This window comes from Chelonia mydas, chromosome 10 (genome assembly GCF_015237465.2).
Source record: "Chelonia mydas isolate rCheMyd1 chromosome 10, rCheMyd1.pri.v2, whole genome shotgun sequence".
NCBI classification, from domain to species: domain Eukaryota; kingdom Metazoa; phylum Chordata; order Testudines; family Cheloniidae; genus Chelonia; species Chelonia mydas.
Genome location: NC_051250.2, coordinates 81,743,880 through 81,855,516, shown reverse-complemented (window position 1 = coordinate 81,855,516; position 111,637 = coordinate 81,743,880). Strand labels below are relative to the sequence as shown.

Sequence of the window (111,637 nt, the reverse complement as noted above, 5' to 3'; positions counted from 1 at the left end):
TCAGAATGAGTCTGGCCTTGTCCTGTTTGATTTTATTGCCTTGAGGATGAGAGGCACTGGAGGGAAGGTATAAACAGCCCCTTCATCCATGGCAGGAGGGAAGGCCTCTCCCAGCGAATTGTGATCTAACCCACCCCACTGGACAAAATAGGTGGCACTTTTTGTTTGTAGTTGTGGCAAAAAGGTCTACTTGTGGAAACTTCCAAGCCCAAAAAAGTCCAACCAGAACCTGGGATCTAACTCCCATTTGTAGTCTTGGAAGAAGCACCTGCTGAGCATGTCAGCTGTGACATTCTGTATGCTGGGCAGCTGTGTTGCTAAGATTCTTATGTGATACTTCATGAACCAATTCCACTCATTTTATTGCCTTTGCCCAGAAGGAAGGTGATCTTGCCTTTTCTTGCCGCTTGATATAAAACATGCAAGCCATGTTGTCTGTCATGACTTTGATGGATCTGTGTCTGATGAGAGGAAGGGAATGAAGACAGGAATTTCTGACTGACAATTGCAGACCAATTTCTAAAAGCAACACATTACGTTTCTATAACATTCAAAGATCTCCACGTACTTCACAAATATTAGTCTCTCAACAGCCCTGCAAGGTAGATATTATTCCCATTTTTCAGATGCAGAAACTGAAGGATAGAGAAATGAAATTACTTGCTCAAGGTAGCATATCATTTTTGGCTAGCCAGAAACAGAAAAAATTGTCTCTGTACTATTTCTGTGTTTTAACCACTGGAGCATACATTCTCTACAGGAATGTAACAACTTCTGATTCTATGTCAGATGAAAGAAAAGGAAAAGCACACTAGGAACTGGAAAGATGCCAAAACATGGTAAATTGAGATACTCTTCCCTAACCTATGTAAGAATTTAAGTTCCCTTTCCTCTCTCCTCATAAAATCTGATTTCTTCAAGAAGAGGATTTTCTACAATCAAAATAGTGATCCCTTGGCAGCAAATCCAATGAGGCCCAATTTGGTTAATGTTTGTTTTTAATCCCCTTCTCTCCCCTGTCTCCTACAAAGACAGATATGTAAGTGAGAAATACATAATAGTTTATCTCCCTTGATGTTTGACTGTTCTATATATGACCCAGCAGATAGGTAGGATCTGTGTTTAAACTTGTGTAAAAATTGCAGCAGCGTGTGCAGTGGGAGGAGGAGATAGGATGTGAGCCAGTTTGGCTGAAGCTAAGGACTGCATGCACGTAGCCTGATATTCCCCTCAGGACTGCAAGAACACAGCCAAGCCTAAATCTGGCATGGACCAGACAAGAACAGTAGCAGCACCCTGGGGGATGCAGAAGACCCATATGAGGCTACCCTTCCCTCCCAATCCCCCTGGAACCAGAACATGTCCCATGGGGGCACCAGGACCCATATGGCCTCACCAGTGTCCCAGCCATGGGAACTCGGTGAAATAAAAAAAAATGACAAGGGTGAAGCCAGCTTGAAGGCAGAGACTCAACTGGCAGGAGCAGAGACCTTCCAACACAGATTGTCATCTTGTTAACTTTCTACAGTTTTTATTCTGACCATTCCTTCCATCAGTTGGCTGCTGGAGCAAACCTTTCCCTTGCATGCCCATATCTCACATTCTCTCAGAACTTCTACTGCCCTCCATCCTCCTCTCCTCCCTTCTATCAGCATCCTTTCTCCTTTTCTTTTTCTTTTCTTGTAGCTAATCCTCTCCTAACACAACCCCACACAATAGTTTTAAAAGAAAACCCTAAACAACACAAGCAATAACAAAAATAGTGGAACTAACTTGGTGTTTGTAAATCATCACATTGTTCACTTTGTTTGAATGTTATTTCCCCTCCTCCCCACACTTTGTCTTGTCTGTTAAGCATGTAAACTCTTTGGGGTATGGACTATCACCAACTCTGTTTGTACAGTGTCCAGCACAGTGGGGATCCCAGTCTCAGTTGGGATCTCCAGCCATTACCTAATACAAACAATAACTGAATGCTAGTAAAGGAACTCCTACCCACACGTATTTTTACAGGACAGAACCTTACATGAGGATAGCATGCATGTGGATGGTGAATACAACAAACAGTAAATCGTTCAAACCTGCAGATTGTTTCTCTGTCTTTGACCAAGATGTTATCTTGACCCCATTCTAGACCCATACAAATCTGTTTAAATGAATGCTTTACAGTGTAAACTCTCCTATTCTCACCTATCACAGTGTTTCTAATCAGTGTCTTCCTCTAGCCCCTTTCTTGTCATCGAACGTATGCCTGTGATAAATGAAAGGTGGGGGGTAGCTCCCTTTTATGGACAGCCAGCCAGTTAGCTATAAAATCCCTCTTAGTAGTTGTTTTTTACTTGCTTTACCTATAAAGGGTTAAAAAATGTCCCTGCATAGGTAAAAGGAAGGCAATGGACACCTGACCAAACGAGCCAATGGGAAGGCTAGAAGTTTTTAAAATTGGGAAAAAACTTCTCCTTTGTCTGTCTGTCTGTCGTTCTCAGGGAGAAGCAGAGACAGGGCTGGAACTATGCTGTAAGAAGCTTGGGGCCAGGTATGAAAAATCATCTGACTCATACCTAGAAACTACTCACTTGAAACCCCCAGATACGTAAGGAGATCAGGAAATGTCCAGGAAGACGCGATTAGGTTTATCTCTTTAAAGCCTTTAAACTGGACCTCAAGAAGGTTATTCTTGATGCTTAATTCTTGTAAATGGGTTTTTAAATCTGGCAATAGCCTGAATTTTCAAATGTATTTTCTTTCTTTTCGTTTTTAATAAAATTTACCTTTTTTAAGAACAGGTCCTCAAGGAATCAATCCTGAAGCACTTGCATGAGAGGAAAGTGATCAGGAACAACCAGCATGGATTCACCAAGGGAAGGTCATGCCTGACTAATCTAATCGCCTTTTATGATGAGATTACTGGTTCTGTGGATGAAGGGAAAGCAGTGGATGTATTGTTTCTTGACTTTAGCAAAGCTTTTGACACGGTTTCCCACAGTATTCTTGTCAGCAAGTTAAGGAAGTATGGGCTGGATGAATGCACTATAAGGTGGGTAGAAAGTTGGCTAGATTGTCGGGCTCAACGGGTAGTGATCAATGGCTCCATGTCTAGTTGGCAGCCGGTGTCAAGTGGAGTGCCCCAGGGGTCAGTCCTGGGGCCGGTTTTGTTCAGTATCTTCATAAATGATCTGGAGGATGGTGTGGATTGCACTCTCAGCAAATTTGCGGATGATACTAAACTGGGAGGAGTGGTAGATACGCTGGAGGGGAGGGATAGGATACAGAAGGACCTAGACAAATTGGAGGATTGGGCCAAAAGAAATCTGATGAGGTTCAATAAGGATAAGTGCAGGGTCCTGCACTTAGGACGGAAGAATCCAATGCACCGCTACAGACTAGGGACCGAATGGCTAGGCAGCAGTTCTGCGGAAAAGGACCTAGGGGTGACAGCGGACGAGAAGCTGGATATGAGTCAGCAGTGTGCCCTTGTTGCCAAAAAGGCCAATGGCATTTTGGGATGTATAAGTAGGGGCATAGCGAGCAGATCGAGGGACGTGATCGTTCCCCTCTATTCGACATTGGTGAGGCCTCATCTGGAGTACTGTGTCCAGTTTTGGGCCCCACACTACAAGAAGGATGTGGATAAATTGGAGAGAGTCCAGCGAAGGGCAACAAAAATGATTAGGGGTCTAGAACACATGACTTATGAGGAGAGGCTGAGGGAGCTGGGATTGTTTAGTCTGCAGAAGAGAAGAATGAGGGGGGATTTGATAGCTGCTTTCAACTACCTGAAAGGGGGTTCCAAAGAGGATGGCTCTAGACTGTTCTCAATGGTAGCAGATGACAGAACGAGGAGTAATGGTCTCAAGTTGCAGTGGGGGAGGTTTAGATTGGATATTAGGAAAAACTTTTTCACTAAGAGGGTAGTGAAACACTGGAATGCGTTACCTAGGGAGGTGGTAGAATCTCCTTCCTTAGAGGTTTTTAAGGTCAGGCTTGACAAAGCCCTGGCTGGGATGATTTAACTGGGACTTGGTCCTGCTTCGAGCAGGGGGTTGGACTAGATGACCTTCTGAGGTCCCTTCCAACCCTGATATTCTATGATTGGATTTTGTGTCCTAAGAGGTTTGTGTACATGTTGTTTAATTAGCTGGTGGCAACAGCTGAGTTCCTTTGCTTTCTTTCTCAGCCCTTCCCCGGAGTGGAGGGAAAAGGGCTTAAGGTTACCCCATAGGAAGGAATTCCCAAGTGCACCTTCCTGGGTTCCAAAAAGGGGGGTTTTGCACTTGGGTGGTGGCAGCATCTACCCATCCAAGGTCAGAGAAAAGCTGTAATCTTGGGAGTTTAATACAGGCCTGGAGTGGCCAGTATTAATTTTTAGAATCCTTGTGGGCCACCACCTTCTGCATTCAAACTGCCAGAGTAGGGAATCAGCCTTGACAATGCCTAAACTGCAGTTGCCAGTGGGACAAAGTCAGGCCGATTGGCTGCAAGAGGGTCCTGGAAGGCCAATATCTTAGCCCCAGAATGTTAAGGGCCCTGTTTCTGACAAGCTGAGAAGGGGTTACCTCAGGTCACTTAGGGACACCTGAATCCAATTAAGGGCTGCCTGAGGCCTTTAAAAACCCCTCTGAGGGAGAGCAAGGGGAAGAGAGAGACAAGCTACTGCCAGGCTAGTGGCATCAGGGAAACCAGCTCTTCCAGGTTGAGAGGCCGTGTTCCTTCCCATAGGGGAATGGCCAAACTCGAGTGCCTGCTAGGGGAAGCACTGACACCCCAAGGCAAGCACCAGGACGACACCCTGCCTCAGTGAGAAAGCAGGGAAAGGTATCCCCTTTTTGGTTTTGGGTTTACAAGACACTCTTTCCTTTTTCCTTTGGGTAAGGATCACCCCTTAGGCTGACCCTGGGGCCTACCCTGAAAACACAGCCAAAAGAGCACAGAAGAGGGAAGGCACACCGCCCAGAGTGGGGCTAATTTACCCCAGGCCCACCATTGCCAGAGGGGAAAGTGCTAACTCTAGCGAGATAAAGGAGGTGCCTTGCCACACCAGAAAGCAAGGAAAGGTGTACTTCCTTTCTTCCCTTCAACACAGTATCTTCAAGCAGCATTGTCCCTTGGCACTTCATGGAGGTGTCTGCAATGGAAAGCCTTTGGCATTCTGCGATTACCACAGCAGAGGTAGTCAATAGGGATGGCTAATTTTTATTGAGTTGAACCTTAAATTATATGCTATGTTTATAAAAGTTGGATTTGTTTTTAAAGAATGGCATCAATTGTTCTTTCTGGGCTAGCTTTGGTCTTTTTTTACTCTGCACATGAAAAGTACATACATCGGACCCTCGCTAGAACACAGGATTTGGGATCCATGCGCGGTACCGTGTTAATGCGGGGACCGCGTTAAAATGAATTGCAATTAAAGTGATTAAATTTGGGATCCATGGCTGCAACTGCGTTATATGCGAATTCGCACTATATAGATGCATGTTCTAGCGAGGGTCTGGTGTATATGGGATCACAGTGCCATCAGCCAAAAGTATTCTGCTAAAGACTCTCAAATGACAAATCAAGCAGTATAAACTACCAACTGCAATTACACACTCCTGTATAAGCTGATTTCCAGATGCCTCTGGTAGAGTGACCAGATGTCCCGATTTTATAGGCTTTTTCTTTTTATCCCAATATTTGAGGCTTTTTCTTATACAGAAGCCTATTACCTCCCCACCCCCTGTCCCGATTTTTCACAAGTGCTGTCTGGTCATCCTACTCTGGACACTGCTTCTAGGAGGACTTGAGGGGAAAAAATGGTTAATTTCTTGCTAGTTTCAAAGGATGATCTTCATGCTGGGTGGTTTACTTCACATTTATATCTAGTTTAAAAATTTGTTCAATTTAGTATCAAAAGCATGTCTCACAGCACACTTGAAATTAGAGCTCAACCAGTAAGAGCTTACAAACAGCACTTCAGTGCTTCTAAGAAGACATATATGAGCCACTCACCTTTAGAAAGTAAAAAAATGGCACTGTCAAGACAAAAATTGCATTAAAAATTCATTACCTGTCAATAATACTTTAGATTATTAAATCATATTTTAGATTTAAAGATCCCCTTGCATCCTGAAGGATCTCAGTGTGCTTTAAAAATAATCAAATGCAACATATTACATAAAATACAACCAATTCTAGACTGAAATGTAACAATTGTTTAACTGCATGCATCAATAATGCAAACAGTCTAAGGCAGGAAGTGAAGAATATGAAATCCAATTTAAACTCATAGAATTTCAGAAGAAAGATGTAAATGCTCAGTTCGCAAGACAAGGGGGTTAACCCTCATGTCTTGGCTGAATTCAAAGTGCCATGAGATCTTTAGAGAGACAAGGTGGGTGAGGGAGTAGCTTTTATTGGACCAACTTCTGTTGGTGAAAGAGATAAGCGTTCGGCATGCATCCGATGAAGTGAGCTGTAGCTCATGAAAGCTTATGCTCAAATAAATTTGTTAGTCTCTAAGGTGCCACAAGTCCTCCTTTTCTTTTTGCAGATACAGACTAACAGGGCTGCTACTCTGAAACCTGACATGCACAGAGCAGCTCAAAAGCTTCTCTCTTTCACCAACAGAAGTTGGTGCAATAAAAGATATTACCTCACCCATCCTGTCTTTCTAATATCCTGGGACCAACCCAGCTGCAATACTGCAAACGAGATCTTAAAGCACTAGTCAAGACCTTCCTGCAAATGACAGTACCCACAGAAGCACAGTAGGTGGCATTCTTCTCACTGAGTCAGTACTGAATCAGTGCTCTCAGAAGGTTCCCTTTACTAAAGCACCAACTCCACTCACCGCAGCACCTGTGGGTTCCTTGCGTCTCTCCCATCCTAGTACTCACCCAGACACTGCTCAGCCCTGATGAGTTGTTTTAGAATTGACTGGATCACAGCACAGGATGGTAAGTCTAAAAGAACTGTAGCAGTCTGAATTTATTTTCATCATTCATGTTGTTTATTGTTTGCATTTTACTCTGCTTGAATAGTGTATAAATATGTTTAATAAAGGAAAGCATTTTCAAAACACTGGATTGCATTTAAATGTTTCTTTTTTAGAAAAAGAAGAGAGAAATCTGGTGTAAGTGGGTGCAACTCCTAGACAAGTTGATAGAAGTTGCAGCTGTTTCCAATAGGGATAAAAGAAAAGGAGGACTTGTGGCACCTTAGAGACTAACCAATTTATTTGAGCATAAGCTTTCGTGAGCTGTAGCTCATGAAAGCTTATGCTCAAATAAATTGGTTAGTCTCTAAGGTGCCACAAGTCCTCCTTTTCTTTTTGCAAATACAGACTAACACGGCTGCTACTCTGAAACCAATAGGGATGAATTTCTCCAGTATGTATTTTAATATGTTAACTTATCTACTCTTTTAATGGCTTTAAGATTTTTTTCATAATTTGCTCTAGCTTTTAGACCCCTGAGATGGGGTCTAAATTAGCTGTTACCACTCAAGAAAGAGATCTTGGAGTCAGTGTGGATAGTTCTCTGAAAACATCCACTCCATGTGCAGCGGCAGGCAAAAAAGCAAACAGAATGTTGGGAATCATTAAGAAAGGGATAGATAATAAGACAGAAAATATCATATTGCTTGTATATAAATCCGTGGTACGCCCACAGCTTGAATACTGCGTGCAGATGTGGTCGCCCCATCTCAAAAAAAAAATATATTGGAATTGGAAAAGGTTCAGAAAAAGGCAACAAAAATAATTAGGGGTGCAGAACAGCTTCTCTAGGAGGAGAGAATAATAAAACACAGACTTTTCACCTTGGAAAAGAGATGACAAAGGGGGGGACATGATTGAGGTCTATAAAATCCAGACTGGGGTGGAGAAAGTAAATAAGGACGTATTATTTACTCCTTCTCATAGCACAAGAACTAGGGGGGGGGTCACCCCATGAAATTAACAGGCAGCAGGTTTAAAACAAACCAAAGGAAGTATTTCTTCACACAGCGCACAGACAACCTGTGGAACTCCTTGCCAGGGGACGTTGTGAAGGCCAAGACTATGACAGGGTTCAGAAAAGAGCTCGATCAGTTCAGGGAGGACAGGTCGGTCAGTGGCGAGTAGCCAGGATGGGCAGGGAGGGGGTCCCCAGCCTCTGTTTGCCAGCAGCTGGGAATGGGCGACGGGGGAGGGACCACGGGGTGACCCCCGGTTCTCACTGCCCCTGGGGCACCTGGCCGCGGCCACTGGGGGCAGCCAGGACCCTGGGCTCGCTGGACCCTGGGCCTGGCCCAGCCTGGCCGTTCTGAGGGGACCCCCGCGCGCGCCCCTGCCGGAGGGGGCGGGGCCGGGCCTCGCTCTCCCGCGTGCCCTCGCGATCCGCCCCAGGCGGGACTTGCCGGCCCCGTGTCCAACCGCCGCTCCCCTGCCGGGATTTCAAGGCGGCCGCTGCGCCACGTCAGCGCGTCCCTGCCCCGCCCTCTCGCCAGTCCCCTCCCCCGCCTCCGGCAGCGGGGCGGGCCCTGTGCGTCCGCCGCTATCCCGGCGTGCCCCGCGCTCGGAGCTGGCTGGGACGCTCTTGGCGCGGCTGGGGCTGACTCACCCCGCCGCGCTCTGGCTGTGCCCGCAGGAGGCGCCTATTCCGCGGGGGCAAGATGGCGGCGGAGGCGGATTCGTGGGGTAGGTGCTGGCCGCGGCCTCGGTTCCCCGCCCGGCTCCCCTCCCCCGCCCGGCTAACCCGCTCTCGTCTCCCCCACAGATGCCGACAGCTTCGAGGTGGCGGAGCCGGTCGCGAAGCGCCTGGTGCCCACGCCGGGGGCCGGCGGGGACCGCTGGGCCGGGGAGGATGAAGAGGACGAAGTGAAGGTGGGGGCCCGGGGCGGCGAGGGGGCCCGGGCTGGGCGGGGGCCCCCCTGGCGTGGGGCTGGCCGGGGCGGAGGAGCGAGCCCCGGGCGGGTGGGCCCCGCGCGCGCAGAGCGGGGGCCGGGCAGCGCGAGGGGGGCGGTCCGGTCCCGGCCCCCCCCGGGTGTCTGCCCGGAGCCGGCCCCGGCCATGTGTCCGCGCCCGGCTGCCGGGGGTGGGGCGCATCGCTCCCGCCGTATGGTGCGGCGGGGCTCCGGCGCCCTTATCGCCCTGCTTACGCTCCCGCTCCGGGCGAGCCCGCGAACGCGTCGCTTAAAAGCGGCTGGGGCGGGAGGGTGCTTGGCGGGTGGCGGCCGGGGCAGCCGGGGCGGAGAGCGAGGGGCTGTCGAAACGTGGCCCCTTGGCTCCATGGCGTGCCAGCGCCTCGCTGACACCGTCAGCAAAATCTTTTCGGAAAGGGGAGGAGAGACTTAAAAACGGCCTAATTAAGAGTGAGACTCAGGGAGTCTTCTAGCAGATGAGTAAAACTTGTCAGGTGAGCTTGTGGGGACGGATTAGATTCACCCTTCTTTGTGTGCTGAGAGGTGGCAGAATAATGCTGGCAAAGTTACGCTAACACTAGGCGCTTGAGTGATAGGTGTAATGGTGGATAGTGATGTGGCAGATTTTTGGTCGTTTGAAGTCTTTAAGATAGTATGTTCTTCTAAAAAATATGCTCTAGTTCCATCAGCAGTTGAGCTCGATGTAGGCATTATTAGGTGAAGTTCTGTAGTCAGTATTATGCAGTTTCATATGCATTGAAACCTGTCTGAATTGGTGCAGTGGGTGATCAAAAGTTGGAAGGTCAAATAACAGGACTAGGAAACCTCTGGAATGCATTTCTGTAAATAGGCCGCTTCACCCCCAACTGAGACCTGTACCTGTTCTTAGGTTTCTGAGTTGAATAAACATGGTTTCCCTTCTGTAACTTCCTTCCCAGCAACCAGTCCTCTTTCCCAGCTCCAGAGCAAAACCAGTCTCAGTTAAGTCTCAAAAGGTGTCTGTTGTCCCATTGAATGGAGAATCGTGGTTTTTTTTTTTTTTTTCCCCCACCTGCTGTCTCTAAGCTGCTGGCAGGTCTCTCAGTACAGAACTGCTCTGGTATCTGCCAGATGGTATTCAACTATTGGCCTCTCCTGTGGAGAGGCTCTTTATTCCATGCCCCCTTGCAGGCTCTTAGCCTGAGGGAGCATCTGGGGAAGAGGTGGGTACAGAGGGATGACAGGCTGAGGGAGGCTTGAATATCTGAACTTCTTCCAAATAAGTCCCATCTTGGCACTATCTCCTACAGGCCAGAAACTTTCCTCCATCCTAGTGTTGTCACTTCTGACTTCTTCTGACTCAATCTTGTGAAACTAGGCATTCCTTCATGGTTTCTTTAGAATTTAGGTAGTGTTCAGATGGTTAAAATGGGGTTTATCTAAATACAGTGAAACCGGCTCCATGATTCTCTATATTTCAGTGTTAGTCTTTTGCATTAGAGTTTGAACTAAATGTCAAACTGTAAATCTACTCTATTAAATCAGAAACATTTAAAATGTCTAAATCCCATGCAGTGTAGTTCCCATATGTTCCTTAACCAGAAAGATCAGTTGAGTGATACCCCAACAATTCCAGATCTTTTTATTACAGCTTGGACAGATCATGAGTGCAGATATCAGCAACCAGAAGTACATACTACATCTGGAATATAGGACTCTTCAAAAGGGTCTCTGGTTCTGTGGAAGTATTTACAAAAAAATTGGTAAATTTAGTGTCCCAGGTTAAACATTGAATCATGCTTTTGTTTCAAATCAAGACACTGAGAGATTGCTATAGACAATCTTAGTACTGATCACTAGATAACTGAAAAAGGTTAATATTTTATCATTTGTTCAGACATGGGCAGGAAGAGGAAAGCAGTTCAGATTAGAGTAATTGATTCTTGCTAATTGAAGACTCTGGCACTGGTTGTTCATGTTGCACCAAGGTAGTGCTATCTGTAATAACTGACCGTTTGTGCGTGCACTGTATTTCTGAGCATCAGTGGTGACGGGGGCTTGGGCTCTTCTATGTAGCATACATCTAAATAGATAAAATATATTACTTGTGTTGTGAAAACTTCTTTTGAGAACCTGAGAACAGCCTTACTGGGTCAGACCAATGGTTCATCTAGCCCAGTATCCTGTCTTCCGACAGTGGTCAATGCCAGGTTTTTCAGAGGAATGAACAGAACAGGTAATCATCGAGTGATCCATCCCCTGTCGCCCATTCCAAGCTTCTGGCAAACAAAGGCTAGGGACGCTTCAGAGCATGGTTTTGAATCCCTATCCATCCTGGTTAATAGCCACTGATGGACCTATTCACCATGAATTTATCTTGTTCTTTTATAAACGCTGTTATAGTCTTGGCCTTTACGTCATCCTCTGACAAAGAGTTCCACAGGTTGACTGTGTTGTGTATGAAGAAATACTTCCTTTGGTTTGTTTCAGATCTGCTGCCTATTAATTACATTTGGTAACCCTTAGCTCTTTTGTTAGAAGGAGTAAATAACAAAACTTCCTTATTTACTTCACACAGTCATGATTTTTATAGACCTCTATCATATACACCCCCCCCTCCCTTTAGTCACCTCTTTTCCAAGCTGAAAAGTCCCAGTCTTATTAATCTCTCCTCATATGGAAGCTGTTTCATACCCCTAATCATTTTTGTTGCCCTTCTCTGTACCTTTTCCAATTCCAATATATCTTTTTTTTTTTTTTTTTGAGATGGGGCGACCAGATCTGCCCGCAGTATTCAAGATGTGGGCGTACCATGGAATTATATAGAGGCAATATGATATTTTCTGTCGTTTTAGCTAGCCTTTTCTTAATGATTCCCAACATTGTTAGCTTTTTTGACTGTCGCTGCATTTTGAGTGGATGTTTTCAGAGAACTATGCACAATGACTATAAGATCTCTTCCTTGAGTAGTAACAGCTAATTTAGACCCCATAATTTTGTATGTATAGTTGGGATTGTCTTTTCCAATGTGTATTACTTGCATTTATCAACACTGAATTTCGTCTGCCATTTTCTTGCCCAGTCACCCAGTTTTCTAAGATCCTTTTGTAACTCTTCTCAGTCAACTTTGGACTTAACAGTCTTGAGTAATTTTGTATCATCTACAAACTTTGCCACCTCATTGTTTACCCCTTTTTCCAGATCATTTATGAATATGTTGTAGAGCACTAGTCCCAGTACAGATACTTGGAGGACCCTGCTATTTACCTCTCTCCAACTGTGAAAACTGACTTACTTATTCCTACCTTTTGTTTCCTATCTTTCAACCAGTTACTGATGCATGAGAGGACCTTCCCTCTAATCCGATGACTGCTTACTTTTCTTAAGAGCCTTTGGTGAAGGACGTTGTCAAAGGCTTTCTGAAAGTTTAAGGTTGGATGGTGTTCATGCTAGCGTAACGTCGCCTATTCTGCAAGGTGAAGCTTAATAAATGTGATAGAACAAATTGACACTGGACGCTCTGTAGCTTTTAAATGTGCTCTTTCTTCCACACACATGACCCCGCTGGGCAAAATGGTTAAAGATATCTCAGAGCACAGTATTTACACCAATCTTTAAAAAGAGAGTATTGACAACCTGGATTGGAGCTTCACAGCTCCAAAAACTTTTGGCAAAAGAGGCTTTACTTTTCACATTTTCCCTGAAACTCAAGCGTTTACTATCTGTAATTGAACATCTTTCTAATAACAGCTACTTAATTGTGCTTTCCAGCTGTCTACTTCGTGAAGAACAGTAAACAATAACTGGACAAAATTGTAGTCCTTCCAAAAATATGAAGACTCCTGCTTTACGTGGCAATTTTAACATAAGACATTTTATTTCCTCTACTAGTACTCCTCTGAATGCCTATGGCTTTAAAATTAAAAAGTTTAGGGTGTATTTGGAGGGAGTGGGGAAAAGGAATACTACAATTAATGATCTTGTTTGTTGTACTCTGATCTGTGTTCATGTAGTAGATGCAGAAGTTGGGAAGAATCTACAGCAAGCTAGGTGTTTGCCTGGGCTCTAGATATTTTTTCCTTCCAAAATTGGCGAGTAAAAAGGAAAACTACAGCACAGTAAGCAAAAGCAAAGTGACCTAAATATAGGCCCTTAGTGTTTTCCAACTAGTAGTTTCTCTTTAGGGTGTTTTATTATTCTTTAGAGTTTCTTATTGCCGATTTAGGAGTTGGGATCTTGTTTTTTTCCCTGAAAATACTTGGATTACAAGATTTATTGTAACTAGTGAGTTGGAGAAACTTTAGATGCTGCAGAAGTTACAACTAAGATATCCTTTTAAAGTAAAAGGAAATTATTCTAAAATGTTACCTGGAATACAGAAATTACCAGGAAAACAGACCTGCTGCCAAGAAATTTCTGTGTATTTACTCTTTGGCAGTCCTGTCGCTAAAGGAGCCAGAACTAGGAAACACGTTCAGGGAAACAGTCTAGAGATTTCCTTGATCAATATTTCTGATAGTTCTGTTTAAAATAGAAGTCATCAGGGACTCAGACACTGGAGTATCCTGTCACCTTCCAAGAACGCTTTGTTTTTGGAACTTGAATTGTCATGCATTAAAGCTACAAATGATAGCACATATAAATGTATAGCAAGCAGCTGATTACTTCTGTTTGGTATGGGGATCATTTATGTGGAAAGGGGGACATTTTCACTAACCATATGTTATAGCTGGATTATTACTCATTTAGTCATTTGAAACTCTTTCAAACTTAATCAGATATGTTTATAATGATTTAAACTACATTGTAATAGTGTCAGCATTGGAATGAAGAAAACTAAGGATGTGTTGTCACTGGACTTCTCAGTTGGCATAACAGTGAACAGAAGGTGAAACTCGTTTTCTCCTAATGAAATGTATTTAGATTTCTAGAATGTGATTGTAGGTGCACATCCTGAGCCCTGGACACCTATCCCATAAATAAAAAATCACAAAGGACTGCCCATAAATATATATATACCTCAATTGAGCGCCCCCCAGCAGTTTAGAGAAGTGCGGGAGGCAGGGGAAGGGGGTAAAATAGGTTTGGCAGACCAAGGTGGGGCAGTGAGTCCTGAAACAGGATCTCTCACAGAAAATGCCCTGGTAGCAGATCTGCCTCATTCATCTAGAAAGAAGTGCCTGGAGTGCCTCTACTAATCTCAACTGTGGCAGCATGTCACTGGGGGAGAGATGCTCAGTCATACGGTCAGGTCTATTTTAAAGACCATTTTAAAATCAACACGTTGAATTCCCACCAGATGTTCACTGGAACCCAATACAGATGATGAAGCATTGGTCTAATATGCTCCCAGTGTTCAACTACACTTAACAAGTGAGTTGCAGCATTCTATGCTAGCTTCACCTTCCAAATGAGGTCAAGGGGAAGCTCCATGTAGCGTGCATCACAGCAATATAATCTTGAGATGACAAGACATGGATAACTGTGGCATGGTCTGCACTGGAGAGGAAAGGTCACACTCTTCTTGGCAGGCACAGGTGGGAAGAAAGCACTCTTGGCTGCAGCGCTTCATGGACCAGGAGCAGCCCAGGGTCTAACACCCTCAAGTTGTTTACCTGTCTTACAAATGATTGTGATCCTTCTGTAAGGAGTGCGGATACAAATTCTGCAAATCCTTCCAGCTGCTTTTCCCAGCCTGCCAAGATTCTTAGTCTTGTCTGGATTAAATCTCAGCTTGCTCTCATCTAGGCACCATGTGGCTTGTTCTAGCTGAGTCAGATGTGATAGAGAAGTAGTGCTGGGGGTCATCAGCCTGCTAAATGCAGTGCAGCCCATGTGTCCTCACTAAACCTCTCAGCAGCAGCATATGCACGCTGAGTGGGAGGTGACCATGTAGGCTCCTGTGGCATGCCAGGAGAGAGTCCTTGGGGCAGAGGAACAATTGCCCACAACTCCCCTTAGAGAGGGTTCCTCAGGAAAATACCAAGCAGCTTCAACCAGACCCATTATTGTCTGCAAATGAGTTTGCAAAATCTCATGATCACAGCACCCCACTTCTACATGAGGATTTCACTCCAACCACGCACTCTTAGAAAGGGTGCATCTGTGAAGGATGGGATCAGATGAGGAAGCAATCTGTAAACTGTACTTTGCAACAGTTGTGAAAGTAGCTGCTTATGAAATGAGTGTAGTTGACAGATGCAGGGTTGTAGTCATGTTGGTCCCAGGATATTAGAAAGGTGAGTGAGGTAATACCTTGTATTGGATCAACTTCTCTTGGTGAGAGAGACAAGCTTTCGAGCTTACACAGAACTCTTCAGGTTTGTGTAAGCTTGAAAGCTTCTCTCTCACCAACAGAAGTTGGTCCAATAAAAGATATTTTTTCACACAGCGCACGGTTAATCTGTGGAACTCTTTGCCAGAGGATGTTGTGAAGGCCAAGACTATAACATGGTTCAAAAAAGAATTAAATAAATTCATGTAGGATAGGTCCACCAAGGACTTAGCCAGGATGGGCAAGGATGGTGCCTCTAGCCTCTTTTTGCCAGAAGCTGGGAATGAGTGAGAGGGGATGGATCACTTGATGATTGTCTGTTCTGTTCATTCCCTCTGGGGCACCTGGCATTGGCCACGGTCAGAAGACAGGATACTGGGCTAGAGGGACCATTGGTCTGACCCAGTCTGGCCACTCTTACGTAGTCAGACTTGCACTAGCTCAGCACAAGCTAGCACACTGAAAATAGCAGTATGGACGTTGCAGCTCCGGCTGAGACTTGGGTTAACCTCTCAGACTCGGGGAGTTGGGTGGGCTGGCAAGCCCAAGCTGCCATCCGAGTCACAACATCCACTCTGCTATACTCGAGCTGAGCTAGTGCAAGTCTGTCTACTCAGGCCGGGAGGCTCCCTCGAAGTTGCAACATAGACATTGCCTTACTGGCTGCATCCTGCATCAGCCTTTTCATAATGTTGCCTGGGGTCAATGTCAAGCTAACTGATCTATAGTTACCCATTAAGGTAAGCTTAGCGATTGCAAAATTCAAGATTTACATTCTTATTGCTGTGCTACAGTGTTTATCTGATGCCCTGACAATAATGGAACTAAGCATCAATACCTCACTTTAACCACTAGTATGAGACAGCAGACCTCAGTTTTTAACTGTGATTTGATGAGCCAAGTACCAGGACATCCAAGTTCATCTATATATTAATTTAAGACTATTTGGCATTTGTAAGACTGATTCTAGCTTCCCCTCCAGTACACTTCAACTAGTTGACATGAATTTCCAGTAACAGTAGTCATATTTTTGGGGTCATAGTGGACCACAAGCTAAATGAGTCAACAGTGTAACACTGTTTCAAAAAAACGAACATCATTCTGGGATGTATTAGCAGGAGTGTTGTAAGCAAGACTCGAGAAGTAATTCTTCTGCTCTACTCCGCTCTGATTAGGCCTCATCTGGAATATTGTGTCCAGTTCTGGGCACCACATTTCAGGAAAGATGTGGACAAATTGGAGAACGTCCAGAGAAGAGCAACAAAAATGATTAAAGGTCTAGAAAACATGAGCTATGAGGGAAGATTGGGGGGGGGAAAATGGGTGTGTTTACTCTGGAAAAGAGAAGACTGAGAGGGGACACAAGTTTTCAAGTCCATAAAAGGTTGATCCAAGGAGCAGGGAGTAAAATTGTTCTCCTTAACCTCTGAGGATAGGACAAGAAGCAATGGGCTTAAATTGCAGCAAGGGCAGTTTAGGTTGGACATTAGGAAAAACTTCCTGTCAGAGTGGTTAAGCACTGGGATAAATTGCCTCGGGAGGTTGTGGAATCTCCATCTTGGAGGTTTTTAAGAGCAGGTTGGACAAACCCCTGTCAGGGATGGTCAAGATCAGAGGTGGGCAAACTACCGCCTGCGGGACACATCCGTCCTGTGGGACCGTCCTGCCCTGCCCTTGAGCTCCCAGCCGGGGAGGCTAGGCCCTGACCCCTCCCCCACTGTTCCCTCTCCCCCGTAGTTATGGCGCCGCACGGACAGTGCGGCTTGCACCCACCCACCGCCCAGGCTTTCCAATAAGCCAGTCCTGCCACTCTGAGTGGCATGGTAAGGGGGCGGGCAGCGGGGTTGGATAAGGGGCAGGGAGTCCCAGGGGGCTGTCAGGGAGGGTTGGATGGGGCGGTGGTGGTCAGGGAATGGGGGGGTTGGATAGGTGTGGGAGTCCTGGGATGTGTGGATAGGGGTCGGGGCAGTCAGGGGACACGGAGTGGGGGGGTTGGAGAGAGGGGAGGGGCTGGTCAGGGGACAAGGAGCGGGGGTAGGGGGGGTTGGATGGGTCAGGAGTTCTGATGGGGGCAGGAAGTGGAAGGGGGTGGAGAGGGGGCAGGGGCCAGGCTGTTTGGGAAGGCACAGCCTTCCCTACCCGGACCTCCATACAGTTTTGCAACCCCAATGTGGCCTTCGGGCCAAAAAGTTTGCCGACGCCTGGTCTAGCTAATACTTAGTCTTGCCACGAGTGCAGGGGACTGGACTAGATGACCTCTCAAGGTCCCTTCCAGTCCTATGATTTTATGATTACCTTGGCTTATAGTAATCTCTCAATTCCAAGGACAAGGTAGGTGAGGTAATACTTCATTTTGTTTGTTTTACACCTGGTAACCTGGTATGGTAGCACACTGACTATTAACATGATTTGAAGGAAAACAGGTCTTGTGAAACTTGATATTATTTGTTGAGGTTAAGTGTAGGTGAGAATGTAATTGTGTTAACATACTTAGATTTTTGTAAGGAGGCTGACTTGGTACTGCCTAACATTCTGACTACATTACCCTTTACAAAATCAAAGCAGCACAGATGAAATGCATTTAAACTGATCTGAAAATAATTTTAAATGGGAATCCACATCCAGTGGGGATGTTCTGAGCAGAGTCCTGCAGGGATCTATTCCTGGCCTAATCTATTCAATCTCTTATGATCTGGAAGGAACCACTGCTGGCAAAGTTTGTAGCGGATGCAGATTGGTGAAGTATTGAATAATTGAAGAGTTAGTTCTATAGAGCAATGTGTCTCTCTTGGTAAGCAGGGTTTACGTGAACAACGTGCATTTTAATGCATGAGTCATACACCTAGGAATAGAATCTTGATCACGGTTATAGAATGGGGAACCATGTTTTGGAAAGCAGTGACTCTGAAAGAAATGTTGGGGTCAACTGAACGTGAGCTGATGTAGCGCACTGGCTAAGAATTAACATGATCTTTTGATGTATAAGCAGGTGAATGCTGACTAGAGATAGGTAGGTGTTTGTACCACTCTGTATAGCTTTAGTGAGACCATTAATGGAGATTTTAAAATGATGGAAAAAATTGGAAAGAGTTCAGAAAAAGTACATGAATTATTTGAGATTGGGAAAATATGCTTTTTGATGAGAGTTAATATCAATCTATTCAGTTTATCCAAGAGAAGGCTAAGCGGTGACTTAATTATAGAAAAGAGATATGACAGTAAACAGCTCTTTAATCACATGGAGAAAAGCGTAACAAAATCCAGTGGCTGGAAGTTGAAGCTGAAAAAATTCAGACTAGGCAAAGTGCAAATTTTAAAGTGAGAATAATCTACCATTGGAACAACATTTACCTAGGGACATGGTGGATTCTCCATCATTTGGAGTCCTTAAATCAGGATTGAGTGATGTTCTAAAGGATAAGCTGTAACAGCTCAACCAGTAGCTATGGGTTCAATGCTGGAATTACTGGACAAAATTCTGTCTTTGTGGTACGCAGGAAGTCAGTGTGACATGTCAGAACTGGAAGTGTAAGGAGTTCAAAGGACTATTGAATGTACTAGATGGGCAAGGACTTTAAGGACAATAAGTGTTGTTAACCAGGGAGTGGTTAATGCAAATTGTGCAACTCAGGTTATGTAAACCCCCACTCCTTTGAAGCTACTCCTGAGGAGAGGGCCATTGACTAGTAAAATTCCCTGAGACTGGAGATCAAAGGCCCGAGCTGTGTAAAGAAATAGTTGAACTATCCAGTTGGGGTCTGGTTCCTGATCCCAAAAATTATGTGAACATGTAACCAAGGGTGCAAACCTAGTTGTGGAGTTTGAGAGACAGGCACAGCAGAGCCCCATGATGGGGTTGGAAGTGACCTCTGGTAGGCTTTTAGCATGCATGTAGATTTTTTTTTTTTTTTCCTGTAATGCTTTTGCCCCAAGAATAAATGTCATTTGCTTTGTGAAGGGTGGTTGGTACCTGGTGTACAATGTTATAGCCCGTGGAGAAAGAGTTAACCACAGGTGCTGGATCCTGGGCAGACTTGCTGGAAAATCGCAGTGAGGTGCAGAGGGAACCTAAACCTCTAGTCTGAAAGGAGAGAGATGCAGGTCTCCGCTGTGAGAGCGGTGATGGCTGGGAAGCCTAAAATTTTAAGTGGGTGCCCTCGAGGAAGACCAGGAAGGGGATCAAAGGTGTAGTTAACCCTGAAACTGACAGATTAGTTGATCATAATTGTTCCTTCTGCCTTAACTCTATGAATCTAACAGTGCTCCTGTCACATGTACTGATAGTTTGTCATCCCCCTGGTGCATTAAGTGGTATGCCTGTAATGGTGCTTTTGACATTTTTAAACCCTGATGGGTACTAAGTGGCTTATGTTCAGATTTAATCACCAAATAACACTGCTGCTGCTACCAGGGCGCTCCGCCCTGATTCTGTAATGCTTAATTTATGGCACAAAATCAGTGTCCTCTATATTCTGTTAAGCCTGTTTTGTTTCTGGTGACGGATGTGCTATAGAGAAGAATCAAGTCATTCTATCAGATATCTACTCATAATTAATTTTTTTCTTATAACAATTTTTGCCCAGCAAATGGACTGTGGCATTTTTTTTGTCTTGCTTCTGTAACTGTGGTGAACATGAGTTTGCCTGTTACTGCGATATACATTAAGGCCATGTCTATGCTGTGTATCTTACAATGGTGCGGCTTTGCCTCTGCAGCCACACCATTGCAAGGTGCGCAGTGTAGCCACTCTTTGTCACCGGAAGAGAGCTCTCCCAGCGACAAAATAAAACCACTCCGAATGAGGGGTGGTAGTTTCATTGATGGGAGAGCGGCTCCTGCTGAGAAAGCGCTGTCCACACCAGCACTTTTTGCTGTTAAAATTTTTGTCTTTCAGGGTTGTTGTTTTTTTTCACACCCCTGAGTGACAAAAGTTTTAATGATGAAAGTGCAGTGTAGACAGTTCTTTCTGCACAGATACCTTTAGTGGTTCAAAAGTAAGATATAAATGCTGATAACTCATACTGCTTCCTGTTTGGTAGGATAACTGGGATGATGAAGAGGAGGAGGAAGAAGAAAAAGAGACAGAGATAAAAGCAGGTGAGGACTGTGGGAGGAGCACACTTCATTGTATATAGAACAAAGAAGAACATTGGCTTCTGTGTTCCAAGTTTATGAACTGTATTTATGGGACATAATAGACCAAGGGTTGTGCACGTGTGGATCACAGTGCATGCTTTTCACATTAGTCACCTCTGGTTTCTGAATTGGATCATAGCTCTAGGTGCTTTTTTCCCCACATTGTCACAATGTTCTTTATGCACTAGATTTCTTTAAAAGGGCTTTGTTCACTGTTTTACAGAATCAAAAGTTTCAGAAAAGAAGAAAATAGCAGAAAAAATAAAAGAGAGAGAAAAGCAGCTGAAGAAAAAGCAAGAGGAGATTAAAAAAAGAGTAAGATGTCACTGTCAGGATTTTAGCTTTTTATGGGAAGAGGGGAGATCTGCTTATTGTTTAGTCTAGAAAAACAAATGTAGTCTGAGAATTAAAGGACTGATACTTTCGACGTGCCCCTACAGTGAGTTATCTAGGAAAGAATAGTCCTGATGCAGTCTGTATAAGAACTTGAACATCTAAGAGTTTGAAATAGTACTTATCCTATTTCCATCCTTCTTCTAAGTGTGTACATTAAGTTTATAATACTCACCATTGTGTGAAATTACTTTTGTTGAGGGTTTTGGTATTTTTATGCCTGTAGCATGCTTGTGGTTATCAGCATTTCAGCTTGGAGTGTTTAAACACAAGTGAGGCTTGCTGTTAAGAACAGAACGCCTGCACTTCAGGAATAATTACTTCAAGCAGAAGCATGTTGTTCAGTTGGCTTGTTGAAATGACCACACCTGCAAATGCTCCATTCTTGGGCAAGAAATGTAATTCACTTGCCACCAATGTAAGCTGACATTATTTGAAGACTTTTAGTTAAGTAGATTGCTTATGCTTGGTTAGCAATAATGACCGAAATGGAAGACTTGCCACAGGTCAATCATGCTACTTCTTATACTTTTTTTTTAGTTAGAGGCACCAGAGGAAGCTAAAGAACTTACACCAGAAGAACAGTTAGCAGACAAACTACGGCTAAAGAAATTACAAGAGGAGTCAGATCTTGAGTTAGCGAAAGAAACGTTTGGTAAGTGTGGATACACCTAATCCAAGCAAGTAGTTGGTGGTGGTACAGTATGAGAGAAGTAATTTAGAAAGTTAACTGCAATCAATTCTAAATCTGCTTTACTTGAAAACTAGTATATTAATCAAAAAAAGTAGGACTGCTGTGATATTACTCTTACTGTTATAAAAATATCAGGCTGAAACTTGGCATCCAGCTAAAGCTATTTCATAACTGTATAGACAGTCGTAGGTAAGAATCGATGCCTTTTGGTGTTGAGAACTTTTAAGACGCAGTATGTTTGGGGAAACATCTGTGACGTTTGTTGTATAACTAGCACAATTATTTTTGATAGTTTGGAGTCAGACATTACGAATGTCACAGTGGATGTGAGTTATGCTGATATCAACCAGAAGTTTGTGTTCAAATGACGTGTCTGTTTATATCTGGAAGTACAGATCATAATGACTCTCTCTAATTTCAAGCACCACACAATGTCTTTAGAAACTAAAGTGCATTTTCTGCCTACAAGTGGCTGTAGCAAGTTGGGTAGGATTGCTTTGCCTGATTGAACTTCTCAGCCAATAGCCATCTTTTGTAAGAAGAGGAGTAGGGAGGAAGAAACTGGTAGCCTCTAATTGGGATGCTCTCCAAAGTGCAGCCAGATTACCTGTGAGGGTGGGTGAGGCTTTTTGAGGGGGGTGGTTCAGCATCAATTAAGTATGTTTAGTTTGGTCAAACTATGTGATAAGGCAGGTCAGTAGTTCTCAACCAGGGGTATGTGTACCCCTGGGGGTACGTAGAGGTCTTCCAGGGGATACATCAATGCTTCGAGATATTTGCCTATTTTTACAACAGTCTACGTAAAAAGCACTGGCAGAGTCAGTACAAAAAACGGTTACTCACCTTCTTGTAACTGTTGTTCTTCGAGATGTTGTTCATGTCCATGCCAATATCCTTCCTCCTACCCCTGTCGGAGTACCTGGCAAGAAGGAACTGAGGGAGGGGTCGGGTCAGCAGTGCCCTATATTGGGCACCATGAAGGTGTGACCAGGCCGTCCCGATGTATACTGCTAGGGAAAAAATCTTCCGGCGCACACCTGATTGGAATTGACATGAACAAGTGCTCAAAGAAGAAACTAATATTTCATACAAACAGTGACTTGTTTATACTGCTCTATAGCCTACATGCTGAAATGTAAGTACTGTATTTATATTGCAATTGATTTATTTTATAATTCTGTGGTAAAAATGAGGCAGTCAGCCACCTTTCAGTTAGAGAGTGCTGTGATGCTTTTGTATTTTTGTCTGATTTTGTAAGCAAGTAGTTTTTTACGGGAGGTGAAACTTGGGAGTACACAAGAGAAATCAGATTCCTGAAAGGGGTACAGAGAGGTTGAGAGCCACTGAGCTAAGTGTTGAAAAAGCAGTGAAGTTGGTGAAAGGGTATTTGGCTTCTAAAGGCAATTAAAAGAATGGTAAATTTAACTAGGTTGGGGGGCTCACTATTGTCTTGTGCTTTCCTGACGGAACTGACAGAGTATTGATAAACTTCCTTACAAACAGGATGGATTGATTTAAAACAAGGCAATTTAAATTGAGGCTTTCCACTTGGTGACTCAAATCTTCTGTTTTAATCAACTTTTTCATTTGTACTTGTTTTCTAAAGAAAGGTGCATTCTCATTGGTTAATATGCCATTAAAACATGTTGATTTACAACTAAATGGAGCTTTTACACTAAATTTGGTGCATCTTTTTGCTACCTAGCAGAGTACACTGTACATTTATCTAAGCAATTATATAGCTTAATATTTTCAAATTCTTATTAATTTGTACATTTTTAATACGTTCTAAATTGGTGAATGATATATTGCTTATTTACCAGATAATTAACTTTTTGCTCATGATTTGTATCAAGCTGCATTAGGATTGTGACTGGAACTTAATTAACCACACAACAGCATATAAAACTTATTTTTATTAAACAAAACAAGCCCTTAGTATAGTTCATGACCTACTGTGCCATATTTATAAAGCTTGACCTCAAAAATTAGATGGTTTTCCACTGATTCTTTCTTTTATATAGAAAAACAGCCTTTAACTTACCGTTTTTGATAGGTTTCAGAGTAACAGCCGTGTTAGTCTGTATTCGCAAAAAGAAAAGGAGTACTTGTGGCACCTTAGAGACTAATCAATTTATTTGAGCATAAGCTTTCGTGAGCTACAGCTCACTTCATTGGATGCATACTGTGGAAAATACAGAAGATGTTTGTTTTTATACACACAAATCATGAAAAAATGGGTGTTTATCACTACAAAAGGTTTTCTCTCCCCCCATCCCACTCTCCTGCTGGTAATAGCCTATGTAAAGTGATCACTCTCCTTACAATGTGTATGATAATCAAGGTGGGCCATTTCCAGCACAAATCCAGGTTTCTGATAGAGGTTCATGACAACATTTATTTTGTTTAAATTTTTGAGATTATAAATTTAGGCCTTAACGTAGTTTGTAAAACCAGATTTATTTATTTTATATATATAATATAAACTACAATAAAAAATCCAATATAAATAGATTGGATTTTTTTCACCCTACTTACCACGTGAATTATGCAGTGGGTTTAATACAGCCTTCATGTTTTCTGGGAGTGCTTTCACTTGTATTTTTTTTTAGTGATTTTCTTCAGAAATAATCCAGTCTGCTTTGGTTTGGAAAAGTCTGTGGCTGTTGATTGATCGCAGTTAATTCACGTGATTAGCTCAAAAAAATTAATCACAATTAAAAAAAATAATCCCAAATAATTGAAATGTATTAAATATTTTGGATGTTCTTCTACATTTTAAACTATATCTATTTCAATTAGAACACAGAATACAAAGTGTACACTTCTCACTTTATTTTTATTACAAATATTTGCACTGTAAATATGATACACAAGAAATAGAGGACTTGTGGCACCTTAGAGACTAACAAATTTATTTGAGCATAAGCTTTTGTGAGCTACAGCTCACTTCATCGGATGCATTCAGTGGAAAATGCAGTGGGGAGATTTATATACATAGAGAACATGAAACAATGGGTGTTACTATGCACACTGTAACGAGAGTGATCACTTAAGATGAGCTATTACGGGGGGGGGGGGGATGACTTTTTGTAGTGATAATCAAGGTGGGCCATTTCCAGCAGTTGACAAGAACCTCTGAGGAGCAGTGGGGGGTGGAGGGGGTAATAAACATGGGGAAATAGTTTTACTTTGTGTAATGACCCATCCACTCCCAGTCTCTTGACTATCACTACAAAAAGTCCAGTTGTTGTCCCCCACCCCGCTCTCCTGCTGGTAATAGCTCACCTTAAGTGATCACTGTCATTAGTGTGTGTTTCATGTTCTCTATGTATATAAATCTCCCCACTGTATTTTCCACTGAATGCATCCGATGAAGTGAGCTGTAGCTCACGAAAGCTTATGCTCAAATAAATTGGTTAGTGTCTAAGGTGCCACAAGTCCTCCTTTTCCTTTTTGCGAATACAGACTAACACGGCTGCTCCTCTGAAACCTGACAAAAAAAATAGTATTTTTCAAAGAAATAGTATTTTTCAGTTCACCTCATACAAGTACTATAGTGCAATATCTTTATGATTAAAGTGCAACTTACAAATGTAGAGTTTTTTGTTACATAACGGCACTCAAAAACAAAACAATCTAAAACTTTAGAGCCTACAAGTCCACTCAGTTCTACTTCTTGTTCAGACAATTGCTAAGAGAAACAAGTTTGTTTTATGTGATACAGCATGGCCAGAGGGCAGCAGGAGAGTGTTAGAAGGGAGCCTTATTCCCTGTAGAGGGAAGAAAGTTTGCTATAGATTAAAGCACCTGAAGCCAGTCACCTGATAAAACCCCCCTGCTTCAATCAGACAAGGGAAGGAGTTGAAACAGAGTGGATTGGTGTTGGAGCAGAAAGCAGTTTGGAGGGAAGCAGAGGAGAGTTTGGAGAAGTGCTGTGGTGGGCTAAGAAGTCTAAGAGGTAAAAGGACACCTGGTTTGTGCAGAGGGAGGGCAGAAAGCCCCACAAGCTGAAGGGCAGGAGAGGGAAGTAGCCCGGGGAAGGAAACGCTAGTTCAAGTGGTTTACCGCTATCCATAGGGCCCCTGGGCTGGGACACGGAGTAGAGGGCGGGCCTGGGTCCCTCCCTCTCCACTCCCCTCCTCTAGGACACTAGTGGGGCAGTTAATACCCCAGTTCAGGGGCGAGAAACGGTGCCCTGAACCCTCCCCAAGAAGAGAGAGCGCGAGACCCATCAAAGTAGTGCCAGCAATTTGCCACATTACATTTACGGGAGATAATGCTGCCCACTTCTTAATTAGTGTCACCTGAAAGTGAGAACAGGCGTTTACATGGCACTGTTGTAGCTGGTGTCGCAAGATATTTACATGCCAGATGCGCTAAAGATCTATACGCCCCTTGATGCTTTGGCCATCGTGCCAGAGGACACGCATCCACGCTGATGACGCTTGTTAAAAAATAAGGGGTAAATTACATGTGTGACTGACCCCTGGGGGAGAACTGTGCGTTTCCCGCTCTGATTTACCCGCGTTCTGCCGTAGATCTCATGTTTGAGCAGTCTGGGATGGTGACCCAGCACATGCTGTTCATTTTAAGAACACTTTCACTGCAGATTTAACAAAACACAAAGAAGGTACCAATATGAAATTTCTAAAGATAGCTACAGCACTGGAACCAAGGTTTAAGAATCTGAAGTGCCTTCCAAAATCTGAGCGGGACAAGGTGTGGAGCATGCTTTCAGAATTCTTAAAAGAGCAACACTCCGATGCAGACACTACAGAACCCGAACCACCAAAAAAGAAAATCAATCCTCTACTGGTGGCAGCTGACTCAGATGATGAAAATGAACATGGTTTGGTCTGCATTGCTTTGGATCGTTATCGAGCAGAACCTGTCATCAGCATGGACGCATGTCCTCTGGAATGGTGGTTGAAGCATCAAGGGATGTATGAATCTTTAGCACATCTGGCATGTAAATATCTTGCGATGCTGGCTACAACAGTGCCATGCGAATGCCTGTTCTCACTTTCAGGTGACACTAATTAAGAAGTGGGCAACATTATCTCCTGTAAATGTAAACAAACTTATTTGTCTGAGCGATTGGCTGAACAAGTCGGACTCAGTGGACTTGTAGGCTCTGAAGTTTTTACGTTGTTTTTGAATGCAGGGTTTTTTGTACATAATTCTGTTTGGTTTGTAAGTTCAACTTTTATGATAAAGAGATTGCACAACAGTACCCGTATTAAGTGAACTGAAAAGTACTATTTTTATTTTTTACAGTGCAAATATTTGTAATAAAAAATATAAAGTGAGCACTGTACACTTTGTATTGTGTTGCAATTGAAATCAATAATGGAAAATGTATAAAACATCCACAAATATTTAAATGGTATTCTATTAACAGTGTGATTAATTGCGATTCATTTTTTTAAATCGCTTGACAGCCTGAGAAAAGTCACAATCCTAATAGTCAATTTAAAAAATCCCAACTAAACCTAGCACTGCAGGCTTGAGGCCTAGAATTTATGTAAGGAGAAAATACTGTCTCCAGCACTATTCCAGAGTAGGTGGTTCAGTACAACTCATAGGATATGTAGCCTTTCACTTAGATCACTAGTTCAAATCCAGCATGAATTGTTAGTAACTGAAGTTGTTTGGGCTCTTGCTTCCTTGTTGGTCATTTCAGCTGAGGTAAGGAACTGAAGGGGAGTAGAGATAAATTACCTGTTCTGTGGCTAGAGGGCTTATGTTGTGTGGTCAGTCTGACCTCCCACACAAACTACAGTTAAATGCACCAATATTTTCTCTGATACTGTGTTTTTCACTGCAGGTGTAAATAATACTTGTGGAATAGATGCCATGAATCCATCTTCAAAAGATGACTTTACGGAGTTTGGCAAATTATTAAAAGAAAAAATTACACAGTATGAAAAATCTCTACATTATGCCAGTTTTTTGGAAGCATTAGTTCGAGACGTATGTATTTCATGTAAGTCTTTATTTCAAGTGTGAGATTTCCTAGCACATTCCGTGGAGGGCTAAAGTAGTAAACATATTAATCAAGTAAAACTGAATTGGGATTTATGCAGTCCTACATTAAATGATGCACTGATACCCCTCCCAGAGACTATTTTTGACTACTACCTGACTGAGAATCAGTACTTGCATGCTCTTCATCTTTTAATGAAGGTGGTGTTTCCTCTATGTGATTGATCTTCTCTGAATGGTGCTGTCAGGTCAGGATAGCCCACTTAAACATACAGGCAAATTTTGTACTGATCTAAGTCTTACACAGCCTTGCAGAACCTCTATTCAAGAAGAGGAAAAGGCTCCCCGATCCATTTAATTCTAAATAGCTCAGTAGGGGAATGAGATACAAAACTGAGTTCCTATAACACTGGAAATTTGGAGCAGTTTAATTCCAAAACGTAACTGTCTGTTGAAATAAAACTACAGGTGACTTGTTTTGACTGCTTTGGATGGCTGAGATATTTGGTGCGTAATTCTGTTTTGAGACTTCCCTTTTTCCTGTGCTTGTACATCCTGTCCTTCAGTGTAGTGGCAATTTGATATTGTGGCTTGTGCCATATAAATACATTGTGGGTGGTTGGCCTACTGCAACAGATGCTGAACTGTTAGATTGGAGTCCAAATCCTCTAACATGAAGGAGTGTCAAACTGAGCATTAAGTGCATGTAACATCCCTCTCTCTCTAAGAGCCTTCAAACTTATTTTAGGCAAAACATTTACCTTCAGGCACAAACAGCTGACCATATTACAAATCTAGCGGCATAATGTGCTGCTCATAGAGTTTAAGGCCAGAATGGACCACCACATAACCTTGTCTTACCTCCTGTATATCATGGGCCTCCAACGTCCCCCAGCACCTGCAAGCTATACTGAACAATCCAATTGAGACCAGGTATTACAGCCTACAGGAGACTAGATTTATGTGCCACAGATAGAGAGTAGGAGGGACTGAAGTGCACCAGGGCTGGAGGCCCCCACAATGGCAGGAAAATGAAACATACCCAGATAATCCTGGCAAGAGACCAGTACCCCCACACAGGAGAAGAAGCTGAAAACCCCCCAAGGTCGCTGCCAGTCTGACATGGAGGAAAATTCCTTCCTGACCCCACATATGGCGATCAGTTAGACCCTGAGCATGTGAGCAAGAACCAGCCAGCCATGCACCTGAGAGAATTCTCAGTGGTATCTCGGAGGCCTAACCCCCCTTGCCCAATGTCCCATCCCCGATCCAGAGGAAGAAGATTTAAAAACAAACATGGATTAGGGGAATCACTTGCTGACCCCTACCAATGGCAGACTGAAACCTTGAAGCATAAGCTTTAGAAACATAAGATGTAACTGTGTTCAGATGTTGGCTTCCTAAATTTATTGATTATTATGTTGGCCATCTTATGCTGCCCATTACACAAGTTATCAAGGGGATGTGAGATCCTCGACTGTGATGCCAAGAATCAACATTGCCCTAGTGTTAACAATGAGATTTTGACTCCAGTTAAAGGGGTAAACTACCAGATATAAATCTCCACTTACTGGATTTTAGAGGATTCAATGATTATTTGAAGGCTTTCTGAAAACTACATTGGTAGAAGTCTAATTTTCTTCCTCTTTGTAGTGGAAGTTGATGATTTGAAAAAGATCACAAATGCTTTGACAGTGCTATGCAGTGAAAAACAAAAACAAGAGAAGGTAAGACTTCTGCATCTTTCTATACTGTCTTTCCATAACTTGCATAATCCCAGTATGCACTAAGATGTGCACCTTCTATAAATCTAAGGGGTTCTAGGTTTTGAATTCAAATGTGCTTTTGACTTAACACTGTTAATGAGAAGACAGTTGAAACTGAAATTCTGATTTGGGATATCGTCCTAGGGCTAAACTTGGGAATGTCACATAAACTTAAGTACACTCATGTAAAGTAAGCACTATTCTGCCAGTAATCTTTAACTTCACCTCCTTGCATATTTTGCACTGATTCTGTTCAATTTTTTGGCCTCTGTGCTGGAGTGGAAATGGAAGTGTCCAGTTGTCCTGGAAAGGTGGGAGAAGCGTATATTTTAGTTAAAACCAGAAAACTAGAATCAGTTAAACGTGTTTATGGAAGTAATTTGAATCTTTATCCTCAACCTTTAATAAAACTAAGATCAATGTGATCAGTGTGACTTAACAGCAGATAACAGAACTAGCTAGCATGTCAGTATGCCTCTGGTGTGCCATAGAACTTAAATGGAAAAAGCATTAAGTAAGTGAGTAACACTGTATCAGATTATAGGATAATTGATGCTTTGTGATTATACAGATTGTGTAAAATGTTTCTTGTGCAAAAGTTATAACAAAGTTGTGAGGGAATTGCATAGCTAAAGGTCAATGAGACCAGAATTTTAAAAATTGGTTTTAAAAAATAGTTAACTGAACATTAACTGGCAAATCCAAGCCATACTGCCTAGCAGATAACTGAAATGAGACTGGTTTCAAAACTTGTACTAGAGAGTTCTTGAAGGAAGCAACCTGCTTCTGGGCCTTCAATGTGAATAATTAATGCTCCATAAATGCACAACTCTGCTACTTTCTACCCAAAATTGGTGGGTGATTGGAAACGTTTTCTAGGCATGTTCTCCAAACTGCGCTCGTGGCAATTTACAATAAATGGTTTAGTTCAAAAGAAGAGTAACAGTGTAAACTTGGCTATAAAAATCATCTGTAGAGTGATATTGAACTAATTCTGCATTTCTAATAGAACTAGACTTTTCGAGAGATGAACTTCCCCGTCTATTTACAAAGCTAAGAGAAGGGCAGGTGCAGTTGTGGCTGAACGTAGTTATGCTGTTTGTGCTTCACTGCTGATTTTGGTAGCTGAGTTTCATCAGGATGCTAAACTTGGCGCTTTTTTTTTTTTAAATCAAATCTCAGATTTGGAGGTCAGGTATTTATTTCTCTTTGGTCTAGCTAACTTTTCTATTAATCCTTCTGTGCCTGGCACCTTTGCCCCCATCCATTTATAAAGAATTTACCAAAGTGGTTAATGTTAGCATGCAGGAAATAGCTTGCCCCTCAACTCACTAACTCACAATATTGTAGCTCTTGGGGGGATTAATGTACAATATTGGAGGAAGCTCACAACATACCACTTGTAAGTGATCTTGGCTGAATCATGTTTCGTTTTTTCTTTTTAAATCAGCCAACCAAAAAGACCAGACCCGAGCAAAGTTTTTACCTTAAAACAGAAGAACCAGACGCTCCATCAGTTCACTTGGGATTTTGCTCCTGACTTTACGTGCTCTGATACTATGGTGATGGGAAGCCATATAAAACCCTAAAATAAAGATTCCCACCAACTAAATCAGTAACCGTATAAAAACCTGAACATCTGTAATTTTGCATTTGGAAAGTGTCTCCCCTCCTTCAGGAAAATAAACTTATGCTGCAGATAGTGGAATAAGTTCGGTGAAGGGTGTTCCAGTGTACCATAGAGTACATGCTGCTATTCTGATTATGGTGAGGCGAGTCTGCTAGACATAGTGTTTTTGCCATGAATAAGAGTTGAACTTAAATTCGGTTGCCTCTGGGATAAAATGCAACAGCAGTAGTGCACACACCTTACGTGGTAGGAAGTGAATGCTTTTGCCAGCTAACAGATCAGAAGTACAGGGGAATTGAAGTGTGCTGTATTGAGTTCCCAGATAGGAAACTGTCAGGATCCTCGGGTTAATATTCTTCATATTTTTTTACCAGCACTTCAAGGAAATTAGCATGTTACATTTAATACTGACTCTAAAATAAACCAAAGCATTTTTGGTCTTTCCTCAGCAAAGTAAAGCCAAAAAGAAGAAAAAAGGGGTTGTGCCTGGAGGTGGTTTAAAGGCCACTATGAAAGATGATCTGGCAGATTATGGAGGATATGACGGAGGATATGTACAAGATTTTGAAGACTTCATGTGACATTTATCTTTCCTTGTGTTGTCTTTCTTTTGCCCTTAAACATGTAGCACAACTTCTTTTCCTTTAAATTCTGCCAAATGCTACAATTGGAAGTGCAGTATCTTTGTGCTGGTTATTTAACTCTTTGACAGGGTGGTGCTAAAGCATTGGGATACCTGTGTCGTCAAGGGGTTAAAATGATGAAACGCCATTCCTATATAAATCACAGAAAAAACAAAATTCTAATAATGTTTTTAATTGTTGCTATCTGGTTTCATAGTAACAAAACCACGAAGTTGGACATGAATTTCAACAGAGCAAAAGTTGTATTATTACCAGCACAGTTTAGTAACGCAGCCTTAACTGTACCTCCTTGGATGATTTATCTTGTGAACAGAAGCAGTTTGCAGCAAAGGCATGGTGTGCACTTAGGATTAAAATTGCTTTGTCTAAGTTAGAGCTTGGGTTTTTTAAAAATAGATTGTGAAGGGGACTGCTAACTTCAAAGTAAGGATACTGCACCTGAAAACTAATCACTTGATACACACCCATTCTTTCAAAGCATGACATTTTAAAATAAAACTTATTTTGGTCAAAACAAGAAAATAGTTCCTTGTTGCATTTGAAAAATGATTTGTGGTATCTTGAGTATAAGCAGTTTACATTTATCTGAGTATTTCTACTAATGCAGCTGTACGGGTTGGTTATTCTAACAGTTAACTGCCTGGTTTAAGTGTCTGTCTGAGAACCAAATTTCCTTTGTTCTCATGGGCTGCGATAGAACTCTCACAGGACTTTACCATTTTCTTTCATTTACAAAAACCTGCTTAGCAAACTGCAACAGTTACTACAGTTGGGCAAATTGTTATGTTAACAATTATGACATCTGCAATGTTTTATAAAGCAACTAATTTAATAAAATCACTATTGTGAGGACTTCAGAGCCTGTGTATTGGGAGTACTTATTTTAGTGTTAACTAAGCTCTAGAACAGTGTTTCTGGGCCATGTAGCTAAGCTGACAAGAGGAGTCTCTTCAATATGAAGTGGCTGCTTGCTTCAGTGAGTGACCACCAGAGCAGCTTGTCCCTATAGTCTAGTATGCATGTCTCGTTTCTTGGTGTGGCTTACTTTACTCTTCCAAATGGATGAACCTTGAAATTGGCAGTACAATGAAACAGAATTGGGGCATGGGACTGCAGTGTATTCAGCACTGCGATCCTTTATTTGAAATCTGTTTCCACACCTTAGTTGAATCTAAGGCAGCAATTTAAAACAAGACATATCATTACACCCCACCTTGCTAAAAACAATGGCAAGGAAAGGTTACAAAACCACTTGGGACATCATCCTTAACACTGAATTCAGATACATGTGCACAAAATTTTGTTTTGTTTTTAACCTTCATGTCAGGAATGTTAAGCCTGGGCTTAGTGGACCTTTGGAGATTTCCATATGGTGGGAGTTCATGTCACTTGCCCCTTAACTAAAGGGTGAAAGAATGTTAGATGCGACATCTCTGCTCAGTCTGTAGTCTCGGGTCATTCTGTTTCTGCATTACACAGAGCTCCAGCTTAAACAAAACTGGAATTTTGTTAAGGGCCAGAATTGTAGTTTAAAACTGTTTAATGGAATGTCTGAAGGGCATGGGCCTGAATACTGTATGTAACCTGGTTATGGGGATAGTTTATGGCTATATTAGAATATTTAATAGCAGGGATGTTTGCAAAACCCCAGAGGGAGAGGATACAATGTCTCCCAATAAGCCATCTCTTGGGAAACATGGTGGGGGGTCATTGCTGGATAATGCCCGAGCTACTGGCTGGGGGGGTGATAATTCCAGGCTCCAGCCAAAGGTACAAGACTTGTTTTGCCAACCAAAGTTGGAAGCTTGAAGATCAAAGGACACTAAACAGTCACATTACTGAGAGAGGGAGATGCAGCTGGCAGAGCTGTTCCTGGCAAACATGCTCTCTTGCATCTCTGCTGGAGGATCAGAAGGAAAGCCTGCCTTGTGCACTGCCGCAGGGTTAGAGCTTAGATGTGGATGCATCTAGAGACAAGTGAGGTGTCAGAGGTGCAGCTAGCTCTACAGCCTTCATCCTTTTTAGCTCAAGTGTATTTCTACACGCTCCGAAAGGCATTAGCATCATTCTAGCTTTGTGATCAGTCTTTATTTTCTTGACTTTTTCCCCAGTATTACAACTCATGGGGACTAACTGTAGATGCTCCACTACCTCCAAGCACAGTTGTCAGGTATGTATCTACCTCTTGGGTGTCACTAGAATTTACTTTTTTCTCAAATTATACCAATTAAGATGGGTCATAATGCTACCTTTTTCTTACTTAACCTTAATGGTCTTGCTCTTGTTTTTTGGGCAGCCAATTTCTAATGTATGGGGTGGTGGTTTTGTTTACCTCATGTGACTTTACAGTGTCACTTTAAAGATGTAGCCTGGATCTGACAGGACCTTCTTTAAAACATGGTTGGCTAATAGGCATGAAAAATCCTCACTGTGTTGCTTTTTCTATGGAAAAAATATTTTACCTGGCAGAGGCTGGCTGGCTGCTTCCTCATTCTACCTGTGGTACTCCCAAGCAACAATACTGCTTTCAGTTGCTCAAAAAAATCTTTCAGAGATGTACGTGTGAACTGAAATTCAGCTGCCTCTGGGGTAGAATTGAAGAATGGTGCTTTAGGAATCAATGTTCAAGTTATTTTGTAGCCTTTATCATTAAAATAAACTTGAAAATGTGAACCAAGTGCAGACTAATAGCCCAAAATGAAAAGCAGTCACCCACCCCACTTAACTAAATTTCATCTTTAAGAAACATCCCACTTAGATGTCAACTGTTAAGATCGCTTTAGCAGAAATAGCCAGGTGTGCTTATTCCAAACAAAACTGCACCATGTCAAACAAGCCTTGATGCTGCAAACAGTTGTAGATGTACATACTTAATGTTAAGTATGTGACTAGTCCTCCTGACTTCAATAGAGTTAGCACATTTGGTTCTATAGTAAATTCAGTTTATAGCCTACACTGTGCAGCTGTAGTATGTATTCTTTATATGTATTAAACCTCCATTTTTTAAATTTAAGAATGGAATGGAAGCAGCTGCAAAACACAAGACCTTCAAGATAATCTTATTATCCAATTAAATGCAAGAGCCACTAATCAATGGACTTACTGGATAAAGAATCTTCAGCTGGTTATTAATTACCAAGAAATATGGAACTCCAATAGTCAGTGTATCTGGTAGGATAGTCAAGGAGCAAATTACCTGAATCTTAATCATACAAAAATGCATTATCCTAGCAACTAAGACAAAATTGTCTGAAGCTTGCAGTGTGTAGGTGAATGGGAACACTGCTGAATATGATTAGGCTACTGGATGCTCTTGGCAGCTTGAGGAAAAGCTGTTTGCTACAGTTGGACAATTTTTCCCGTTTATGAAATGTGTGTACTCTGGGTTATGGAACAGAAAACTTCCAGCCAAGACACCCAGCTCCAGAAATAGGTCTTTGCTTTTAAAATACACTGGTACAGCCAAAGGTAAATAGCATTTGAGTCTTACTGAACATTTAACTTAACCATACCTGAAGCCTTCCTGTGCTCAAAGTACTTCTGGGAGTTAGAAAGCTACTCAAACGAAGACATTCTTAGCCCAGGGCAAGGAAGCAAATCCTGAGACTCTAGCCCTTCATTTCCCCTGAGGCGCTGCTCTGTCAGAGTGGAACTAGTGCAACTCAATGTGGGGGCTGAATACTGAGACAAAACAGCCTATGGCAATAGAAATACTTGGTCCCTTCCACTAGAGCAGACTCAGCTCCCCTACACACCAGTGTCATAAGGATCAGCGATGAGGCTTTTCCTGATGGAAGGATCATTCTTAAAACAGCCTGTTGAAAGACATCCAAGCCCAGTTGTTATATTTGATATTCCTACTACAGTGATAGGCTACCACCTGGGAATGCTGCAGACAGAACTTGTCAGAACACTCCAGGAAAAAGTTTATGAACAATAATGTCTAGATATTTTGGAACTATTCAGAAAACTGGAAACAGATTTTCCCCCTTTTTCCAAACACTTCTGGATAAGTTTGCCTTAAACAGTTAACTAGTGCACATGACCCCACCCCAAAGCAGTCAGTGGTGATTTACTTTTGCATGTAAGACACAAAGATTAGGAACTAGTATTTAAGCAAGAGTTTCCAAAATGCATACAGCTGTAAGGAGGTTTATTCCCAGCCAGTCAATACCAATGCTAGAGGCTTTAAAGATTTTATAATACAAATATAGCAGCAAACAAAACAATTGTATATGGTGAATGTTAGACACTTTGTGATAGTGTGTGCGCACAGCACACGTTCACGTAGCCAATTCTCCTTTGTTTCACTGGTAAAAGAAGAGTGCACTCTAAAAGTACATAACATCTTAACTCTGTTAAGTAGGAAGCTGATTGTGAATACAGAGGTAGTCCATTTTTGTCATTGACTATTATGGTATTCCTATAAATCTTACAGTGGGTAGGTAAAAATAATCTCATTTGCATAAAGCACTAGAGAGGAGTATCCTAGGCAAATTGCTTCCTCTGAAGATTTTGGAAAAATAGGCAAGAGACTTTTTAATAGGAATGTTTCAAGTATTGTACCTGCACTAATGGTCTTGTAAGGTCAGCAGAACATCTATTAGCCTATTTTAAACAGATAAATATTTGATCTGATGTTCAGTTTAAGTTACTGTAAGTACCACACATTAATTCTGCAGCGGTAAGATCCTCAGCATTCGGCAGTTTTTTGTTTTTAAGGAGGCTTGAATGCAATTCCTGCTAAAGCCAGTAATCCATGCCCCTAAATTAGCCAAAGTCATTTTAGAATAAAGTCTGGCTGAAATCCCAGCTGGCCAGAGCACCATCTTCTAGGCCCACCAAGCAGGCTTTTACAAAACATTTTGTTCAACTCTGATTTAAATATTAAGAATTGTTTATTGTCCAAAACAACTTTGGGTCAATAGTGTCTGTGTTTCAGGGACGTTCAAAACAGTGCTGGGATTTTATAGTAAATTTCACATACTGAAACCAGTATTTTTTAAGGCACCTGGCAGCAAGTGACCAGGAGCTGGACAGTGCAAGCCATAGTACTGCTGCTTGTCTGGGCGAGAATCTTCATCTCACTTAGGCTGGAATCTAATTTGCCAGCATATCCTTTAGACAGCAGCCAGTCTGCGCATCCTTCAAAAGCATGTTTACCACATCATAGAACTTGTTATCATACGCCAATTTGTAGTACAGGTAGATGTCTTCACAGTAGGTCAGTAACGTCTTCAGATTTTTCTGAGCAGTCTCAGTTGGCTGGTGCTGTTTGACCCTGAGACAGAATTTTGTGTTATATTAAAAGGGGAGAAAGGGCAAGCTTACAAATAAGATTGACAAAGCTGAAGAACATCACATGAGATAGGAAGAAGTTCTGATATCTAAAGAAAAATGCAGGCTGTGGAGGGGGTTGAGGGGGAAGAGGAACTTGTGGAGATGGAACAGACGGTTCTTGGAAAGGATTTGTGTTTTGCTTCTCCATACTCTTCTGCAAAGGTTATGTTAAAGCTAGACATTTGTTAAAGACAAAAAGCTGACTAGGTTATAAAGAGTTCTGAGCCCTGCAGGAAGTTCTCTCCACCACACTAAATGGCTGATAGTATTTGACAGCACCTAAGTGTGCGAAGTGCCTCACAATATAGTAAATAGCACATGGACTCTGCCACCAGGAGCAGTGAATCTCATTCTGCATATGATGCAACAAAGGGCCAACAGAACAAGGCTTAGGGAACCCAACAGAGGTGGCAACAATAACATAGGGTAGTTACTCAGCCAACGTGCTTTCACAGCATTGTCTATGGCAGAGATGGCAATAGAATCCAAGTGTCCTGACTCCCTGTGCTAGCCACACAATCCTCCTTCCCCTTCACAGCAATCAGAGTGACTGACATGCACAAAATGCCACACAAAGCAATTCTCACACCACCTCTGGATAGTTATTTTATGGATTGGGCTGGAGTCTGCCAACCTGCACGTGAGGTCAATGAGAAGGTACAAGAATGAAGATCTGAACTGGGTATGCGAGAGATGATTGAAACATTTAATTTGTTGGCATATCAGTAACTTCTCCTTATGACTATGCAATGGAAGAATTAGCTGCTAATTTCTTACACGTTGTTTGTGAGATCAATTAAAGAAAGAACAACACTGTTACTAGTTTCATTCAGGAAATAATTTTTTAGCTCAACAAAAACTAGTTTTGTACGTATAAAAACAAGTGATCTATGTTATGAACTGTCTTTAAGCACTGATGAATTAATAAATTAAACCTGTTTTCACACTAGCCTACAAAGAGCACAATTATTGAAACAGTGTATCTACTGCCTTGAGAGAAGGTCATGTGAGAGAACAACAAAACTCAACTACAACTAGCATTCTGGGGATCTCCATGCCACTCACTTCGGGATCACCATTTTACCCCTCAATGTTCCCAGATCTCCTCCCACGGTGGCACTTGGTGAGGAGGGCAGAGCAGTTACCTCAGAGGCCAAGCTAGCATTGCTGCTCTTAGAAAGGAGGGGCAGACTACTTTACAGTGCTACTCCCTCCGGAGGGCCAACCACATGGTTTCCGCAACACAACATGCTTAAGATTGGGAAGAAGGGGCAAGAATCCCTCCTGAACTTTGCTCTCCGCAAGCAGTGTACTGGACTGACACCACGCCAGATGACTTGTATTCTATAAGCGAATACAAATAAAACCACTCTCTTTGAAGTCACTTGCCAGAAAGACAAAAGGCATAGCCATGCAGGGTTGCAGAAATACTTACTTCTTCGCAATTTCCTCAAATATATTGGATTTGAGTAACCTTTGTTGCTTAAATTCTTCCAGGTAATTGAAGTCGCCCTTTATAATCACTTGTTGATACAGAACTTCAGCCCAGTCTGGAACAAAGTCATAAGCCTCAGACACAATAGCAACCTAGAAGGAGAACATGCCAGAATTACTGACTAGTATGGGCCACAAGCTGGTTTAACTGATGAAGCTTTCCAGCCACGTGGTTTTGCCTGCTTTTGTTTGCACTTTGGCAGTAGTCAAGCATTTCAGGTGCAGACTGCCATGGCCTCTCTGGCTCAGTTCTTTACACTGTTGTCTCAAGGCCATTCTTTTAAGGAGGAACACAAGGGTCACTGTGGAACTATAGATAAACAGAGGGATGTGGAGTGGGGAGTAGGTATGATGGAGAGGGAAGAAGAAACTTGAAAATAGGATGGAAATTCAAGGCTAGAAGATACTGTTCTTACTGAAGTTAAAGGGAATTTGGAGCAGTTTGGGGCCTTAAGAATTGGGAGAAGAGAGAAAGGAGAAGACAGGATTTTGTAATAGACCCAGAAGATTAACATATAAACACATTCAAACATTAATATAAGAATGGCCATACCGGATCAGACCAACGGTCCATCAAGCCAATTATCCTGTCTTCTGACAGTGGCCAATGCCAGGTGCCCCAGAAGGAACAAACAGAACAGGTAATCGCCAAGTGATCCATCCCCTGTCTCCCATTCCCAGCTTCTGGCAAACAGAGGCTAAGGACACCATCTCTGCCACTCCTGGCTAATAGCCATTGATGGACCTATCCTCCATGAACTTACCTAGTTCTTTTTTGAACCCTGTTATAGTCTTGGCCTTCACAACATCCTCTGGCAAGGAGTTCCACAGGTTGGCTGTGTGTTGTGTGAAAAAATACTTCCTTTTGTTTGCTTTAAACCTGCTGCCTATTAATTTCATTTGGCGACCCCTAGTTCTTGTGTTATGAGAAGGAGTAAATAACACTTCCTTTCTCTACACAAGTCATGATTTTATAGACCTCTATCAGATCCCCCCCAGTTGTCTCTTTTCCAAAGTGAAAAGTCCCAGTTTTATTAATCTCTCCTCATACTTCAGCCGTTCCATACACCTAATCATTTTTGTTGGCCTTTTCTGAACCTTCTCCAATTCCAATATATCTTTTTTGAGATGGGGCGACCACAGTTGCACACAGTATTCAAGATGTGGACGTACCATGAATTTATACAGAGGCAATCTGATATTTTCTGCCTTATCTATCCCTTTCTTAATGATTCCCAACATTCTGTTCACTTTTTTGACTGCCGCTGCACACTGAGTGGATGATTTCAGAGAACTATCCCAATGACTCCAAGATCTTTCTTGAGTGGTAACAGCCAATTTAGATCCCATCATTTAATATGTATAGCTGGGATTATGTTTTCCAATGTGCATTACTTTGCATTTATCAACACTGAATTTCATCTGCCATTTTGTTGCCCAGTCACCCAGTTCTGAGAGATCCTTTTGTAGCTAACATATAAACACAGAGTGGCAGGTCCCCTTGACATTTCTTTAAGAACATGGCGAGAGGGGGAAAGAAAGGACAAGACATGGCAAAATAGGGGTCACTGAACAGCCAGTGAAAACGTCCAAAGGCCACACAACTGGGAAACATATTTTGTCTGGAGAATTCATCTCCTTTAACTTTGAAAACCAAAGAGGCCAGAATATTTTCACTTCGACTTGCTGTTGGAGGGAGGGTCCATCTCTGGTGTTGAAGGGCTATTGGTTCTCTTTAAAAAGTCTTTGTTTCTGTCTGAGGTCCTTCCTGCCTTAAGTGAATTCCAGAAGCTGAGAAGGAAAATGCCTTTTCCCATTGGCTTCCCACACTGCTGGGGCTACAGGTGCTGTCACCTGCCTGTAACATGGCCACTGCTACCAGCTGTCTTTATTCTCAAACATATTTTCTATTATAAACCTGGGGAGCAGCATTTCACCTTGAGCCTTTATAGTGCTGTGGTGAGTGAAATGGATGCAGCATCCCTTACTCAGTCACTTTACCTGGTAGAATCTGGGCAGGGACATGATGCAATCCATCAGGTTCTGTCTGTTCAGGTTAATCAACATCGTGCTCTGATTCATGTTCAGAAAATGAAGCTGGAGGGTTATCAGCTTTGTCAACCGGTTGCAGCGCAAGGACTGGCGGATACAGGAATCCTAATTCAAGAGTCAAAACAAAAAAGCAAAACCAAGCTCCTGGCGTAACGTTTCTATCGGAAAGCTGGGGTGCATGTTCCCAAGCACCGCTCCGGAGGCTTCAGACCTATCTTAGTATTTTGTCTTGTAAATCATTGCAGTTGCTTTGATTAATCACTTTTAATGCACCTATATATGAAGCCCCACTCAGCAACTCACTTTTATTGTAATAAGTGGAGGCCAGTCTTTAATCACACCTTTAATACTGTTCTATTTTCCCTCACCCCAGATTAAAACGGTTAGCTCAGCACCAAAGCCAACTGATGCTCTCCTTCCCATGAGATGAAAACTTCTAAATTTAATCCCAGATACTAAATGCTGAGCAGGGAGCAACAAGTTACTCTTTGATTCAGTGGTCACATGGATAAGCAGGCTCAGGTATTAGGTTCTGTCAGAGGGATCTGTTTTGCCCCTGCCCTGCAATGTGGCACATCATGGGTGGCTGCTTCAAAAGCACCTTTTCCTCTCCAACCAGGATGGGTCTCTGAGCATAACTCCCAGGGAAGCTCGGCCTGCTATTCAGCCTTAATCCATCTCTCAGCCTTCCTTGGCCAATGCTGATAATTAATACTTTACAAAGTTCCAATTCCATCTCAATTTACCTTAGAATAACTTTCGGCTGCATCAATAAAGAGCGTCAGAGCTTTCATCAACAGTTTCTTTAAGTTAGGCACATCTCTGAGAGACTCTTCTGAAACAGAAAAAGAACTTTAAAACAAGCACCCAAGGCTTTTACAGCTGCAGCAGCAGACAATATGCAACAAACACTTTTGTAACTCACATTTGAAAATTTCTGTCTACCGACATTTCAGAAGGCAGCAACATGCCAAAATACCTTAGAAAGCATCTCATGCACTAACTCTGCACAAAGCATTTTGTGTACAGAACAAAATTCCAAGCAATTACAGTAATCCAATCAGGAGTTTTAAAGGCAATTTGAAAACAAATACAAAATATCCATTTGCTTTTGTCATGTGTGTCGACTGTCCTCAACAAACCAGGTTAAGGAAAGCATTCAACAGAACTCAAGTGTTTTAGATCCCTTTACACCCCCACTGGGTCTTGTTCCACAGTGACACTCCTGCATGCTCCATTCATTATGACATGCATGCAACCACTGGAAGTTTAGGCTGGTTAAAGTATCTATTATACCCACAAAGGTAGAAAATACTTTGAAAACGGAATAATGTCCTAACACACCTGGTTAGTGGTGCTAATGGGGTGTTCCACCAGCACAAAACCCAGGAACACCACAACTTTCTGGAAAGGAAGAGCAACAAAATAATACCTCTGAGCCTGGCTAGTTGGGCCACTCAGTGCATCCTGCTGATGGAAATGGATTTTTCCATTTTTACGTGCAGGTCAGCAGGAAAGGCAACTGGAACTGTGTTTACCAGCCATATCTCACTTAAACAACAATGCATCTGACAGAAAAAATGCCCTTAATTTACGAAGTATTTTAAATTAAGCCAAGTTTTGATTATGTACAGCGATGCAATATGTTTATATGAGAAGCTATATTCAAACACACTTAGTCTTGGTTCCGTAATTCCTACTCACCCCATGGTTGAGATTCAATGAGCTTAAGCTGTATACAAGCAGCTGCCTCATGATTCTCTCCAATTTCTCGACACATGCTAAAGCACAGGGCTATCATATTGTGCTTTTCACTGTCCCCTGGCCGACAGCGCTTTATGTAATCTAGCAGAGCTGTCTTCAGCGTTCCACTCTGGTTAGGAGAAAGGGCATCAGAACAGGCATTCAAAAGAGTTGTGTTTTTGGTTTTTATTAAAGAACTTGCAAGGAAAATCAAATCCAGATCAATTTTCAAAAAAAGTGGTCAGCACGCCACCTTAAGTTTCCCCTCAAACATTTCAACACATAATGGGAATATGATTAAAGTATCACTGAGAATAGCAGACTCCTAATTATACTTAACAGAATTGCTAAAGTCTGGCAGCCTCCAAATTTCTGTATGTTTAATTGTAAGTCAGCACTCTGTAACAGAGTAGCTATCATGTAAAACACAAAGAGGGTCCAACCCAGCACAAAATATATAGGGTCCTCCAAATTTCTATTACTGAAGTTGAGAGAAATAGCTGTTTTCCTTCCCTCCTGCACTGATTTTTACTGTGTCTAGGATATCATGAGACAATCTAAGCTGTTAAAGTAATCACGTGAGTCTCTTTATAACTATATGCAAGAAAGAAGAAAACATGGTAAAGTATTTCATTTAAAATTGTGATTTGTATTCATCAACCATCTAAAGACATTTGCTTTGTAGAGTGAGATTTTAATCCCAATACTCATAAATTATTAAACTCCCCAGATAACGTACTGGCAGTGAAGGTATCCATTTTTAAACTCACTCACTCTCACTCACACACGTTAGTGGGTTTTTTGGTTTTGTTTTTTGCACCTACCGGGTCTAACTTTTTTCTCATAAGCACTTCAAAGTAATGTTTCTCATGCAGCAGATCGAATATGTACGTCATTTCATTATATCTTCCAATACCAGTAAGGAGTCGGACCTTTAGAGAGAACGGCATAAAGATCAGTGGATAATGGAAAATCTTATCTCACAGAGGAGCAGCCATGTATATTAGGGTTAGTTTGTTTCCTTTTAAAAATTTTTTAAATTTTTTTGTTTTTGTTTTAAAAGGCAAAATGATCAACAGCCCAAATAACCACCCCCCAAAAAGTAAAGCTTTCCATCACGTGCAATCCATGCAGTGAGCTTTCCAGTCCCCTCCAGTAATTCCAACTTGGAATGACATCTCATGTCACTAAGTAGGTATGTTTCAAGTCAAGTGGGGCCTTTACTAAGCAGCAATAGACGATGCAGGTTAGCTTGCTAATGTGGATCATTGCATTTCACAAAACAATGTCTGACGAACCTTGAAATTCCAAAACCAAGACATTGCATGCTCCCCACCCCTCCATTCTGCCACAGCCTCATCCATTTTTCTAACAAACTATTATGGTGGTCCCTTTGTGATGTGGAAACCTGGCCAGTAGCAGCTGTGATCATCAGGCCACAAAACACACATCACAAAGGTAACAACCTTTGGGCTCTATAGATGTAGGCTGGGCAAAGACCAGTGACCTAGAGAGGAAAGCTTTGTATTCCAATTCCATGAGCCATCTAGTCCACATGCTCATGTGGTTTGCTACCATTTGCATGGAGAGCTGTGTACAGAGTGTGGTTAGCACAGTATGGTGATGGATACATACCACAAGGCCGAACTCCTCATTGGGGGCCAAGTGTGCCTCAGTGAGAAGTCGAGCAGTTTGCAGGACTCTAATAATTCCTTCCATGTGACATGTCAGACTAAAGCAATTATGGGCCAAAATCAGCAGCTCTGTAGCTAGAGAATGAGAAAATGTGGGTGGTTCAGTTAACAAGCTGAGGAAGTTAGTCATTGCATCTCTGTTGAAATCGCTGCTAACTTGGCAGATGATTTACCATTTTTCAAGTTACAAGCACTAGAAGTGAATCAGAGGCATCTAGCCCTTCACAGCTTCTGTAACTGGACACATTCAGTCTGGTTTTCCAGTTGGTGCTAGAATCTGACCCTTTGGATTATTCTCTGCAATGTGAATATAATCCTTACAAGGAAAGGAGACTGCTTGACAAATGCACAGCGTATGGACCAGCCACCATCATACCAGGTCAGTTCTCAATTTGAAAAGGTAAGTGTGATGGGATCTACCCCACACAGGCGATGAGAGGGCTAATGTGGGCCTGAGAGGCCAATTAACACCACATGGTTACACCTGGAGGGTGGCCAAGGCCCAATTAAAGATGAGTTCCAGCTGGGGGAAGCCGAATAGTTTCTATAAAGACAGGATACTCAGAGTAGGAGGTGGCTACAGTGAGAGAAGGAAATAACTGCATTCCCTCTCTGAGCAGTACAGAATGGACCTGAAGAGAGACAGAAACCACCAGGGTGAAGCATGTTTGAGTGATAAGCTCTGACAAAAGGGCAGACCTGGGCCTACAGAGAAAAAACCCAGGGAGGCATTCAACTGAAGAGGAGCTTCAGGAGGGCGTTTACACCCTTGGACAGGCCCTGATGGGAGAGGGCATCAGGGTGAAGGAGACTCCTGGAGTTGGCCTGAGAAGAGGCCACCTGACAGGCAGACAGCCTTGGGATAGACAGGAACGAAGGATCCAGAGTAGAGACAAGACTCCCAGGAGGTAACTCTTGAGAGTCAGCATTCTGCAGAAGAATAGAGAGTTGGGGGAGGGACACAGGATGGATTAAAAATGTAAGCGCAAGGGAGGGGGAAGAAGTTGCTTGCACTGTAGTTTGTGTTTTGCTTTGGAGTTTGGTAAGAAGTCTCCAGAGGAGCTGTGGGGCCACTACTCTGCGTGGAACAGAAGAGGAGCCTTAGGGGAACGAAAGACATTATATCAATTACCTGTCAAGTGGGACACTGCCCATGTGGGACATTGACACTGCAGAAGAGGAGAGACTGTGAAGTGACCGGGCCAGAGGGCCAAGTCATGAGAAGAGAGACCACAGAAGGACCGGAGTGGCAGGGGGTGGTAAATAAAGACTGCTACATCATGTCCAGCCATGAGACAGCGCTGAAGCAATAAGTCCATTTTTCCACACTAAGATCCAAAGTTTTGCATCTTGGTTTGAAAAGACCATTCATATATTTGATATACCAGGTGGGATTTGAGATGGAACAAGTTCACTCATCCACAATTTAAAATGGATTAAATGTATCCGTTTGCAGATAAACCATTTTACTAGAGCACAGATAAAAGATTCACATTTGGCTGATTAATTGCGCAGGGTCTGGAAGCAGGAGACTTGGTGTTTTACTTTATTAAACATTGTGGGGTGGAGGAGGGGAGGAGATACGATTTTATGTATGTATCCAGGCTTGTGTGACAGTGTCCTTCACTGTCGCACCTGAAACTAGCCAGCAGGGAAAAGGGTTAACCATGGACTCAGAGCAGGGATATAAACAGGTGGCAGGGGAAGAGGATGCTCTCCCCAGGGAAGAGAAGAGCTAAGAAGGCTCCCAGGCACAGACAGAAAAGGAAATGGGAAGTTATTTTGCTTATCCATAATCATTACACTGGAATTACTCTGGTGACCCAAACTTAACGCGCCCAAGGTGTGCAAAAATGTGTTCAAAAAGTTAATAAATGACTAGCATATTATGAAATTCTTTTTCCTATAGAGAATCGGTTTTAATATACCATAACAGCACCATAACAATGGGATCCTGCTCCATGACAGCTTTTAGGCACTACCACGATACAAACACACACACGCTACTTTGTCACTCATTATAAATGTGAGCTATTACACCACATAAATGACAAATACATGCAAGGTGCATCATAATTTACAAAAACCTTCACCAGCATGTAATCAACACATTTCAGAACATCAAACTAATCACTCATTCCCATTCCATTCATAAAAATGTTGTTCTACTCCAATACCTAGACATTACACTTGGAAAAGCTATAGAACTCTGGCATAATTGAATGTTCCCTGGGACTTCTTTTAAAGTCTGTACCCCACATTTAACAATCAGTATATGAAAAAAGCATTTGTCCTACATCGTATCTCCAAAATAAGGGGGAAAAGTTAAGGTTGGGTGACAGTGCAAGCCCCGTGGGATAAAAGCGACTGATGAAAGATTATATCGAAGTGGAAAACTGTCTGGATCTTTTAATTGTTCATTCTTTTAAAAAAAATCTAAAAATAAGTGTTGGGGGGGGGGGGGAGGTGTAATTAGCTGGATTCTATTGTAACACACTTTCAACCTTAACTTTAACCAAGATTTTGTTTCTGAATAAAGCTCTTTTCAGGCTGTAGATTACCCCAACGTACTAGAGAGGCTATGAATGGAGATCTTCCAGTTGCACATGTGTTAATTTTAGTAATCTTTGGGACAGAGAACTTTCACTAAAATCCTTTTTCTCAAAGGGACATTTTCAGTATTACAAAGGACCTTACTTAGCCACTGCTGGCTGGCTGCCAAAAGTATCTTGGCTACATTTTGTAAGCGTAATTACACCATGTCCATGAATGGACAGCTATACAACGGGAGTGAAGTTTTAGCCAAAGACAACCTATAAATATTTAACAAAGAAATATGTAAAATACCAGGCTGCTAAATCACTTTCCTAAGACTTTGGCCAGAAGACTTTTCTAAATCCATCCACAAAACTTTAAATAACTTATTGACTTGAAATTTCCAAGCTATTAGTACAAGAACTCCTCTTCAGTCTTAGAGAGGATAGTGAATTCATGTATGGATGCCCTAGGTACTTATGCTTTGATCTATTTCTTATGAATACATTTTGAAATCTCTCTTTAATAATTTTTAGCGTTTTTAGAAAAAAAATTAGCAATGAATATTCCCCTCACCAGTGCTCCAAACGCTTCATGATGTAATACAGAACCCAAAATAGCCAATGTTATTATAATGCTAGTTACATATAGTATTATTTGCTATTTACTTACTGCAAGATAGTTCCCCACAGGGTACAGATGAAATTTTATCCAATAACTTCATGCCAACCAGTGTATGATCCTTGCACAATTTGGCCAACTCTAGGAATGCCTGAGTCTCATCTGCTGGGTTCACAATCTGCTTTTGCCCTGTGCATATGTGAGAGACACAGACAGACAGTTATGTTACAAACACTAATTGTTCTTGGAGGAAAGGTGAGCTACGTTTATGGAAAACAGCGTATCCGCTTCCTGCCTGATGCAGGGGCTGGAACTAAATAATCCAAGAGGGCCCTTTTAGTCCAGTCATTTATGTGTAAAAGTCACACATCTTTTCTTTGCCAGATCAATCCAATACAAACCCACTGCATGTCTATATTGTTTGTTACAACTAAGACTGGTTGTTTCTTATTCAAAAATACATTGACTTTGTCACAGCTAAAAAAAAGCCTCCCCATTTATAGAAAATAATTCAAACAGATTCACATCATTTTGAGCAAAATATCATTTATTTTGCCAGGAAAAAAAAAAAAATCTTTAAAATACCAGGCCACTCTCCCATTCTTGCCTTTGTAAGAAATTAATGGAGGAGTCTTGTCCACAACTTGGATGGCTGGAGTTACAAAGGCCATGACTTGTTATTTAAAAAAACCCAGATAGCACATTTTTTGCTATTAAAAGTCTTGTTTGTAAGAGTCTTAATTAAAGCAACAAAGCACTGGATACAACAAGGTAAACAGCAAACACCACTTAATACATTAATAGAGCTTTACAGTTTCGAAGTATTGCCTAAATGCTGAATACTATAGTTACCACATATACACAGTCAGCAAGTGTTTTTCAAACACACACATACACACACACACACAAAATTTACAAACCAAAAGTTTTTTTTAAAGGACTTCAGGTGCATGCAGAGGTGAAACACACAACAAACCACCATCATCACCTTTTCTTTCAGAAGATACCAGTAACTCCTGCATGATTTCTTCAGCCACAAGTTCTGCCACAGTTTCAGACTGGAGACCCTGTGTTTTGATGAACATCTGGGCTTTCTTGCATCTGTCAGGCTGCTGCGATGAAAGGATCGCTTGAAGCACCTTTTCAGAATCATGGGCTGATATTTCACCGTAGGAGCAATTCAGTTCCTAAGAAGAATACAGCACATTTAAAAAATGCTACATAGAATATCACGGTTGGAAGGTACCTCAGGAGGTCATCTAGTGCAACCCCCTGCTCAAAGCAGGACCAATTCCCAATTTTTGCCCCAGATCCCTAAGTGGCCCCCTCCAGGATTGAACTCAGAACCCTGGGTTTAGCAGGCCAGTGCTCAAACCACTGAGCCCTAGAGGAAAATGCGCATGATGAAGTAGGTATTCACCAGCAAAGCTCTATCATATTGAAAACTCAATGCAAGGTTATTCAAAATCACGTGTGAAAAAGCAGATGTAGGTCTAACCCATCTTTGTACCAATCAATATTGCATTGATTTGTGTATGTTAACTACTAAGGGTTTGATACAAGAAAGCATTTTAATGCACGTTTAACTTTTTGCTTGAAGTAAATGTGTGCTGAACAGCTGTCCTGTTTCTTAACTGTGGACTGTATCAAAACAGATAAAACATGCTTTCACGAGCTAGAATTTTCTTGTTTTACAAAAGATCATTCCACAGTGTTCACTGATCAGATTTACCTTCTCACCGCCAAATAATCCCTAAGCCTCAATACAAAAGATGCAAATTCCAGCTTAAAAAGAATACTACATGTAAAGATAGACAGCCCCTCAGAAAGAAGAAGTAGACACTGATGTGTCCAGGATACCAGACTAGATACACTGCTGGTCTGATCCAGCAGCGCAAATGCTATGTTCCAAAACTAAGGGGCAAATCCTGGGGAAGGGACAAAGAACGTGTTTAGTGGTTTTGCTCCATGAGAAAACGTCTGGAGCAGGATCCTCTGCCCCAACCTGTGCAGTTGGGCTACAGCCACACATGAAGACCACAAAGAAGAGGAGCAGCAGCAGATGTAGCCCACTACTTTTGCCACCCCTGGGGTTAGCCCGGTGGATCTGCATAATCTTATGGGCCTACCTGCAAACGTCCCTGTAGTAGAGAGCTGCCATAGAACAGAGGGTTTTAAATCCACTCAGGTTTTAAATTGATGTTAGGCCTTCTGAAGGCAACATAATTTTTAGACTTAAAGTACCAAAATGACTAACAAACAATTTATTCTTAGCACATGATAAAATAGGTCAATTAAAGAGACATAGGTAGAAATTTGGCTTAATGAAGTAAGATGACAGATCGGAAGGGTTTTGTTCATTTCAATACTTGATCATATCTAGGATTTGTCTGAGTAGTGGGCCATGTTACCATTTGATAAATATCCCCCTTATTTTTCGTTTCAGCACTCAAAAGTGTTCAGGAATGAATACCTCGTACATTATTGTGTGACCTCACAATAGCTTTAGTCTCCATAACTCTGTGGGTTGGCTTGAGGCAAGCAACATTATAGTTCTGGTAAATGTTGCCAGACACATACCTTCGAAAGCTCATACAAACAGAGGACTTGTCTGCAGTAGTTTCTCCCATGAACACACTCATCTATTAGAGTCGTCAGACTGGTCATAACCAGATCATCTGGAGATGGAGCCAGGACGTGTGACCAATTTTCTACGCTTGAGGCTGGAAGCAAAGTGAATACTGAAAATGCGCATCTCAAAGGAAAAAGCACACGGGTAGGGCTTGTCAAAACAAAGGCTCACACCCAGAATAAAACTCCAGGAATCAGGGCAAATATTAAGTGTTATACTTTTTCAATCTTTAAAAACGGAACTCACAGTATTTGTGAAGAATGGGAGAGGTACCCTAATGAGGTTTTAGGAGATAAGCATCATTAAATAAACACCACACAACACAGTATTATCAAATACAACATTCTTAAAACCATCTGAATACAAGTGTATAAAGCAGCCCAGACAACGTTCAGCTATCTTTCTGCAGCCTCAAAATGGGATTAATACATTTCGTTCTAGCAAGAAACATTCTAGTTCTAGCTGACAGAATTACTTTTACTAAGATTGTGTGCCCATACACTCACATACAGATGACATATAAGATGTTATCACTATTTTTTCCACTATTAATAGAAAACAATGTTCCCTTATAACATGCAAATATTGGGAAAAAATGTATTAATAAAAAAATCTTCCCCACACTGCAGCATTAGAAACTACAATCAAGCTTATCTAAAATTTGTATTCCAAAAGCAGGAATGTAGATTAGCATTCTGCTGTCCTGTAGCACTTTGGCTGAAGAGAACTGCAAATCTATTAAGAATGGATATTCAAAAGATGACATGAGATTGTTTATAGAATAATCTTGCCTGAAGTATATAAATTCAGTGTGGGATGTTGTTAGAAATTCCCCAGAGATTTCTGGGGAAATTAATTTTGTTACACAAAGGAGGAACCTATAGAAATCTGACAACTTGTCAAATGTCTGCAGCTGACTGCTAGGATTACTTACTGCTTTGTAATCTTCTGGGCTGCATGTCTCTCTCATCTGCTGTATCTCCCACCAGAAGAATAGCTCGAACATCTGGGTGTAAGCTGTTTAGATCAGCTTCCCCTGAGGCCAGTGCTCTGCAGTGCAATACCAATGAAACATCTCTGCTATAAAAGTGAAAATACCGGCAAACACGGCTGGCTTCATGTATACGTCCTTCATCTAGAAGACATCCAATCAGAAAACGAAGTGATTCTACCTCAGCTTTATCCAGCATGTTTTCAGACATATCTTGGAATGCAAGGCCATCAAGTTGTAAATATTTTGATGTATTCAGAGCAGTTAGCTTTGAAAAGGAAAACTCCTTAGCTAAGCTATCAAAGGAAAGTTCACCACTCGCTGAAACCTGGTGAGAAAACCTTGACTTGACCAACACATCGTCTCTATTTAAGGTTTGTTGTGCAATGCAACAAAGCCAGATCTGTTTCTCTATTTCTTCCAATTTGTCCAGGGTCACAGCGTCACTCTGTGCTAGCCAGTGGCCAGCCAAGGTAAGCAGCAGGTGTTTCTCCGTAATGCTGTTTACCTTCTCATCAGCTGAAGGTTCAGACACTGCGTTTGCCTCCGCTAAGAAAAAGGCAGATGCTGCTTTGCTGGAGACGGAATTTCTCATAAAACGGTCATGACATTTTTTCCAGAAGTTAATTCTAGTTTGTTTTCGATGCCACGGTCCAATGTGCTCTAAGAGATGTAAATCTTGAAGTACCTGCACAATTCATAAACGCTTTAAAGGACTTATCCTACAGAAACAATTCTCACTTCTTGAATAAACATGCACCAATATTAGAACACCACAATACTGAATTAACATCCCAGGCTGTAAAGTACTCGGCACACCTGTTTTTCTGGATAAATAAAAGTAACAGAATGCAGCAAGTAACAAAACACCACCATTTTGTTCAGCACAGGATTCTAAAAGTTTAGATGACTAGCAGATAAACTGAATAATATTTCAAATTAGTTTCAGAGTAGCAGCCGTGTTAGTCTGTATTCGCAAAAAGAAAAGGAGTACTAGTGGCACCTTAGAGACTAACCAATTTATTTGAGCATAAGCTTTTGTGAGCTACAGCTCACTTCATCGGATGCATTCGATGAAGTGAGCTGTAGCTCACGAAAGCTTATGCTCAAATAAATTGGTTAGTCTCTAAGGTGCCACTAGTACTCCTTTTCTTATTTCAAATTAGGCAATTTATGCATGCCATTTCTAGGTCCTTCTGGATGGCATCCTCATGTTGATGAAAAGTTAACACTTTTGATACCATCAGACATATGGGAGCTTAACAACCAGAAAAGAAACCTGACTGTGCAAACATTTTATTTTAAGTAAAAAAACATTAGATAACTATACTGTACCTCTTGGATAACCACACTGTCCACAGGCAGTTCAGCTAATTCTGCAACCTTCCTCGCCAGTGAGAACAATCCTCTCTCTTGCAGCTGCTCTAGAACTAATCTGCATTCATTCTGAAAATATTCTGTGTCATAACTGGTCAGGATAGAGCGATTAATAGATATAGATGAATCCTTCAAAATCTGACTGAGTGCACACAGTTTCTTCACATCTGGGCCTGTTTCAAAAGAGACAGTACAAATATTAAGGCAACTATTCTTTAACTGAAGAAGTCACTGATATACATTTTCAACAACATGTAAGCCTGTGGGGAACAGAGTATATGTATAATATGTTTAACATACTCAAGTTTTCATATGATCACAATGAATTTTCAGTTTAAAACCGGAACATTTTTGTTCATTTTCCATACATTTTTCACTAGTTTCACACCGGCTCCAAAAGAAGCCTATATTTTCTTCCACGGCTTTCTGTAAAAAACTAATTCTGGCTTCAGAAATTCCTTCACATTATACTACAATACTACCTGCAGATTTACAATAAAAGTTTATCAGGTTTTCCTTTTTCCATAAAAATAGTAACATACTCCAAGCTACAGTATAAAATTAGTGAAGGACATGTAATTTTTAAAGTACACTTCTCATAGGGTTAGATTTTTTAAATCGTTCTTATACACTTCAAACTTGTGAAAGCAACCAGACCATCTAACAGAAAAAATTGTCCTTACCATCAGGTAGAAGTTTATCTATATCTGCAAAGAGCTGTAACAGTTTTCCTAATTCATACTGTGTTCTACATTGCTGCATCATCAGTTCAAGAAGAAAGAATGCCTGTGACTCCAGCCATGGTACTGATATTATTGACGGTGTTGGTTTATCTGCAATTTTAAGCTGTTTAAATAAAAAAGATTAATACATTTCTTACAAGCATATTCTGCAGTGAATATAAATACAACTTGTTTCTAGTTAGATCAGGTCACACTGAAAACTGGATAATACCAATTCTAATATACAATATGTGGCTCCAAAAAGTTGTGATGCTCTATCACCAATATCTTGATTTTAATCTGGAAATAGTTCACTTTCTGTGTGTATAGACAAGATTTCTGGCAATTTCCCCTGGAAATCTGTATTAACTGCGTAGACAGAATGTCAGAAAGATCATGGATAGGTAGGAAAAAAAAACTTCATTAGAAACTAGCAGCCCTGACATATCTCATCTGCTTTATATACATACCCACTACATGGGGTCAGAGCATGATGCACTGAGTAGGAAAAGCAACCTGCCCAACCTTGACTTGAGTCACAAGAAGGAAAACAACCAACACTAAGGACATGAAATGTTAGTTACTAGGAAACCAAGAAAACTGGAAGAACAAAGTATAGAGGGGAGAACAGGGGTAATTGTTGTATGTCTAGCTCTGACAATGAAAAGAAAACAAGTAAAGACATGATTCCAAATATTCCCTCTATGAACTTGAGTCTCAGCAACTTGTGGGCCAAATTCTGTCCCCGCGTAGTTGCTGATCTAGCAAAGCACTTGAGCATGTGCTCAACATTACACATGTGCTTCAGTCCCACTGACACCAATTGCTGAATCAGGGCCTTAATGGGGTTGCTTAGGTGTAACTTGGCCCAACTGTTTTCAAAGAATAAGTCAACGAGGTCTTTGAGACTGCTGGCACCAAGGTGATCTTGATGCTCCTTTCAAAAACTTCCATTTCTCAGAAAGCCGGCAATATATTCAAGAGCAACTGTTTAGCCTAAGAAGATTTTCTCTGAAAGTTACCACCTTATCAGCACCATCATTTTCACTTTATTTTTAGAATTAATGCTATTTACTAAGGCCCGGAGAATGAGATACCATTACTCACCACAAATAGTACCTTACACCAGAAGGAATCAGTGACTCTAAGAACCCTTCAATGACCACTAGCAAGGGGGGTTACAAGAATATCCTGATGTGTACATTCTAGTTCACCAAAGAATTTCAAGTGAGGTCTTAAATAAAAGCCAGAATCATGCTGGTCATTAGTATCACTGTGAAAACAAATATCATGTAAGGAGTCATACATGTGTGCAAAAAAAGTACGTTCTAACACCAGAGAATAAACTGCAAGGGGGTGGAGGTCATCCTGACTCTGAAGTACAGACCATGAACTTTGGGGAATATTGGGGTGAAGACCAAGAAGACACCCCTTTATCCTGCACCTAGGAAGTAATTGGGCAGTGCAATTACCTTAAGGAAAATAGGATATCAACCGGCTTGGTTGAAATGCTCTTAAAGATATTTTGGTTGAGACAAACTTATTTAGACTAAAGGTTAGCCTGTTAAGTTTAGCTTCCAGGAATCATGATATGATTTTGTTTTATACATAACCCTTCTGTTTCTGTTATCCTTACTCAATATCTCTAAAATTTTGATCTTTGATAATAAACTTCTGATTGTTTTCACTATAAATTTGTCTCAGTGCCGTGTTATTTTACAAGGAGCCAATCCTGAGCTGAATCATTCAAGCAGGTGTATGCACTGTTCACTTGGGGACAGCAGACCTGGTATTACTGTGAGTGCACCTACTGTCAACCTGGAAGGCAAAGTAAGGCCTGGCATAATCACCCAAGCAAGCTGGACGGAGTTAACAGATTGGAGGTATCAGCGAGGTGACAACCAGTTAAGCACAAGCAGGTCTCCCTCTTACTGGAGACAGGCGGGTAACAAGATGACTCTCAGTCCCGGGCACCCTAAGAACCATCATATAATCCCACTGAAGTCACCAGGATTGCTCATGGAGTAAGATACTACTTGTTGTGAATTAGGGTATCAAAATCTGGCCCTAAATAAATCAAATGTACTGATTTAAAAGTGCATGTAGTTTATTCAGGCAACTGGCTCCTTTTTACTCCAAAATTCAGGTTTTCCACAAAGTGGAAATGATGAAGGAGTTGTTGGACACTTATTACTCCAAAACCATCTCATGAATTATGTTAAGCAGACTCCTTTTCTTTGTTTTAGCCTATGGCATTAGAAAAGATCAAACTGTAATATGACGACATCTAAGTAAAGACATTTACAAAACATCTGCTTACATTTGCAAGACTTGTCTGGAAGTTGTGGAGTTTGGTTTTGGCTTCATTATATTTTTTGTAGTCCATGCACAGTTCATACATCTCCAGTATATGTAATAAAGGGGAATCCTTTAAAGATAAGCAAAAAGGTTACAAAACTCCACTGAAAGTACATTTGTCTAATAAATGGAAAGTTTGTATCAATCGGTGTAAGAACAATGCTTGTCTTGGTTTGTTGTTTACAAAAAGGTATATAAACCTGACAAATTATTTGCAAGTTTGTAACTGTTTATTTTCCAAGTCTAATATTTTCTCATAGGGCTAAGTAGCACAGTGGATTATCTTGCAAATAATTTGAAAGACAGGGTGGAAAGCCTCCTCTATGCAAGTAAGAGAATCTCTAGTACAGGAGATCTAAACACACAGAAAAAAATATAGGCTAAAAATACCTAAGTAAATCATTACCTTTAGAAAGAGCCGGAAACCATTCATGAGAGTTTTATTTTTTTGTCTTCTTAAAAACATCTTCCAGATGGTGGAAAGGTCATGAAGATCCCATTCATGATTTTCTACTGAGCCTTGAATATGGTTTGTTGCTTCAGCAGCAGTAACATTATCCACAGAGGTAATTATCCAAACACAGAGACAGTGAATAATGTTGGAATCCTGCCAAATGGACAAAAAAATCAGAGACATTCTTTTATTACTTAGTAATCTAGCTAGAGAGCTGTCAAACATCACATGAAATGTGTCATACTAATCAAATTATTTTGATAATTGGGGAATACTTGGTGTATACAATGTATATATTTCCGCTCTGACATAAGTATGTGAAATAATTTTCTGAATGGTCTCCAGATGTGTAGATTTTTCCTTGTATTGCACCACACCTCTAAAAGAGAAATATTTTTGAATAGTTCTTACCTGAAAACAGGCTGCTAAGACACTCAAGAAGGGAGCGTGGTGCCTCACTCCTTCAGCCAAAAGGTAGCACCCAGGGTTAGGACTTTCTTGACAGCACAACAGAATTTGAAAGAGGTCACTTGTATGTTCGCTCTGCCTGTGCTCAGTCTTGAGTGGACTGGTGTTGTTGTTGTTGTGATGACTCCCTGTAGCAGAGCGAGAGCGCTGCAAGTTCTCAAAGGCCAGCATCAAATGATCTTGCAAAATGGGAGTGAAATCTTGAAGAATGGAAATGACCTAGAAAAGATAATCAAAGGCATCTTCATACAGAAAACTTGCAGAGAGCAACTGGGGGAGGGGAGAGCTATTGTGTACATGAAATAAAAGTAAACACAGAAGACATTTTATCAAACCGATTTTACAAGGTATATTTCTGGAGATCTACAGATGAAAGTGTTTTAGAAATGCACAGTATCACAATAAAATATTGAAATTCCTCCCTTTACATAAAACATACACTCATTTTCAGCCCCAATGACATCCCTGGCATAGACGGTATATCATTGAAAGGAATTTTTCAGTAAGTTGCTACCTGAGGTTTATTTGCAGGTGACTGCACACTTAATTATATTTTTCTATTTTGAAAACATTCAGGGTAGGATTTTCAAAGAAGCCTAAATTAAGCTCCCCACTGACAACAGGATTTGAGATCCTAGCTCTCTTAGGTTTCTTTGAAAATTCCAACCTAGAATTATTTGTATAAGAGACAATATGCTAGTATTTGTGAAAAGATACCTTAGGAGCTGATTGTGCCAGGTATGTGTGTTGAAATCTTACCAATTTCATGGGAGTTACCTACAATGGTTCTTATTATATATGCGGGCTGCCAAAGATTATCATAGCAACGCTGTATAATGTACATAGTGTAACAAGACTGAAAAATTCTACAGTATGTGTCTCCTACATACAGTAAACATTGCAAATATATTTATGAATATTTCAGAAATTCTGGCTATATCAATTTAATCTTACCAGTTACTATGCTGATTATACAACATATAGTGAAATTGGGTGTGTGAATGTATTTTAAAACCTTGATTTTATTTTAAACTAGTCCATATTTGAAGCATATTTGCAGTTCACAGCTGTTTCTTAGAAGGGAGACTCTTATCTTCTGGAGAAGCTTTTTAGCTTAATAAAAACAATTAAGCCGGACTTTTTTTAGGTCCCATTTAATAATGATCACCTACTTGCACAAGACTTTACCTAGATTTTTAAAGATTATGTTGCACAGTAAAAGTGGAAGACTTATGAAACTCTTCCAAAACACACAATATAATTACAGCATAAATATTTGCATCCCGACAATATCATTAACTAATCATTCTATATGTGAAACAAAATACTTATTTTATTAATACAAATGAGACTGCTTCAAATATTAACATATCTCCAATACTGAAATAGTAACTGAAACATTTAATTTTTAAAAATGAACTAAACCTAAATATCCAGGATGAACATACCATAGCCGTAAGTATAATTAAAACAGAATTAAGTCCCATTTGGGCAGGTATTTATGTATCCAGCTCACCTCAAAGAACACTAAAAAAAAATCATTTTCTGTCTGAAAATGTTATACAGTAGAACCTCAAAGTTCCCTTGGAAATGGAGGTGGTTCGAACTTTGAAATGTTCAAAACTCTGAACAAAACATTACGTGGTTGTTCTTTCAAAAGTTTACAAATGAACGTTGACTTAATACAGCTCTGAAACTTTACTATGCAGAAGAAAAATGCTTCTTTTAACCAACATAATTTAAATGAAACAAGCACAGAAACAGTTTCCTTACCTTGTCATATCTTTTTTTTTTTTTTTTAAACTTTCCCTTTATTTTTTTTTAGTAGTTTACATTTAACACAGCACTGTACTGTATTTGCTTTTTTGGGGGGTCTCGGCTGCTGCTTGATTGTGTACTTCTGATTCCAAATGAGGCGTGTGGTTGACTGGTCAGTTCATAACTCTGGTGTTCCTAACGCTGAGGTTCAGCTGTACCTACTACTGATAGAAATTAACTCCTCATCTTAATATAATTAAAAGACTAGAATAAAAACTTCTATTTTACCAATTTATTCATGTGCATTTGACAGCACTTTGTGTATAGTCCTTACTGATTCTGCTGGCGAGCCTGCTGCTCTTTTTGGTGTCAGCTTTTCACACAGCAACAGAGAAAAATATTATGCAAAAAAAACAAGAAAATGTGACTGTAAAAAAAAGAAATGATAGGGAGATTTATGGGCAATTTAAGAGCCTGAAACAATTTCTAACTTACCATTAAGCTGACTAGATTTAAATTTGATGTTGTTTCTTTAAAGAGAGACATCTGTTTTAAAAACATCTTAAAAACAAAGACTACACCATTAACAATGCTTGTTGTTTAAAATGTCTCTTGTAATTTTTAAATTAAACACAGTAGCTCACCTCATCTATTTGGTAGCTGTACATCTGGGTCTGGATGAGAAACTGCAGCCAGTCATTGGATCTAGCACATTCCTTTAGGTAAGATGTACTCAGTTTGATATCATGGAGCTTACAGAACTGCATCACCAAAGACCACTGTCTTCTAGAGTCACTGGATGTTCTGTATAGCAACGAAAGAATTTTAACTAAAAAAAACTCTGTCCACTTTTAATTATTTAAGTAGTAACTGTCCCTTCATCTTCCCGTATTTAATGGCTACAGATGCAGGCAGGTCTTCCAATTGTAAAGAATCAAGATTTCCTTCCTGAGGCTTCAGCAGGGACTGGGATCAGATTCGATCTTGGGGGCCTAACCCTACATTTTTTGCCCATCCAAATTCTCAATTTTCACAACAGTTTTGCCTTTGCGAGAAATTCCAGATCACTCTTTGCTCCTAATTCAGGAAGTCCCAGTAGTGCAGTAAAGGTAGCACAGTCAACATTATGCATTAGCTTCCCTTCCTTATTACAAGTGCTGAGGAGGCATATTGCCTATGGTATCTGATATACAAAGAGGACTCATTTCTTACCCCCCAACATGTGGAAACACTTGTTGCTCATAGGTTTTGTTTACTGCACTTGCCATGCAGAGTAGCTGTGTCTATGACACATGGTAATGCCTGACCACATAAAGGGTAAAATTCAGTGCTTTATATCAGTTGGCCAGTATAAAGAGCATTAAAAGTGTAGTTCGCTCACTTCTTTATTTCTTGATGTTCGATTTTATCCCAAAAAGCTTCTTCCAAGGACATAAGCACTTCTGCTGCTGCTGTTTTTTCACCATCCGCCAATTTTGTTAGATTTCCAACTATTTAAAAAAATTAAAATAATATTACTGGGGCTCTGTTTTCACATTATAGTAAGGACATTTTTCAAAAGTGCTTAGGTAAATTCTCTAAGTGCCTACATCACTTTTGAAAATGAGAGTTAGGCTCCTAATGTCAGGCACTTTTGAAAAATTTGTCCTATATTTAAATAAACATACTTTAAAGAGCTTTATCACATAAAAGCTAAACAAATGAGAAAACCCGTTAGGTTTCCTAACTGGAGAAAAAAGCTACATCACATGGAACCCTAGTTACAAATGTAATTTTCTTAATTTAAGTTCTTCCTAGAAAAATTCTCACGGTCAAATTCAAATATCTAATTTCTACATAGTTTACAGAATGAATGCAGCAAGGGAGGAGGAATTTGGCATTTTTCTTCTAATCATCTTATGTTACAATATTAAACAAAAACTGACTACCATTTTTGGAAGAGCGATTACTCTATGCCTATGGGTAGCAGACTGACACCAATGTGTTGCATATGAGACATGTATGATTATTCCAGTTCCAGCTGCCCCTTTGGCACACAGACCCTTTGCTATTTTATCAGTAGGCCGAGTCTGGATTAACCATGGGATTACCCCTTCACAGATTAGTGAAAAATGGGTATGTAAGAATGGCAAAGCTCTTAACTCCTTAAAGAAAGGGTGCTCCTCCTACATTCCCTGGACATTATTCGGGCTGGGCACCATAACCCCCTTCATCCTCTGATAGCTGTTTTATACTGCTCAATAATTATAAAATATGCAAAAGTGTACTCTACCCAAGGCTTCTCTTATTAAATTGTGTTGAGACTCTTCATTTCTAGACTTGAAGCTCCAAATTATATCTGCAACTTTAATATCAACCCGAAGTTTAAGGCTGTCAAGACCAAGTAACTCTAGAAAACAAATGCATGCTGCTCCTATTGAAGGTATATAAAAGAAAGAAAGAGCTAGAGCGTAGGCTTCATTCCCTGCTTGCTGAATCCTAAAACAAAGGAAATGTTAAAGTCAATTCAATAGAAATTATGACTGAAATCTCAAAACACAATAATTCACAACATAAGCTAATACCTACAATTGCTGAAAAATATAATCAAGTGAATTTGGAATAAGTTTAATTGTGCTGAAAATATGTTAACTGCCTAGGGCAAATGAGGACCTGAATACAGGAAAGAAATTAAACATCCCACATGAAAAACGTTAAAAGGACATACCTTAAAATTGCAATTTGTTTCAATAAGCTTTTATAAAACCTTGAAGCCAAAGAAAATGATTCCATAATTTAGAAAAATGATTCTGATATGCAGGCAATGTTATTAGTGACAATGCAACCAGGGCATGTTCAGAATTGCACCTAAATACTCCCACTGAATATTTGAACTGTACTTTATTTCAAATATTGAGCGATAAAAGTTTCATTTGTTACCTACAGAGTGTGGGTGGGTAGACAGATAGGGGGCGAGATTTTTCTTGTAGTCCTATAGCCTACAAGTATCGTATGTTCTTATGGTCATTACTATGGCAATATATATGCACATATCTACATACAGAAACTCACGTATGTATTTATGTGCATATACATTATATTACCATAGTAATTAGCACAATAACATAGGATACTTGAAGGCTATAGGACTATAAGAAATATCTCACCCTCTATTTAAAAACCCCCCAGTAATGCCTCTTTGGCCTTGCCCATGTGAAATGTAACAACATAATTACGCTGATGTTCTAATCTAGCAAATGGAGTGACTGCAATACTTTCCAGCAGTGAACAGGGAGTCATACGCTATAGTCCAGGGATCGGCAACCTTTGGCACGTGGGCTGTCAGGGAAATCCGCTGGCGGGCTGGGACGATTTGTTTACCTGCAGCATCCGCAGGTGCGGCTGATCACAGCTCCCACTGGCCGTGGTTCACCGTCCCTGGCCAATGGGGGCTGCGGGAAGCAGCGCAAGCCGAGGGATGTGCTGGCTGCCGCTTCTTTCAAGAAGAAGGGTTTTCTTCTTGAAAAATGACCTGAACTCCAGCATAAAAGTACAGTCTCTCTCTAGAGAAAAGATGCCGCTACTCTGAACAGTCTCCCAGTGATGTTGCTCTTTCAGTTCAGGCACTAGGAGAAAAAGGATCTAGCCCCTGCTACCATAAAAGGTGAGTGAACAAATGAATGTTTCTATAGTATCAAACCCCCACCCACACTAAAAGTGACAGTTAAATTAGACAGACTTCTGTCTGAAGATGTGTAATAACCTACTAATCTTAGAAACAACATCGAAAATTACTACACCAAAGAGATATATAGAGAAGAAATAATGATCTATTTCCCCAGTGTGTTTAGTTTGTACAGTTGGCAGCAATTCCCCTATAGACATTTTCACTGTTTCCCTCATATAGTCAGTGAAGTTACCTTTTTGCTTATGTTTCACACAGCAACAGAAGAGAGAAAACATTAAAAATAGGAAAAGATTATTTTAAGACAACACAATGTAGCACGGAGACACAAAGGCAGGTGTCCTAAGTGTAACTATTTTTAACTTTTTGAAGTTTATTAGATTTCAGATTGATGGTGTCATTTTCACACTAATTAATACAAATAAAATGCCACATATATACACTGAAGATGAAAAAAAGCAACCTGTCCTATTGTTTTGGTTAATGTACTTTAAGACTGATTTCTTATTTGTGTGTCAGATTCTGGGATTGCGTTTTAGGTTTTGCTAAATAACTTCTATAAATTAAAGGCAAGATTAAATGCACATTTGATTTATGTTTTCTTTAGTTTAAACAGGGAAATTAATACAGTTAGTGAAGGAACCGATAAGGAAAGAAAAAATAAACAGGCATTTTTCCTTTATCTAATGTTAGTTTTCAAGTCTAGGTCCAATCCTGAAATCATTATTAATGTGAATACTCCACTCAGGTAAAACAGATTTGGCATGGGTATGAAGAAACTGGATGCCCTTTGTTTCTAAGAGCAGACTGTATATATTAACCACACACCCAACAGCCTATTAACCAAATCTATATTCCTCCCCTCATATACTAACTCATATAAACACTCTGTATCCCATTTTACTTACATAAAGCTATTTTCAAAAATCAACTTCCTTGGGCCTAAAACTCCACCACAACCACTTAATCTATACTTTTCATTTTCACTGTTCTTCAGTTTTTTTGTTCTTAAAATGGTTTTTGTAGTGAACATCTATATGTGATGCACAATAAATGACATTTCAAAATAGAACGCTGGGGGTATTTCTAGCAGGACATTCCTGCTTCTCATTTTAATTTTTTCCTAGCATGCCTCTATACATTCACATGGCAACTATTATTTTTTAAATACTCACAGCTGCTTTGGGGATTTGCTCTTTACTAATTGCTGGACCAAAAAGGTACCAAAAGCAAATGATGGGCGTCCATGGTGCAAGTAGTAGGAAAAATCCAGTCGTTCCATTATGGCATATTTGTTTACCAAATCAGGGGACGAGAAATGAGGGAGGTCACTTGAGATGTCTGGAAAGAATGTCACAGTGTTTCTTAATTGCATAAATGTTTGATTTAAAAATTGGGAGATATCTTTCTGCTACTCAACAACTTCTATGGAAGAGGAAACCAAATACCACACTAGCTCTGCTTTAAATTATTAAACTTTCCAGTACCACTCAAATTCTAATTCTGGTTCCCGTACAACTGGAACTCTGGCACTGACTTTTGTTTAAATTGCCATGGGTAGATCACTTAAGTAAACTGAAGCAAGGATGCTCTCGCTGTCAGAGGGAACATATTACTTATCTAATTCACAGTAGGTTTGTAAAGATTATTGTTTTATACAACATTTCTTGTGGAAAAAGCTCCACTAACATTCAGATATTCCCCATTCTATCGTGCGGAAACTAAGTGCTGTAGCCAGACCCAATAACACCTTTGTAAACAACCATTTTAAAACAAAACCTTTAGAAAAATATAAGAAATATTTTTATACAGAGGAATACCTACTGAAAAGAGTAATTTACTGGGCAATTCTATTGTGGAGAAAGGAATATGTTAACTTGAAATGGTATCTGAGATGTTGTTGTAGGGTAAATGTTGTCAACCAAAATTGTTAAGTGTTTTTATAGGGGTATGTCATTGAAGACCAAAAGAGCACATGTCACTGGTGCACAGAGACACAAAGTCTCAAACTCCTGAATGGAAGCTTCACCCGAACTACATGTTCAGAACTTCAGGGTGTTTTGAATGTGAAGGGTCATCACTTGGCTCCTGAGTAGAGAGGGAGGGAGCAGGATCACACAGGGGGTTGAATAGCTAGACTATGTTTGGGGAGGGAAGCACTGCTGGGCTCTTATAAGTCTAGGCATTCCCTTTGGGAATAAGTAGAAGGTCATAGGTGCTGGAAGTAGGGGAACTGGGGATGTTGCAGCACCCCCAGGCTTGAAGTGGTTTCCATCACATCACAGGGTTTACAGTTTGGTTCAATGACTCTCAGCACCCCCACTATCCATATTATTCCAGCAGCCCTGTAGAAGGTTGCTGAAAGCTATTGTTATGATTATGTTATGTTTACTCTGGTCAAATAAAAGTTTAGTGGTTTTTCAAACCCAGGGTCAGAGGTGTAGTCAACTGGTGGGTTCTGAAGAGATCCGGAAGACTTTCAGAATAGAATTAGGGAAAGCAGCCAGGATATTCACAACCTGTCAAGTGTCCCGAGAGGAAAGTTAGAGGAGTAAAAGTCCTGTACCAGCACCTCAGAGAACCGGGGTTGAACAATGTGTGTGCCCAGCAAGGGGCAAATTGTGATATCCACTGAAAAGTACTTCATTCAAAGTTCGTAGCCTAAACACAAGTATTTTACATTTTAAAATTAATTACCTGCTATGGCAAGAGTATTTGACGACTGCCAGCCAAACAATTTAGTGGGATCAAAAGGCGCTAATGACTGAAAAATTAAAAACAAAATATATGCAGATAAACTGTTCAAAGCATCATGATTTTAAAGCCAATTAGAACAAAAAAAAATACTTCAGGCATCTCCAACAGTTGACAGTAAAGCTCTTGCTCCTGCTGCAGTAACAAATATCTCAGGCAGCTCTTTCTGGGAAGCATATATTTTCAACGCATACAAGACCCGATTGTGACTGCAACTTTAAGCACATACTTAAGTGGGACAGCATGTGCGTAAGTGCTTTGCTGAATGGTGGTGCGTAAGTGCGGCTAATGCTGTTCTAGAAGTTACTAGTCTAGTAGACTATTCGCAGCTATTAGGGGGTCATCTCATCACCCGCCTAACTTAAGCCAAGGAGATCTACCAACAAGGAGCTTTCATGTGACTGTCTGTATGGGGTCCCTCCATTTTCACCCATCCTTTCATTCTAGGTCTCACTCTCCTTCCTCCCCCACTTAATTAAAAAAATAACTCATTTTCAGTGACAGTTGATAACCTGCCTATTGAAAACACTAACAACATAATCTAGAGCTGCCAGCTCTCACTGGAGCCTGGGATTGCCGCATGTGAAAAATCAGGCCACTTCTTTAGGTGCCTAAATATGGATTTAGGAGCTTAACTTCAGCCACCCACTGTCTAAAATCTTGGCCTGAAGCCTTAGTGTCAGTCCCAAATCCCAGGATTTGCAGAGTAAAATATAACAGTATATTATTCTACGTTCAGTTGTGAAATCAAGTCAGCCTAGGAGAGCAGTCGAAACTTTTTCCATAAATGATCGGGTTTGAGCCTTTACAAACAACATTTAAAAATTATCTATCAAATTACAATATAGATGCTGTAGTGGGGAGGCTGCCCCACTCCCGCAGAACAGAGGTTAAAAGCAGCCCTGGAGAGGGCTGCGGCTGGGAAAAGGAGTGAGAGCAGCTGAGGGAGTAGCTGCCACAGGTGTAGCCAGCTCAATCAGGGCCCAACTGGCCCTGGTAAGAGAGCTGGGGGCCAGGAGCTGGAGGAGTCTCACTCTAGCCCTGGACTGGGAAGGGCCTGGCTGCCTGAGAGGAAGGCACCTGAAGCAGAGCCGTGTTGGGGAAGGGAAGAGGAGCTGGGGAGCTCCAACCTAGTAAACCCCCGGACTGCAGGCCTTGGTGAAGGCCTACAAAGGTACTGGGGCTACAGAGGTGCAGCCTGTGAATAGGCAGAGCAGCTGGTCTTACCCGCTTGCCAATGACGAGTGGTCATTACAGACTGCAGTCTGTCCCAGTGAGAGGGGGCTAGATGATGACTGGCTGTAGCCACTGCAGCAAGGTGGGTTTAGAGGACTGGGGTTCCCCTGGAAGGGGAAACCCAGAGTAAGAGGGTACTGCTGGGGGCAGAACCCCAGGGTCTGGGAGGGACATGGGGCCTGAGGCAGGCAAGACACCGGCCAGCAGAGGGTGCTCTGGAGCTGGAGTTGAGCTAATTCCCAAATCGACCAGCAGGAGGTGCTGCACTGGTGAGTCTCAACCTTGCTACAGTTGCTTTAATACAAGTTTCATAATTTTTGTTCTGATGAAGTGTATACTCCACGCTGGCAGCAAAAGGGATAACAGGAGCCTGGGGGTTTAATTAACCCACTTGGTGGCACAAGAACCAATTCATTATCAGATGCAGCTGAGGAGGAACTAGGTGTTGTTTACACAGGGAGCAGCCCAGAGCAGTGAGAGGGGGCTGGGGGACAGGAAGCTGGGGGAGAGTAGGCCTTGGGATCCTCTCCTAAGGAGGGAACACTGGCAAAGGGCTAGGAGAGGCGCTGGGAACCCACAGGGGTGGAGCAAAGTCCAGTAGTAAGCCTTGACAAAAGGGCAGATGCCAGGGAGAGGAAAAAGAGAGAGACACACACACACACAGCCTTGGGAGAGGCAGACAGGAGCTGGGCCTCCCGGGTGAAAGCCCTAGGAGGTATCACTCAGTACAAGAGCCAGAAAGGGCTCTGCAGAGTCTGGGAAGGGGCAAATAATCTGTGGAGGAGTGATCCCAGGAAGGGGCTGAGGAAAAGGACCTAGAGACAGGCTCAGTAGTTCAGGGAGTCGCCATGGAGTATGAGGAAGCAAATATTAGCTGAGCCTGGAACCTAAAGTAAAGGGAAGGCCTGGGTTACTTTACCGACCATTGAAAAAGGTGGTGAAAGCCCCTGGAGATAAAAAGTGTAAGGACCACTGAGCCCAGAGTTGGGCTGAAGACATGGTGTACAGTCACTGGACTACTGTTTTGTGGGAGGGACTCTGTTACCCAGATGGGATAGGACTGGACCCGTCTGGAGGGCTGAGTCACAAGAAGAAGCAGACCACTGCAGAAATGGAGCATCCATCAGCAGGGGGCCTGAGAGAAGCACCTGCTATGCCACACCTAGCCATGAAGGGGTGCACCAGCCAGCAAGTCACTCCTTCACACTTGTGCTAAATCGAGATGGGAACACATACTTTCAAAGTGTCTGTAGCTCAAAACGGAACTTCTCTGAAATTCTTGCATTCACTTTGATAAGCAGCTTCATTTACAATGCATTATATATACCTGCATAAGATGGTAGAGTGAGATATCAGGTGGCAAAATTCCATGAGAAGTGTTCTGCGGAAAGAGAGCAGCTTTGAGTTTGGGGTAAGGAGTCAATGCCATTTTTAACAGCTGTGGATCCACCTTCTTCAGGGGCTTTTCAGTATCTTCATTCTGAAGAACCTAGATTGAAAGGAAATAAGAACAGAACATTTCACTCATAAAAAAAAAAAGTAACTGTACATGGGCATGATCCCGCATTCCTTGTACACCCAAAACTGAAGATCCCAAACTACCTACCTACCTCAAACCAATAGAAATATATTGGGTGTTCAAGAAATGCAAGACAGAGCACTAGATGTTGAATTTGTTACAAAACTTTCATGATTTACAGTCCAGAAAATATACAAGGATATCCCTAAGAATTATTCTAAAAACACCTCTTTCAGCAGTCACTGCACTATTATACACAAGCAAACAACTAAACGGTTTGTGTTAAATGAAGTCACATCTGAAACATGAAGCAGTATATTTAATAAAAAGATATTAAACATGCTTATATTTTAAGTCTTTACAAAACAAACCAATAAGCACATTTTCTGTTACGTGCCATGATTCATAACTTAACAGTTGAAAAGTGGAAGCTGAATCCCACCTATTCAGAGCAAAACAGCACACCAGCTAAGTCACACATTCCCACTAACTTTAATCAGAGCACAGACTTTGTGGTTCAAAGTCAGAGGTTTTGACTAAGTGAAACAAAGGGCACATACTTTGACACTTACAACAAACTTTTCTATGATATAAAATATAAGTGTGGAAAATAACCCTGTTAATATCTATTAACTACAGCTACTTTTAAAAAAAAGTATAGGAAAAGTTTAGAAACACATTCTACCACCTTAACAGCCAATCCTAATGGCTTCTGTACTTCATTGTTATCTACACCTAAAACGTGACCACTTTAAGAAGGTATTGTACTCATCAGTAGCATTATTTTGAAACTAAAAGTAACCTTTAATCAATTTTTCATTATTTATTGAAACATACTACTCCAAAGGAACACTCCCATCTCTGTGAAAGGAAGTTATGTGGTTGCATTTGTGTATTTCTTTGTATTGAGTTGAGACAACATCTCATTTTGTTTTCATAATCTATGTAGAAAGAGACCAAGATTATCACTCCTGTGTCACTCTGAAGCCTAAATGTCTGAGTCAATGAGATAAAACAGAAGCAGTTACAAGCATGGTTGAAACCTCTCTGTTCAGAATATCACCGAGTTCAATCATCACTTGAATTTGTGTTCTGTTACTGTCCAAATGAAGTTCTCATTTTGACTTTACAAATTATACCCGCACGCTGTACAGCTACAGTAAGGCATGTATCTGTGCCATGTCAGGAGTCCTACACCATTGTGATATCAGAGATAATTCAACCAATTACCTTACTCTACATCTAATTTGCATGCAACAATTTCATTGGTTGTGAGGGAGACTGTACAGATAGTGGATTACTCAGCCCATCTATGTGCCCAACTGCCACCCACACAAATCAAGAGATCTAGCACAACCACCCACACAACATAGCAGCATGTGCAATAACCCCAGCACGGCCCCTTACCACAGCATACATCCCTGATTTGCCACCCACACAGCTGTCCCAGCACAACTCAACCCACACTCAAATCAACAACTACCCACACAACACAGCCAGCACACACAACAACCCCAATCATCACTCTGAAGCCTATGGAAATGAAGCATGGAGTGAAGCAATGGAAACAGCTACAAGCCTGGTTGAGAGCTCTATGTTTAGAACATTACCTGTTCAATCATCACTGGGATTTGCAGTCTGTTACCATCCAACCTTTAAGTTCTCAACCATTTTCAGCCCCCCCCCCCCTTTTTTTTTTAAAACACGTGACTTTACGAATTACACCCATGTGACAGCACGGGCTTTCAGCTCCTAGTGATAGGAGTAAGTTTCCAGAAATAGCTGACATATTAAGTACCTGATCTATACCGCCAGGTGCATACATTGTGGTTGCAAGTGCTAAAAGTGTATGTCCTTCCAACAGCATGCTGCTCACACTAGCTTGATTACTAGGAATCAAGATCTGAGCATTTGCAAGACTAGCCTGAAATATCATCTTTGGATCTGGAAAAAGAGAAAAAGTGGGATTTTTCTTCTCTGAAAAAACAATTATATTATTAAATTATTCATATTTTAAATTTTGATTCAGGATTAAGAAAAAATATTTATTAAACTCATGCAGATGGCACACTATATAGATGGGCAGACATGATCCTAAAACTCCTCCAATGTATTGACAATGTTCCTATTGAGCTTAAATAGGAATTCAGCCTATAGGAAGAGGATGAGAATCTGGTCCCATATTCTTACAGTGCATTACAGAGCAATTCTTTATCTTATGTACATATTTTCTGAAATAATAAATGCAAGCTTCATTCAAGAGTTATTTATTTGTTAAGCAATGATGAAATGGTTGGCCCCGTAAAAGATTAATGGGATTTCCAAAGTATCTAAATGAGTTAAGAGCACAAGTCCTTTTGACTTTCAGTGCCATTGATTAAAAACAATCCTGGCCAGGGGAACACATAATCTAAGACACTGATAAACCAGCACATGCCAGAAGACCCAGAGGAGGCGTTAGCTGTAAACGTATTGCTGTGTGCGCTGTTTCTGTTCAGATTTTTACTAACTAAGGCAATCATCACTGCCGCCAGTTTACGTTTCTTTGGATGAACTCATCGTGTGTATGTGAAATGAATGAAAGCTGGGATCCTACCTCTTGGGTTACTTGCAACCCCTCGACACTGTACTAGAAATTCAAACCAGGGGTGAGCCTCATGCAATTCCTTTTTATCCAAAACAGGACAATTCGAAGGAGTTAAACTGAAAACAAGGCAAGAACAGTAACATAATAAAAATATAAAATGCATTAATAAAAAGCAACAACGTACAATCACCATTCTCTTCTCTAAACAGTTACTATGTTGCACTCTTTGGGTCAGGCATTTCTAAAAACAATCTACGGACTCTCTCACTTGTTTAACAACCATTCCCTCTATGGGTACGTCTAGATTCCGAGCAGAGGAGACATAGCTGCTGAGCTCTCTTTGAGCTGGCACACTGAAAAAAAGACTGTAGCCACCGTGGCATGAGCAGCAGAAAGGGCTCGCTGCCCCAAGACATGCCCGTCCGAGGCACTTGGTGCTTATCTGGAGCAGCTCTCGCTGCTCGTGTCACCACGACTACACTATTTTTAGCGCACTAGGTAGAAGAGAGTTACACCTCCCAGCTCAAAGAGTCGACGTATCCTAACAATGACAGCTGGGGAATTTTCATTCTGCTAGAACAGGACAGAACAGTAATCTCGATGACTATGATCTACTTCAAACTACTATTTACTCCTTAGCCAGAAGGGCTGGGAGGAGAGGGGGGAATTGTTCTTAAAGCAAATACATTTTCTCTTCTCCCAGAGTCTTAACTAGTTCTGATTTAGATGTAATCTTGCAATGAATTTAGCAGCCAACGTGTGTCAAGAGTTTGGCCATACCTGAGCCTGATTCAGACAGGTTGTTTATAATATAATTTAATTAATTAATTAACTCACTATTAAGATCAAATTATTTAAATCAGTGCTCTGTTTCAAATGGTCACAATTATAATGCTTTCCTTAAATCCGAAATGGTATGAAAACAGTTGCCATCAAGGATGACACAAAGGAAACTAACATCAGATGGCAAGGGGAAGTCAAGAAGTGATGGTCTGAGCTCAGTGTTAAACTCTGGATTACATTTGAGAGCCAAAACTGCAACTACAACGTCAAGCCATTACAGCGCTAGTTATGGGAAAAAGCTACACCTGAAAGCTCAGTATCTCTCTCTCCCCAATCTTTTCATGGAGTCAGTACTGTACTGACTCTAACCACCTTTAAATAGTCCTTCTTCCCAAACAGTGATCCAGGTAACTACAGGCCCGTTAGTTTGACATCTGTAGTATGCAAGGTCTTGGAAAAATTTATGAAGGAGAAAGTAGTTAAGGACATTGAGGTCAGTGGTAATATGGGACAAAATACATGGCTCACAAAAGGTAGATCGTGTCAAACCAACCTGATCTCCTTCTTTGAGAAGGTAACTGATATTTTAGACAAAGGAAACGCAGTGGATCTAATTTACCTCGATTTCAGTAAGGCGTTTGATACAGTTCCACATGAAGAATTATTAGCTAAATTGGAAAAAATGGGGATCAATATGAAAACTGAAAGGTGGATAAGAAACTGGTTAAAGGGGAGACTACTGCGGGTCACACTGAAAGGTGAACTATCAGGCTGGAAGGAGGTTACTAGTGGAGTTCCTCAGGGATTAGTTTTGGGACCAATCTTATTTATTCTTTTTATTACTGACCTTGGCACAAAAAGCGGGAATGTGCTAATAAAGTTTGCGGATGACACAAAGCTGGGAGGTATTGCTAATACAGAGAAGGACCGGGATATCAGACAGGAAGATCTGGATGACCTTGTAAACTGGAGTAATAGTAATAGGATGAAATTTAATAGCAAAAAGTGGAAGGTCATGCATTTAGGGATTAATAACAAGAATTTCTGTTATAAGCTAGGGACGCATCAATTAGAAGTAACGGAGGAGGAGAAGGACCTTGGAGTATTGGTTGATCACAGAATGACTATGAGCCGCCAATGTGATATGGCCATGAAAAAAGCTAATGCTGGAACAGGTACAGAGAAGGGCTACTAGGATGATCCAAGGAATGGAAAACCTGTCTTATGAAAGGAGACTCAAAGAGCTTGGTTTGTTTAGCCTAACCAAAGGAAGGCTGAGAGGAGATATGATAGCTATCTATAAATATATGAGAGGGATAAATACCAAGGAGGGGGAAGAATTATTTAAGCTCCGTACCAATGTGGACACAAGAACAAATGGATATAAACTGGACATCAGGAAGTTTAGACTTGAAATTAGATGAAGGTTTCTAACTATCAAAGGAGTGAAGTTCTGGAACAGCCTTCCATGGGAAGCAGTGAGTGCAAAAGACACATCTGGCTTCAAGACTAAGCTTGATAAATTTATGGAGGGGATGATATGATGGGATAGCCTAATTTTGGCAATTAATTGATCTTTGACTATTAGCAGTAGATATGACCAATAACCTGTGATGGGATGGGATCCGAGTTACTACAGAGAATTCTTTCCTGTGTGGCTGGCTGGTAAGTCTTGCCCACATGCTCAGGGTTTAACCAATCACCATATTTGGGGTCAGGAAGGAATTTTCCTCCAGGGCAGATTGGCAGAGGCCATGTGGTTTTTTTGCCTTCCTCTGCAGCATGGGGCACGGGTCACTTGCTGGAGGATTCTCTGCACCTTGAAGTCTTTAAACCACGATTTGAGGACTTCAATAGCTCAGACATAAGTTAGGGGTTTGTTACAGGAGTGGGTGGGTGAGATTCTGTGGCCTCTGTTGTGCAGGAGGTCAGACTAGACTATCATAATGGTCCCTTCTGACCTTAAAGTCTATGATTCTGTGATTGATTCTGTGACCTAAGTTGCACTGGAAAATTCTCATCACCGACTATTTAAGGTGTATTTTACCAGCTTCCAGTTTTATAAAGATCTGCATATAAAACACGTTTTTTATACTGATGAATAAATCCAAGTAGTTGTACCTGTAATAGTCTAAATATGTGTATAGCAGATGCTGCAGACTACGTTCTAAACAATAGAGGATGAAATGGGTGTGGAAATCCAAACCACTCGCAGAATTGTATTTTGGAACAGGATGTGGATTTTGCATCACTCCTCCAATATGGCTCAATCTTAGGAGGAGGAGTTCAAAGTCGTCTTGTTCAGATGGGACAAAAATTCCATTTCTAGCAAGAAAAAGATAAACCACACGCTTTTAAATTGAGCAGTTGTCTCAGCTGAAGATATCTTCACTGAATGGCTAAATAAGAGATCTTCTGCTGACACTGAATTGTTTTACTGCATAACATGCACCAGTACATTTCCTTATGATGATCTCACAGCACTATATATTAGTTTTAACTGACGGAGTTCACTGTGAAAAAGTGGGAGAGAAAGAAACATTACATTTATGGCAACTAACATAGGTAATAAAATAAATATGGCATAAAATAGAATAGAATAAAATACGGCAGCTAAAATAGGTAGCAGAAACTGTTGTGCATGAGAACTAAGGGCTGATCGTGCATTTTCTTATGCCTCTAAGACTCTCATTACATTTAATGGGAGTTTTGGGCATGCAAAGAATCCTGGACTGAGCCCACACTTTGTAAATGGTTAAATCTATTTAAATCAAAATACCACATCATTACAATTAAATGTATATCCTAGATTTTACATGCATACACTTCTACATCAGATTCTGGTTCTCCTGAAAAGGTAAACTTAGTATTAACACAGTGAGGACACTTACCTAGCCAGCTTGTCTAATATTTCATTTCTCATATAGCTGCTGCAGAATGTATTTTGGTCAATAATATCTGGTGTCAGAGAAGGCCAGTTAGCTTGTTGAAATAAGGTATGACTATGTGGCTGGGATTCTTCAATCCATGAGCAAATGTTAAGCCAGTCATGCTGGGATGTCAGATACATCCAAAGAACTGCAGGATTACAGGACTTGAATTCTGTGTTTAAAATAAAACACACACAAATAACTTTAGGGTAACAGTGAGACCCTTTATAGTCACATATGTACACCTGGTGAACGGATCCAAGGTTCCTTCTTTTGCTAATACAATGCTAAATTAAATACACTGTCATAACTAGTTAGAACTTTATGGTGGAAAAACAAAATGCTACAATATAAGCAGCTTTCTGGAACAACCATCATCATGCAAGTCATTCACAATATAAAAAACTATTTTGAGAAGTCCTTTTTAGCTAGCCTCTTTCCTCTCTTCCCCAAAGCATCAAAGGGTAGACTGATTTTCGGGCCCACATTCTGAAGGCTGATTCAGCCAAATTTCACAATTTATCTGAGTTTTTTCTCCCAAAACACAAGTTAACCTTTCCTCATACTGGAACTGTGAAAATAAACTGAACCTGACTCTATGAACCTCCCTTTTGCTGATCTTGAACTCACCACATCTATGCTCCACCAGCCCAAACACAACTCAATGCTACAAAGGCACCTTTAGTTTTCAATGTTTAATTTCTTTGACTCCTTAGTACTGGAATACTTGCCTTCATGTGATCTTTTGGGAAGAAGAATCATTTCCTGAATATGCTGATCCCACCACTGACCCCAGTTTAACATAATTCTGTGCTCCCTGTTGTGAATCTGAGGTTTGTCACAAGTCAAGAATGTATCCAAAACAGCTGTGTGACTGGTCAGATCTTGTTCTTTTTTCCAATTCCTGAAACTGGCAGAAATATTTACCCATTAAGATGTTTTACTAAACTTCTTACAAACTGTAGTTCACAGTATTGGAACATTTAACAAATTCATTAACTCTGTTATTTATAATTTTTAGTGGTGCTTTACAAGGGATACCAACAAGCAGGGCCGGCTCCAGGTGTTTTGCCGCCCCAAGCTCCGAGAGCACAAAAGGATGGCCAGAATGCCGCCCCTGGAATTGTGCCGCCCCAAGCCCATGCTTGCTTTGCTGGTGCCTAGAGCTGGTCCTGCCAACAAGATCTGTATCTTCAAAAAAGATTTTTGGGAATGCTTATAATGTACTAGTATCTTCGGAACAAATGAATGTAATGGGGGAAAAAAGCTAGTTAATTGCTAGGCACAGTAGTAAATATTCAATGCTGTAAAAACTGAACTGAGATAACATGCACTGTAATAAGTGTGTTTTATAATGAATACGATATTAATAAAGCCTCTTAGCGTGTTCTCATTTCTAAGTTCTGTAGTTTGCAATATTATAGAACACTCATAGTGTTGAAACAAAAATGATTCACCTGAACAGCAACACTAATATTTAAGGAATGTGTGTTCCAACCGAACATTAAGGAACTATCATGAGAGAAAATAAAAATTAAGGACCTGATTGTGAACCCCATAATGTTTTACTTTTTCATAAAATACTTGAATAGTCATTTCTGGGGTAGAATGAGGATGACTCTAAACCCAGTGATCAGGGCTCTCACCTGAGATGGGGAGACCTGGTTTCAAGTCTCCGCTTCAGAGCAGGGATTCAAATCTGGGTTTCTCACATCCCAGGTAAATGCCTTAATCACTGGGCTAACAATTACATATGGGCACGAGCACTACCACCACCTCAGTTTCGTGAATCTAGCTCTTCATGGCCTTTACTTTTGTTAAAAATGCTCAGAATATTTTGTTCAACCCAAAATGTAGGTTTTTTTCCCTTGACTCTTTCAATTTGCCAAAAATTTAGTTTTGGTTCATTCTGAACTGAGCAGTTTAAAAAAAATTTTTTTTTCAGAACTGCCAGAAAACTGAAAAGTCAGTTATTCGTGCTGCACTAGCTCTAGTAAAGGGTTCACCATGTGACTCCAAAGTTGGTAGGGCACCTGTAATCTATACTGGCTGGTGCCTCACCTCTCCCGTGTGTGCTGCAAACAGCAGTATTACAGGTAACTGCAGAAACATTGGTTTTAGTACAAGACAGATGGATAAGTGTTTTGCAACACACAGACATTCACCGAATGTTACAGCTCACAGAATTCTCATTAGAGGTTAACAATGGAAGAGTCCTATTAAGTCACTGAGCTCCTCTGCCAGTGAAGGATTGTTCCACATGGTAGTTACCCACAGAAGTAAAGTAACCAAAAGCCAAAACACGTTTTTTAAATTAACTGCCATCTATTGTACCTCAAGCAATGAATAAAGAAATACCATAATGTAAGCAATACATCCAGTAGGCCTTAACATGTCATTAGCTTGGTTTCGTATAACTAGTTATTTTATCAATAGTATATGTTTCATAGATCCCAAGGCCAGAAGGGATCACCACAATCATCTAATTTGGCCTCCTGCATGAAATAGGCCACAGAACTTCCTCCAAAGGATTCATAGAGCAGATCTTTTAGGAAAACATCCAATTCTTAATTGAAAAATTGCCGGTGATGCAGAATCCTCTATGACCCTGGGTAAACTGTTCCAATGGTTAATTATCCTCATTGTTAAAAATGTACACCTTTTTTCTAGTCTGAATTTGTTTAGCTTCAACTTCTAGCCATTAGATCATGATATATCTTTATCTGCTGGACCTAAAAGTTCATTTTCAAATATTTTTTCTCCATGTAGGCACTACTCATCCCTTATCCTGATCTTTTATCTAAACAGATAGACTCAAAGACCTTGATCATTATAAGGCAGGTTTTCTAATTATTTAATTGTTCTCCTGGCTCCTCTCTGAATCCTCTTCAGTTTATCAACATCCTTCTTGAATTGTTGACACCAGAACTAGACTCAGCAGTGGTCGCACCAGTGCCAAACAGAGGTAAATTAATCTCTCTACTCCTACTCGAGATTCCCATTTATGCATCTAAGGATCACATTAGTCTTTTTTTTTTAAGCCACTAGCAGCATAAGCCACTGTTTTATTTACAGTAGAGGTGACATAAAAAGGCCTCCACTAAATTGACAGTAAGAAGTAGGCCTAGAAGAATTTTTTTTTTTAATAATTGACAGATAATGTTTATATATTTAAGGGTTTTTTTTTAGATTTTTATTAATTTAAATTTTCACAGTTGCCAAAAGCTATGGAGGAGCCAGACAATTATTTAATGACAGTAGATGCTGAGATTCAAAAAAAGCTTTATAAACCACTAAAAATACAAACTGTCAACATCATGTCAAAATATACACAGTAAGTATCCTTAAATCAACAAAGCATACCTATTTTTACTATTCACTTGCTAGTCCATATGTCACAAGCCTAATTCCAAAGTCTAAATCACTGGATTTTGACTGGAATAAGTTCTCAGGCAAAGAAAAAAAATGCTGCTTATCTGTAAATTTCTATTATGATCGATAGAAATATTTTTTATTGGTTTGTGTATACAGCTAAATCAACATTTACAGATATTTGCCCATTAAAAAATGGTATCCTTCTATGGCTGATGATCGATCAAGAGTAGTCTGCAAAGATTTTACACTAAGTTCATGATAACAAGTGTCCTGTCCATGAAGAAAATAATCATCTTCCAGAGCTCTTAAAAACATTTTACCCTACATAACAGGAACCCCATGCCACTGTAGTTGGAGAATTACAAAAGTCCACATTTGTTAGCACAGAAAAACCTACAGAATACAAATCTTAGATTGCCACAGTTCTTATGTTGTTCATTTAAGATAAAAAGGCAATTAAACCATGTTACCTGGAAAGAGGCTGAATCTCTTTATTGTCTTGGAAGGATCCTGAATAAAAGTTTTCAACCTGATGCACAAAGGCTATCACTGTCTTCTCTTTTTCAGAAAAATAGTTTTGTTCTTGCAACACTTCCACCTTTGAGTAAAATTAAAATACTACCTTTGATCACAAATATATTTCACAAATTATTGTCATGACATAAAAAAGAACTTAATCTTTTTGCTGACTTCTTTGATAATAAAACATTAAGATAAAAGTGATCCGGGGGAAGGAACTTGGGGATCTGTGAGTGTAGTATAACAGACTGTGGTGAAATCCTGGCCCCACTGAAGTCAATAAGAGAGTTTGACAGTGACTTCAGTGGAGTCAGAATTTCATCCTGTGTATAAAGTCAGGCAAGAAATGCACCAGGGACAGGATAAACTGTCACTTCAACCAATTTTAACTTCAACTGCAGATGGCAAAAAAAAAAAAAAAAAAAAAAAAAAAGGGGGGGGGGGCAAACAACAAATCTAAGACCAGTGCATGGTTGCAGGGGGCACAATAGAGTTTGTATCAGATGGGTTTTGAGATAGCGAAGAGTGTGTATTCTACATACAGATGTACAAAAAGTTAACTGTTCTATGCAACTGATAATGTAAGTCAGAAAAGTCTTTTCTCCACTTACCAACAAGTTGCGTATGTTTTTATCAATAGTGTAGAAACATATCTTATGCAACTGCTCTTTCACATCAAAACCCTAAAAAAAAATCAGATTTCCATTACAGATAACATAGCGTAATACAAATTCTATATGTAGAAGTAGTTTTCGTCACTCAAGACAGAACACATATTATTCTCTTTCATAAGCTCAGCATCTTCAATATGTGTACCATAATATTTCCCTCCACAGATCAGAAGAGAGAGAATTCAGTACTTCCATTCCCCTAGTCTGCATATAGCCAACGGAAGTATTGCAAATGTCCTGGGGCCTGTTTGATCTCTCTAATCCCTTTGGATATAAAATGTATAGCCAGCTGTTAGTGTTCAAGTCCAGAAAACACACACCCCTATGTATACTAAGTATGGGTATACTGAACTCGAAGCATAAGGCAGTAAGTAAAGAAATGTTTTATGCCATAATATTCTGTTAGCAGTTTCTCTCACTAATCACTAACGGGTAACGCCCCCTCACCCTGCCCCCCCTCCCATCTGTGGAATTTGGAGGGAGGCCACCATTGGTGCTGGAGTCATCAGGGCTAAACCCTACTCTTCAGCTCAGGCCATGAGAAAAGTTCTTCCAAAGGTGGAGAAACCCTCCAGCAACCAATTATTATTATTATGACAAAATCTTGATCTATTAAACTTAAAGCAATTACATGTCTAAATATCCCTTTAGAGAAAAATTTTGATTGATTACAAATTGTATTCCAATCATTTACCAGAACACGAGGGAAGGGAGGGTGACAAGTAGAATGAAGAGAAAAGTTGCTAACAAAGAAAATTATCCAGTAACAATTTTTATTCTGCTGCACAACTTCTATCCTCATTCATCACTAATGAGAAGTAGCAAGCAATGAATTGCAGAAGTGGGGGGAAAGGATAAGCAGAGTTATAATTATTATAATAGAATAATAGGTAGCAATAGATGATCCTCCCATTTAAAGCAAGAGCATTATAATTTAAGGAATAATGTGGGAAACATTCTGTTGCAAAATGCCAATTTGTCTATCAACGACTTCTGCAGGAACATATTATTTTGACAAAATTTTACTTGGGGAGAAAAAAAATCTAAACAAAACTTTTCGATAAGGTTGAAACAGAATGTTTTAGTTTTCTGTTTTGAAACTACTTCATCTAGAATTTTGTATAATTTTTATTTTATCTGATATAAAATATAACTGTGGACCACTTCTGAATTCCACAGGTGGAGTGGCATTAAATGTTAGTCATGAATGAGAAGAGAAGCTGTGCAGCAGAAAGACAATGAAGGTACCTAGTTAATGTAAAGATGATAAAATTGCATTGGGACAAAGTCACTATGAGAACACTCTCTAATCACATTTCTGAAATGCTTTAGCTTGCTAAATGTCTGTCCCTCCAAAGAGTTCTTATGCATTTCACTTCTCTAGAAAGTCTTTTAGGGGCTCTAAGACTAAAAACCTGTAAGGAAACCAGTTAGAGTTAAGAAAAAAATTAGGATAAACTGCTTCCTTTCCCTCTCCTGTGAAGACAGTTCTACCCAGCTTCTTGATAGGACACCCAGATTGAAAAGTTATTATACTGCAACTTTCACCTCTCTTTCAATGTATTTTAGACTTGAAGGTCTAGGGGTTTTTTTTGTTTTGTTTTTTTTACTCAGACAAAACAGACACTGAAAGAGCAAGGAAAAAAAAATGTAAAGAAAAATATTTTATTTCTCTTCTGTACAAACCTGGTAGCAGCATACTGTATCTAAACACTGCAGGTAGACAGCTACATTAACTGTATTTAACAAGCCATTAACAACTTCTGATTATTCAACTGAAAGAATTGTCTTTATATTCTTTCCTAACCATTATATCTGTCACAACACATTCACAGCATATTACATAAAAGTTTTGAAGGAATGTTAGTGGACAATTTTTCCTACAAATAATGTTCATTTGACTATTTACTATTCAAAATAAGTTTTGTGTAATCATAACAGCTGTGGGACGCTAACAAAAAACCCACTTCTAGTGTACATTTGTTTGTTTTTTAGCCATAAGGAAATTCTTTCAGATTTAGCAGTATTTTAATCACACATCACTCACCATATTCCTTATGAGTTCTGAGGCCTCTTTGACATTGCCCTTTAGAAGACTGTCATAAACAAGTTCAAAACCTATTTGAATCAGCTCTTGAAGACTCTGAGCAGGGTTCTGATTCACTCGGAAGAACGTCTGAGCCTCTGGTATTCTGTTGTTTAAAATGGCCTCAAAAATAACTTGCTAAAAGGAAAAAAAAACAAAACCAATTTCTACAGATCTGTTCTCCAATAGAAATTGCAAGCTACGCTGCTTACAATCCTTGTGCTTTTTGTTTTGAGCAATTATTTGAATAGCAAATATAAACCAAGTTTATTTAATTTTTGCTTATTTTTTCAGTAGTTTGAACCTAACTCCATGCTGTTCATTTCCTTTAATACATTTCATGGGAATTTAATAATCCCAAACTAATTATTTGTTTTTACCTCCGGAGTGAGTGTTTCCCACATTTGGCTTTGTTCTGTTCTGGGAATGTCTTCATCAAAATCACATCTTATATTTATGAGATTTGTCTGCTTTCGAGGAAACTTTATCATAAATGTTCTAAGTTCGATAATGTAGGTGGTTAAAATATCCACACACTTCTGCAAGCACTCATCGAGTTCTGTGGGGGGCAACAATGGGCCACTTTAATAAAAATAAAATGAACACTACAGCACTAACCCTTAGAGCTCAATAAAGTTCAGCATTTATCTCTGATCTCAATGAACACAAAGCACAATGGTACAAACAGAGACCCCAATCTGTGTGGGCAAGCCCATGATAACAGTGGTGCTCCACACAGGCCCACCTGCACTGATTTGACTGCAGGATCAGAGCCCTAATTTTTGACATTAAATTTATATTCAACCAACTCTTATTTATACAAGTTACCTTTAAAATATACAAACATTTTAATATAATATTCCAAGTGCTACCTGAAGTTAAGGCTACGATTTAGTCACGGGTATTTTTAGTAAAAGTCATCGACAGGTCACAGGCAATAAACGAAAAGTCACGGCCCCTGACCTGTCCATGACTTGTACTATAAATACCCATAACTAAATCTTAGGTGCTGGGGGGCGGAGAGCTCCAGCAGACGCTGCTGCTGCTCTGGGGTGGGGGTGGGGCACTCTGGTGGCCTCTGCTGTTCCTGGGAGGGAGGCGGCCTGGGGCCCCGCTGCTGCTCCTAGACCATTGCTCTAGAACAGCAGAGCCTGGGACAAGCTGCCTGGGACCGCCTGAGCAGCAGCCGGACCGGCTGGCCCCAAGGGCCGCCCGAGCAGCTCCCGCAGCCCTAGGGTCAGCCACACCGGCCGCTGCAGAAGTCACGGTGATTTCCGTGAAAGACTCACTGCCTTACTTATAGTGCATAACATGTTAAAATGACTGTCATGGCCTCCCAGTGGCTATGTGCACTACTGCATGAGATCAGAGTTCAGTTTCTAGGTTATGATCTCTTTTCCCCCTGGTTGGCATGGACTACTGAGCACTCCTGAGACAGGAGCTCAGCCTCAGGAGAAGGGAGAGTGAGCCAATGTGTTGGTCCAGGGTTCTTAACCTCTCTTTGAAGCTCCGCCAACATGCTATAAAGACTCCATGGCCCAGCTGTGCCACAACAACTGGTTTTCTGTATATCCACTAGATTAAAACCCAGGCCGGTGTTAAGGGGTAGCAAGCAGGGCAATTGCCTGGTGGTACACACAACAGGGAGCCCTGCGAAGCTACATTGCTTGAGTTTCGGCTTCAGACACATCCCCATATGGTAGGGCTTAAGCTTCGGCTTTCTTCCCTGGGCCCCAGCAACTCTAATGCTGGCCCTGCAAAACTCCTGTAGGTTTTGGCAAACCCCCTGAAACCTGATTGCGGCCCCGCAGCAGGCCTTAGACCGGGGCAGGCAAACTTTTTGGCCTGAGGACCGCATCGGGTTTCTGAAATTGTATGGAGGGCCGGTTAGGGGAGGCTGTGCCTCCCCAAACAGCCAGGCATGGCCCAGCCCCTGCCCCCTATCTGACCCCCCTGCTTCTCGGTCCCCTGACCGCGCCCGGACCCCCCACTCCTAACTGCCCCCCACCGCTCCATCCACCCCCCCCTCCTTCCTGACTGCCCCCCCCGGACCCCTGCCCCATCCACCCCCTCTGCTCCCTGTCCCCTGACAGCTCCCCGCCGCCCCAGCCAACCCCCCCTCTCCTTCCTGACTGCCCCCCCGGGACCCCTGCCCCCATTCAACCCCCATTCCCCACCCTCTGACCACCCCAACCTCTATCCATGCCCCTGACCACCCCTTCCCTCTATCCAACTCCCCCCCGCTCCCTGCCCCCTTACCACGCTGCCTGGAGCACCGGCGGCTGGCACCACGGCTGCACCAGGACAGGCAGCTGCGCCGCGCAGCACAGAGCACCGGGTCAGGCTGGGCTCTGCAGCCCCCCCGCCCAGAGCATTGCGCCGCGTGGCTGCAGGGGAGGAGGGACAGCCTCCCGGACCAGGAGCTCAGGGGCAGGACGGTCTCCCGGGCCGTAATTGTCCTACCTCTGCCTTAGACCCCTGGTTGAGAACCACTGTGTTGGTCTACAACAATCCTTCCAGTTGATATGGAAGTAGCATTTACAGGTTTTAAAGAGTCCTATCTTGTTCTCTTTGGCCAGAAAGATCATGACACAAGGCTTTGGAAGTGGGATTGTAACCTGGGGAGCAGGGAAAGGGAAAAGTCTTCCATAGAAGAAGAAAGGGGCAGGGGAAATAATACTTTGCTACTTTTTGATATTCAGAATTAGGAGTTTACAGAGATATCAACTCTTATTTTACACATTGGCCCTTTTAGGGTCTGATCCTGCATCCTTATACATGCAAATCTCCCACTAAGTTCAATGGGGGTTACACATGAGTTAAGGCTGCATGATCAGACCCCTACTGGCCTCCCTGATACTCGAGCTTGGTCAGTTATTTTTCTTAGTTATTTCAGCTGACGTGCATTTTATTCAGCCTAACTTTTCATCTCCCCGTTCCCTGTAAATATGATCTCTGATTCAACGTAATCTCCAGCCCAAATTCATTTGTGAGAGCGAGAATCCTAAGAGAATAGTTTTGAAAAACTTAGAACCTGTGTACAGAGTTTGGGAATCTTAAAAATAAAGATGTGCTATTTAGTTCTTACTCATGGAAACAGGACCAGATATGAGCTACTACATGTTATCCATGTTAGTAATCTTACCTTTTGTGTGGATAAAAATCTCTCTGATTTGTTTGTTAAGAAAAGCCAAGGTAAGGTTTAGCAGCTGCTCAGAGAAGTGTTTACTCTGAGTTTCCAAATCATTTTCTCTGATTGCTGAGCAAAGTAAATCTAAAGCTGGCTTCAGTTCTTCCACACCTATAATCATAGGAAATTAAAACCACACATACAATAAAAGATGATGGATCACATTACGTAACAAGAATTAAACAAATAGGCCATAAAGGTAAGTCACCTAAATCTTTTACACTGTGTAATTAACCAAGTCACACTTTGCAAATACACCACTTTCTCTTCACATTAAAAATGTTTAGTGTAGCACAATATTGGAACACAGCCAAACAGCTTAAATATTTAAAGTCTTGTGCAAATTTTCTCTCATTCACTTGGAGGGGATAAGCCTAGACAGAGTATTGCCATCTAAACATACACCTGAGTGTCGATAAATGAAGTGGCAATTTGACCTAACAAAAAATTAACTACTTACAAATAAAAAAGCAATTAAATTGAAATGTTAATGTTGCTTAAAATATTTGACTTACTTCTCAAGTAAAATTGGGGTGTGATATTGGTAGATTGCTCTGGTAAGGAACAGGCTGAAGTAAGATTGAAAAGATTCTCTTTGCTCTTTAAAAAGAAGTCTACTGTGTCTAGCTGACGGTTCTCCAAACCGGCCTAAAGAAAGATGCAACCATACTGTCACGAATATTCTAAAAAGGTGCATTAGTGAATTACTGATAATATTTTTTCTTTAAGTTCAGTGATAATAAAGTGGAAGCATATGGGACAGAAAAAAAACCAAAGCAATTTAGACACAGTGCCAATTCAGCAATGAATATTATACATCTCATCAGGGTTTAAAAAATAAATAAAACTTGTCCAAGATCCTGGACTGAATAGTCAGACACTTATTAAGGAAATAGTGTAGGGTGACAGTTTTAAAGGTCCAACATTTTACCAGCCATCACAACTTTTAACCAATGCCCTCATCTAAAAGATGGAACTGCACCCTTGAAAAATTCGAGAGAGACAAGCAGTTTGTTTGTTTTGCCAGGCAAGTAAACGATAATGTTGTGCCTAAGCTTGTAAGTTTTCATACTGGATCTGCAAGGCTGAAATGGTAAAAGCAAAATCGAGTTCTAGTGACTTGTGAAATATCAACTGTTAAAATCACAGGACAGAGATAGTTGTAAACATGTTGATTTGGCAGATCAGTACAAATGCTTTCAGGACCAACATTTGTCCATGCACTCGTCCAGGGCTCTTGATCAGGAAAAAAAAATCACTCTCTCTACAGTATGTTAACTTTTACTTTACATTTCCTTATTTTCTTGGATTTCTAATGCTTGTTTTTTTTAATAACTACAATATTCTTGCACTTTTTTTTTTTTTTTTTTTACCCTTAAGTTACTGATACACTCTTAACCTTAACTCAACTTGTTGTGGGGTTTGTTTTTTGGACTGGTAAAATCATTATTAATGATGAGAGACTAAAATAAGTTACACGCACTATTTTAAGGACATATTCTCCTGATCTATAATAGATAAACTACATTTTATTTTACCTCTAATGCATGTATGGGAATCGAACATCTTCCCCACCCATTGAGATGACAAAGAGAATCTACAATGCCAGCACTTCCATGGATTATCAGTCTATTCAAGAATTCCTCTTGAGTTAAACCAAACAGAATCAAGGAGAGTCCATGCTCTAAATAAAAGAACGAAAATGACAGTCAATACATTGACAGGTTTCAGAGTAGCAGCCATGTTAGTCTGTATCCGCAAAAAGAAAAGGAGTACTCGTGGCACCTTAGAGACTAACAAATTTATTTGAGCATAAGCTTTCGTGAGCTACAGCCCACTTCATCAGATGCATAGAATGGAACATATAGTAAGAAAATATGTACACATACAGAGAACATGAAAAGGTGGAAGTTGGTGTCCAAGAGAAGCTGAAGAAAACGCAAGAATGTAGTTTGAGTCAGAGAATTAAGTGACACAGCAGAAGACCACTGTTTGGAAGGTATCTTGGAGCAGAGTGATTTACCTATGTAAATATCCATAGAATCTGTTTTTTCCTACCTAATATTTATGTTTGCAGTGTTGTTGTAGCAGTGTTGGTCCCAGGATATGACAGAGACAAAGTAGACGAGGTAATATCTTTTATTGGAGCAACTTCTGTTGGTGGAAGGTACAAGCTTTCGAGCTACACAGAGCTCTTCTTCCTCCTTGTCCCTTCCAACAACAGAAGTTGGTCCAGTAAAAGATAATACCTCACCTACCTTCTCTCTCCTGATACTAAGTCAGAGAGGTTCAGGGATTCACAAGAAAAACACAGTCATTGGTTTAAGGTCAAATTCAGGTATTCAAAACATAAGATTCTCCAGCAGATAAAAAGAATGCATTTAGCAAACTAGTCAATATGGTGTACACCATACTAAGAATATCAGCCAGTATACAGATTCAGGTTTCATAATGAAGATCCATGGAGGCAAAAACCTCTCCAGCGCATCATCAAAGATTTACAACCCATCCTGAAAAATGATCCATCTTGGACAGACCTGTCCTCGCTTACAGACAGCCCCCCAACCTGAAGCAAATACTCTCCAGCAACCAAAAACACTAACCCAGGAACCTATCCTTGCAACAAAGCCCGATGCCAACTCTGTCCACATATTTATTCAAGTGACACCATCATAGGACCTAATCACATTAGCCACACCATCAGGGGCTCGTTCACCTGCACATCTACCAATGTGATCTATGCCATCATATGCCAGCAATGCCCCTCTGCCACGTACATTGGCCAAACCGGACAGTCTCTACGCAAAAGAATAAATGGACACAAATCTGACATCAGGAATCATAACATTCAAAAAACGGTAGGAGAACACTTCAACCTCTCTGGCCACTCAGTAAAAGATTTAAGGGTGGCAATTCTGCAACAGAAAAGCTTCAAAAACAGACTCCAACGAGAAACTGCTGAGCTTGAATTAATATGCAAACTAGATCCCATTAACTTGGGTTTGAATAGAGACTGGGAGTGGCTGGGTCATTACACATATTGAATCTATTTCCCTGTGTTAAGTAACCTCACACCTTCTTGTCAACTGTCTAAATGGGCCAGCTTGATTATCACTACAAAAGTTTTTTTCTCCTGCTGATAATAGCTCATCTTAATTAATTAGCCTCTTACAGTTTGTATGGCAACTTCTACCTACTCTGTATGTGTAGGTATATTGTCTTACTATATGTTCCATTGTATGCATCCGATGCACTGTAGGCTGTAGCCCACGAAAGCTTATGCTCTAATAAATGTGTTCGTCTCTAAGGTGCCACAAGTCCTCCTGTTCTTTTTGCGGCTACAGACCAGCACGGCTGCTCCTCTGAACATGGAGGCAAGGAAACTAACTAGGCACTCCACGGAGCTTGCGTGTGTGACCCTATGAGGAAAGCATGAACTACCTGCCTGTGCAGCAACCACAAAAAGCCCCTTCCTAGATCAAGAGAGAGAGACTGCCACTTGCTTCCGTCACCGCAAAGGTAAAACCATCCACGCTGGGGGTGACATAAGGAGAAACGAAGGGAAAATACAGGGGAAACAAAGCAGACAAAAAAGAAAAGAAAAATGCACTAAACAAAGAGACCCCAATCTGATTCAGATTCAGGGTCACAGGCCATCAGTAGGGTTGCCAAGGCTCCAGGATTGGCTTGGAGTCTCCCAGAATCGGCATCGATCTCCCAGAAACCATCGAAAGCAATCCAGGAGATTTTAATAGGATATATTAAGAAAATGACATCACCTCACGTTGGGGAAAAAAAATCTCCCGGAATAGCTTCAGTCAGAGTTGGCAACCCTAGCCATGAGGAAGAACTCTCGCTTTATGGGCCAAACTCTGCCTTCAAATATAACACTCACAACTCCCAGTGGAGTTTATATGAGGTGCAAATTTATAACTCAAAGCAGGATTTGGCATTAAACTTTTCATGAAGCTCTGACTTACAACAAGACGTATGATGAATCACTGTCTTTGAAACTTAATGTTCTAAATGGCAGGGTTTAAAATAAAACATAGATTTAGCAAATATAACTGTACTTCCTATCTAAACCTGAAAATAAAATTGGATGGTTATAGGTTTTTCTATACAATTATTCACTATGATTGGTGAATTCATACTAAATCAGTATATCAAAAAATTACAAACTACGCACCAATTTGTTTAATTTACACATACTGAATTTCTGTTAAAACAGGGCCACAAAGCTATTGTAGGGCCCCATATGACACTCACCCTCAGCAGAAAAGCATTATGAATTGGGGAGAATCATATTAGGTAGACGGGGGAAGCATATTGTTAGTACAGACCAAAATGTTTTCAACAGAAGTCTTCACCATATTAGTTAAAACCAAAAACCTCACCTGTCTGAATGAGACACAACTGCTCCTCTCCACTGCAATCCACATAAATACAGTTTTTGCCAATGTGATAATATGTCACATCTTGCGTCTCTAAGTCCCACAGAGCAACAGTCAATTCTTTGTCACCAGCTGACAATGCAAACAGTGCACTAAATCCTGTCACAGATTTACACTCAAGTTTCATCATTTCTTCTAGTCCTCCTGGATGGATTTTTTTCCATTGTCTTCCTATGTCATTGATATTTGCATAATCTTTTTTTGTTGATTCGGAAAGGATATAGACAATGTCTTGTGGAATGGAGGACAAGATCTTCTCAGACGTCTCACAGATTTTATAATCATAATGTTCAAGATGGGGAAGGTACTGGTACCAACGTAAGCAAATGTTAGATACCAAATTTGGAGAGTCAGGTCTCTTTGACGTGTTACATAATGAGGACAAGTGTGCTTTCCATGACCTCGAGAAAGAGAGAAAAATGTACAACCAAAATCATGATAATGACAGTCATTTACAGGCTTCAATTTTAAAAGGTTACTTTGACCAAAAACCATAACATAAACTAACATTTATGGACAACATCTAAAATCCTGCACTCCACCCTCAAAATACTGGCAAAGTAAACTAAAACTATTTTAATACTGATGATTTATTTGGTGCAACTGAGTTGTATGTTTACAACCACATTAGCTCATAAATTTCACTAAGTTCAGTATTGATCTTTGTTTTTAATTTTCTCATAGCATTTCTCGAGTTTTTTTGGTAAATAAGACATTCATCAAATCAAGAGAACTATTTTGACTACATAAAGTTGTTACAGCTTTAGATTTAAGAAGTTAATATTAATGGTATTTTGTTTATCTCTAAGACTATCCATACATCATAGTTAAAATACTAAAATTAAAATACTACATGTGAACAAAACATATTCAGACTATTTTTATTCTAATTTACTGAAGAAGTCAACAAGCATGTGGACAACAGTGATCTAGTCGATATACCGTAGTATACTTGGACTTTCAGAAAGCCTTTGACAAGGTTTCTAACCAAAGGCTCTTAAGCAAAGTAAACTGTCGTGGGATAAGAGGGAAGGTCCTATCATGGATCAGTAACTGGCTAAAAGATAGGAAACAAAGGGTAGGAATAAATGGTCAGTTCTCATAATGGAGAGAGGTAAATAGCAGGGTCTTCCAAAAATTTGTACTGAGACCTGTGCTGTTCAGAATATTCATAAATGATCTGGAAAAGGGGGTGAACAGTGAAGAGGCAAAATTTGCAGATGATACAAAATTACTCAAGATAGCTAAGTCCAAAGTTGACAGTGAGGAATTACAAAGGGCTCTCACTAAACTGAGTGACAAAATGACAGATGAAATTCAACGTTGATAAATGCAAGTAATGCACATTGGAAAACATCATCATGTAAAATGATGGGATCTAAATTAGCTATTACCAGTCAAAGATCTTGGCGTCATCATGAATAGTTCTCTGAAAACATCTGCTCAGTGTACAGTGGCAGTCAAAAAAAGCTAACAGAACGTTAGGAAGCATTAGGAAAAGGATAGATAAGACAATATCAAAATGCCATTATATAACGCCATGGTACGCCCACACCTTGAATGCTGCATGCAGTTTTGGTTGCCCATCTCAAAAAAGATATATTACAATTGGAAAAGGTGCAGAGATGGGCAACAACAATGATGAGGGGGATGGAACAGCTTCCATCTGAGGAGAGATTAAAAAGACTGGGACTGTTCAGCATAGAAAAGAGACGACTACAGGGAGATATGACAGAGGTCTATAAAATCATGACTGGCATGGAGAATGTGAATAGGGAAGTGTTATTTACCCCTTCACATAACGTAAGAACTAGGGATCACTTGATAGAATTAATAGGCAGCAGGTTTAAAACAAACAAAAGAAAGTACTTCTTCACACAATGCACAGTCAATCTGTGGAACTCTTTGCCATGGTATGCGGTGAAGGTCAAAAGTATAACTGGGTTCAAAAAAGAATTAGAGAAGTTCCTGCAGAATAGGTCCATCAACGGCTATTAGCCAAGGCCAGGGATGCCACTCTATGCTCCAGGTGTTCCTAAGTCTCTGACTGCCATAAACTGGGACTGGACCAAAGGGAATAGATCACTCAATAATTGCCCTGTTCTGTTCAATCCCTCTGAAACATCTGGCACTGGTCACTGTCGGAAGACAGGATACTGATCTGACACAGTATGGCCATTCTTATGGACAAGGATATGTATTCATCTGTGTCAAGCATAAAGAAGTTCTGGTGGGACTTGTAATAGGACACCATGTCTGTCAGTACTGGTTCAAATCTAAGTCATAGTAGTATGACAAGGACACTATTGTCTCAAGGTTGGTTAGTGGCCTATGGAAAATGGACGGAGACCATCTAATTAATTTCCTAGCAGTGGCCTAAGGACCACACCATTTTTAAACTAAGATGAGCTAACAAATTTGTGCACAGCTGATTTTAGAACTTGCAAAATTTGTAATTAAAATTAAGTAGTCTAGTAATATGTGAATCACCTAGATCAGTGACTCTCAAACTTATTTGATCGCACCCCCTTCTTTGTGTCTGTAGTTTACACTCTTCCCGCCACGTACATATACTGATAAAAAAAAAACTCTCACTAAATATTAAAAACAGTAAGACATTGATTCAAACAGAGCCAATGATCAACTGTAATAAGAGCAAACACAAAACTCCGACTGAGGTCAAGGCTTACAATTAAACATACACACCGTGGTGTAGCAAATGGATTAACGTACAGATGATAACAACTTTGTATAATGCTATGGAATCTTAACAGAAATCCGTCAAAATGCAGTGCTATCTAGAGTGAAATGCACAGTGCCATCTGAGGGAGGACCTGATATGTCTGGAGGAATCAGCTCCGCTAGTTATTCATTGTTGTGGATAAAATGTGTGCAGTTTTTTCCTAAAGCTTCTCACGCCCCTGCAGAATACATTCCATGCCTCCCCAGGGAGGTCTTCCCCCCAGTTTGAGAATCTCTGACCTAGATTATGATGTAGCAGGAACTGTAACAGCTCGTGTTAGAAGGTATTTATATTTACATACCTGTCTGTCCGGAAAGAAAACCTCATAAGTTTCATGCTGTAATCAGAGCTGGCAAGGTCATCCTCATCAATTCCTTCCAGTCGTGTCACAGGAAGATTCTGAAAAATTTTCTTACAAAATAAATGCCCAGGGAATTCTCTGCAAATAAAGATATTAAAAATAATTCAAGTTACACCTCCTCCAAAACTTTTAATGACTATTTTTAAAATGCAAATTTTCATATTTATTCTATAAAGTCACAAAATTATTCTGATGAAAAACTGGAAGATAATATTGCAGAGAAGTGGTCCTCTCTCTAAACTCAACAGCATTCCATATAAATGCATTCACATAATATAAACCCAGAATATGATTCTGCAACCCTTTTTCAGGGGAGCAATTCTTGCAGGGTCAAATCTCCAGTCAGCAGTTATCAAATAGAGGTGGTAAATTTAAATTGCTAAGCAGTTCCAACAGAATACCTTAGATAATTCAAGGAGCTGCTACTACCCAGTGCTATCTGAAAAATCACAATATATCCCTCGCCTCCTACAGCAATAGTACACGAAGACTATTTTTCCGCTTGCTCGAGTGGAAGAACATATGTTGAAGCACACTGATTTGCAAACTTTTAAGAAACATGATTTTTTAATATGCTTTTACAATATCTCGGTGCCAGTCCTACCCAAATGGACGCTAATGGGAATTTGGCTTCTGACCTCAACAGGCGCAAGATTGGCAATAATTTAAAACTAGCTAGCCTCATAAAAATGTATGTTAAAACTGTGCAGCAAACATACCTGAAATACAAATTTAGATCAATAGAAATGGCACAATTAGAGGAATTAACGATCACAGCGACATTGAGATCGTGCGACACCTTTACCGAAGTGAGGGGAGATATGATGGTTGTATTCTTGTTCTCATCCTGCACGTTTGCTTGGAAGAGTGCAACATCAACATCTGCTAGATGCACACCATCTATTGTATCAAATATGTCTTTATGCCAAAGTCAAAGAAAGTGACACGTTTCAAAACTCTCCAACAAACAAAAAATACATAACAAAATATAACAGTGAATTTCTTGTACTTTGTTTCCCAAGGCAGGTGTATATGTATATAGTCTTCAAGTTCTTGCACAGCAAGGTATTTATAATTATTATTTTTTTATGTTTCACCGTAGCACTCAAAGGCCCATTCGGGATTAGAGCTCCATTGCCCTAGGTGCTGTACAAATGCAAAGTATGACATGTGCCCTGCTTCATAAAAAGGTGACAGTCCAATTTAATTAGAAACTCTCTGTCTCTAGAGCACATATTGAACACCATTTCTATATCCACTCTCCCTGCTGCCCCGAACTTCATTCTTGGACAATATGTGTTTTTGATTATAAAAGAAAACTTTGCAAAGTACAGTTTTAATTAACAATGACTAGAGCAGAAGAGGTCTTTTTAAATTTTGGCAGTACAAATTGCAAGGTTGCTGGAATAACAGTTTTAGACTGAGTGGACTGAAGATGAAGTAAAACAATCTCTCTGAATAGTAATTAACGTAATGAATATTGGCCTATTGGTGAGAGACTGCTTGAAAAATGTTCACAAGCCTATTTTAGAGTTCTGGATAAGAACATGGAGTAGGGGCATTAACAAGAAGTCAGCCACCAAAAATGATGCAGTGGACTCCAGTCTCATATGAGAAACTGTACCACTGCTATTTAGCAAGACAACAAGCTACAGAATTTGATCAAATTTGAACGATCTTATCTAGTTGTCTTGGAAAGTACAACCTATAAATTACTTTGAACAAATATTTTGAAGTTACTAGTATAAGTTTGTAAAACCATTAAGAATGTAATTAAAAATCAACTAAAATCTAAATACTATTAAAAAACCCTGGACCTCTCTAAACGAGCCTTCACTTTTTTTGGCAATTTTTTGCTTATTGCCAGACGCAGCTGGAAGAACAAAATAATGGGATTATTACACAATGTAAAAAAATTAGCTGGGAATAGAGATAGCTGAACAGTTTGTGAAGCAAATGGCCACCATCCTGCCCACAAGAGACCAAAAAGTTAGCATCTACAGTGTAATAATGAAGCTCCACTGGCCTGGTGAGACCATGTTGGTACCTGTACTTCAGTTTTTCACATTGAACTATGCTATCACATGGACTAGATGGATGAAATAACTTCAAAATAGCAAGGCTTGAATTTCCTTCACGAAACTTGTGCTTAGTCCTGAAAGGGTATCAAGAAATATTTTTTTCCTGTTATCTACATTCTTTTTCTTCATAGTATGACTTTACTTTTTTTGATCAATTATATTGGGAAACAGTCTCCCTCCCATTGCAAAGGATACATATCCAACCAGAGTTATCTAACAAAAATAGAACCCCTCTACAAAAGTTCACATCTGTTATTCTCTCCAAAGCTTGTGGAGACAAATCAAGGATAAAGCAGTCAAGTGCCTGTAATTCTGTATCTTCTCCAGGAAAATCAAGGTGCACAAGAATAAAATTATTCAACAGCAGCAAAGATGTGCTCTTTTTAAATGACAGAATCCTCACAGACGATATTGAAGAAAGACCTGTAAAATTATTTTTAAAGAATCAAGTTTTTTACATATCCAAATTGGTAGTTTTGATTGGAGAGACACTTTAAGATTATAGCTTAAATTCATTGTCTTAGCCTTTTGATCAATGTAGTGTGCCAAGATCACTGTGGTCAGAACAGTTCCAAGAATAGCACTAATTTATTTAACCAACTTCTACTACACAAAGCCAACAGGGGGAACACAAAACAACATTTTCTTAGACACTAAAAATACTAATTTTGAAAATAAAATATTTTAGCAAAGGAGACTTTAGGGAGAGGGATCTTAAAGTTATTTAATGTATCAAGGCCCTGATCCTGCAAAGATTTACGTATCTACTTAATTTTATACAGTGACTTCAATAGGCTAGTCACTGTGTAAAGTTAAGTAATATGCTTAAGTCTCTGCAGGACCAGCGAGAATATTCTCAACTACAGAACTTTCTTATTTTCATTTGATCAGGTGAAGTGCATGTCTGTCTGTAATATTTATATCATTGCCATGCAACAAACCCATTAGCATTATTGATGAGCAAGCACATGCTTCATCAACATAGGGAGTTCCAAACCCACAACATTAAAAATGACAGCATGAAAATATTTTACACCTTCCTAGGGGCCAATCCTGCAGCCCCTTCTCATGTTAATAGTTGCTACAGCATTGGGCCCATAATCACCAAAAGATTAAAAATATGGAATATACATTTAATATACTCACTAATATTTTTAACTTCCAGAAGTTTTTTAAGTCTCTCTTCATTCCAGCTGTACAAGGGAGTTGTGTCAGATTTTCCATCCTCTCTATTGAGCTCATAGACAAACAGTTCATTGTTTTTACTAAGAGCCAGGAGTTTTGACTTGTTTCCTTGTGGATCATTATTTTCTGCATCCTCCCACATGAAGCTATATTTAATAACAATATTTAATATGTTACATTTATTCACATTATTCTCTTCCAACTTCAGTCAACTCCACAGTTCAGAAAACATAACAAAGCAGTTAAAAAATATCCAGTGTGGTGTTTCATTCACACACACACACAAAACTAGGACATTGACAGGAAAACAGTGAAATATATACACATAAAGTGCTATCAAATGTCCAAACTAAACACTAAAAAGGAAAAATATTTTCTTGCTCTTTTATCTGTTTTAGTTATAGTGATCATAAGTATTACTTGTAACAACAATAGGCACAACGCTTTCAAAACATAATGAGAACATAATGAGATTTTTAAGCTGTCAGTGATGCTTCAATTTTCAGGGAGGCTGTAACAGTTTGTCTGTGTTCCAAGACAGAGAAGATTGCCACGCTTCAGAAAGATAAGGTGGGTGAAATAATACCTTGTATTGGACCAACTTATATTGGTGATAGACAGACAAGCTTTCCAGCTGCTACACAGTGACAGAGCTCTTCTTCAGGTCTGGGAAAAGTTCTCTCAGGGTCACAGCAAAATGCAAGGTGGAACAGATGGCTTAGCAATAAGTAGTTAGCACAGGGGTAGGGAACCTACGGCCCGCATGCTGAAGATGGCACGCTAGCTGATTTTCAGTGGCACTCACACTGCCTGGGTCCTGGCCACTGGTCCGGGGGGCTCTGCATTTTAATTTAATTTTAAATGAAGCCTCTTAAACATTTTAAAAACCTTATTTACTTTACATACAACAATAGTTTAGTTATATATTAAAGACTTATAGAAATAGACCTTCTAAAAATGTTAAAATTTATTACTGGCACGCAAAACCTTAAATTAGAGTGAACAAATGAAGACTCGACACACCACTTCTGAAAGGTTGCCAACCCCTAAGTTAGCACATATTGGAAAAGCCACTCCAGGGAGAAAAGTATCAGGGGGTAGCCATGTTAGTCTGTATCCACAAAAATGACGAGGAGTCCGGTGGGACCTTAAAGACAAACAGATTTATTTGGGCATAAGCTTTCATGGGTAAAAAACCCTCTTCTTCAAATGGATGCATGCATCTGAAGACGTGGATTTTTTACTCATGAAAACTTATGCCCAAATAAATCTGTTCGTCTTTAAGGTGCCACCGGACTCTTCCTTGTTTTTACCCCCGGGAGAGTGGCCGGCTAACGCCTCTGCATTCAGAGGACAAATAGAGGGGGTTAGCGGGTCACAGCAAGACCCTTGCAGTCTCCCCCAGTCCATTAAGTCTCCCCCATTCAGGGCTGTTAGGGCTTGAAGACGGCCCCGGAGAAGAAGCTTATGTGCACCCCTGTGGCGACGAGCAAAACAATCCCCAGCGCGTGGAGACACAGGGGCACGCCAGGGCGCCGCCCGACAACCCGTGACAGGGCTAAAGGCCCGACGGCCGCCAGGCAGCACCACCCCGCCTGAGGCGCGGCTCGGGTCCGGGCGCGCCAGCCCCGCCCGCCGCACAGCGCATCCCCTGGGCTCGACGGGACCCCCCGCCGCGCCCCGCCCGCGGACCCGCCACTTACTCCGCCCACGGTCCCGGGATGGGGCTGCCGCGGGCCCGGCCGGCCCTGCCGCAGGCCAGGGACCTGAGGTGGAGCCCCCCCGAGGCCAGCCGGCTTCCCAGAGCGTCCTGCGCCCTGTTGAGCTTGACCTGGGCTGTGTCGCCCGGGGGGCTCCGGGCCTCCCGGGCGAGGGGCACCAGCAGCACCCGCAGCTCCCCCTTCGCCCCCTCCATCCTCCGGGGGCCGCCAGCCAGCTTCCCCCAGACCGAACTTCCGGCTTCAGCCGGGCGCGACAAGGGCGCGGCCATCTTGCGCAGGGCACGACTTCCGGCCAGCTGGCGCGAGAGGGCGACGAGACCCCGAAATCACTCTCTTCGCCTCTGGAAGCGGGCATTCCACTGAGACTACAACTCCCAGAATGCCACGCGGCAAAGACGAGAGGCTCTTGTATCCAGAGGGAGTATTGCAGGGTGGGATTTGTAGTCTCTGGGCGTGCTGGCTGTGCAGTGCAACCAAGGAAAAGCAGGTGAGTTGAAATTCGTAGTCTTATGGCAGGGGTGGCCAGCCTGAGCCTGAGAAGGAGCCAGAATTTACCAATATACATTGCCAAAGAGCCACAGTAATACATCAGCAGGTCCTCATGGCAGACGCAGGGGAGGGGCCGGAAGGGGTGGAGTGGGGGCAGGGCCTGTGGCAGAGCCAGGGGTTGAGCAGTGAGCACCCCGCCCCCGGCACATTGGAAAGTTGGCATCTGTAGCTCCAGCCCCGGAGTCGGTGCCTATACAACGCGCTGCATATTAACTCCGGAGCCACAGGTTGGCCATGCCTGGTCCATGGGGCCATGCCACACTGAGACTAGTTGTCTGCTCATATCAGGAGGATCTCTGGATAGATTGCTTGCTAGCTAGTCCATTTTAGATGGAGCATTATATGCTGTGACTTCTGTTTTCAATGGGCTCCTAACCTCAGATTCAATCTTAGACACTGAGTCTGGGGACACACACGTTTGAGCAAGCAGTTGGGAGTCAAGGAGTTTAGGAGGGTTCTAGAACCTGTATCAAACTTAACCCGTAACTCCCATTGTCCAACCAGCCATTTTCTGTTTATTTTGTAACTCCTAACTGGTTTGACCTTGACTAATCATTTTGTAATGGAAATTAAGTTTACCACTTTATCAGTTGCTCTCTGAAAATCTTACAGGGTACTAATATTTGAAAGTAGCATGATTTCTAAGAGCAGAGTGCCAGAGACTTTTTATTCTGCTCCTGTGCATGTGTCAACACTATCATTTGTTTGAGGGGAAACTCTCAAATGCAATAGGTTCAAAATATTATATTAAAACATTTCCATGACGCCTTCCTTCACAGAGACATTCAAAAATAAAATTTCCTGGTGTAAAATACCCACTGGAAATAAAACAATAACACCTAGTAGTCCTCCAAAGCAAGTACTACAACAGTATTTAAATTACAGCAGCCAGATTGTGCACCTCACAAACTATAAAGTCAGAGGCTCTCTTAACTGGGATTATAGATGTGTATGTATCTATGACAGAAGCCTGTTCTCCAATTAACCTTTTTCTTGCTTTCACTGCAGGAAAAGCAGAGGAGCAACAATCCCAACAAATGGTTTATATCTGTGATTGTACAGCTGTTGCAGCCGCTATTTTAGATGCTGATCGGTTTTGTAATGTATTGTACAACATGGCCCCAGTTCGGCATTGAGCTTGGCAGCTGGAAGGAAGGGGACTGTGTCAGTAGAGCTTGTTGCAAGATCAGAGTCTATGTGCCACTCTTGCCCTGTGCTGGATGGAATTTCAGACCTGCTCAAATCTGGATGATTGTTTTATCCACCAGCCACTAAACTACAGTACAAATGAACGCTCAGCACTGAGGGATTTCCCTAGACCCCCCCAACTGTCCCATCCTCCTCCAGTTACCCCTGCAGTGATGCCAATGTAGTCGTTTTCCAAAACCCCCCTTCCCCCCCGTAAATTCGAACACCCCCTCTAATTTCAAGTCCTGGGGAAGCCTCTGCTGCTGACATCTCTAGAACGTGCTGTCGCCGTGCAGGGGTTGCACCCCACACAGGACACGAGCGCTGATGACAAACCCTGCACAAGTATGACTGTTTTGGGGGCTGCTCTCCCCAACCCGGGAAAGGTGTTAACACACTGAATTGCTGCAAAGCTCAAGTCAGGCTTACACCCAAACGTGCCCATTACAAACACGCCCCTGGCACAGCTGCTCCCCAGGGCCGGGCTGGGTGGAGCGGAGCATCCTCCAGGCTCCCCCGCCCCAACCAGCCCGGGCCCCGCCTAAACCCCTGTCACTTCCCTAGGCGCTGCAGGCTCCGCGCGCCTTGTATGCCCCGCCCCTCGTGATCTGGCCCCGCCCGCTCGCCGTCGCCTATCCGGAAGCTGCCGGGGAGGGCCGCAGGGACGGTGGCCGCGCGGGGCTGTTTCTCTCCGATGGCGGAGCGGAAGGATGTCGCTGGTGGCCGGGCTGCTGGGCCGGGTGCTGTGGCTCTCCGGGCTCCGTAGCGGGGACCATGCGCAGGGGAGCCAGGCCATGGAGCAGGACAAAGCGCTCGAGGTGTATGGTGACTATCTCAGCCGGCGCGGGGAGCGGGGGGTCAGTGCCCCGGGCGCGGGCGGGGAGCGGCGCTTCTAGGTCATTCGCCCCGCCCGAGAGCAGGGGACGGGGCTAGAGGAGCTCTCGGGGTCCCTTCCAGGCCTGTGAGGCGGGCGGCGAGCGGCTGCTCTGGAGGAAGGGGCGCCCTGGGGGGTGCCCCTGGCGGGGGGTGGCTGGCTGGCTGGCTGCTCTGAAGGAAGGTGGGTGCCCCGGGCGGGTGGGTGCCCTGGGGTGGGGAGGGCGGGTGGCCGTCCGGCCCTGGCAGGTGGGTGAGTGCTTTGGTGCTGAGAGCTTTGGGGTGGGTTGTTGGTGCCCAGGTGCAGTGGGGCAGGGAGAGAGAGGTGCCTAGGGACCCACCTGGCCCTGAGATCTCTGGAGGGTGGGAAGCTGTCTCCAAAGCCCAGGTGTCAGCTGAACCTCCCGCAGGGTCACTTCCACTGGGGAAGTTCCTTTGTTACTTCATCCCTCTGGCTAGGGCACAGGCCCGACGCCCTTGGCAGTTAATGTGAGGCGGGTAACTCCAGAAAGGGCAGACGGGGCCGGATTAATCTTTTGTGGGCCCAGCACCAAATAGATTTGTGGGCCGCCCCTGGAGGCAATGGAGCACGCTGCGGGGAGGTCAGTCCCCAGAGCGAGGGGCCAGCCAGAGGCAATGGGGCATGGCATGGCAGGGGCGGCCCGGCTGCCCCCAGCCCAGCCCAGCACGAGGGCACTATTTACAAACCGGCAGTTGCCAGATGCACCGTGGCCTGGCCGGCCCTGTGCTGCCAGCATGCCCTTTCCTCTCAGGGGCGGTCCCATGAGGTAAGAATACTGTGTTTGTAGTAGTATTTTCCTATAAACATTGGAGCAATTCCAAACCACAAGTCGTCTAGTTTACAATCTAAATATTAAAACCAAATCTGGTGGCAAAAGCATTTTGTCCATACATTATAAATCAAGTTTAGATTTAGTTTTTAGCCGGAAGGGCAAAAAATAGCAAATACTGAATTGGAGGCCAGATTGAAGACCTTGTGCACGCTGTTCTAGAGCCACTCTGTTGTAATTACTGATGGAAAGAGGGAAGTTAGCAGACTTGAGTGGGTCATCAGTGGCACACTTTTCATTGGCATTAATTCGGATTATTAGCTGCACTTCAGATACTCAGTATTTGTATCCCATATGCTATCTGAAACATAGCCTTTTTAATATACTAAGTAACTCTAAAATCTTAACACTGTTCAGAGATTAATTTTACTAGGAAGAAGGCACTCTGATTCTTGATTTTATTATGCAACAGATCATCCTGGACATACATTAATTCCACTGTGTAAACTGATGAGTCACTGACTGTCAGTAAAACTTCCTGGCAGGAAAGTTCAGTGGGTCAGTTTCAGCCCTTGTGTAACTCCACTATAGTTAATGGCATTACAACAGGGCTGAATTTGGCCCATTTATATATAAACAAGTTTATGAAAAGTCCAAAGGTATTTGATTCAATATTAGCTTTTATTGCCAGCATTAAATGCTATCACACATGTAGGATGAATATTGTATTCACCAAAGGGCTTTGAGACATTACTTTTAGAAAATGACTTCTCATGCAGTCTATGGGCAGAAAATAAAGCCAGTTGAGAGGACCACACTGAGTACTCAAAGAATGTAATCAAAGTCATTTTGCACACTCTGAGTTCATCCATTGCTGGAATGCTTTTCCACTGAAAGAGCTTGGGGTTGTTTTTCAGCAAACTGCATTTGCATGGCGTACCCCTTTTAAAAAAACAAAACAAAACGGATTAGGTTTGTAGTATGGGCTCCAGTCAGCCACATCTATAGTAGGTTGATTAAAAAAAAATTTTTTTTTTTTTGTTAACAAGGTTGACTTAATCTGAAATTAATCAGATAATGATTTTTACGAATTTATTCTTTATTTGCAACTGTTGATGTTAGATCATGCAAACAAATTTTATCCTGTCACTTGTTCATGAATTCCTCACTGTAAGTATTTGGTCACTGAAATCGTATTGTATTGTTTCTGTCCAGTGATTGGATGATCTAAACTTATAAACAGGAGGATACCTCTTTTTCAGTTTATTAATTATCCTTAAACAGTTGTAATAGTTTTGAATCCACAATGTAAGCACTTCATCTGGAAAATGCTTAGTGTCTCCAACTTCTATTGATTTTTTTTGGGAGCAAGAGTGGCTTAAAACCTTGCAAAATTTGCCCATATATCAGAAGTTCCTCAAGTCAAGGATCTTATTTTCCTATTCTTCTGTGAAGTGCTAAGCATACCAATTTCAGTAAGAGAGGTGTCAACAACCACATTGCCTGTGTAAAGGGTTTGATGTAATAAGATAATACTATAAACTAAATCCATACTGTGTTCTGGGTAAGGTCTGTGTTTTGCCTGTGAAAACAGTGCAGAGCTGATGCACTCCATTTGTAGGTAGTAAAATGCTATGTTCTTTGACCATGAAAGGTAGAAATGTTTGCATTGTATGGAGAGGAGCAGACCTGGTGAGGTACAGGTGGTTTGGTTTCTGCTCCTCTTGGGTGAACTGAGCCAACAAGATGTTTCTGTAACCGGGCCTCTCCCGGAGAGGAGGTGAAAAAACTAGGCTGGGAAGAGCAACTTGTTAAAAACCTGTGACTTTTCCCCTAACCCTCTAATGTATAAAAGGCATTTCATTTCTGGTGTATGCCCTTATGCTTTAGATATAATTCGAACTATCCGGGATCCAGAGAAGCCTAGCACTTTAGAAGAACTGGAAGTGGTAACGGAAAGTTGTGTTGAAGTGCACGAGACAGGAGAAGATGAATATCTCGTTATTATCAGGTTTACACCAACAGTACCTCATTGCTCTTTGGCAACTCTCATTGGTAAGATTCATATTCCCATAAATGGCCGTGTAGTTTTCTTCTAAAATGTGCAACAGTAAACCAAATACAGTGGAGGTTCATATGAGTAACACCAATAAAAATAAAGTATTTTTTCCCTTTTTTTTTTTTTTTGCTTGGACTTGTATATTAGAAAGCATTATACAAAGCAGTCAAAAGAAATATTGTAATATTTCTTAAACTGACTAGCATTTTAAGAAGCAAAAAGATCCTCTAGGCCTTGTTCAGGAATGATGGCTTTCAAAAAGCCTCTTCATGATTTGGTAGTTCCAAGACGCACGGAGTTAAGAGAGGAAGAAAAGGAATTGTGAGTTACGTGTACATGATTGCTGCTTATTAGGCCCTAGCCACACTAGTTTGAATAGTATTGGGCTTGACAACTGTCTTCAAATATGGCTGTCACGGACATGGACCTACCACTCTTTTACAGCTCAGTGTAGCCAGAGGTTTTCTACATATGGTAGTGCAAACAATGACACTGGACTAGTCCCTTTAAGGTAATCTATAGCACAACTTCTGAATACAGCTGCAATATGGTTTGGTGTGGAAGTAAACCATTTAACAGCTTACTGTTACTGTAGGTGTTTCAAAATGTTTAACAAGCCACAGTACAGATAGGGCTTTAGTATTTGCTTTGTTGCGTCTTAGCTAAGGAGCCCAAGGTGGCCTTAGATAACTATGGTGGCCAGACTTTAGAAATAATGGGGAGAGAGGAAGCATTAGTGTTGAAATGAATGTAGAGCAGTGATTGTTAAGTAATACTGTGCCTTGGTAGTATATGATGAATAGGGAGTAAAGCAATGTGGTTTATAGTGTAGTCTTGTCTTGAGAGATTAATCTTCACTGATTTAAGAGAAATAACATATTGGGCTCTCTTCAGCAGTTCTTACTCATGCAAAACTCCATTGAAGAAAATACTATGGGATTAGAGCTGTGATGGCTTCTGTGTCTAGGTCTGTTAAAAATTGAAGTTATATTTTTAATTTTTATTTATTACAATCTAGGGATTGTACATTTACCCAGCTAGTATCCTCCTGAATATGAATAGCTGATAGAAGTTGATTTTTACTTACGCTAGAAGGGTACGTTCCAAAATGTTGTATGGTTCCAGCATTACTGCAGAAGTTTAAAGAAAAGCAGTTTGTCAGATCTTAAAAATAAAACAAACCCTGTTACGTACTGTTAAAAGGTCACAAAGTAGAACAAGATTCTACTCTTGTGTATTTTCTTTGACTATGTGCTTAGTTGGGATGTTGTTTATCCTGTTTCCTTCCTGTGATGAAACCAGACTTCAGTTCTCTGAAGTTATGCTGCTTAGTTATAACGTATCAAGATTAACAAGCTTTATAATTCTAAATTAACACAGACAAAGGATTCTCATTTTACATTTTAAATACTTTTTTTCCTTGAAGGAAAATAAATGTTTGAATTTAACCAAGAAGTAATTCATGCTGAAGTATCACTCCACTTCTTTGTATGGGAAAGTGAAGTACAAATGGTTAAGAATTAATCAGCCTATTTTAGGACTGACAGCTACTTAATCATTTACTTAGGGCTTATCTACGTAGGGAAGCTGTTTTGAAATAAGATAGGGTGTGAATTTGAAGCGCAGTAGTTGGTCATGCTATCTCCCTGTATAGACACTCTTCTGTTCCACACTTAGTGCCTTTGTGTAGAATAAGAGTGTTCATATTGGGAGCTAGTATGGAATAACTGTTCCACAATAGCTATTCCAGACAATTTGCTGGGGTAGAAAAGCCCTTACAAAAAACAGATTCTGTGAGGTCCAAAGCACTCTCAACGTCAGTAGGATCAGGCTCGGGTACAGTAGCTATTACTTACAGTATATGTATTTAAATAGTCTGAAGATTTTTACTCTGATTTTTAAGAAATAAAACAGCTGACTCTTTTAGAGTACTGTGAACTTGACTGCCATGGTTTGATTTCCACAGGCTTTGTATTCTTGTGTTCTGAGTGACCTCTGTTTCTCCACAGTTCCTCATTCTGTAAAAGGAAAGGGCTACAGCAAGTATATTTAAGCAGCTAGGCAGCACATGTAAGAGTAATAGCAATAAGCAGTTTGCCAGAGTTCCTCTCGTGCATAGGCTACTTGATTTTAAATTGGTGTTTTATGTCTTTTTACCTACTAGGCGCTAAATAGCCTGGGACCAACCGATTGAGAGTTAGTCTGTGTGGTGCTGAATTTCTATCCGCCTTGATAGAACTGGGTTTGGCAGAACTGAATTATTATTTTTTTTAAATAATTTTGACAGATAATAGCAATGCTTATTTTAAAGCTTTTTAAAATGATAGTTTTTTTAATTTTCAGTTGTGAGAAATTATGGACTGGTCTGATAATTGGGGGGGAAGTCAGATAATTATTTAATGACATGTTGAGATTCAAAAAGTAAAAGCTTTATAACCATTAAAACACACATTGTCAACATCACATGTCAAAGTATACAAAGTAAATATCCTTAAGCCAAACTCAAATAAGTTCTCAAGCATCATTTTTCTTACTGTACCTATTGGTAAGTTTTTATTATTATCAATGGAAATATATTTTTCATTGGTCGGTATGTGTACATTGAGATCGACATTTACTGACATTTACCAATTAAAAATCTGATCCTTCCAAGCCTAGATATAATAGAGAGGGGAGTGGCTGCCAGGGTGTTCTCCATAAAGGCCCCAGGACTCTGGAATCCCCTCCTGTCCCTGCTCTGAAGTAGTCCAGATTTGTTGACTTCTAGGGCATCTTGGAGGGCCTATTTCTTTCAAGTGATTTTTGAGGCATGGGCCAATATACTGAGGTGTTGGTATTTCTAGGGCTGCTGCTTGATAGAAGGGTTGAGCTGATGGTATGGCATTTTGTTCTAACTAATTGGCAGGGTGCTCAGAACCTGTGCACGGGCGCTCTTTACTATCTTTCAATTTAGAATAAACAAATATATTTTTAAGAAGTCTGTGACGGCCTGGATATTTACTCTCTGAAAGGAGCTGGCAGCTGGGAGAGTTATGGTTGTTATTACTGTAACTGAGAGTGGCTCCTGGTCAGTCCAGTGGCTAATCTCCAGGTCACTGAAAAATGAGTCACATACTTGTAGTGGTCTTCATACTCTGTACTGGATTCAAGCATCCTCTTCATCTGTCTGCCCTGTGCCAATGATTACGAAGATGAACCCATTAGATTTCAGATGTTTCTCTCTAGGTTAGTTGCATGTCATCTCCTAATTTATCACTAAAAGCATATAGTGACTACAGTGATGAGTACAATAGAAAGGCCTAATTTAGATAACATTGTGTTTGAGTGTTACATGTAAGCAGTCAATACTTTTTTACTGATGTGTCACTTGCTGGTTTTTTAGATTAATCCAAGATTTACATCATAAGGTCCTTAGGACAAGGACTGTATCCTTTCTGTGGTTTGTATGATACTGAGCACGTGTTCAGAGTTTAACAAATAATTTAATGTACATTGAAAATTAAGCAAGGAGTAGATGATAAATTTGGGAGACAGAAGAATTCCCTGCTCCCCCAAGTTGTTCCAAGATTGTGTTCTTTTCAAACTGTTTGCTGAACTTCTAACAAAAGAGAAATCTTCCAAAAGAAATAGCTGCATTATGTCCTCAGCGGAAGTTAAGTGCGGTCACAATAGTAGGAAAGAACCTCTAGTACAGGAATGTAGATGAGGAGAGGAGTGATCATTCTATAAAGTGCTTGGAGACTAAAGTCTCTCTCTCGGTACAAAGCAGGCACAGAAAAAGCTTCCCTATTAGCCTGCCTTGTCCTAGATGATCTGGAAGAACCATATATTGGGGTCAGAGGGTCTCCATTGTCATTCATTCATCCTGCCCTCTTTCTACTGAGAATGCTACAGGGGTGACAATTGCCAATTGTATAGATGGCTTTTGTGATGTAGATGTATGTCCACTGGAAATTAGGCAGACCAAAAAAATTGTTTAAATCATCTACAGAACTCCTTGAACTTGCGAATGAAAAAAATGTTTTTTATTGTTTGTTTTTAAACAGGGCTTTGTTTGCGAATAAAACTTCAGAGATGTTTGCCTTTTAAGCACAAGGTAAAGTATTCATTTCTACCATTCTCATATCAGATTGTGCGTGGATGTATGCCCAATACCAAATGACAAACTTAAAAAACCAAACAAACTGCAAGATTGCTCACTTAGTTTTAAAATTGTGGTCAAAAAGATCTGTTGGTGTTTTTAAATAGTGCATAGTAATTTGCATATGGAATAATAGGATATCTTGCTGCACTGTCCAGCATATAAAGGAACTTATGAGTCATAGTGATTATCTTGTTCCTCAAAGCATTTATAAAAAAAAAATCCTGTTTGTTCTTTCCACATAAATCGGGTTTTGCTAAACTCTGGAAAGGGGAACTGTGCTAAGGGCAACCTCCTGACTTTTCCACAACCCATGTCACTTTATTTTTGACACGTGGTCGGGATGGATTGTGGAAAATACAGGACATCTTAAAACAAACAACCCCAAATATCTATCTAAGTCCTCCTAATGCCTTCAAGGGAAAGAATTATGGGCCACAGGAACATTTCAAAGCAGCCAGGCATTGTGAATTTTATTAATGTTTAACTGGTTACTGAGTTTGTTTGTACCGTTGGAATAACTGGTGGTGGTTGTCCCCAATGATTCCTGAGTGAGTAAGCGAGACAAGGCGACCTGAAGGTAAGGTAGTGAGTAACGTGCCAGTGTCAGTTGGAATTCTGATGTTAAGGAATAAAGGTGCCCTCTACAGTTCATGTGAAGATTCTCTGCAAAACAAACAAAAGGGAAATGGGAGCTCACAGTGAGTTTGCTTGGAGAATTTGTGAGCACTGAAAAGGTAGGAAATGGAACTAGGATTTGAAATGAGATTTCTTATTCCTGTAACTTAAATAGGAACACAGGGATTGCCATATTGGACCAGGCCAGTGGCCTACCTAGTCCAATATATCATCTGACGGTGGCCAGCACCAACCACTACAGTGGAATGTGCAGGAATCTAAGGAAATTTCCTAACCCCAGTAGTTAGAAGCTGGTTCATGACCTAAAGCGTGCGGGTTTATAGCTCTTCCAAAACTCACTTAAAAAATACTTGTCTCTGGACTTAAATACATTTCAAATTTCTTAAGACTGTGGCTAACATCCAGCTTCTAAGCCTTTGTCTTCACTACCCAAAAGTGTGTGTTGATATTGCAAAATAACGAATGCATGTTGGTTATTTTGTTGTGAAGAAGCCCAGAGGCCTGTTTTGGCAGTGAAGACCTAGCCTGAGTGTTAGTGCCTTTCTGTTGCATAGGATACCAAATACCATAATATGTGATGTTAGATATATTTGCTGCAATACTTTGAGCTGATGTCCTGAATCATTCCCTTATACCAGAGTTTCAGCACTGGATTTTCTTACTTTTGTAGCTACTTGCCTGAGGCTTCATGCTTTTGCGAATAGTCTCACCACAAAAACTGTGACCCATGTTTCTAGAAAATTGTGTTAGTGACGCTGTGCGCTGCCAGCTATTTAATCATACCCTTGGCCCTAAAGTGATTGGTTATATAGTGAAAACAACTTAAAATTTTTGGTGCTTTAAATTAATGAAAGGTACATACAGTTCATTTCCTTAATTTGTACAGCAGATAACTTCAGTAAATAAACAACTTCACTACAAATAGCCTTGAAGTTCAAATTTGTGGATATCATTAATATGCTGCCTGGGAACAGCCTTTTTTGAGAACTGTTATACTTTATAATATAAAGAAAAGGAGTACTTGTGGCACCTTAGAGACTAACCAATTTATTTGAGCATAAGCTTTCGTGAGCTGCAGCTCACTTCATCGGATGTATCCTGTGGAAAGTATAGAAGATCTTTTTATACACACAAACCATGAAAAAATGGGTGTTTACCACTACAAAAGGTTTTCTCTCCCCCCACCCCACTCTCCTGCTGGTAATAGCTTATCTAAAGTGATCACTCTCCTTACAATGTGTGATCTCTATCAAGCATTCTTACAACTACAATACCCACCTGTGGAAGTGAAGAAACAGATTGATAGAGCCAGAAGAGTTCCCAGAAGTCACCTACTACAGGACAGGCCTAACAAAGAAAATAACAGAACGCCACTAGCCGTCACCTTCAGCCCCCAACTAAAACCCCTCCAATGCATTATTAAGGATCTACAACTTATCCTGAAGGATGACCCAACACTCTCACAAATCTTGGGAGACAGGCCAGTCTTTGCCTACAGACAGACCCCCAACCTGAAGCAAATACTCACCAGCAACCACATACCACACAACAGAACCACTAACCCAGGAACCTATCCTTGCAACAAAGCCCATTGCCAACTGTGCCCACATATCTATTCAGGGGACACCATCACAGGGCCTAATAACATCAGCCACACTATCAGAGGCTCGTTCACCTGCACATCCACCAATGTGATATATGCCATCATGTGCCAGCAATGCCCCTCTGCCATGTACATTGGTCAAACTGGACAGTCTCTACGTAAAAGAATAAATGGACACAAATCAGATGTCAAGAATTATAACATTCATAAACCAGTCGGAGAACACTTCAATCTCTCTGGTCACACGATTACAGACATGAAAGTTGCGATATTACAACAGAAAAACTTCAAAACCAGACTCCAGCGAGAGACTATTGAATTGGAATTCATTTGCAAATTGGATACTATTAACTTAGGCTTGAATAGAGACTGGGAGTGGCCAAGTCATTATGCAAGGTAACTTATTTCCCCTTGTTTTTTCCTACCGCCGCCCCCCCCCCCCCCCCCCCCCCCGACGTTCTTGTTAAACCCTGGATTTGTGCTGGAAATGGTCCACCTTCATTATCATACACATTGTAAGGAGAGTGATCACTTTAGATAAGCTATTACCAACAGGAGAGTGGGGTGCGGGGAGAGAAAACCTTTTGTAGTGGTAAACACCCATTTTTTCATGGTTTGTGTGTATAAAAAGATCTTCTGTACTTTCCACAGGATGCATCCGATGAAGTGAGCTGTAGCTCACGAAAGCTTATGCTCATATAAATTGGTTAGTCTCTAAGGTGCCACAAGTACTCCTTTTCTTTTTGCGAATACAGACTAACACGGCTGTTACTCTGAAACCTATAATATAAAGGCTATCCAAGTTTGGAATTGTAATGTAATATACTTCCGTGCAGAGGATCTGTAATAGTATTTTGAGCTCAAACTCTTGCTACTTCAAGATACTAAGCCACATGGAGGCAAAATGCACTTCCTGAAAGTAGAGAAACCCTTTTTGTTCTATATGTGACAACTCTCACTGCTTCTTCACATCCCCTTCTCAGCCAAAAGATTGAACTGCATTGACACTTTCCACAGAAAGCCCCATTAGTCCCCATTGGCGAAAGCTGAGAATGATGTGACAAAGAGCTTTAAAGAATGTGGGGTGGGGGTGGTAAATATCGCTTAGGATTTTCTCCCTGAAAGGGTCTTATTTTTCAAATGTGTTTAAATAAGCTGTTTATGAAAGGTTTCAGAGTGAAGTGAGCTGTAGCTCACGAAAGCTTATGCTCAAATAAATTGGTTAGTCTCTAAGGTGCCACAAGTACTCCTTTTCTGTTTATGAAAGTGACTGTTGCAGTTCCTGTAGCCTCTAGACAAACAGCTCCAAAATCAGGATCTACAGAACACTAGCTTGTGGTTTACAGAGAGCTGGCTGGAAAGATAGTGCTGGCTCTCCTCCCTATTTCCAGCTGCTTAACGGCATTAAAAGAAAACTTAACATACACTTAAGTACTTTCCCAGTAATACTTAGCCATGTAAGTAATTGATATGGTTACCTCAGTTTGACCACCAATAGGAGTGATCACCAATAGAGCTGTGAATTGGAGGGGAGATGTCCCGTAAGACATTCTCGTAAAATCTAGACGATGAAAAAGCTTGAGACCTGCCTATTGTGGACAACAGGATAGGATAGTTCACAAATGTTCATTGTTAAATCAGTGTGCATACTTTGTACAGCTATTTCTCTTTCCCAACAGTATGCAGGAGTACCGCTATTCAAGTGTGTGGCTAACATTGTTTATTTCTTATCTAGTTGGAAATTTATATATCTGAAGGTGCCCATTCCACTGAGGAGGACAGTAAGTGGATTTTTATAAATTGAATGACTGTGGCTTCAGAATCTGTGTGTGGCCCACCACCCTGGGTATTAGTGCAGTGTCATAGTTGCAGGATGAACCATGCCATTGGGAAATCTCAAAATGTAAGTTGCTGCAATGAAATTCAAACTTGTTCATGTTGCACATCTAATATATCTTACTGTGATATTGAGGGTTACATTTTTAAAAGGGGGGAAATAAATAGGAAGTATTGCATATGTGCAGCTAAGTACATTTCTGGAATTTCTTTACTTTGAGTGGTTGATCTTGCAATCTTATATTAATGCTAGACTGTTTGTATTATGGTTTTTAAAATGTGGAGGAACTGGACTGGCAAGCATGTGCCATAGAAAATCTGAATTGTAAAATTGTCTTTATTAAAATAAAACCAATTTTTTTTCCAAATAAAAAAGAGCCACAAAGGACTCCACCCATGCCAGGTTTTGCCCTTTCACTTCTTTTGTTCTAAACCTGAATAGAATGTTTTTTTAACATGGAAAATTTGGGGTGCATTTGGGATTTTTTTCCTTTCTCTCAGTCACATAGCTAGAAACTGAAACTAGAGAAATTCAGATTGACACAATTTACCTAGGGATGCAGCGGATTCTCCATCACTTGGAGCCATTAAACATCCACTCTTGATTTTTACACTCTAGCTTAACCAGAAGTTATGGACTTGATGCTGGAGTCACTTTGTGAAATTCTACGGCCTGTGTTCTGCAGGCAGTCAGACTAGGTGATCCTAATGGTACCTTCAGGGCTTAAAATCTATGCAACTTTACCAAACTTCAATGGGAACTAGTAGTTGAGTTCCCAAATGCAGGGATATTGGAGCCTAAGAAATTAAAAGCAAAATTTAGAGCTCATAAAATTTCAACTTTGACAATTCCTACCCAAGATCAGGATATAGATGCAAATGTAAGAAAGGAGTATTAGTGCTATTATGTCTTAATGATGGCTTTTCTGTTACAAGGAAGCAAAATACAATGTTTGTTCCATATTAGCCAGTTGTCCAGATTGTCCCGTTGTTGTGAAGGGTTGAGAGGAATTTAGGGTCGGATGTGGCTCTACAAATTTTACATTACTTAAGGACTGCAGAATATCCAGCATGAACAGGGTGTTACGTATTCCTTTCCTGGACTAGAAATGCCATGAAAGTGATAGTGCTTTCTAGTGGCTGTGTGTGACCTTTCTCCCACTTGCCTCTCTTTCCCTTATCTCCTTCTAATCTCTCTTTGTTCCATCCAAGATGCCCAGTTCAACACCACTTTCATGTCATTTCCCCCATTCCTGTGTGTTTTCGGTACGCCAGGAGCATCTCCTTCAATAGGTCTATCTTGCCATCTCCATTTCTACCTGCGCTGCACTCCTTTGGACAAATCTATTCTACAAATCCTAGTCCTCTTCTCCATAGAGCAAAGTGATTATAGTACCTCCTATCAACATTTAAAATTAAAATTATAAAATAGAAGAAAGATGTCACAATCCATTTATTCCTTTTGTCTGTTGTCTTCCATTCCCATTGCTTGAGATTGCTAGTGTCTACAAAGATTTCGGGGACCTACTTCAGTGCAGGGTCAAGTATCTAGCACAATGTGATTACTGTACAAGAATTCCTCAGTAAAATGGCTCTGACTTACTTTTCATCTGATATTTTGCAGTCAACAAGCAAATAAATGATAAAGAGAGAGTAGCAGCTGCGATGGAGAATCCAAACTTGCGTGAAATTGTGGAGCAGTGTGTTACAGAACCGGACTAGCAGCTACAGTAACCACAGAGCTATGATTATTTTGATACATTGGTTTAATTATTTGTAAAACTTCAAGGCCTTGAGTTTAATACTTACATTGTTTGTACCTTCCACATGATTTTTAAAGGAAACCATTTATAAAGCGGATGTAAATTATAAGAAGGTGGGTAGCAGTATATAAAATTATATGAAGTGTATAGTGTTCTAAAGAATTTGTAATATTCAGTGTTCAAAGAGAAATATTTTAACTAGTTATTATGATCCAGCTGTGTTGCCTTCTTCTGATGCACATTGTGATACAAAATCAATTTTGCAGGTTAAAGTTCCACTGTGCTCAAATGGAATATGTTTCAATCACTACACTGTAAAAAAAACAACAAAAAATAAAAATTGATTCTTATAATGAAAAGCTACTTCCTGTTTTGAATGTTTGTGCTCTTAATTTTACTATCTCTCCTGGCATGGTAACTAACAGAGAAGTAAACATTTTGCTCAAGTGTTTTTGCTGTTGGTAAAATGTTTTCTCATAAAAATTGAAATTAAATTTAAAACATTAGCTGACGCTCTAAACTTGAATATATTTTATAAACGGTCAACAGATCAGTAGTAGTATACTCAAGAAGTGTTAAATGAATACTTCTGCATTTCAAATGCTCTTTAACCTTTAATCTTATGTCTGCAAGAAAAGCACTTCTTGTACTGCCATGATGTCCAAATGATATTAATAGAATGTCAGTGTGAATTAATAGAATTTTTCAGAAGA

The 111,637-nt window shown here is 40.9% G+C and overlaps 3 protein-coding genes across 7 annotated transcripts; 2 read left to right on the top strand and 1 right to left on the bottom strand.

The window, feature by feature from the left end:
* Window positions 1-8,393: 8,393 nt before the first annotated feature.
* Window positions 8,394-37,673, top strand: EIF3J (eukaryotic translation initiation factor 3 subunit J). 2 transcript variants are annotated; one of them, XM_043524372.1, is made up of 9 exons: window positions 8,495-8,656; window positions 8,736-8,842; window positions 20,173-20,230; window positions 20,493-20,584; window positions 21,203-21,317; window positions 27,187-27,345; window positions 28,998-29,071; window positions 33,496-33,554; window positions 34,399-37,673. In XM_043524372.1, the coding sequence occupies exons 1-9, from the start codon at window positions 8,632-8,634 to the stop codon at window positions 34,439-34,441; spliced, it is 732 nt and encodes a 243-aa protein (XP_043380307.1). In that variant the 5' UTR covers window positions 8,495-8,631; the 3' UTR covers window positions 34,442-37,673. The 2 variants fall into 2 exon arrangements, with proteins under 2 accessions (XP_043380306.1, XP_043380307.1); XM_043524371.1 differs by lacking the exons at window positions 33,496-33,554; window positions 34,399-37,673 and adding an exon at window positions 31,190-32,241 and having other exon boundaries at window positions 8,394-8,656.
* SPG11 (SPG11 vesicle trafficking associated, spatacsin) lies at window positions 35,521-95,858 on the bottom strand. Of its 3 annotated transcripts, none has more exons than XM_037910267.2 (40): window positions 95,465-95,858; window positions 93,723-93,907; window positions 92,772-92,999; window positions 91,215-91,413; window positions 90,436-90,573; window positions 87,335-87,792; window positions 84,476-84,621; window positions 83,453-83,585; window positions 82,893-83,048; window positions 80,128-80,306; window positions 79,709-79,885; window positions 77,602-77,673; window positions 76,942-77,069; window positions 73,828-74,006; window positions 73,058-73,268; window positions 72,288-72,491; window positions 69,393-69,499; window positions 68,595-68,740; window positions 66,605-66,766; window positions 63,985-64,051; window positions 62,463-62,628; window positions 59,896-60,101; window positions 59,005-59,113; window positions 58,268-58,427; window positions 55,809-56,084; window positions 55,350-55,550; window positions 54,906-55,013; window positions 52,547-52,709; window positions 51,822-52,036; window positions 50,430-51,174; window positions 49,444-49,586; window positions 47,852-48,050; window positions 46,915-47,052; window positions 43,649-43,782; window positions 42,838-42,945; window positions 41,975-42,143; window positions 41,017-41,105; window positions 40,220-40,375; window positions 38,160-38,311; window positions 35,521-36,665 (listed from the first exon to the last, which is right to left on the bottom strand). In XM_037910267.2, exons 1-40 carry the CDS (start codon window positions 95,749-95,751, stop codon window positions 36,485-36,487), a joined length of 7,380 nt encoding a protein of 2,459 aa, XP_037766195.1. In that variant the 5' UTR covers window positions 95,752-95,858; the 3' UTR covers window positions 35,521-36,484. The 3 variants fall into 3 exon arrangements, with proteins under 3 accessions (XP_037766195.1, XP_037766196.1, XP_043380305.1); XM_037910268.2 differs by having other exon boundaries at window positions 41,017-41,102; window positions 95,465-95,838; XM_043524370.1 differs by lacking the exons at window positions 35,521-36,665; window positions 38,160-38,311 and having other exon boundaries at window positions 40,220-40,388; window positions 95,465-95,838.
* A 1,982-nt stretch (window positions 95,859-97,840) lies between these two features.
* Window positions 97,841-111,283, top strand: CIAO2A (cytosolic iron-sulfur assembly component 2A). 2 transcript variants are annotated; one of them, XM_007059513.4, is made up of 5 exons: window positions 97,841-98,044; window positions 100,774-100,938; window positions 104,989-105,038; window positions 109,061-109,106; window positions 110,786-111,283. In XM_007059513.4, the coding sequence occupies exons 1-5, from the start codon at window positions 97,930-97,932 to the stop codon at window positions 110,881-110,883; spliced, it is 474 nt and encodes a 157-aa protein (XP_007059575.2). In that variant the 5' UTR covers window positions 97,841-97,929; the 3' UTR covers window positions 110,884-111,283. The 2 variants fall into 2 exon arrangements, 1 of the variants encoding a protein (XP_007059575.2); XR_005226996.2 differs by having other exon boundaries at window positions 97,843-98,044; window positions 109,061-109,228.
* Window positions 111,284-111,637: the final 354 nt, after the last annotated feature.

Bases quoted from the DNA above. Each gene is read 5' to 3' on its own strand.
- EIF3J (XM_043524371.1), top strand. From the start codon at position 8,632: ATGGCGGCGGAGGCGGATTCGTGGG. The intron at 20,231-20,492 runs GTGAGGACTGTG...ACTGTTTTACAG, and splicing joins AGAGACAGAGATAAAAGCAG to AATCAAAAGTTTCAGAAAAG. The intron at 29,072-31,189 runs GTAAGACTTCTG...GTCTTTCCTCAG, and splicing joins AAAAACAAAAACAAGAGAAG to CAAAGTAAAGCCAAAAAGAA.
- SPG11 (XM_037910267.2), bottom strand. From the start codon at position 95,751: ATGGCCGCGCCCTTGTCGCGCCCGGCTGAAGCCGGAAGTTCGGTCTGG. The intron at 68,741-69,392 runs GTAGGATCCCAG...CTCTTTTTCCAG, and splicing joins GGTTGCAAGTAACCCAAGAG to ATCCAAAGATGATATTTCAG. The intron at 49,587-50,429 runs GTAAGTAATCCT...CTTTGCTTCCAG, and splicing joins GCCCAGAAGATTACAAAGCA to CCTCAAGCGTAGAAAATTGG.
- CIAO2A (XM_007059513.4), top strand. From the start codon at position 97,930: ATGTCGCTGGTGGCCGGGCTGCTGGGCCGGGTGCTGTGGCTCTCCGGG. The intron at 98,045-100,773 runs GTGACTATCTCA...CTTATGCTTTAG, and splicing joins CAAAGCGCTCGAGGTGTATG to ATATAATTCGAACTATCCGG. The intron at 100,939-104,988 runs GTAAGATTCATA...GTTTTTAAACAG, and splicing joins CTCTTTGGCAACTCTCATTG to GGCTTTGTTTGCGAATAAAA.